The sequence below is a fragment of the Triplophysa rosa genome, linkage group LG4 (assembly GCF_024868665.1).
Source record: "Triplophysa rosa linkage group LG4, Trosa_1v2, whole genome shotgun sequence".
NCBI lineage: Eukaryota > Metazoa > Chordata > Actinopteri > Cypriniformes > Nemacheilidae > Triplophysa > Triplophysa rosa.
This window is the reverse complement of record NC_079893.1, coordinates 14,186,097-14,310,630: the sequence shown is the minus strand read 5'-3', so window position 1 is coordinate 14,310,630 and position 124,534 is coordinate 14,186,097. Positions and strand designations below refer to the sequence as shown.

General features: G+C 38.3%; 6 protein-coding genes and 1 long non-coding RNA gene across 13 annotated transcripts; 4 read left to right on the top strand and 3 right to left on the bottom strand.

Annotated features, from left to right (window-relative positions):
• The first annotated feature begins 13,028 nt into the window (after nt 1-13,028).
• sh3gl2a (SH3 domain containing GRB2 like 2a, endophilin A1) lies at nt 13,029-47,053 on the top strand. The gene is made up of 9 exons (XM_057330746.1): nt 13,029-13,248; nt 28,015-28,083; nt 29,691-29,763; nt 29,853-29,996; nt 40,740-40,873; nt 41,482-41,640; nt 41,730-41,833; nt 45,095-45,213; nt 45,289-47,053. Exons 1-9 carry the CDS (start codon nt 13,204-13,206, stop codon nt 45,483-45,485), a joined length of 1,044 nt encoding a protein of 347 aa, XP_057186729.1. The 5' UTR covers nt 13,029-13,203; the 3' UTR covers nt 45,486-47,053.
• An 11,712-nt stretch (nt 47,054-58,765) lies between these two features.
• Nucleotides 58,766-60,574, top strand: foxe1 (forkhead box E1). Its single transcript, XM_057330745.1, has one exon. It carries the CDS (start codon nt 59,116-59,118, stop codon nt 60,178-60,180), a length of 1,065 nt encoding a protein of 354 aa, XP_057186728.1. The 5' UTR covers nt 58,766-59,115; the 3' UTR covers nt 60,181-60,574.
• Nucleotides 60,575-60,980: 406 nt separating this feature from the next.
• On the bottom strand, nt 60,981-81,411 carry spag5 (sperm associated antigen 5). Of its 3 annotated transcripts, XM_057330725.1 has the most exons (26): nt 81,308-81,411; nt 80,782-80,822; nt 80,558-80,671; nt 78,391-80,456; nt 78,062-78,251; nt 77,040-77,156; nt 76,854-76,946; nt 76,640-76,753; nt 76,347-76,466; nt 75,425-75,517; nt 75,205-75,339; nt 71,579-71,672; nt 70,722-70,869; nt 69,794-69,844; nt 69,552-69,726; nt 69,324-69,457; nt 68,129-68,297; nt 67,573-67,696; nt 65,563-65,649; nt 64,910-65,036; nt 63,765-63,897; nt 63,577-63,657; nt 63,304-63,453; nt 62,701-62,775; nt 62,153-62,233; nt 60,981-62,063 (listed from the first exon to the last, which is right to left on the bottom strand). In XM_057330725.1, exons 2-26 carry the CDS (start codon nt 80,788-80,790, stop codon nt 61,992-61,994), a joined length of 4,752 nt encoding a protein of 1,583 aa, XP_057186708.1. In that variant the 5' UTR covers nt 80,791-80,822; nt 81,308-81,411; the 3' UTR covers nt 60,981-61,991. The 3 variants fall into 3 exon arrangements, with proteins under 3 accessions (XP_057186708.1, XP_057186709.1, XP_057186710.1); XM_057330726.1 differs by lacking the exon at nt 62,701-62,775; XM_057330727.1 differs by lacking the exons at nt 60,981-62,063; nt 62,153-62,233; nt 62,701-62,775; ... (1 more) ...; nt 63,577-63,657; nt 63,765-63,897 and having other exon boundaries at nt 64,910-64,971.
• Nucleotides 81,412-81,893: 482 nt separating this feature from the next.
• Nucleotides 81,894-85,422, top strand: trmo (tRNA methyltransferase O). Of its 2 annotated transcripts, none has more exons than XM_057330743.1 (7): nt 81,894-82,131; nt 82,219-82,364; nt 82,489-82,663; nt 82,842-82,999; nt 83,609-84,160; nt 84,345-84,551; nt 85,312-85,422. In XM_057330743.1, exons 1-7 carry the CDS (start codon nt 82,043-82,045, stop codon nt 85,392-85,394), a joined length of 1,410 nt encoding a protein of 469 aa, XP_057186726.1. In that variant the 5' UTR covers nt 81,894-82,042; the 3' UTR covers nt 85,395-85,422. The 2 variants fall into 2 exon arrangements, with proteins under 2 accessions (XP_057186726.1, XP_057186727.1); XM_057330744.1 differs by having other exon boundaries at nt 84,345-84,526; nt 85,312-85,421.
• On the bottom strand, nt 84,580-86,415 carry LOC130552457 (uncharacterized). The gene is made up of 4 exons (XR_008962738.1): nt 86,262-86,415; nt 85,690-85,800; nt 85,201-85,508; nt 84,580-85,095 (listed from the first exon to the last, which is right to left on the bottom strand). It is a non-coding gene; the product is annotated as an uncharacterized LOC130552457 (long non-coding RNA).
• Nucleotides 86,416-89,110: 2,695 nt separating this feature from the next.
• Nucleotides 89,111-93,046, top strand: anp32b (acidic (leucine-rich) nuclear phosphoprotein 32 family, member B). Its single transcript, XM_057330750.1, has 7 exons — nt 89,111-89,508; nt 91,356-91,505; nt 91,596-91,718; nt 91,832-92,018; nt 92,103-92,218; nt 92,292-92,361; nt 92,442-93,046. The coding sequence occupies exons 1-7, from the start codon at nt 89,455-89,457 to the stop codon at nt 92,522-92,524; spliced, it is 783 nt and encodes a 260-aa protein (XP_057186733.1). The 5' UTR covers nt 89,111-89,454; the 3' UTR covers nt 92,525-93,046.
• Nucleotides 93,047-101,269: 8,223 nt separating this feature from the next.
• On the bottom strand, nt 101,270-124,528 carry coro2aa (coronin 2Aa). 4 transcript variants are annotated; one of them, XM_057330737.1, is made up of 12 exons: nt 124,403-124,528; nt 111,034-111,234; nt 109,293-109,409; nt 108,992-109,141; nt 107,815-107,994; nt 107,272-107,388; nt 106,677-106,781; nt 106,258-106,354; nt 104,983-105,095; nt 104,735-104,825; nt 102,313-102,575; nt 101,270-102,161 (listed from the first exon to the last, which is right to left on the bottom strand). In XM_057330737.1, the coding sequence occupies exons 1-12, from the start codon at nt 124,451-124,453 to the stop codon at nt 102,030-102,032; spliced, it is 1,617 nt and encodes a 538-aa protein (XP_057186720.1). In that variant the 5' UTR covers nt 124,454-124,528; the 3' UTR covers nt 101,270-102,029. The 4 variants fall into 4 exon arrangements, with proteins under 4 accessions (XP_057186720.1, XP_057186718.1, XP_057186722.1 ...); XM_057330735.1 differs by lacking the exon at nt 124,403-124,528 and adding an exon at nt 120,970-121,192; XM_057330739.1 differs by lacking the exon at nt 124,403-124,528 and adding an exon at nt 112,981-113,579.
• Nucleotides 124,529-124,534: the final 6 nt, after the last annotated feature.

Genomic DNA, 124,534 nt, shown 5'->3' with positions numbered 1-124,534 from the left:
GTGTGAGAAATTTGAACAGCGCCTCTGTAGGCGGGAAGTGGTACTGCAATGCATACACACTCGCGCCATATTACACACAATTCCCCGCCATCTCATGCAATTGCGGGAAAACGTCACTAGCATTGAAGATCATGGAGCGTGTTGGCGCGTTTGGGAGCAGTTAGTGCGGAGCTGCAATAAAAAAGTAAGTCCTTCGTATTTTATATTGTACATTTATTAAATTCAAGACGGGGCCATGTTTTAGTTAAATTGTGCCCACTATTTAACATAATTAAAACAAGACGTTAGTACAAGGTGTGCTCGATTTAACTAGACGAAGGAGAGAATTAGTCGGAATTACTATGACGTGGGCACAAATTAACCAGCATGTTAATTAATAAGCACGATTGAACTAAACGTGTGAATTATTCAGTCGTGTGAATGAGTTGTTATATTTTACCAAGAGCCACGTGTCTGATAACCCTGTGTTCATTTAAACTGTAAATGTGGATGAATGTTCTCTCGTGTGTCGAAGCAAAATGCTAACTTCTGATAATGGTTGGAATGGCCCCACTTTTTAACCAAAGCTTTCGTGCACAGCCGGCCTTGATCTCTCCCAGGTTCATGAAGCAATCATCTGTGAAATGCGCTGCACAAACTTGAACATTCAGATTGTACTTTTCTGGAACAGTGTTGTAAATAAAATGTAACCATTCGTTTTTAGTTGTCTCATCTTTTGGCATGGCAAACAAAGAGTCTTTCTATTCGCAACGAAACACACAGTGTCTCTGTGACATGGCTGCGGCGGTGACGACATAATGAGATTTACAAGTACACCTACCTCACTTGCGTTTAGATTTGGGCGATTTTAAGTCAAATCATGTTACGAAGTGATGTACATTCGTAGGGGTGTGGTTACACGAGGCGTTTCAGGCAGGTCTGGGTTAGCATTCGCTTTTAGATAGAATGCATCTTTTGTTCCGACACTTTAATTTGAGCAATTTTACGTGTCTAATACATCCACAGGAAAACACGTATTTCCGCCATATGACCCCTTTAATTTCAGCATATAAGGGCTGATTATTCTCTTACATGTCTCATTTATATATCAGCTCTTCCGGTGCCAGCTGCATATAATTAGTTGAATAGTTACTAAAGAAGTAGTAGTAGTTGCCCTAGTAAAAAAACAATTAATTTAAAATGCATTTACTTCATACTAAGTATAGTTTAAATGTATTAACATATTTACTGACATGACTTACCGATATATACTTACAATCAGGCACGTGCAGAGGGGGGTGCTTTGGGGGCTTGAACCCAGGCCCATTTTATTCCTCTTGAGAAAGTGCCCTTTTTCTGGGATTTTTTTGTAAATTATGGATATATATATGAATGTGTACGCGTATGTGTTTCTGTTTGCGCACAGCTTTCCTTGTCAAACAATTAGAAAATGTCAGGTCAGGTCGGGAAATGTTGAGAGTTCCGATGCCTTTCTCCCATCTGCGTCTCCACGCAAGCGCGCAGCTGCACATAGCGCGCACGCGCAGCACAGCTGTGTGTGTAGCACGTTTGGCACATCAGGCAGAGATTGGCACATCAGGCAGAGAGCCGCAGAAATGAAGCCCTCCCTCCTTTCCAGTAGCGTTTGTTTTGGTGTGGAGGTGAGTGGTGATGAACAGACTAGCTACATGTGCTTTCGAATTCACACCTAATTATCCAAAACACAAACTGCAAATGTTGTTTTGCTAACATCCATCACTTATGAGCTAATGAGTAAGCTAATAGCTAAAGTTTCCCTAAGGCTGAGGCAGTATATCATTGGCATACATGCTAACTTGATGGAGAAACGACAGCCGAACACAGTCAAATTAATAACGTCATCAGAATCGCCTCATTGATATGTAAACCAGGCATTAAGTAATTAAAATGTGCTAACTTGCATACATTTGTCAGGCAATTCAGATGAACAGGATAAACAAAATAGGCCTAACTAAAGCTTACCACCAGTTATTAGTTAATATGACTTACATCAAGAGTCTTTTCCCTTGAAATGTTATGTTTACATATGCAGATATATATGCAGCTTGTTTTGGGTTAATTTAGAAGAAATCTACAGAAGCAAACAGATGAGGGTATAGAAGGCTTAAAACAAACAACTTAATGTGTATTTTGGAAATTTCCTTTCCATTAGAGCAAAAGAAGACATGAAAGCAAAATAGACCAACATCTCAAAATTGAACAGTACATTAAAGAGTACATTCCTCAATATTTTTAAGGGCTTATTTTGGTTTATGGAGTGTCCGACAACAAGTTTATGTACATACATGATGTAAAAATACTATTATTTCGTAATAATAAGCAGTTTTTATACCTTACTTCTTGACTGACTCTCAAATGATTCGTTCCGCGATTCATCTGTGTAATCTCCGCCTTTCCGCCAGCGTAGTCTGATCTGATTGGTCAGATAGTGTAGTCTGCTGTGATTGGTCAGATGGTCTAGTCTGCTGTGATTGGTCAAATGGTCTAGTCTGCTGTGATTGGTCAAACGCGTTCAGCATGTGTCGCAAATGGACCGCCTATCATTACTGCTGTATTACGGTTTGCAGGTGGTTGGATATTAACAGTGTATAGAGAGAGATGGCGTCGATTTTACCTTACCAGTTCGAGCCCGAGTCTGACGAATCATTCTTTAATCCTTATACAGATGCCAGTAAGAAAAAGGACTGTTTTAGACACTTCTCTTGTAACAGTTAGTTATCACGGCATACAGTGTAAGGTGTTCGTATCTTCAGATGTTATTATAACTATAGTACACCACGCAGTTCTTGAAATAAAGACTTTGCGAGTTAATATGGTTGAACACTTACATTAGCGCAACGAGTTTATAGCTAACGTTAGGTAAACAAACAGTAACAACCCCAAAAATAACGGTAACGTTAGCTAAACACAGACATGAGATAACGTCACACAAATTTAATTTTAAGTAAAGACAAAAATAAAGAGTCACACTTACAGGTTGTGATTCGGTGGAGCTTACAGGTCCAAATAAAGTTGGTATTGCAACATCTTTTAAGGAAAGACGTTTAATGTATCCTGCAGTAAAGGCGCCAAGATTGATGAAGCAATCTTCGGTAAAATGACGCGCGCAAAGTAAAACGTTCGGTTTATACTCCTATGGTGTCGTTTGAAAAATAGTATTATTATTAATAGTATTTTTTGCAGTGTGTTTTAATTATTCTTGCAGGTTTTTGTCCTGTAAAATAACAAATTAGCACCTACTGCCTTTTTCAGTTTAGTGTGAAGTTCATTGTTGGTGTCCCAATAACACCAAAATTATTGGCTTGTCCAAAATAAATTATATTACATATATAAATTATTAGTGAAAATATGTAATTTTCCTTTGTGCAGTCATTTATCCTAAATATATACTTGAAACTTTAGCATAGAAAACATACACATCGTGGCTTAATTTCCTTTGTTGTTGCCTGTTCTTGTAATAAAATTTGTGAATTCTACAGGAGACCATTGTTGGAAAATGAAACAACATGAAACAATTGGGTGAGTGTGAGGGATTTATATAAATAGTTATTTTAATATATTTAACATTTTGTTTGGAAAAAATTAAAACAAATATGAGAAGTGCCCTTTTTTCCACTTGAGCCCATGCCCCTCAAAATGTCTGTGCACGTCCCTGTTTACAATTAAACTTTATTTGGAGTACTACTTATACACAATGCACATTTCTTCATATTAAGACTGTGCTTAAATAAAAATGTGTTCTAATGTCACTTTTGATAAGGATTTTATGATTTTTTAAATAAAATCTATTTTTCAATGAAAGATATTTAAAGTGTGCAGAAGTAGTGTCTGTCTAGCAAGCCACTAGCTTGTTTCGAGCAGTCACTTTTATAAACATTTATAAAACTGCATTACTTTACCTCATCCGCTAACATGATTTATCGTTCCCGTCTGATTGGTGCCCATCAGCGGTGGAGTTGAAGACAACAGATCCCGTCATTCCACGCTCTTTCACGCTACGCCATTGTTGTTGTTTTGATTGTGCGCCTTCTAGCAGCGGTTTTTACAAATTTTTTGCAACCAGCCCCAGATATCTTAAATTTAATTTAGGAGAAATGTGTTAAATTTAAAAATGTACTTATATTGTAAATATAGAAACTATCATTTAAATAGCATTATACATTTCTGAATATCAAGGCTGACTAATTTAAAGGGGTCATATGGCATGAACACGTGTTTTTCTGTGTCTTTGGTCTGTTATAAGTTGCCCATGCATGTATTAGACACGGCGGCACTGAAGGAGATCGCGGGGGAAACAGTCCCCTCGCTCCCCTTAGAAATCTTAACACCAGCGTGTGCCCACCAATCGATTGCCCATCAACTGGGGAACGAAAAGAGGCAATAGCAGCCACACAAACTTTCAGCGTGGATGGGAGACCGCCGTTATCCAGCGTGTGCTGCAGGAAGCGTAAAATATCGGATACAGGGCAGGGCACCGACTGTTATCACTGTATTGCTGCATTCACTGTTATCACTGCATATCCTACGAGAATAAACGCATAGCGCGTTCTCCTGCATCGCGAGCAGACATTAGTCGCCCACGTGAACTCTCACAGATGAGCTCGTACCGAGACCGAGTCAAGAGTGAGTGTGACCATATGATACACATTTGAAAACAAAACGCTTTATGCTCCCCACAGCAATAAGCTGCACATCTCACTAATGGGCCGATCGACAGCACAGTAAGAGAGTTCAAAATCAAGCGAACGGCGCTCGACCAGCGCTAAAATGGTACACTTGATAAGGGCATCAATCAAACCGTGCACACAAAGAAAACAGAAACATCTGTCCAACAGGCAGTACACCACGCGCCGCTCGTACAAGATAGACACCTTATGCAAAGGGTAAGCTCGTATGAGGGAAACGTTTGAAGCATAGCAAGCCAGCAGTGCTCAGCCACGGCGCTAAAGGGTAGAGACCGGTGTGGCCAGCTCAGTATCTAGCTGTCCTACAAGCAGTACACAGAGCAACGGCAAACACGCGGTACCAACTGTGTAGCAACATGTCAAAATAACAATGCAGGGCTCGACATTAACGCTTGTCCGGGACAAGTTAATGTTTTGTATGGGCAAGTGAGAGAGAATTTTACTTGCCCGACCGGACAAGTAACTTGAAAAAAAGAACAGTGCGGCATATATGTAGAATAATAAGAATTAGACAGAGCTGCTTGTTTGTCGTGGTTGTGCTTGTTTGTGTGTAACAATAATCAATGCGCACCGCACTGAGTCCACGCAGACGCGGAATCCTGTTATTTAAATATCATCTGGCTGCGTGTCTGAGTGAATTATGTGCACAGTTTAACATACAACACGAGTGATGGTGGAGTATATATCTGCGTCTGCACTGTATGAGGACATGAACTTCTTCTCCAGAGTTGCTCTGAGAGTTTATTTTACGAGCGTTTTAGTGTTTGAGTGAAGCTATCTGCAAACAAGCGTGTTCCCAAAGACCCGTCAAAATAAAAGTCCCGTTAAATTGAACACTCACACAAAAAATACTGTGGTGTACTATAGAAAATTGAAGTGCCCTTGTAGTAAATTGATAAACACTGTATACTATAATAAAGTTCAAAAACAATATAGTAGGAATTTTACTGCAGTTTACTATAGTAAATACTATATTAACCTACAGTAATTTATGTGGACAAATATACCACTATTGTATAGTAAAAAAGGAAAAACACAGAACTTAGAAATATTAAAACAAATTTAGGTAATCTAAAAATGATATGGCCCTAATTTATCCATCTGTATGTAACATTAATGTCTTTTGTCAGTTATCTGCCTATTCATAATGAACTACACTTGCACATTTCTGCCTGCGCTACCAAACTTTAAACCTCTCTAGCACCAGTGCTATGTGCAAAAAAAGTTAATTTACAGCCTTAACACTAATAATAATTACTGCTTGCCATTGTTTTATAGCAGTCACGGAGAGTAGGCCTATAACCAAATTCAGGCGGCCAAAGCAGACACTAGTTAAAATGCTTAGAAGCAAACGTGACCAATCTAAATCCGAAACAATTATATTGATTATATTATATTATAATTCAAATGAAGTATCATTTTTTTATCTTTGGACAAGTAATGTTTGTACTCGGAAAAGTGAATGTCAAATTTACTTGTCCGAAGGACAACCACATGACAATGCTTAATGTCAAGCCCTGCAATGACGCAAAGACATTCTCTCTCTGAATCTATTCATATTCAGAATGGCCACATGAATCACAGAAAACGCCTACGATGAGGGGTTGTCTGCATTAAAACATATATATGTCTCAGTTAGGGGTACAATAACCCATATGCCGATCTGAGAACCGCCGAAAGCACCTGATATAAGGGGCTGGCTGGATATGACACACATATGATAGAACGCAACAAGCAAGGATCTATTCAGTAGTGATAGGAAGCGCGCAATGATGGGTCAGGTCCGAACAGGACGGTGACTATCATTCGACTTGGGATGAGAAAACATGGCGAAGCACCCTGCACCCTTTAGCCAAACGGATTTAAAAAGGCATTACAGACACTTCATATCCGTATAAGATAAAGCGCACACATATAACACATTACAGTGTACTTTGGACATGGGAAGTGATGGTTGCAATGGGAATCAAACCCGGATCTCCCACATCAAGCGAGCAGCTCTAACCACCGTCTTACAGGGGTTTGAATGTAAGAGTCTTTATTGAAGGAGAATAATCTGAGCACAGTGTGAGATGTTATTGAGATCTCTTCTAAATTTCAGTGGAGACAAACATGAGAGAATGACATTTTTTTTGTCTCAGGAGAAACATGTGAGAAGCAGGAGACTTAACCTTGTCTCAATTTGATGTTCATTTGATCTAATTTCTGTCTAGGAGAAAAATGTGAGATGAGAAGGAGATCTCTTGTTTGATTTTCCTTTCCTCTGCGACGCTATTGAGCCACACAAAATAACAGCACAGAAACTTTCTTCACCTCGACAGTCGTGTCCAGTATGTTTAAAGTACCTGTTAATGAAAAGTCACAAGCTGCAATATTCAACTTTAAAATAAATCACCACATCACTAAGTTCATCTTTATTAAATATTCAAAACATCCATGTCGTCTTTTATTTAAAAAAATGTATTGAATAGTAAAAATCCATATACAGTAGATTATTACAGTTGCTTACCTTTTGTAGGGAAACCTTTACAGTTAAAACTTTACAGTTTATTTATGTAAAACTTCTGCACCTGAGGGACAGTGAATTTAGGAAATTTTGATAATTTACTGAAATTAAATGTTTCATGGAATCATCATGGAATTTGGCATACATAGCTTCTCAAACTGTCTTTTTAAACACAGTATGGGTTTATTCATGTCACAGACACTTAAACAATAACATGTGTACAACAATTTAAGTTTCTAGCACTAAAGAAAACATATAGGCTTTTGGAGCAGTGGAGTCATTCAGGTTCCTGGGCACCACCATCTCTCAGAACCTGAAGTGGGACAATCACATTGGCTCCATTGCTAAAAAAAAGCCCAGCAAAGGTTGTACTTCTTACATCAGCTGAAGAAGTTCAACCTACCACAAACTCTATTAAAACAGTTTTACTCAGCAGTCATAGAGTCTGTCCTCTGCACATCCATCACTGTCTGTTTGGCTCAGCCACAAAGTCAGACATCAGAAGACTACAGAGGACGGTTCGGACTGCTGAGAAGATCATTGGTGCTCCCCTGCCCACCCTCCAAGAAGTCTATACATCCAAAGTGAGGAAAAGGGCTCAGAAAATCACCCTGGACCTCTCACATCCAAGCCATCATCTCTTCACAATGCTGCCGTCTGGTCGGCGCTACAGGGCACTCACTTAATCCTTGGTGTTTCGAGTCAGATCCGTGGGCGTGGCTTGTTGGTTTTGACTAAATCTTTGGTGTTTCAAGTCTTACGAAACCTTTACCCTAACCCACACCCTAACCCTAACCTTACTCTAACTATCTAAACTACCTATGATTGTTAAAATTGACGAAAAAACACGTTTGGGTGATCACGTCTGACTCGAAACACCAAGGATTTAGTGAGTGCCTTACTACAGCGCACTGAGCACCAAAACAACCAGAAACAAAAACAGCTTCTTCCCTCAGGCCATCTACCTCTTGAACAGTTAAATGTTTTTACACACAGTGCAATTAATAACTCTGTGCAATAATAATTAAGTGCAATATTAATTATATCCTCCAGATAATACACTATCTATTTTTATACAACTTTTTCTGTAAATTATATTTCATTCATTCTGCTGTATTTCATTCACATACCTCCAGATAATACACTATCTATTGTTATACAACTTTTTCTGTAAATTATATTTCATTCATTCTGCTGTATATAGCACATACCTTGTACTACAATAGTCTATTCTTATTTTTTACTTGTATATATTTACATATATACATAGCTTTACTCTCTGTATCTTTATCTTATGTTTATTGTATTGTATTTCTTAATTTTTTATACCCATAGGCCCTTATTTAAATTATCTGTGTACTGTATTATATTATGTTAGGGTCTCTGTGTACTGTTGTTGCTGTTTCTGTGTGCTGGATGCTCCTGTCACCAAAACAAATTCCTTGTATGTGCAAACATACTTGGCAATAAAGCTCTTTCTGATTCTTCTGATTCTGATATGAATGAATCACTAGTGGTCAAATACACCGCTTTCCTCTGCATCATTTTGTACTCTTTTAAAAGGATGTTTGCATTCTAAATTGTGCACTTACTGGAAAAAACAACTATTAACACAGATTATCGACATTGTACCAAGTTGTTTAACACATGCTAGTGTATACAGTATATAGTGTTATTATCAGATCTTAGCTACCTCCATCAGCACGCTGTTCCGCTTCCATCTCGTGCAAGTGTCATCAAAATCTCATAAATGAACTGCTCATGAAATTAATTAATTACAGTTTGCAGGATTCTTGTTTGGTCCATCAATTGGCTCATAAGTCAGTACGGACATGACTTGGACATTACCTAAAAATAAACAAGCCATTTCTCTTTGACATGGGAATCCTTTGAAAGCCTCTGCAAAGAGGTTTGTTTTCTACAGCCAGGAAGAGCATAACGTTTTGGCTGACATCACATACTCTAAAAAAAATGCTGGGTAGTTTTTTACCCATTCTGGGTAAATATTGGACAGAACACACTGCCGGGTTAAAAATTACCCAATGCTGGGTTATTTCAACCCAACTGCGTATGAGTGGATGTTTCAGAATGACAGTTTGGTGTGATAACATAACACATTAGGCCGTGTTGAGACCTGAGTTCTTTTTTGAAGCTGCTAGCGTCTGTTTTACGTTATAATCCTATGGAGTAAACCGCGCTTTTTTAAACGCCAGCGCCGGCGTCTTTTTCTGCAGTTGTGATGGGTCGTTCTTGAACGATTCGTTCATTTTGAACGAATCTTTAATGTGACTCGGGAAGAGCGAGTCGTCTCGGGGAGTGATTCGTCCAGTCGCGCATGCGCATTGCACAACATTCTATGGGTCCTGTGACAAATGAACGAACGACTCGTACCCGAAGACTCGAGAGGTGAACCAATCAATTCTCTTTCCGGCTCAGACGGCATTGGTAAAGCGTAGGGGGCTGTCACTTGATGAACGAACGACTCGAGAGGTGAACTAATCAATTCTCTTTCCGGCTCAGACTGCATTGCTTTAGCTTACGAAGCTGTCACGTCGTGAACGAACGAGTCAAACCCGAGGACTTGTCAGATAAGAGGTGTGGTGAGCTAATCATAGACTAAAGGCCCAGGTAAACAATGAATTAATCTTTTTGGTTTCTTATAGCATTATAGTTTTGTATTGTTTGTAATGTGATCAACGTTTGCATAAGTAGTAGATGTGTTAGGAAAGTAACATGTAACATTTTAACTATATTTTGCTAAAAATGAATTAAATGAATGATATGACTCGAAAAAAGATTAGTTCATTTTGCTGAGCTAGACTCAAAGGTCCGAGTCAGTAAAATGATCCGAACTTCCCGTCACTATTCTGCAGCTCAGGGCGTCTTTTAAAATTGAAAGAAGTTCAACTTTTCTGGAAAAAAAACGCCCTACGTCAAGCGCCTTTTCACAGCTAACCAATGACAAGCGAGTAGTGTGTCGTTTCCATAACAACATGCGAGGGGGGTGATTGGTCGAACAGGATCAAAATCGAAGAAAAAAATGGCGGCCGAAGCGCTGCTTTGAACATATTTTTATATGAATTAAAGTTTCTTTTTCACCTTTAATAACTTTCGATTGCATTTCTAGCAAGAAATTAGTACTGCAGTTTTAAAATATATGGTTGGTTTTTGCAAAGACGGTCTCTGTTTATAATTCAAATAGACTTCGTTACTCTGCCTACATGAATCCTGTGTGCTGAGCTGCCTATATGCACAAACGCTGCCAGCTTTTCTTTTTACTAAAAAAGCGCTCTTGTCAACTTTTTCTTGTCAAAAAAGACGTCAAGTGTGTTCGTGGCCTACGCTTTCTTTTGAAGTGTTGAAATGTTGGTATCACATTTGTAAGTCGCTAAACAGATAAAACCTCAAACCTGTTTCATATTGATTTTGTTTCAAGATCTTATACTGATTTTGTTTCATAAAGTCGATATCAATTAAGGCCAATGTTGTTTACCGAAATTCTTCAAAATATTATCTTTTCTGTTCTGCATACGGTTTAAATTACATAAAGGGTTTAAATAATTAACCTCTTAGTTGTTTATTACAAGTTTATTTTAAGCCTGAATCATGCCATAATGTCATCATTATGACTATAATTAAAAAAATTAGACTATAAAATTAAGTTTGAATCAAAGGTGGTTGAAATCAGGTTCCATATTCTCAGGTGGTGCACAGGTTCGAACAGGGGAGCAACTGCACATTTTCTGAGGGGTATGCGAGATCAGTATTGGCTCCCCCCATCAGCCACCCCAATATAGGGGTACACAACAAACAATATTTTATTTGTTGTGTATTTTTTACACAACAAATAAAAAATCCGCAGACAAGTTGTATATTACCTTTGGAGTCATTCTATTTTACATCATGTGAAGGTGACAATCAGATTTGCATCTATAACAGAAGCATAAAGATTTCCTTTTACAGAAACACTTTTCCAACTGCTTCACAGTGTAACAGATACACAATTCTGAAAAGATAAATAACAATCTGAAAAATAATGAAACAAAGAAGCAAAAAGTAGTAAAAGTACATAAAGTTTATGTTCAGACATACACAATAAATTAGGGCAGAAACTAACAATTATTTTAATAACCGTATAATTGGACGATTGTTTTTTTTTTATTAATCAGATAACATGTTAAACAGTTTTTAAATTGATCTTTTGCTTATAATAACTAAATAAGACTTCAAATAAGGCTATTTATTGTATTCTTTGAAAAGTGAGTTTCACTTATGTAGTCTAGAATTTTGACATTTAAAACCTTTAGCAAAAAAACTTCTAACAATAAAACTTCTTTAAATATCCCAAATATAAGTAACAATCGAGTTGTAGCCCATTAGAGATGTGCTGATGAGGAAATAAATTTATTTTGATCTTTAAAGTTATACATTTAGATTATTCCCTTTCCTTCAACAAAAAGTATTATTAACATTATTTATTGTTATCAGAATAAGACGAATAAAACGTATCACATGATATACTCGCCTTGTATTTTTTTGTTCTTTTCCCACTAGGCCTACTTTAAAACGAATGTTTAGTTTGTGGTTCATTAATATTTAATAAAAACACAACAATAAAATTAGTCTATGTTAAACATACCTTTACTGTGCATTTATAATTAAAATATTATTGAAAAAACGAAATAAGATGGATAACAGATATTTTAACGCAAATAAATAAAACATCTTTGGATTTTCCCCTTGCGTTAAGCATTTTTAGTTTGTGGTTCACATTTTATGAAAACATCATTAACGTAAAACAAAGACAAACTCACTTACATTGAACGCTCAAATTATTTTTTATTAACAAACGTTCTTTTGCGCTCTTGTCTCTGTCATCCTGTCAATCATTGCGCTGTTTCAGTGTCCACACGCAATATCTCCGGTGCTCTGTGTCATGCGCGCTGTTTGCAGAAGACGCAACTGCTCGCGTTATGTGAAGCACACGGACCTGACGTTCAAACTGCACAGCTCGCGTTGTCATATGGGGAAAACGCGTCCGACGATTAATTAAGAACCCGATAATGCGTGATAGTGGGAGACTTAACAGCTTTAACAACCGTCTCAGACTCTCCCGAATGTAATTATAAAGCTCCTTCATTTAGGCCTAGAGGTGACCTGATATTGTATTATAATATGAACTACCTCTCAGGCAACGTTAAATAACTTGTTTTTTACTTGTCAATTTACTTTTCATTTTCATGTTCTGTTCTGCGCTTTGGGAAGTTTCTTTGCTCGATCCATTTGGTCATTTGACTGTGAAAGAGTGATTGGTTGACATAATAACTTGATTAAATAAATTATATATTAATTGAACTCGTTTAAAATGCTAGACAAAAGTGAAACTAAAACGTTTTAGATAATGACTTTTTCGTTATATTTTTTATAACGTTTTATTAAAAAAAAACGTTAAATAATATTTTGGCACAATGGCGCCCCCACTTGTGCGGCGCCCCTGTGCACCTCGTATACGGCATACCCCATTTTTGCGCCCCTTGGGTTCGAACTACAAGATCCTGTTAGGTTGAAATGCTAAACTAGGCCTACTATCAGGAAAAATGTTCCTCATGTCGCTATAAATGCTCACCCAGAAGTATTTATCAGAAAGAAATGCTGGGGCACAGCAGTAAAGAATTGATTATTCTGATCATCCCGATTGCTCACTCTTCACTGCAATTTGACAGCTGCTGGAGTATAATAGTGTATTCATTTCCCACTCTTAACACGTCTCAGCGTGGGAGTGAGAACGTCTGTAATCTTCTGAGAGGCGGTACCTGAGGCGTGACATCATTGGCGCGTCAGCATCAACTGCTATAGTCAGACTACGCTTGTGGTGATTCCCAGTCTGCAAGGCTTTATCTCTGAACGCATCCGCGGTACATTTCTAAATATATTTACATCTTAACACATCACATCCAGGCGTTCGGACAGAACAGCGGCACTCCAGTCGGAATCATGTCTGTAGCGGGACTAAAGAAGCAATTCCACAAAGCCACTCAGGTAAGGTCCACTGCATTGACATAAACAGCGCTCTGCTGTCCATGAAATCTATGAAATGGTTTGCTGCAGTGCTTTTTCGTCGCGTACGATCAGAATAGAAGGCAGCTAGCATCGTGTGTCCTGAATCGTAATGCGGGTCTTCAATGAATAATGTATAATACTGTTTTTATGACCACACCACCATTGAACTAATGAATATACTTATATTGGTATACGCGCTAGTCTTGTAATAAAACATGTACATTAATTTAGTTGAGATGTTAGGATTACAGTATCTTTTGTGTAATGCGGTTTCATTCCGCCGTCATTAGCACAGATGAGGCTGAAATGCGTGAAAATGTATATTTGAGATGCTGCGTAGCTGTGTGCTGTTGCATAATAGCTTATACCCTTAAATTGACCTCGATGCCCTCTAAAGCGGTCGTGAAGCTCTCAAACCCATACTGTTCTGATCCTATCCGAAAGGCTGGAGGGTGCAGTGCTATATGTTGTCAATTTTAAGATGGATATCTCACTCACTGTTAAATTTTTATCGCCATGTTGTTGCTCTTGGACACGTCAGCCGTGATATTTCATACGTTATACGTTAGCTTGTAATGTAATGGTTTTATTGAGCTAAGATGTCATTTTTGTTGTGTTTAAAAGAGCATACCAGCCAGATTGGAACATGCCCTTGTGTCATCATATCTGGGAGAGACATAGACAGCCCAGTTCCGTTGTATCCTTGCTTGAAGCTTCACATTGCATTTAAACATGATTGAGAATCTCATCAAATGGTGACAGAATGTGCAGCAAAGATTACAGATGATGGATTGTTAGTACCTTGTATTACATTTTAGTTTTGTTATACAGCAGCATCTATTGGAGGCACTGTGCTCACGTGCACAATGCATGATTCCCCGGTCTCACACTGTAACCATTACATCTGGCTCTGTGCATCACTGCGTTTTATTGAAGGCCATCTGTTTGTAAAGTATAAATGTCTGGGAGTTGTGAAGCTGGGTTAAACAACATAATCCCTCTCTTTTAGACCAATCATCATGCTGTGACATCATCAGAGCAGGCTGCACAGTAGAGAGGGTGGCATGACTCAGAGCTACTCAGTAGAACAGATGGTTCCTCAAGCACACTCCGCTCTCCTCTTCCAGCTTGCTATGTAGGCCCTACTTTATACACGACCTTCATGCAGTCTTGCATTTGTGACAGAATATACGATTGATAGATGGATGCAGGTTTATTCTGTTTTTCAAGCATTGTTTGTTCTTCGAAATCAGACTGCGAAGTCGATTCTCAGAAAATGAGCTGTAAATGTCCTTGATATTCATAATCAAAATATTTGTGCTGATATTCCACATGTCTGACATTTTAGCTCAGTGTAAAAAGCAGGTCTCACAATTTCACATAATTCATAGGCATTTATAGGCAATCAAGATTTCCCTCATGTTGTCATGTCAATACATGGTAGTTAAACAACAACAAAAGCGAGTTTTCATAGAAATTGTCCTCTCTTTGGTGCTGCTTGTCATTCCGTAAGCATAGTGACTTGCTATGTTTGGAAAATGGCATTTTCAAGCGATAAAAATAGGGAAATAGGTTTTGAGTTTGCCATATGATACAAACAATAAAGATTTTGTGTAATAAAGCTCAATTAAACTTTAGATGCTATCATGCTAATGCTAAAGAACTATTAAACTATATATGCTATTAAACTATGGAACTTTAGATCTTCAGGTTTTGTATTTTATCTCATGAAATGTATAGAAGAAATGAAGCGGAAGATAAAAGGATAGATTACCCTCCTTTTTCCTTTCACTGCTTTTTGCACAAAAGCTTCTGCTGTTTTATTCTGCTTGCCTCATTACAGATTCTACACATTGCTTACTGCAGAGTGCATTTGCCTTATCAGAAGTGTTTGTCAGTTACAACATACCTGCAGCCAGTGTTTTTCAGACGATCTAGACCAATACCTTTTTATATTTGTATCTTTACATGTTATCTTGTATGTTTAAATGACTCGTGAACACTAGGTTCTATGACAGCCCAACATTGTTTTGAATCTCTTCAAATCTCTTATCTCTTATAGGATAATCAAGTGTGGTGTCTTTGTATCCTGTTGTTGGGGTGGACATCATTGGGCAGCCACTGATGTGAATGCTGTCTCAAATTGTAGAACGAAGTCTATATACATACATACTGTATACAATATATATTTAATATACTGTACACATTTCGGTATAGAAGAGAGTACGTTGAACATACAGCTGATCTTTTAACTGAAACAAAGTGACGATCTTTGAGAAAAAAACAAATAATTATAAGGCAGAATTGATGAGTGCAGTCTGAAGTTAATAATACAGTGTCTGGGGCCGGTTGTTGGTAATAATCAGACCCTGTCCAGCAGAAGGGGGTGGTTTATAACAGCATGTTAGGAGTCTTGTGGGGTGGGGTAGTAAACTGTTTAAGTCGATCTAGCATGAATGCTAGCTGAAAGCCCATTGAATGTTTGATATGATCTTGGCGTAATCTTGATTTTGTGAGCTTTCATAGAGATTTGGTTATTTATTATAGCAAAAAATGTACTACATTTCTTTATGGAAAATAAAAAATGTATGAAAAAAGTAGTCAGTGTACTAAATACATAATACACTCACATACACTTGTAACATATTCTTAGCAAAAAAGAAACCTCCTCTTCCTTTTACTGCTTTTATTTCAAGCAAACTCAAAAATCAAAATATTTTGTGATTAGAGACATTAACTGAACAAGTTTTACAAACAGAAATGAAAAGAGTCCCTGAACAATGGTAACAGTTAGCATCTGGTTACTGGTGTGGCTATCAGCTGTGTTAAATACTGCAGTGCATCTCCTCCTCATGGACTGCACCAGATTTGCCAATTATTTCTGTGAGATATTACCCACTTCCACCAATGCTTTTGTAAGTTCATGCACCCAGAAATGGAACTGCAAGGACATTGTAGTTTATTGCCCTGGCAATGTCTGCTGTCACATAGGAAAAACTGTGTAACATGCCCTCATCCTTGAATACCATGAACTTTGATACACATGAGAGCATTATGTTTTGTTATATGAATCACTTAATTTTTGAAGCCAAAAATACAATACAAAATACAATCTTTACATAATTTTTATTATTAAACATAGAAAGAAGAATGTGTCCTAGGCAAGCACACAATGAGCATGTTGTCCTATGGTGTGTTACCTCAAATCTCTAAAAACATAGATGTAATCATATTGAAATATGTCATGGCTCTGCTTCCTTAGTCATGTTTTTCTTGGTCCTGTAGCAGAGCCATGACAAAGTCTTTGGTTATGTGTGGAGAGAAACATATTATTGTCCGTTTGACAATAATATACGTTCTCTCCAGTGTCTTGTCATTGACCCCATTCCTCTCGTTTCCTCGTTATCTTTCCCTGAGTGTTTAATGTCCCACACCTGCCCCATGTCGTTATCCCTCGTTTGTCTTCCCTATATATACCCTCTTGTTTCTTTGTCTTTGTCTCGGTCTGCCTTGTCTTGTCCGTCTACCCCTTGGTGAGCACCTGGAGGTGCTCATTAAAGGGGGGGCTTCTGTCATGGCTCTGCTTCCTTAGTCATGTTTTTCTTGGTCCTGTAGCAGAGCCATGACAAAGTCTTTGGTTATGTGTGGAGAGAAACATATTATTGTCCGTTTGACAATAATATACGTTCTCTCCAGTGTCTTGTCATTGACCCCATTCCTCTCGTTTCCTCGTTATCTTTCCCTGAGTGTTTAATGTCCCACACCTGCCCCATGTCGTTATCCCTCGTTTGTCTTCCCTATATATACCCTCTTGTTTCTTTGTCTTTGTCTCGGTCTGCCTTGTCTTGTCCGTCTACCCCTTGGTGAGCACCTGGAGGTGCTCATTAAAGGGGGGGCTTCTGTCATGGCTCTGCTTCCTTAGTCATGTTTTTCTTGGTCCTGTAGCAGAGCCATGACAAAGTCTTTGGTTATGTGTGGAGAGAAACATATTATTGTCCGTTTGACAATAATATACGTTCTCTCCAGTGTCTTGTCATTGACCCCATTCCTCTCGTTTCCTCGTTATCTTTCCCTGAGTGTTTAATGTCCCACACCTGCCCCATGTCGTTATCCCTCGTTTGTCTTCCCTATATATACCCTCTTGTTTCTTTGTCTTGTGCTCACATGGTGTCTTTTGTGTCTACCCGTGTTTCCTGTTCCTGGCCTTGTCTGTGGATTGTTCGTGTTTTGTGCCTTGTATTATTTAAGAAGTTTGGTCGTGTCCTTTAGTTTAGTTTATAGTTCTTGTTTTCATTTTGCCCCCTCGTGGGAAGTCTTTTGTTTTATATATATTTCTTGGTTCTGTTTTCCCCCATTGTGGGTGTTTTTGTTCTGTTTTGTTTTGTGTAATAAATATATCTTGTTTAACCCCTTCACTGCCTGCCTGCGCTTGGGTTCTTCTGCCATTCTCTGACAGAAATATCAGTGACAAAACACTATTAACAGCGAAGATGGCTTATTAGCAGTAAGTATACAGTATGTTCCTACAAACGAAAAGCATTTCATGTCCGGCCCTCAAATATGTTTATTCTGGCAAACAGTATTTGTTTGACTTGCAAAGCAGAAGTTTCAGTTGCAATAAACTCTTATTGGGATTATTAAATGTTGATGGTTGATATTGTAATGATATTTGATATTTTTACTTTACGTCTAAATTGAGTCTAACTTTGAGACAAAGTGGTTTGGGTCAGGGATGCACCGAATGTTATTCGGCCAGAGAGAGAGAGAGAGAGAGAGAGAGAGAGAGAGAGAGAGAGAGAGAGAGAGATTACTGCCGCAAACATTTTGGCACTGTGTGTGTGTGGAGCATTTCAAATGTCAGAGAAAGACACAGCATGGGACTTGCCGCACGGAAGTAAATTTAAGAAATGAAAGCATCTTTTGGTAACTTTACTTCAGACAGAAGCGGGCTGTCTGACAGTAGCCCCGCCGCTCGCGACATCCTTTGACATCATACAGCCGTCGCGTGCACACAGTTCCCTGTACTTTAAACAACTTGTCAAAGTGTGTTCTGTGCATCCTGGCAACGAGTGCACCTTCTGAGAGAACAGTCAGCTTTTGTGGGCGGAGTTTGGAGAAGAGAAGTGAACTAAAATGGTTGTCAGTCAGCATCAGTCAGAATTGCTTGCATTGGATGTTTTTTTTTCTCAAATCATTTTGCAATGTAGCCTATAATAATCCAACAGTTTCAGTTTAACCTAATGGTTAGAGAGTCGGACTCATGACCAGAAGGTTACCGGTTCGATTCTCAGGGCCGGCAGGTAATGACTGAGGTGCCCTTGCAGGGCTCTAGACCAACTTGTTGCACTGGTTGCACTGGTGCGCCTAACTTTTTTTTAGGTGCACTAGGACAAAAGTTAGGTGCACCCAAATTTTCGACCGCATCGCATTTAACGCATTTAACATTTAACTGGTTTTACCAGTTCACTTTTTTTTAAGTGTCCATATAAGCAAAATTGACTTGTAAATGATTAATTAACAATCTGGTCAACATAAAGTTCTTTATTTAAAACACAATTCTACAAGAAAGGTAACTTACTGAAAAAGTGTTGGTGCTTAAAGTGCTTCACTGAACTGAAATTTAAACTTAAAACATATCAAGATAAATGGACCAGGGCTTGACATAACCTGGGAGGTTGATGGCTCCGTGTCAGAGCATTGCTTATGATTTTCGGACGGATCAGGCCTTAACTTAACATTATTCACAAAAAAGTTGTCAATCGTTCTTTTCATCTTCTCTCATCATCCGCGCTACATCCACTCTGTTTAACTGACGGGCCTATAGGCTCCTCACCTCTCTGTCTGACTGCAGCACACGCATTTTTACAAGTACACACCAGAGGTTGCGCTAGACTTTTTTATTGTCCGTCATTTTGACCAACAGGCTCGTAAAAAATCCGTCATAATCTATTATTACCCGTCACTATGGTGCAAGGTGGCGTTAGGTGGTAATTAGTATGTTCGTGACATCATCACGCTGTACTTGCGTCTCGTATTTTAATACAACTGAATGCCCAATAAAGCCGTTGTTGTTTATATTCATCTATATATTTAATGTTTATGTTCATATGTGATTCGATCTGGGAAAACCCAACACGTGGTGCAAATTTATATATTACAGTTTTTGATACCATATTCAAACCCTTTCCAAATCAGTTTTTATTTTGCTCATACCTTGTGTATGTAACAAAAGTTATGGCTGAGGTCGGCTGAAGTGCTATGATTTTCAGGAACGGAATTTGGAGGAAAACGGGTTTAAAGTTAAGTTATGAAAATAAAAGCACAACAGTCCAGTATCACAAGTAAAAGTCACTTTACAGTGGTAAAAGACTTACTCTAATAACAATTTAATAAAAAAACATTTCCTAGTGTTGAACTCTATAAAAATACTGTACAAAACCGTTTGAATAAAACAATAGTAAGAACGAGAGCTCTGCCATTATCACTACACAAGGAAACTAACAAACATTACGGACAACAGCTAACGTTAATAAGCAGTGAAGCAAGTTTTACATTGCTTATCATGTGCATAGTGTCTGGACTTTTGATCATCCCTTGTATGTTTTGCGATCGGATAACTCCCGGTGCTGCAGAAGGGGAGCTCTGTCATCTCACGAAAACATTGTATGAAAAAACTTTGCATTCCGTAGTTTACACAGGACTGGCTTGAAATGTGCATTGATACTCCTTCATTCTTCATGTTATGTGGTTTACTTTGATAAAGTGAAAGTGACCTATTAGTCAGATAAGGTGACCCATACCCGAAATGTGACCTCTGCATTTAACCCATCCCACTCTCTAACCATTAGGCCACGACTGCTCACCATCACAATAACATTATTTTCCCATGGCATGAAAACCACTAGATTGACATGTGCACATAACCTTGGTATTTATTATTTTTGTCAAAGATCTAAAGATTTTTTATGTGAATTTGTGAAATTAAATTGAGCTCTGGGTTTTTGTTCAAAAAATTCCCAGCCAACAGTTCCTGTGATCAGACAATCTGATTGTTATTTCTCTAACCACACATCATCATTCTTGGGTTGCTGTAATGTCACTTTTTGTCACATATATTTTTATATATATTTCATATAACACACGCTATATTTGGGACTAGTTGTGACTTAGCTGACACTATACTTGTACTGTAATCTGCTTTTGTCTGCATTGTATTGTTTGCAGACTTTTAATGTGTGTATGTTCTTCACTTTAAATGTTCTGTGTGTTAAAAACGTATCTGTATGTGTAAATGTGCACTGTTGGAACGTATTAAACTCATGCTTGTCCAAAAAAGCCATATACTGAAGTGCTGTTAAAGACTATTTAAACAAAAAATAGTAAGAATTGTAATATAAGTAGTACTTATTAAAATATTCACTTATTTTGTGAATCCTGTCATTTTTTACTGATGTTATTATTTTGTGTTATATACTCTTTAATAAATAGGAAGATAAAGAGTCTTTATCAACACTTGCCATAACAAAATCAAAAACAAACACATACAATAATAATACTAACACTCAAATAATAAATAATGAACGATAAAAATATGTATATATAATTATAATTATATAAAGCAATTATTAATCATTCTAATAATATTAAACGCAAGAGAGACAGCATCCCTGGCACTGTTGTCCAGGCCTGCTGTCACATTGGGATTCATGTGACTGCCAGCCACCTAGTCAGTATTACATCACTTCCTTTCCAAGTAATAAGGCTAATGTTAAAGGAAGCAAGACCAGATTTAAGGCTTAAAAATTTGTGTCTCCTTTAGTATTATTACTTTGGCTGTAAAAATGAACATGTTTTAATTCAATTCAATTCAATTTTATTTATATAGCGCTTTTCACAATGTGCATTGTTCCAAAGCAGCTTTACAGGAGCAAATAAGAAAAACACAGAAAAGTAAAACACAGCACAGTGCATGGTGTTTATAGACCAAGCAAGATCGTTATAATAAATAATATCTAATAAATAAATGAATAAATAAATGCAGTCTCCCGGTGAGCAAGCCAACACTGCACTGCTCTGCTGTGGCGAGGAACCCAAACTCCAATGCTGAATAATGGAGAAAAAAAAACCTCGGGAGAAACCAGGCTCAGCCGGGAGGGCCAGATCTCCTCTGACGTGTCATGGCTGCACTCAGTGACCCCGACCAAAGCCACCGAGCAACGTCCACGAAGAACAGGGAGAGCCCACGAGCCGCGACCCAGGAAGCCCCACCCGCCGAAACCGTGCAGGTCCAACCCGGTCCCATTCCGCGATCAACAACAGACAACAGAGGAACAACCAGGGAAAAGTAGTAATGGCATAATTAACTTTATTCCTCTGTTGTCCGACATCGACCACAAAACAAGACCAACCAGACCAGACCCACACAGTCCCAACAAATGAAACGCCCCGAACCACAACCAACAAGCCCCCCCACTCCCCACAACACCCACCCAGCTACCTCCAATCAAAGTCACTGAGTGCAGCCATAACTTCAAACTGCTGTCGTGTGATGTAAGTTTAGCATTAAATACCAAGTATTGTAAATTTAGCATTTATGTGACAGGTAGTCCGTCTTTGCTCTCGGTTGGGGATGGAATTGTCTGAGCTGGGCCGGCCAGATGGTCGCCTTTTTCTTGGGTGGTGATGGAATTGCCTTGGATGGAGCTGGGTTGTCAGTCAGTCCGCAGGCTCTCGCAGGAGGATGGCACGGGATTTTCCGATGTAGCTGGCGTAATCTCTAGTTGTGGATGGGCATATGACGTTCATCTGGGCCTGGCGGAATCTCTCCCTACCTCGGGATGGGCATCCCGAGGCGAGGGCAGAAACAGAAAGAGAATAATTAGCGTAGCTGCTGTTCATTAGCTATGTATTAGTGAATGCTTGGCTGAAAAGATGTGTCTTTAATCTAGATTTAAATTGGGAGAGTGTGTCTGACCCTCGAATAGTATCGGGGAGGCTATTCCAGAGTTTAGGTGCTACGTATGAGAAAGCTCTACCCCCTTTGGTGGATTTAGTTATTCTAGGTGTTATCAAAAGTCTGGAGTTTTGAGATCTTAGAGAGCGTGATGGGTTGTAGTGTGGTAGAAGCTCTGTTATGTAGGTAGGGGCTAAACCGTTTAAGGCTTTATAAGTAATTAAAAGAACTTTAAAGTCAATACGATACTTAATGGGTAACCAGTGAAGGGTTGATAACATTGGGGTTATGTGATCGTATTTTCTGGACCTGGTTAGAACTCTGGCAGCTGCATTCTGAACTAACTGTAGTTTGTTTATTGATGCTGCAGGACAACCACTAAGCAGTGCATTACAGTAGTCAAGTCTTGAGGTCACAAATGCATGAATAAGCTTCTCTGCGTCAGCCACACATAAAATATTTCGCAATTTGGCAACATTTCTAAGGTGGAAGAAGGCTGTTTTTGTGACATTTGAGATGTGATTTTTAAATGACAGGTTGCTGTCTAATATAACGCCAAGGTCTTTAACTGTATTTGTTGGAGTAACAGTGCAGCCTTCAATTTGCAGGTCATAATCCGAAATATTCTGCTCACGTGTCTTTGGTCCGATAAGTAATATTTCTGTTTTATTAGAATTTAAAAGAAGGAAATTACAAGTCATCCAATGCTTTATATCGTCGATGCACTCTGCCAATTTGGATAGTTGGAAGGAATCATCTGGTCTTGATGAGATATATAGCTGAGTATCATCTGCATAACAGTGGAAGCTAATTCCATGTTTTCTAATAATGTTTCCAAGGGGCAGCATGTATATGGAGAATAGCAAGGGTCCTAAAACCGATCCCTGAGGTAATCCATAATTTACTTGCGTTAGATTTGATGATTCCCCATTTAAATGGACAAATTGATGTCTGTCTGATAAGTAAGATCTGAACCATTGTAGTGCCTGTCCCTGAATACCGGTATAATTGTGTAAGCGATCTAGAAGTATTTTATGGTCTACAGTATCGAACGCAGCACTAAGGTCGAGCAGGACTAGGAGTGAGATGTTACCTTTATCTGATGCTATAAGCAGGTCGTTTGTAATTTTAACGAGCGCAGTTTCAGTACTATGATGCGGTCTAAAGCCTGACTGGAATTTTTCGTGTATGTCATTATTTTGTAAGAAAGAGCACAACTGAGTGGACACTACTTTTTCTAGTATTTTAGACAGGTAAGGGAGATTTGAAATCGGTCTATAGTTTCCTAGTTCATTGGGGTCTAAGTTTGGTTTCTTGATAAGAGGCTTAATGACGGCCAGTTTAAAGGGTCCTGGGACATGGCCTAGATTAATTGACGAGTTGATAATGTTATAAATGGGCTCAATTGCAACGGGTAATAACTCTTTTAATAATTTAGTTGGTATGGGGTCTAATAAGCAAGTTGTAGGTTTAGATGTTGCAATAAGTTTAATTAAATCTTCCTGTTTTATAGGTGAAAAACACTGTAGCCTTTCTTTTGGGGCGATGGTTGGTACTAATTTATAGGACAGACTTGGAGGTTGAGTTTTTACTATTTTGTCTCGTATGTTTTCGATTTTCTCTGTAAAAAAATTCATGAAATCATTGCTACCAAGGTGCGGCGGAATACCCAGGTCAGGTGAAGTCTGTTTATTTGTTAGTTTAGCAACTGTACTAAATAAAAACCTTGGATTGTTTTTGTTAGTTTCTATGAGGTTACGGAGGTGCTCAGCCTTTGCTGCTTTTAGTGCCTTTTTATAACAGTTTGCACTCTCTTTCCACGCAATTTTAAAGACCTCTAATTGGGTTTGTTTCCATTTGCGCTCCAGTTTACGTGTTTCTCTTTTAAGGGCGCGAGTGGTGCTATTGTACCATGGTGCTGCGTTTTTCTCATTAATCTTTTTTGACTTCATAGGTGCGACAGCTTCTAATGTATTAGAGAAAATAGTGCCCAATTTGCTGGTCATGTCATCGAGCGATTCTATATTTATTGGTATGGTTATTAAAGGAGTCAGATCTGGCAAGCTCTTTGTGAAACTATCTTTAGTAGTCGAGGTAATTGTTCTACCCTGTCGATAACGAGTTAAACGGCTGATTTCTGCAGTGCGCAGTGTACATGTTATAAGATAGTGATCAGTGACATCGTCGCTTTGAGGTATAATATCTATATTGGTTAGATCGGCTCCGTGAGATATAATCAAGTCTAGTGTATGATTAAATCGATGAGTGGGTCCATTGATGTGTTGTGTTACTCCAAAAGAGTGTAATAGCTCTGTAAACGCCACTGCTAATGCATCGTTAGCACTATCTACGTGGATATTAAAGTCTCCGACAATTAGTACTTTATCAACGTTAACCAATAGGTCCGATAGGAAGTCCGCAAACTCTTTCAGAAAATCAGTGTAGGGACCAGGGGGTCTATACACTGTAGCCAACGTACAAGAACGTACAACGTTTTATTTTAATTAAATCTCAAAATCTCTGTTCCAGCTGTATTTGCAATTGCTAACATTGCTCTTGTTTTAGCCAAGCAGTTACTATTTAGAAATATAGAGTTGCTCAACAAAAAAGGCTCACCAAACAATATTAAAAATACATTTACAATTCGCTACATATTTAAACTAAGGAGACAAACACACAATTTGTTGTAATTACTGTAGTAGCCACAACATGAACAGAACATGACTGTTAAATAAAGTGCTACCAACATATTCTTCGACAGAAGTAGATAAACAACATTTTCTGAAAGATTCTTGGTTCATATACAAATAACATGTGACAAATAATGAACCGTGCCCATTAGGCACACAAGATTTGAAACACTGAAAAGTGTTTTCTCATAAGCTCACTCCTTAAGTCACCTCACTACTCTTTCCATTGGTAAGGTCAACACTGTTGGATATGTAATTAAAAGATGTAAGCCTTATCCAATATATTTTTTCTTCAGGCCGTAACCTTTTTACTACTCATTGTCTCCTCATATGCTTCCACAGCTCATGTTCTGTCTTATAACGACATAGAAACAATTCAGAAAAAAGAAATGTTGAATTTCAAATATGGTAAAACTTAACATACTGAACATGTTTTTAAGAACTATACCTATAGTATACTATATTGTCATGCATAAGGCGTGGGAAATGTCCTATTGGGCAATTCAACTGTGTTGATATAGTGGGATTATAACATCTAGTCCTATTATGCGAATCTGATTAGACTATAAATAAATGAAGAGTTCATTTGCAAAAACAGATGTCTCATTTTTAAAAAAAAAATCAAAAATCATGTTTTTTGTGTTATGTTTTTATTGGGTTAATTAGCTTTTTGAGTTATCACAAATAACAAAACTGCAGTTTAAATTTTTTTTAAACTGAGTTATCTGTTTTGCAAATGAACTCTCCAAATATACTTTTCTCAGCTGATGGACATTTTATGCTGTACTCGTGTGAGGCATTAAACCATTTGATTGATTTTTCACCTAGCTGTTAGTTATTCTTGTGATATTCTCAGACTTTAATTACAAGTATCGCAAGATTCTTGGCAGTCATTTTGGTTTAATCCCATGGTATTTATTTATATATTTTGCTGTAAAATCAAATCTTCTTAACATAGTGACAGCTCAGTCTTGAAGGTGAGCTTGTTGTGAATTAGTATGTAGGTGTGACTCAAGCCTGTGGCGCTCACAAACATTTGGCTGCCAAGCAGAACTTAATGTGACCAAGTATAGCAAATCTCCATGTCAGACCTTCTTGATATAGGATTTCACAATTTTGGTTAAAGGGATACTCCACCCAAAAATGAAAATTCTGTCATCATTTACTAAGCATCAAGTTGTTCCAAACCCTTATAAATTTCTTTGTTCTGGTGAACACAGAGAAAGATTTTGGAAAAATGTTAGCAAGTGACATTTCTGGGACATCATGGACTACCATAGGAAAAATAATTGTATCATTTTTTGTTCTGTTGAACACTAAGTTAGATATTTTGAAGAATTTAGGAAAGCAAATGGTTCTAAGGCACCTGACTAAGACTAACATTTAAACGTTTCCAACAATGGTAGTCAATGATGTCCCAGGATTGTCAGTTGCTAACATTTTTCCAAATATCTTTCTTTGTGTTCAACAGAACAAAGAAATGTATTCAGATTTTGAACAACTTGGGGGGGAGTTTTTATGACAGAATTTTGTTTTTATTACATTTTTGGGTGGAGTATCCCTTTAAGAATAAACTGCAATATCCAATAAACTGCAATGTGAGATGCCTAATGCAGTGCCATTCCCCAAGAAATATTCAGGAACTTTACATAACTTGGTGGAAAAGTGAGGTACATTTTTGTTTAGCAAGAACTGATGAATCTGGTGCAATCTGTGAGGAAGAGTATTGCATGTTATTATGTACATAATAGTTGATTATTGACTATTATTACATGGCTCATTTGAATGCTTGATTCTGATTGGCCAGTCGCGACATTCCAAGGGTTGTTATTTTCAAATAACAACCGCTCAAAACTAATAACACACTGTAATCCAGATGCTGCAAATCATTTTGAGGGGTTTAATATTACACAAAAATGAATTATAAATATGTCTTTTAATAACATATACTGTATGACATTATATTTACAAATGATTAAACCAATTTGCCTGTTCGTGACGTTTGAACGTCATTTCTTACTTTAAAACCGAAACTAAACGACTTTTCCTCGCGAAAGGTCTGTATTCGGTAAAAATGAGCTAATAAAATATTTCAAATTCACATTTTATGTCCAGTTTTTTTCTCATGTGGCAAGTAGCCATGTAATAAGCAGGATAATGTACAAGCAGCCGGCTGTTATCGTGAAATAAGCCCCTTCAGTGTGATACAAGACCCTCTGCTTCGCGTCAGGGTCCTGATCACACTGTCGGGCCTTATTTCTGTGATAACACCCGGCTGCCTGTACATTATCCCTTACTTAGACTATACAGAATCAAGTAGACTGCAATTAAAGGTGGGCTACATGACCACACCTGTTTCACGATATGATATTTATTTCAAGGTAACACTATATATCACAATATTTACTTGTGTCTCTCACTTTTGACTACTTTTATTTCCAAAAATGTATAACAATTCGTATATTGTATGACATTAAAAATAAAAAAGAGTCTTAAAATGAATTGGTTTTACAGGGATATGACAAACAGAAATGGAATGGACCCAGAACAAAGTGACGCCAATATCGGTTCGCATCTGTGGGTGCCATAAGTACCGCAATACTCTTGTTTCTAGTTTCTAGTCTAGTTTCTAACAGTTATTATTTATCTTATGTCATATAAATGCCTTATTTTAAAAATGATGTGTACAACAAATAAATATGATATAAAAGTGCAGTCCGAGTAAACAGATTATAAATGTGACAGGTGTTTTGAGGTGGCAATCATGGAGTAAGTGTCTTTTGTGACTCACTTTCTCTGGTCTTCTGAAATGCGTTAAAATGGGTGGGTGGGTGTCGCGTCAAAATTGCTGAAGTGTTGCGCGTTTGAGCGTATCTGTGCTACACATACATCACTAAGTAACAGAACTCCTGTTTGAACTGTGAGTTTTGTGATCCGTTGCACCACTAGTTTAAGTACATCAGACACTATATGCACTGTTATATGTATGTTATAATATGTTATAACAGATAGGAACAGCACATAAGATTTATAATTAATTCCTAACAAAATGAATGAGTAATTAGCTTTGTCGCCTCATTGTGGTAAAACTTTTTTTTGCAGAAAGTTAGTGAGAAAGTTGGAGGGGCAGAAGGAACTAAATTAGATGAAGACTTCATGCTAATGGAAAAGGTGAGTGTCCTGCAGAGAGAGTCATGATTCACACTTACAGTATACTCGGTATACTCTATATTCACAATTGAAATGTAGGAATTATGTTTTAGAAAGTAATTTACAAGAAAAGTGGAAATCTGTGTTTTCTTCAGTTTGTGGCTTAAGATAATCACCCAACAGTGTTATAATGGATAGGCTGATAGAGTACATGGTCTCTGGGGATGTACAGTACTTTAAATGTTATTATGGTACCACCAGATCACACATCAAAGCTGTAAATATTGGTTTATTGTTCATGCTGTGATCTGTTTTCTTGCTAGAGCACTTAACATAAGGGAGCCCAGAATAGCTTAATAAAAGGTCTCCCAAAAAAGCTTGATGCCTTAAGCCGCAGGTATAGTCCGGCCGTCCGTGTTCGCCAGCCTGCACGTGCGCAGCCGGAATTTTGAGACTGCGTGGACGAAACGCGTACAACAGTGCATGCGCGAGAAAATGTTAAGAGCCCACTAGGCAATACCGTAATGGAAAGTTTGCGGTGTGCAGTTGTTGCAGAAGACCCACACAAAAGCAACATGTCGAAAAGGAGGAGCCAGAACACTGCAACAAAGAGTTTGAGTGCAATGAAGAACGAATTCGACGAGCATTTGTGTGAGGAGATTCGAAAATATCTGCATTTATATAATTCAAGTTTAAAGGGGTCATATGGCGGAAGTACGTGTTTTTCTGTGTTTTTGGTGTGTTATAAGTTGCCCATGCATGTATTAGACACGTAAAATTGCACAAATGAAAGTGTGGGAACAAAAGATGCGTTCTATCTAAAAGCGAATGCTCAACCAGACTTGCCTGAAACGCCTCGTGTAACCACAACCCGGCGAATCTACGTAACTTCGTAACATGATTTGACTAAGACCGCCCAAATCTACACATAGTTAAGGTGGGTGTAATTGTAAATCTCATTGTATCGCCTGTCAGTACAATTGCTTTGGAACCTGATGTTCCGAATATGGTAAGAGGCGTTAAATTTCGTGAAATGCTTGCAGTATTTGACCAATCACTACGCACTGGTGAACTGGCCAATCATAGCACACCTCGCTTTTCAGAGCCATGAGCTTTGTAAAAAATCAGTGCGTTTCAGAGAGGTGGGGCAACGAGGAGATACAAACATGCACACTATGTGGAAAATACAACGTTTTTTAAACTTTAAATGGTGTATACACATTGTGTTACATCTAAAACAAACAATAATATTCGTTTTAGCCGTGCAATATGACTCCTTTAAGAGAGTATAAATATGTGTTCATGGCAGCTAATTGTTATCTCTGTCATCTGCAATGGTGGAGCCACACTTCTTCTATCATTAATTTGCAGTGGGCCTGTGAATAACGCAGCCCAGTGCTGCCCTCTGACGGTCTGGTGGAGTATACATACTCATTTGTACTGCGCATGTGTCGAACTCGTCCGTCCGCTCGTATCCGAGATTGAGTATGCGCAGGAAGCTGTGCAGACGAGTTTGAGTGAGAGACGGACATGGAAGTGGAATGTCAAGTATACTCACGCATTTATGATTTTGTTCGAGATCTTTCCTGTCTTAAAGCGTTCTTTTTTGTCAACCTATTCTTTTGTAGAAAGTAGATGTCACAACAAGGACAGTAATGGACATTATGACTAAGACAACAGAGTATCTGCAGCCTAATCCAGGTAAATGTGTATAATAGAAGCATTTTTTATTATGACCCTATTTTGAAAAATAAAGTAATAATCTGTTTTGCTCTTGTGTCTTTATGTAGCAACTCGTGCTAAATTGAGTATGATGAGCTCCATGTCTAAAATCCGAGGAGGTGATAAAGGTCCTGGTTACACACAGACTGAAGTTGTCCTGGGAGAGTCCATGCAAAGGTTTGGCCGGGAGCTTGGAGAGGAGTCCAGCTTTGGTAATGCTTGCTTTATATTGCTATATAGTTACTTAGTTTAGAAGTTAGTTGAAAGTCATGTTGAGTACACAGTGGGCCACATTTGACGTACTTCAGAAAACTGGGTGTAAGGTTGTTTCCATGCAAATCTTGACATTTATTAATATGGACGTGAGAGGTGGATCCAATCAAATCTCACGTCAGGTTTCAGCTTGTGTGAAGCCAGTCTTTTGTTTTTCCCACATGAAAAAACATTTTGAAGGGAATTTTAAAACACCTTATTATTACCATCTGTATTGCCCTTCAATAGGTGAAGGTTTTTTCACATGCACATATTTTACATTTTCTGTATTTTTCTGTATTTGAAATCAATCCTATTTCAAAAAGCAAGATAGTTCGTTCGAACTTTCAATATCCACAGAGATGTTCTCTCTCTTGGCCGGATTACATTTCTTCATGTTGGGAGAGGCTAAAATTATAGTGGCGTGATGATTATTTTTTATTCACCACATTTATCATCGTACAATTTTTCGTATGATGGAACTGGCGGCATGTGAATGTTCCATGAATCACAAAATGCTGTCGTAAGCTTATTTCTATGGAAGCCCAATCCTGCCAAAATTAAAAATAAATAAATACAAAAATAAATCCATTAAGAAATGTAAAAAAGCAAAAATAGAAATTAATTTTCTAAAAATAACAAAAAAATTGATTAATGGAAAATTGATATTTAAACGTATATTATTTATTTAAACATGTTTGTACATTGTATTTATGCTAATATATATGTATTTTTACATTATTTATTTTTACATTTATTTATGTATTTCTACATTTCTGTGTCCATATGGTAATGAGGGGGCGTGTCTTTCTTCAGACATGGCAGTCGAGCACAGAGTGCTGCAGTAGGCCACAGGTAAACTTTAAGGCCATAGTAACATCTTTTGCTTTGACAAAATGACATGCAAGAGATGAGTGTGACCACATGAAACAATAGTATATTACAGCATTTACTATAGTAAACTGCAGCATACTATATTTTAGTAATATATACTGTAGTGCACTATAGTACTATAGTAGGATTTAAAAGCCCTTAAGGAAATCAATCATAATTTTATCATTTTGTAAATGTAGAAAGAAACCTGAAAAATGTTTTTTGGCAGATTTGTATGACAACAGTTCCACTACAAATACCATGGTTAACTCTGGTTATACTATAGCAACACCATGGTTAAATTGTGGTCATAATGGCTTAACTAAAGTTTAATTTCATAAAGGAACACTGTAGTATCTGGGAATTTTACTTTACTTTAGTAAATACTATTGTATACACTATAGCAGGGCTAGTCAAGCACCTGTTCATCATTTTAAATGAATCCTGAATGATTAGCTTGGCCAGGTGTGTTTGATTAGGTTTGGAAATAAACCCATCCAGGAACAGTTGAGAAAGCGAAAGGAAACTACGGGATGAGAGAAAGGGGAACAGAGTGGTTCTGAACAACGTGTTGGCATACAGTTCACACTACCAGCACCAACAACAACATCATGCTTTAATTGATTTAATATAATGTCTGTTGTTTGTTGCTATTGTGCCTCTCAACATGAATGAACAGGCAATTGTGTAAAAATGTAAGTTAATAATTCAGGATTCATTTAAAATTATGAACAGGTGCTTGACTAGCCCTGCTATAGCTTATACCATTATATTTACTAAAGTAAAGTGTAGTAAAACTTATTAACAGAGATGAATAAACATTATGTTTAGGCTTAACATTATGTTCTTACCACATAAATTTAGCAGGTTGTCCGTTTTTAGAAACAACAATCAAAATCTTCTTTAGTCACACTCACAAACATCAGGGTCCGTTCAGTTAAACGCACCAAATCGATCGAAAATCACTAAAATATGTTTACTCTCACATCTGTAAGGTATAAAGTAAAGAAAGAATATTAATAAACCGCTAAAGTAAAATCAGGCAGTGAGGTAAAAAGAAATGACCGTTAACGTTTAAATGATGAGAGCGCGCAGCTCTTTGCAGAACAAAGAAGGCGAGTGCGTGCTGGAGACGCGCAAGCACATATCAGACACGCGCACACAAAATAAATAGTTGTCATTGTGGTATCGAATTAAACTCCAGTTTAATAGCTGTCAGAAGTCAGATTAATAGCATTCGTCTTGACATTATAACAGATTTTACTATGATTATAAATTTTCCATACAATAACATAATAAACAGAAATGACCAGATTCATTAATCAAATGACCAGCATCCAGGTCATCTGAAGACGAGTACATCACGTCGCTACAACGTTCTCTATGGGATTAATTCACAACGTTATTTGAGGACGAGGCTGGGACGTTTCTGGAACGTAAGCAAAAATTCTAAGAAATGGAACGTTGCCAAGATATCCTCAGAACGTGGTCACAAAGTAATGTCACGGTGACCAAATGAAGACGAACTGGCGACGTTGTCAGGATGTACTGTGTTAGCTGGGAATCGACTCCAAGACAGGAGTCGACTCCGTAATCTTTAATGTTGTCATTGACTCAAATTGGTTAAATTGTCTTTGTGATTGGCGCAAAGCAATGAAAAACATTTAAAAAACAATCGTGTTTAATGTAAAAGTCATACCTCCACTCTCTCTCTCTCTGACTGTACACGTTTACATCCGATCCAAAACACTGCGGTAATCAGAGCATGAGCGACGCCTACTGGTACTCTCAAAAAAAGCTCACACAATATTTCCCGTTCATTCTTCACCGTCAATCCGATCACATTAAATTCTTATTGAAAAATTCTCCTATATTTCTTCTGTCCCTCTTCAAGCTTTTATTTCTCGAAACAACTGTTAATCAACTTTGTAAGTTGCTTTGAATGAAAGCGTCACGCTATGCTTAAATGTGAGTCTGTGCGCATAACTGGACACAAATCAAAATCAAGTTTGTGGAAACATATTATAATGCGTTTCATCCATCTTAAAAACGTAAAAAATCAGCAACAGCCAGGGAGTCACAAATCATATATTAAGTTCTTGTTGCTGGGTTATTATTATAGCATATTTGTTGGTTTTAAAATGACATGTTGATATTTTTAAATACTTTTTATTGTTAAATGGCCAACACAGAAAGGCAATGAGTTACATTAAGAAAAGAACACAAGGTAGGCTCAACGTCTTTTCTCCTTTTTAAAACATGTGTTGAATTTAGCCTAGGGTGAATATATAAATTCTTAATAGAAAATAAAAAAAATGTTTTGGGCTTGTTTTGCGCACATTTACGGAGCCTCAATTCAAAACAATGAAACGCGGTGTCTTTAATTACAAAACATTTTCATTTGTGTAACTGTAATGCTCCAAAATCGATGCAATATAAAAATAATAAAGGAAACGAAATGTCTTCGCTTTACCATAAGTCTATAGCTATGGTTAGACATGGGCCGTCATGTCCTTGCGCTGCGTGCGCTTGGAAAAACCACATTGGTTTAGCACCAGAAAGGAGTAACTGGTCTGACAGCACAAAAAAACTCTCTGTGATGGTGTTCGTTGCAAAAATTCTTGTGTATTTGCTAATGACTTTGGAATTTGGTTGCCAGCCCAAAGTTCCCAAACTTGTGAAGTTACATTCATTTATTTTATATTCATATTCCTGAGCCCGTTTTGAATGGCAGTAAATGGAGTCAAAGTGTCGATTCCATCGACTCCAAAAAACCCGGAACTAGGTTCACGAGAACGAGACGAGATGAGATTTTTAGACTTTTTTTAAAAGAAATCCTCAATGATGAAATTGTCTTTTATTCACCTTAACACAAAATGCAAAAAATGTTGGCATTATAAAATCAGCTTGTACTTTATGAAACACATTAAACTTCTATTTTAATTAATTATATCATGCAGTAATAAACAATATGTTAACACAGCAAAATGTTTGGTCACAAACTCAAATGACAACAAAAAATGACACAAAATGTATGCTTTGTTTTCTTAACAGGCATAGCTTTTAGTAAAGAGCTGTGGTTGTTTTCTCTATATGCTTTTGCATGGTGCCCGTGTTAGCAGAGGTGGCGCTCATTTCACACTGTCAATCCTCCTTCCTCCACTGACTGAACATAGCCTTCAGAGAAACAGTTAAAACTACATAAACACATCATGTTTTATGCTTACACTGCATATATGTAAGAGACAGATGATCCATTTTTTAAGAGGTTTGGCTGTGAGATATTTAAAAATAAAATTTTGAAATACATATACAGTATATTGGCAAAAATGTTTAAAAAATAAATAAATGTTTAAATAAAAGAATAATATACGTTTAAATATCAATTTTTTCATTATTTTTTGTTATTTTTAGAAAATTGATTTCTGTATTTATTTATTTATTTTCGCTTTTATACATTTCTTCCATTCAATTCAATTCAATTTTATTTATATAGCACTTTTCACAATGTGCATTGTTCCAAAGCAGCTTTACAGGAGCAAATTAGAAAAACACAGAAAGGTAAAACACAGCACAGTGCATGGTGTTTATAGACCAAGAAAGATTATTATAATAAATAATATCTAATAAATAAATGAATAAATAAATAAATGCAGTCTCCCGGTGAGCAAGCCAACACTGCACTGCTCTGCTGTGGCGAGGAACCCAAACTCAAATGATGAATAATGGAGAAAAAAAAACCTTGGGAGAAACCAGGCTCAGCCGGGAGGGCCAGATCTCCTCTGACGTGTCATAACTGCACTCAGTGACCCCGACCAAAGCCACCGAGCAACGTCCAAGAAGAACAGGGAGAGCCCACGAGCCGCGACCCAGGAAGCCCCACCCGCCGAAACCGTGCAGGTCCAACCCGGTCCCATTCCGTGATCAACAACAGACAACAGAGGAACAACCAGGGAAAAGTAGTAATGGCATAATTAACTTTATTCCTCTGTTGTCCGACATCGACCACAAAACAAGACCAACCAGACCAGACCCACACAGTCCCAACAAATGAAACGCCCCGAACCACAACCAACAAGCCCCCCCACTCCCTACAACACCCACCCAGCTACCTCCAATCAAAGTCACTGAGTGCAGCCATTACTTCAAACTGCTGTCATGTGATGTAAGTTTAGCATTAAATACCAAGTATTGTAAATTTAGCATTTATGTGACAGGTAGTCCGTCTTTGCTCTCGGTTGGGGATGGAATTGTCTGAGCTGGGCCGGCCAGATGGTCGCCTTTTTCTTGGGTGGTGATGGAATTGCCTTGGATGGAGCTGGATGGTCAGTCAGTCCGCAGGCTCTCGCAGGAGGATGGCACGGGATTTTCCGATGTAGCTGGCGTAATCTCTAGTTGTGGATGGGCATATGACGTTCATCTGGGCCTGGCGGAATCTCTCCCTACCTCGGGATGGGCATCCCGAGGCGAGGGCAGAAACAGAATGAGAATAATTAGCGTAGCTGCTGTTCATTAGCTATGTATTAGTGAATGCTTGGCTGAAAAGATGTGTCTTTAATCTAGATTTAAATTGGGAGAGTGTGTCTGACCCTCGAATAGTATCGGGGAGGCTATTCCAGAGTTTAGGTGCTACGTATGAGAAAGCTCTACCCCCTTTGGTGGATTTAGTTATTCTAGGTGTTATCAAAAGTCTGGAGTTTTGAGATCTTAGAGAGCGTGATGGGTTGTAGTGTGGTAGAAGCTCTGTTATGTAGGTAGGGGCTAAACCGTTTAAGGCTTTATAAGTAATTAAAAGAACTTTAAAGTCAATACGATACTTAATGGGTAACCAGTGAAGGGTTGATAACATTGGGGTTATGTGATCGTATTTTCTGGACCTGATTAGAACTCTGGCAGCTGCATTCTGAACTACCTGTAGTTTGTTTATTGATGCTGCAGGACAACTACTAAGCAGTGCATTACAGTAGTCAAGTCTTGCGGTCACAAATGCATGAATAAGCTTCTCTGCGTCAGCCACACATAAAATATTTCGCAATTTGGCAACATTTCTAAGGTGGAAGAAGGCTGTTTTTGTGACATTTGAGATGTGATTTTTAAATGACAGGTTGCTGTCTAATATAACGCCAAGGTCTTTAACTGTACTTGTTGGAGTAACAGTGCAGCCTTCAATTTGCAGGTCATAATCCGAAATATTCTGCTCACGTGTCTTGGATTTCATGGATTTATTTTTGTATTTTTTATTTTATTTTTAATTTTGGCAGGATTGGGCTTCCATAATTTCTGGGCACAGATCTGTGCTATGTTAGATTGATAAATGAGGTCCAGTATGTCCAAAGTTTGTCACCATGGTTAGTTAAGTACACCTGGGGCCTGAATAAGTAAGGTTCCACATTAAGGCAACTAACTTGTTTGTGCAATCTAACACATTTTTTCTTTTGTAACATAATGTGGATAATTTAAAAAAAAAAGTCGAATAGTCACACATGTGTCATGACAGAAACACAGAAACGGCCCAGAAATTTATTAAACACAGTCAATAAGTGCACAGTAGCGACCCGACCGCGAGCGTTCCAGCTCGCGGTGGTAAGAGGCAAGTGGCAGAACACAGCGGCGAGGGCGGAGGATAGGAACCCAGCGAGGAGATGGAGTCTTACGTGCTGGGGTACCTCACTCAGTCCAGGTACCGTGATGGAACCCCAGAAGAAGACTCCGGCGAGGACGAAGCTCTCCGATCCTCCAGAGAAAAGCTGGCCGCAGATGGCGGATGACGGATGGAACGCCCACGGGAGCTGCCAGGGACGAGAGAGTAACAGGCGAATGGTAAGAAGTTAACTGGACAAGACTAGACAGTGACTAAGGCAAGGCTAAGCGAGACAAAAACTTCGTCAGACGTGCCGCAGCAACGTCTGGGTCAGTCTGAACAGGCTAACAAGAGCAACGGTCAGACAAAGAACGAGAGACACTAGGGAAAGATAAAGGGAATAATAATGAGAGGAAATAGTGTCAGGTGCGGGGCAATTACGGTAATAAGGGCGCTAATCATAGTAAGTAAATGCAGGAGTGTGTGTGTGTAGTGGAAAATCACCAGTGCATGAGAGCCTACAGACACAGGGGGGAGGGAACAGTGACGCGGACACCGAGCACACGGTCCGCCCATAGCTAGCAGTGCCACGTGCTCGACACAGACCAAAACAAACTCCGTGCCAGAAAAAACACACCAAACTAAACCGGACCGTGACAGTACCCCCTCCCCCATCAGCGCCTCATGGTGCTACGGGGAAGGCTCACCTCGTTTCCGGTGGAACTCCACGATCAGAGACTGGTCCAGCACATCACCCGAGGGAACCCACAATCTCTCTTCTGCACCATAACCTTCCCAGTCCACTAAGTATTGAACGCCCCTGCCACGGCGACGGATGTCCAGGAGCTTCCTAACGGTGTATGCTGGGACGCCATCCACCAGCCGCGGGGGAGGGGGGGTGGGCCGAGAACTGGCTAAGTTAAGGGGGGAGGTGACTACGGGTTTAACCCTGGAGACATGAACCAGCGGGTGAACTCAACCAAGAGTAGGAGGAAGCTTGATTCGCACGGCCACCGGATTAACCACCTTGGTGGTTGATCTGGAACAGTCCAATGAACCTGGGTGCCAGCTTACGAGAAGGGACCCAGCGAGGCAGGTCCTTGGTAGAGAGCCCTACCTGTTGACCGCACACATAGGCAGGAGGAGTGATCAGGTGGCGGTCCGCCGCTGCCTTGGTCCTCAGAGTGGTTCGGGCCAAAACCTCTCTGGCCCTTGTCCAGGTCCGATGGCAACGCCGGACGAAGGCCAGAGCTGAGGGAACCGCAGCATCGAGTTCCTGAGAGGGAAATAGAGGAGGTTGGTAACCAAGAGAACATTCAAATGGCGACATATCTGTGGCTGAGACGGGAAGGGAGTTGTAAGCATATTCCACCCAAGAGAGTTGTTGGCTCCAGGAGCAAGGGTTGTGAGACGTCAGACAGCGGAGTCTCTTACAGAGTTCCTGGTTAGCTCGCTCACATTGCCCGTTGGTCTGAGGGTGGAAACCTGACGACAGACTCGCGGAGGCCCCGATCTGACGACAGAACTCTTTCCAAAACCGGGAAGTGAACTGTGGACCCCTATCGGAAACGACGTCCACCAGAAGACCATGTAAGCGGAAGACGTCGTCCACCATCAGTTGAGCCAATTCCCGGACAGAATTGGGAGCTTAGGGAGAGGTATGAAATGGACCGCCTTGGAAAATCGGTCCACCACCAAGAGGATAACAGTGTGACCCCTAGACAAGGGAAGGCCAGTGACGAAGTCCAGAGCGATGTGAGACCAAGGATGGGAGGGAACGGGGAGAGGGCGAAGCAGACCTGCGGGTGGGCGGTGGGCGGTCTTGCTTTGAGCAAAGACCAGGCAAGCCAACACGAACTGTCTGACGTCATCGGAAGCCGACAGCCACCAAAACCGCTGGCACACGGAGGCCAGGGTTCCCTTGACCCCTGGATGGCCGACCAACCTGGACGAATGGCCCCATTGGAGGACCTCCAAACGTAAGGGAGCGGGGACGAACAACCGACCCGCCGGACACCCTTCCGGCACTTGCACCTCCTCCACTCGTCGTTAGATTCCCCAAGCCAGAACCCCGACAACTCTCTCCTCAGGAAGGATGGGGTCGGAGGAGCTCTCGTTGTTTGGGTCCTCGAACAGACGAGAGAGGGCGTCAGGTTTGACGTTCTTAGACCCAGGCCGGTACGACAAGGTGAAGTTGAAGCGGCCAAAGAACAGTGCCCAGCGAGCCTGCCGCGAGTTTAACCTTTTGGCCGAACGGACGTATTCGAGGTTCTTGTGGCCCCCTCCAACCAATGGCGCCACTCTCCCAAGGCTAGGCGCACCGCCAGCAGCTCTCTGTTACCGTAGCTAGCGGTGCCACGTGCTCGACACAGACCAAAACAAACTCCGTGCCAGAAAAAACACACTAAACTAAACCGGACCGTGACCGTGTTTGTGTGTGGTTATTAATGTAATGAATAATAAATAATTTATTGAATGCTCAGTTATGACAATTCTGAATCTGTTTTAAAATCATTTTCTCTATTTAAACACTAATATTGTGTTATTATAAATATGTTAAGCCATCATACTACAGATTTGCTATGTTCTGTTAGGATTTTGTATTCACATGCTTGGGACTGCTTATAATCTTAGATGTTTAGATTTGCACCAAAACATTCTAGTTTTCATGGCCATTTTCCCACTTCTTTCTGATCTCTGGAATTAAGCGGGCCATTTTTGTCTAAGATGTAAATGCCCTCATTACATGTGAAATGAGAGAGCTGCACTTTTCATAACCATGCAGGTATGAGGTTGAGTGCTGTATATTTCAAGTGCGTTATTCATTCATAATGACCACACAATGTAATGCAGGCTTTGCAATGTGAAGTTTACAAAACAATCCAAGCTTTAAAACAAATGTTCAGGGCTCTTGAAACTGCTATTCACAATCAGGTTTGACAAGGTTTGTTTAAAGAGTATATATTTTGTGATTTTTAGGTCCTACTTTGGTTTACAACAAACATACACGGTGTAAAAACACTTGAATTTTCTAATAATAGGCAGTTATTATTACCTTACTTCTTGACTGACTCTCAAATGATTCGTTTGGCGATTCATCTGTCTAATCCCCTCCTTTCTGTCAGCCTACTCTGATCTGATTGGTCATATGGTCTAGTCTGCTGTGATTGGTCTACCACATGCAGTGTTGCAAATGGAACATAGGCGGGCATTACACGGAGTGACCCGACCCGATTATGAAATTAGAATGACAGACGACTCGTTCGCGTTATTCAGAGTCGACTCCTTTTTTCCCAAGCCAATAACTTTGTTATTTGTTCACTTTCGGCTTTACAACCCGGCAGACTGCTTTCATTCACACACAGCATGAAATGTAATTTTAAGGACATTGTAATATTTACTATTTAAAAGGGTCATGTAGTAATTTGGTCCATTTTTATAGTAGTGTTTTTGCAATCTGAAAAACATATATAAGAAATACACGACTGTATATAATTTAGCTGGTCTGTGTTCTTTAAGACATCAGTGTAAATGCTCACTGTTATGATCAGCAAACAACCTTTGTTTTCAAGTTTTTATCTACTTGCATAAAAATCAAGAGGAATAGGTGTAAGACTGTGACCTAAACCAAGACCCAATCCACATTTGTGGATAACCACAAGATCAGGGCTCAAACTCTGATGGCACAGAAAGAGATGCAACTGCTTTGTTTTTTTCTCTCTATGCAAATACCCTATGTTAATTTTCTACCTTGCAAATTTCTGAACAATACTTCTCAACGTTAGAAAAAGTCCTGGAAAAGTTAGAAAAAAAGAGTATTAAAAGAATAGTTAACCCAAAAATGAATTTTAACTCATAATTTAGTCATGCCACACTCTGTACACACTTTTGAAGGAAAAAAGTTCCTTCAAAAGGTTCTTCGATGCCATAGAAGAACTTTTTGGTTCCATAAGGAAGTGCCTTTAAGAGTGCCCCCTAGGTGTATTGGTGTATATATCATTGTCCTTTCTAGCTTTGTAATGCCATTAAAGTTAGACTTTGAACATAAATATATGAGAAAACTTCACGCATAATAGCGGCACGCCATCTCCGCATATCTTGATGTCAAATCCCTCATTGGTTCTCGCGTGTTTCAGAACTGATATGCGACCTGTCAGTTCACTGGCATCTACATTGCGAGCTCACTGTTGAGCAGTCTTGCACTTTATAACAGATATACAGTAGCAGGTATTGTACTTTTGTGTTTCAGGTCTGGCTCTGATCGAAGTTGGAGAAGCCATGCGAGAGCTAGGTGAAGTTAAAGATGCTCTAGACATGGAGGTTAAGCAGAACTTTGTTGATCCTTTGCAGAATATGCATGACAAAGACTTAAAGGAGATACAGGTAAGATAAAACAAATTCATTTTCCTTTGATTTATAATATTTCATGGTAAAGTTTCAAATAATCAACACCATAACATTAGATTAAATTTTAGATTAAACTTTAGTTTAGTTGAAAAAAGTTATCAGGTATTGTTTGCTTTTTTATCTCATTATGAACTCTTAATGAAAGAATCTATTACATTTGGAAATCTTCCTGTTGTTCTCCAATATTAATGATTTAATACAAAAATGAGGATGTTACAGGTTTTGTTTAAGAATCTTAATAGCAATAGTTCTTCTGTCAACACTGTAATTATAATTCAAAAAGGTTGTGCAGATATTTTCTTTTTGAAACATATTTTTTATATTTCATTTAATGCCGATGATTTGCTTTTGTCATTACTTTTGGGCAATATATACAGCCTCTAAAAAAATCTGTCAGGTTTAAAGATGCCTGTGAATATTATGTTGCAGTTGCCGTAATACAATATAATTAATAATCATTTATAAAACTAATTAATGACAATTATTCATAACATGCTTAGTGGTCTTTGGCTAAATTGTTATTGTTTGAGGGAGTAAAAGCTTGGAACCATCAATTTGATTGATAATTTGATTGATTTTCGCAGCATCACCTGAAGAAGCTGGAAGGACGACGATTGGACTTTGACTATAAGAAGAAAAGGCAAGGCAAAGTGACAGAAGATGAGATCAAACAGGCACTGGAGAAGTTTGATGAGTCAAAGGAAATTGCTGAACAAAGCATGTTCAACCTTCTAGAAAGTGATGTAAGAAGCCCATTATATGCTTGTCCTTCATTAATCTAGCTAATACGCTAAACTTCTATGATTATTCACAATCAATTGTGTTTCAACAGATCGAGCAGGTCAGCCAGCTTTCTGCTCTGGTCCAAGCTCAGGTGAACTACCACAGACAGGCTGCAGAGATCCTTCAGCAGCTATCCAGCAAGATAGAGGACAGGTTTGTGTTCTAGGTTCTAAATTTGAGGGCATGTTTTTCAAAAGTCAATTCACTCTTGAGCTATCAGACTGTTTATATACAGTGAGGAAATATTTATTTGATCCCCTGCTGATTTTGTAAGTTTGCCTGCTTACAAAGAAATGAAGGGTCTATAATTTTTATGATAGGTTTATTTTAACTGATAGAGACAAAATATTCCAAAAATTCAGGGGAAATTTTTTTATATAAAGGTTATACCGAAGTGGAGACCGTGCTTTCTCTGTGAAAACCTCTGCTCTATGGAATGCGCTACCCGTATCACTGAAGGTATCCCCAAGTCTGGACACTTTTAAAAAGAATTTAAAGACCTACCTATTTTCGAAGGCTTTTGGTGTTTGACTGTGTCCAAACCTTTGGGCTATTTTTAGTATTGGTTTTATTGATTTTTTTAGCATGGTGGTATGTTGTTGATTTACATTGTTTTACAATGTTGTCATTTACATTGTTGATTTACACTCACCTAAAGGATTATTAGGAACACCATACTAATACGGTGTTTGACCCCCTTTCGCCTTCAGAACTGCCTTAATTCTACGTGGCATTGATTCAACAAGGTGCTGAAAGCATTCTTTAGAAATGTTGGCCCATATTGATAGGATAGCATCTTGCAGTTGATGGAGATTTGTGGGATGCACATCCAGGGCACGAAGCTCCCGTTCCACCACATCCCAAAGATGTTCTATCGGGTTGAGATCTGGTGACTGTGGGGGCCATTCTAGTACAGTGAACTCATTGTCATGTTCAAGAAACCAATTTGAAATGATTCGAGCTTTGTGACATGGTGCATTATCCTGCTGGAAGTAGCCATTAGAGGATGGGTACATGGTGGTCATAAAGGGATGGACATGGTCAGAAACAATGCTCAGGTAGGCCGTGGCATTTAAACGATGCCCAATTGGCACTAAGGGGCCTAAAGTGTGCCAAGAAAACATCCCCCACACCATTACACCACCACCACCAGCCTGCACAGTGGTAACAAGGCATGATGGATCCATGTTCTCATTCTGTTTACGCCAAATTCTGACTCTACCATTTGAATGTCTCAACAGAAATCGAGACTCATCAGACCAGGCAACATTTTTCCAGTCTTCAACTGTCCAATTTTGGTGAGCTCGTGCAAATTGTAGCCTCTTTTTCCTATTTGTAGTGGAGATGAGTGGTACCCGGTGGGGTCTTCTGCTGTTGTAGCCCATCTGCCTCAAGGTTGTGCGTGTTGTGGCTTCACAAATGCTTTGCTGCATACCTCGGTTGTAACGAGTGGTTATTTCAGTCAAAGTTGCTCTTCTATCAGCTTGAATCAGTCGGCCCATTCTCCTCTGACCTCTAGCATCAACAAGGCATTTTCGCCCACAGGACTGCCGCATACTGGATGTTTTTCCCTTTTCACACCATTCTTTGTAAACCCTAGAAATGGTTGTGCGTGAAAATCCCAGTAACTGAGCAGATTGTGAAATACTCAGACCGGCCCGTCTGGCACCAACAACCATGCCACGCTCAAAATTGCTTAAATCACCTTTCTTTCCCATTCTGACATTCAGTTTGGAGTTCAGGAGATTGTCTTGACCAGGACCACACCCCTAAATGCATTGAAGCAACTGCCATGTGATTGGTTGATTAGATAATTGCATTAATGAGAAATTGAACAGGTGTTCCTAATAATCCTTTAGGTGAGTGTACATTTTTCTATTGCTGTACAGCACTTTGGTCCATTATAGTTCCATTATAATGCTCTATAAATAAACTTTGACTTGACTTGATAAATTGATTTGCATTTCAGTCAGTGAAATAAGTATTTGATCCCCAGGCAAAACATAACTTTGTACTTGGTGGAGAAACCCTTGTTGGCAAGCACAGAGGTAAGACATTTCTGATATCAGGATACATTTAGTCCACTCCTCTTTTGGAGGTTTCTTGGCTGTCGCTCAGCAAATTGGAGTTTTAGCCTCCTTCACAGATTTTCTATAGGACTAGGGTCTAGAGACTGGCTAGGACATTTAATGTGCTTCTCCTTAAGCCACTCTTTGGTTGTCTTGGCAATATGTTTTGGGTCTTTGTCATGTTAAAGGCACATCCACGACCCATCTTCAGTGATCTAGTTAAGGGGAGGAGGTTCTCATCCAAGATTTTAGGGTACATGGGCCGTCCCTCAGCCCCTCAATGCGGTGAAGTCATCCTGTACCCGTAGCAGAGATAAAGCCCTAAAGCATAATGTTTCCAACACTGTGCTTCTCTGTAGGGATGGTGTTCTTGGGGTCATAGTCAGCATTTCTCTCCTTCCAAAAACAGGAGTCAATTTTGGTCTCACAGCACTTTCTCCAAACCTTTTCTGAATCATTTTGATGTTCATTGTCAAACTTCAGACGAGCCAGATGGGTCTTCTTGGGCAGGAGGACCTTGCGGGTGCTTCAGGATTTCAATCTATTGTGGCATAGCGTGTTACCAATGGTTGGCTTGCTAACTGTGGTCCCAACTGTCTTGAAATCATTAACAAGGTTCTTCTGTGTAGTTCTGGGCTGATCTTTAACCTTTCTCATGATCATCTTTACTCCATTGGGGAAATCTTGCAGGGAGCTCCAGACCAAGGGCAATTGATAGTTATTTTGTATTTCTTCTATTTCCAAATAATCACACCAAGCATGTGTAATGTCTCTTTCTCACCAAGCTTCTGTCTGTAGCCTATTCAAGTTTTGTGCAGGTCTACAATCTTGTCCCTGACATCCTTTGAAACCTATTTGGTCTGGACCATGGTGGTGGAGAGGTTGAAATGGAAGATACAGGTTCTGTTGGCAGGCATCTTTTATATAAATAACAAGCTGACTTAGTAGTACTTTCTTAAAGTGACAGGACTAATCTGTGGTCCATATAGGCACATAACCAATCTGTGGAGCCACAATTATTTCTGGTTGGTAGGGGATACAATACTTATTTCACTGACTGAAATGCAAATCAATTTATAACCTTTATATAATTTTTCCCCCTGATTTTTTGGTTGATATTCTGTTTCTATCAGTTAAAATAAACTTACCATAAAAATTATACACTCTTCATTACTTTGTAAGCATGCAAACTTACAAAATCAGCAGGGGATCAAATAATTATTTCCCTCACTGTAGATATTAACTCTTAATATTTTTATGAATTGTCATGTTTTCATTTCTATTAAGAAAGAACTGAGTTACTTTGAGTGTTTTACACGTCCTTGTCTCTCTTATCAAACTTAAGAATAAGAGACACGTCCTCTAAACCAAGAAGAGAATATGTTCCCAAACCTCGCACATCCGTGGATTTCAGTGAGAATCATAATGGCAATTTTGGCCACAGTGGCCCCTCCAGGTCACCAGGTAGATTATTAATATAAATAAATCTATAAAGCATCTCTTGTTCTTTGCTACATTCTCGTTTCTTTCCTCTTTCAGCTCCAATGGACCAACCTTGCTGTCGGGCACTTTATGATTTTGACCCTGAAAATGAGGGTGAGCTGGGCTTCAAAGAAGGAGACATCATCACCTTAACCAGCAAGATCGATGAAAACTGGTATGAAGGGATGGTCAACGGGCAGTCTGGCTTCTTCCCCGTCAACTATGTGGATGTCCTGGTAACCTTACCCCACTAAGTCCTATGCATGTACCCTAATCTTTACCTGACCAATCAATTCACTTCTTCTATAAGAGAAGAAAACAACCAAAACAAACAGCACAGAAAGATCCATTGTGGTTTATGCGCATAAGAAATGAAGACATTGGGAATTGTTTTTCCTTAGATATTATTCCTGGTTGGAATGAAATGCTACCATTTTATTGTATTATTTATTTATTTTCGTATTATTAGATAAATATTTATGGTTGATCAGATCTCTGCATTGCCTGCTAAGCGTCTCCTGTATGTTGTTGGTTTTATGTTTGCCTGTTTTCAATAGCAACAACAAACCTTGAACTGCTTTTTTAACCTACTCCTAACCCGTTAAAAAAAAAAATGTCAGCAATAATTTATGAACACTCAAGAGTCAACGTCTTTCAATATTACGTTGTTTGTATAATGGATTTATTCAAACACCATTTGAAAGGAGTATTAAACAAAATAAAATGTGTTTTCCTTGCAATTGTAAAAATTGCATGGACTCAAATAATCAGAACATATTTGGTTTCACCTCTTTCCTGTTCCAAATGGTTGACCATAGTGTGATATGTTCTACAGTTTGTTTACTGTCTGAATAAAAAATTACTGTACAAATAGAGTAACATTTAGTAAGTAAATCACTTTCTTATTGTGTCACATACCTGTCGTCTAATAATCTCTTATGGTCCATGGATCCTATGGCTTTACATATCACATTCCATAGATTACCAATGTCATGAAACAAATAGTTTCATGTTTGATGTTTGTGTGTGCGTGTTTGTATGTGTATGACTATAAATATGCCTATGATTGCGTGTGATACCCATCATTTGAATCCATGAAACTGTGCATAATTCTTTCATATATTTTTATTGTGAAGTGTGTAATTTCTGAGCCACAGGCAACAACAATTGGAATTGTAAGACTAGGGCTTTAAATACATGTTTTCCCAACACTTTTTGCGCATTCCAAATGCTGCCAGTTTTTTGGAAAGATGCACACTCCCTAACCAACTCACACCGTTGGTGGAGCCACGTCGGTAGGGGACAGATTTGAAAATGCCTCGTATGTTTACAGTCTTTGGAAAAATTCAACCAACAAATTGAAAAATATATTTTATCATAGAAAAATTGCACACATCACCTTTATTCATCTCTGCCTGTAGTTTTGACAGTAAAAGTGTATATACCTGCTTTGAAAGAGGTATTTTGTTAATACACTAGTTAGTACGGTATTAATACTAAATGTAAGACCCTTTTTTGTTGACTATCAGGATTATAACAGAAATTATTTCTTTCCAGTGTTATCCTCAATGAGGTCTGTACAGCCTTTTTTGTGTTTTTTTTCCACTGTGTATAGTCTTGTAACTGTAGTACCATGTGTTACATTTGGATCAGTGTTAAAGCTAAATATAAAACAGACACTCAATATTTATTATTTACTGGAGGAGAATTTAGGCATAGTACATACTCTTTCGCATGAATTTTGAATGACACATCTGAATAACAGGGTTGTACTGATGAAAGAAAAATATGTAACCACAATAAATGCAAGAGATTAATGGTGCACACAGTGTATGTGTATTTTGTTTGACAGCCAGTAGGTGATGCTACTTCAACGTGACTGAACAACATTGTTTAGTCTAAAATGAAAAATGAGGTAATTTTTAAAATTTAAACCAAACTCTGCACTAGTTTTAACATTTGTCTAGACTAAAATATCTGGTAACACTTTACTTAAAGCATATATGTATAATGAATTATACAAGTAGTTTTAATGTATTATTTATGCCTTTAAATGCACCTTATAATGCATTGTAATATCTTATGCACAAGTGTAACTACAGTTAATGCATTATAATACTCATCATTTCATTGTTACACTTTGCATTTTTAATTTGGTTATAACAATTATAATGCATCATACCCTTTAATAACCCTTTATAATGCATTATACATAAAGGCTTTAAGTAAGGTGTTACCAAATATCTTAAATATATATAAAAGATTTTAAGTATTTATCCATGTCAGCTGAAAGTCAGAAATGCGTTTTCCCGCTGTTTGCTCAGTTTGTATTGTTTTTATTTCTGAATAATTCATTTAAAATCATGCTTTTTTTCTTTTTCGTTGTTTTATTCATTTTGTTCATTTTTTATTTTAGTGACATGAAACATGAAATCCATAAACTTACTTAACCAATAATGTTAAATAAATGTCCTTTATATTTGAAAATGAATATCTTAATTCTCAGAAAGGATCATGCAGACCAGATAAAATCTTTGTCCATCCTTTATGAAAATTAACCATGGCTGACCTGTTTTGTTTTATTTATAGTAAAACCCTAGTAGCCACAAATTAACCATGGGTTTATTACAGTAACCATAATAATTTAACCATGATATGTGTGTTATGATATGTGGATTTCAAAATCCATAGTTCATCTCTCAAAAGTAAATATTTATGTCAAGAAAATGCGCCGTGAATATTCACAGACAAGACATTCAAAATGTTTGGACATAATGTCAGTTCAACAGTAGAAAGTTTTGCATTACTGTATGTGGGATATTGGTTGCAAGAAATTCATGTTTGTCTTTGCAGGCGTCATTTAACAAATTACAATATCATTGAAATACAGAAAAGAATATACAATGAACAAATCCCAAGATGTTTTGAGGATAAGACTATTCAACAAATAATCAGTTTAATTTATTTTGATCATGACATAAGCAGTTGTTAATGTAAGAAACAGCAGATAATTGCTCATAATTTCATAAATTCACCAATGCATTAGTCATTTGTTCAAAAGAATAAGAAACTATGTTTGTGTGATGTGCACAAGATGATGTGGAGGTTGAACAAGTAGTAAAATTTCAACTGTGTTCTGAGATATCGATATTTTTTTCTATTCTATTATTCTATTCTATTATCGCTGCCGTTTTAATGATTTGGAAGCAGAAACATCCACAGTTTACCTACACATGGAGGTTCATGTCTCTGTAATGTGCTTACACTATTAAAACAGTACATATCTTCAATTATGACAATATGAATAGATCTTTATCATAATTCAATATGCTATTAATATTTAATAACAAGGTGGGGAGGGGTAGTGAAGCTTTCAGCTGCATCTTACCCACCGATACTCTCCACCTCCACTCGAGTGTGGCCCACCCAGACACTGGCACGCCAGGGATGTGTCACTCCAACTGTACTTACAGTCAGCGAGGCATGTCACATCCACCCAGTGCATGCTCCACCCCACTGCTTCATGTACACAAGCCAACCAGAAAGCGCTCTCACATGGCCACAGTGTAAACATAAGACCTGTTCCCATACTCACTGCGTGTCGGCAAACACACCTAACAGTGTGCATTGCATATAGTGTGACGGAAAGTACATATTTATTTACTTATTTGTATTATTTGTACTGTATTTCAACTCTGTGTCCATTTTAAATTGGTCTTTACTTGCCCTAACCCAAGTGTGTCTATATGTGTATTAAAATAGATCAATGTAGCATTTCGTTTAAACAAGCACATTTCATCTTCATTATGTCTTAATATATTAGATAAAAATGAACCCTCATTGTCTTTTAAACATGAAAATCAAGTTTGTGTTTGTGAAAATTAAATTCTGGATTATTCTATAATTTAAATAATCGCTTGTTCGCGAAATAAAGCACTTTTTGTGCCAAGCCACACTAACTTTTTACAACGAAAAATCTGAAAATATTCCTGTAATAGCATTACTAAAGTCTAACAATGTAGGAAAATATTATGGATTATACAAGATTCTCTAAAATATGCATTCTCTGTAACATAAATTCTCTTTATTTACATTATGTTCAGCATTCTTTGAATGAGCCTGCATAATTTTATAAATAATCACGAATAACTGAGCTTGATCAGTGCATTCTTGAAACTCTACCCTATCCTTACATTACAAAACAAGAACATTCTTTTTTTTTAAGTTGCAGGTTACGTAACAGGATTGACCCAATGCACACTGATAAATACTACAAATACTATATTATCAATATAATAAACAATCTCACCCTAAATAAATATGGACCTTATATAGTCGGGTTGAGTTTGGTTGCACTAAGCATTAGTGATAAGGAATTCCATAGGCATCTAATAACTCCAGTGTTAATAATACATACTGTCTTGTTCAAAAAATAACTATGCGTTTTCTGTGTTTCATGGGTGTCATGGACATATCTGCATATTAGCCACCCGCTCATGTCCATTTAGTGATGTAGGTCATCACATCCCATCTCCACTTATTGCCTTAAATATGACATGCCAACAACATGTAATAAGTCAATCTTGGGGGATGTGTCTGTGCTTATGTTCTTACATGTTCACTTGCTGGTGTTCTCACATACTTTCCCTTTTGAGCGGCAAGCTGAGCTCTCATCACCAAGCAGAGGCTGATAATTCCTTGTCTTTCAGCTCCCCTCAAAAGAACTTGTGATTGGAGATGACAAATGAGGCGGTAAGACAGGTCAGACTGCAACAAACTCAGGTGTGCTAACATGACTGTTAGTGTGTTAATGCATGAATGCAAGAGACAGGGCCCATCTAACAATGGTCTAACTTAAGTCTCCTGTGAACTATCTTCTAAAAATTCATCTTTACAATATCAATGACATACAAGCAGAGAGAACACCGATTGTATAATATGTGTGTAGGGTGCAAAGTCTTTTTTACAAAAAAAAGAGAACATGCAATTGAATTGTACTGTAAGATAATGTAGATACAACAGAGAATGAATCATCTAAAGTGTGTAACTAAAACCTATTATTACTGATGTAATAAGAGATTTACAGACAACAAAAGCAATGCCAGATTGGAGGCAAGGTGAAATAGAAAATGAAAAGGTGGTAGTAGGAATGTGTGTGTGTGTGGGTGGAAGATAAAGGAATCTTGCTGAATATTGTGTCTGACGAAGTGTTCCTGTCTGCACGAATACAAGCTCTAAAAGTGAGCCTGGAGCCTATTTAAGATCTAACGTCCAAACCTGGGTCATGTCTCAAGTCAATGAGGATTTGTGCAGGAATTTTGATGAGGGGCAGGATAGCAAGACAGCAAAAGTGGACAGATTCTATCCTTGATATGTCATAAATTGATGTATTTATATACATACATACATTTTCAAACGTAAAATAGATGTGAAAAATTGTGTTATAATAGATTTCACTAATGAAATAAATAAAATTTATGAAACTGTGTATAACACATTTCTGGTCTGAGAGTAAAAGATTGCTCTGTCAATCATATGGAATAACTTCCATGTTGTGTTTGTAATCAATGTAAAGATGAACAATTATAAACATTTGACAGTAGTGTAATTACAGCATCTGTATTTGTGCATTTGACTTGTGTTTACATTCAATACAGACACAACATATAAGCCATTTCATGTGATTGACAGAAATACAGTGGGGAGATGAGTGACAGCTGGACACATATTTGGGTGCAGGTTCAGAAAAAAACAAAGCAGCCGTTCACCCTCAGTGTCAGCTAAAGAAGCAGGCACACACCATGCAAAACAGCTCAGTGAGAGCACCATTTGTTGTGCAAATATACTAGTATATGCAAATGAAGCCACACACACACATTCACATATACTTTCGACATGACATGGGACAGCCACAAAAAAGCATGACAAGAACAAATAAAAAAATTGAGCGACAATTATTGATGTGTTTACTGAAATGACACAGACTAGGGTATTTTTCCACAGTTGAACAGAAACGCTTGTGATGTGATGAGACTATAATTCAATGTTAATACATATGCATTTGGCATACGTTTTTATCCAAAGTGGCTCAATATGCATTTAATGTATATATTTTACATGTATATGTGTTCCCTGGAATCAAACCCATGACATTTGGTACGCTAATGCGTTACTTTACAAACTGAGCAAACAGGAATACATGTATGTCTATGTTTTTATATGTATATATTTTCTGTTTATTGTTGTTATATATCATGTATATATATTGCATAATATCTATGTTATGTAAAGTTGGAAATGTGAAAAAGTGATTAAATGGACATTTTTCCATTTAATGGAAAAATGAAGTGGAAATTATGTGGCATGGATTGGAAATACTAATGCATTACATGTATGGATTTTTAGATTTAAATATGATTTTCCATAGCAAAAATCTACAAAAGGAACTTCAATTTTTAGTTAGAACAATAAAGATCTAAACAGTCAAAGTGAGGTGTCTACAATATGAGACTGTTGCAAAAGAGTCAAATTATGCACCCAGAATGCACCTGCTATAGTGTAACCCAAGGCGATGGGAGTTGTTTATTGATAGGGATTAGTCTGATTGTCAAGGTGCTTCCCTGTCCAGGGTGAGCCTGTCTCTCTAGAACAATATCTCACCTTTTCACCCTTTGAACCAAGTGTCGATGCACCAATCAGGTGTGAATCGTTGGTGCATATTCATTGAAAAGTGTGTGTTATTGCTTGTTCCTGCAAATGCTTAGCATTATCTCCAAGGTTTCGTTTTCATATAAGTATAAAAATATATTGTATGCATTTGAGAGAAGGTTTAACTAGTGTTTCAAGAGCAGGAAATTAGTGCATCATGGCATCATAATCAGACTACTGCCAGTAATAATAGGCTAAATCCATCCCACAAAGTAAAGAAAATCATGTGTGCGAGAACTTGAATACTTGTGCACAAGATGTGGCTTGTGTTGGCTCTCTGCCTTAAGAACAGATAATCCAGTAGTGTCAGTGATTGAAGAGATACAAATCCTGCAGTAACAGACATGCAGGTGGCACTGGAAAAGAACTGCATACCATGCAATTTTTTTCTCTTTGTCTTTGTTAGGCATCCCCAAATGCCAACCATCTACTAACTAATCTACTAAATTATATAGATAGATAGATAGATAGATAGATAGATAGATAGATAGATAGATAGATAGATAGATAGATAGATAGATAGATAGATAGATAGATAGATAGATAGATAGATAGATAGATAGATAGATAGATAGATAGATAGATAGATAGATAGATAGATAGATAGATAGATTTATTAACCACTTGTCAATTACAGTTCTGGTGATCTGCATTCCTCTGTGGCATTTTATTTGTTAAGCTCAAGATGTTTTATTAAGATTTTGAATTCATGTTTGTTATATTAAAAGGTTCAACATGTTAACACAGCCAAAATCCTGACAACACTTAACTAAATCTGCAGAAGCTGAAAGATTAAACAATGAATGACATTTGTGAATGTTGGGTGTTCAAACCACTAGACATTAGAAACTTGTTTAACAAAGAGCATACATACACAAATCTGGTTTCAAACAGTTCATCACAACTTTGCCATTTGAAGCAATAGATAAATAAACAACAACTGAAAACACACCACATATATCTCATTAAGGGCAACTTTATTTTATCATCATGTCCCAATGAGGTGTGGTCACATCTGTCCTCCCAGACAACCAGTTTCTTTAATGAGAGAAAACATTCCATGGAGAACACTCAACCTTCACACTCACAATACGATGGGATTGAGCAACCCATTCAGAGGCAGGCAGGGGGAAAGAGAATGAGCTTTTGAGCCAACAGAAGTCGAGAGTTGCACTTTGGTGGCCAATATTTCCCTGCACGCTCTCAGACACAAAGTCAGATATGATACACTAATAATGTTTTGAGGCTATGCCTTCATTAGTTCAGCCCAGATACAATAAGAAGTGCTAAAAAAAGATTACATAAACTAACTTGAAACTGTCAATAAAAATAGAAGCATTTTTTTTCCGATTGGTTGGCTAAGAAAAGTTGTACAGTCCCCAAAACTAAACTGAAGAGTGACATAAATCCAGTTTGAGGTGTTTCAAAAGAAAAGTGCTTCCTTTTATTTGAAAATAGATTGCACATTGTTTGATTTGTATTTTTATAATGTTATGAAGACACAGCCCAGATCCCTAGAGCAGGCACACAGCCTTCTATTTCAGACAAATGTATACTTTGAATCAGTGCTGATTGGCCGTGTCAATACAAACAGGTGGCTGCCCTGTGGAGGGGCATAAAGAATGAACGTTAGCCGACAGAGGCAGCATTCTGCTTCAGTTATGTAAACTGGCCAGGCCTGAGAGCAAGTCAACCGGCACTTGGAGTTTGCATTGCCATTGACAGAGTTTGAGTCCAATGCAAAAAGCAAACATGCACCAGATACACACAAACAAACACGCATGCAACCATGAACACACCAACGCACAATACACAAATGAAAAAATCCTCAAATAAATAACAGGAGTTTACACACTGAGAAACACTTAGATGAGAAACATCTGTACAAGCTGTTTAATACTTATATATACAGTATATGTGTGTAAGAATTATACGACATATGTCATATATATATGTATATATGTCAGGTTTAATTTGTTTAGTAAGGGATAATGTACAGGCAGTCGGTTGTTATCGCAGAAATAAGCCCCGGCAGTGTGATCAGGACCCTGACGCGAAGGGTCACTGAAGGGGCTTATTTCACGATAACAGCCGGCTGCTTGTACATAATCCCGCTTATTACATGGCTACTTGCCACGTGAGAAAAAAAATGGACATGAAATGTGAATTTGAAATATTTTATTAGCTCATTTTTACCGAATGCAGACCTTCCGCGAGGAAAAGCCATTTACTTTCGGTTTTAAGGTAAGAAACAACCTTCAAATGTTACGAACAGGCAATTTGGTTTAAAATATATGTTTTTAAAATACATATTTATGTTTAATTAGTAAAAAAAAACGGTCAAAATGATTTGCTCCATCCGGGTTACCGTGTGTTATACATTTTGAGCGGTTGTTATCTGGAAATAACGAACCTGCAAATGTTGTGACTGGCCAATCAGAATCAAGCATTCCAACGAGCCGTGTAATAAGATGTCATATGTCACTCCAGATCAGGTAATCCATTTCATAAAATCCAATAGACCATGTAAATGGAAGACATTTGTTTATAAAACTTTCTTGGAGACCCATTTTAGAATCATAACTACCCCACATAAGTATCTAAACAATTACAACAACTCCAGATTCTGGTCCATTTACTAGTTCGCTATTACATATTCATATGGACACTAATGGAAGCTATACACTGTTTTATACCGAACACATGTGAGGTTAATCATGTTTATTATTCCAGAAATACAAGACCAACCCAAGACAAACAAACTGTCATCAGCAGTAATGGGTTATTTAGAGAGTCAACAGATATGCACAAAGGCCAAACACTTGGAATAACAAGTCAAATTAGATGGAATAATTGCAAAATAATAATAGCAATGATGCTGTAATTAAAAAAGGAAATCAAATATACAGAATACATACAGGTGTAATGGTGAGTTTAAAACAAATAAAGAGGAAACGTGTTGTGTCTTTTTATACAACACCTATTTAAAGATAAATGTTCTGATTTTCCTTTGCATGTCACCATTTTTTACCTGTAGAGAGAGGGGGTGTCAGAGGCCTTTGCATGGCTTATAATGACAAAACATTGATTTACATACTTCATCAATAGATGGTCTCTTTGACCATTTCAATAAGTGCAATATCAGAAAGACACTGTGCGAGCTTTGGCAAACTTATCAACATAAATTCGAAGCTATATTTGAATACTTGAAAACATTAATCAAATACTAATATACTATATTATTGCTGCAACTGCCAAATTGACTTGTCTTTAAACACTGAGATACAACTGTAAAAAAAGCCGTAAAAAAAAAAAATTCTGGCAGCTGGGGCGCCAGAAATAAACCGTAAAACCACAGTTATTCCCTGTAAAATTACATGTTGTAATTACATGATGTAAATTTGCTGTCTTTTTCCTGTAAATTTACGGTTTATGTAATTGGGCAGTCGTGGTCTAATGGTTAGAGAGTCGGACTCGTTGCCGGTTCGATCCCCAGGGCCGGCGGGTAACGACTGAGGTTCCCTTGAGCAAGGCACCTTACCCCTACTTGCTCCCCGGGCGCTGCAGTGATAGCTGCCCACTGCTCCGGGTGTACGTGTGTTCACCACTTGCTGTGCGTGTGTTCACTACTCTCTGGATGGGTTAAATGCAGAGTCACATTTCGGGTATGGGTCACCATACTTGACAAATAATTGAATTAAAAAAAAAAAAATTATGTAAATTGTAACTGTAACCGTTTTTTTTTTTTTTCATTTTACATAGAAAATCTGTAAAATTACGTTTTTTCCAGTGCTTGCAAAAACATAGTTATAGTTAACCACCAAACTTTGAAACAGCACCTAGAGATGATCATATTGTTTATAGTTTTTGGGGGGACATATCAGGAGGATGGATCAGTGTTTACACCACAAATGTAAAATATGTGGTCATATGTGTTTCTGACCACCTCCAAATGTTGTTTCAGTGATCTGATCACAAATCAATTTGGACCCTGTTTACATCTGTATTTAGCATTTTTTATCACATATGTTATTTCCAACTGTTCTATCTGCCTTGTTAATTTGGCTGGGATTATTTGAATCAGTTTGTACAACCTGAAACTCAATCGGCTATGTAATGCAGGTAGCAGACATGTACTGGAAATTGAGTTAATTGGAAAATCATGTTATAGGTACAGATTAGTCTGTATGCCAAATAAAACCTTACTGAGGCCTGCATGGAATCTGTGCTGGCAAACCTCCAAGGAAACATTTGCAGATTTCCATGGAATTACACAGAATCATTCACAAAAGTCTACAAAATACTCAACCCAGTGCTTTCGTCTGTCAGGGTAATGCACAAACATTGGCCCTTAACAAAATGAGCAGATATTACAACCCCAGAATTCACAGAGCTTGTAATGACGAATTTCTCTAAACATTCTTTTGTCAAATGTCAGTCTCCTGTGCAGTGTTATCTGTTGAATGCTGCACATAGATCATCTGAATGTAAAAAAAAGTTCACATGCTTCACACATACAGCAAGTATAGCCTACTCTAGATGCGTGATAAGCAGTAACATACTGTGGTATGGTACAGCTGTGTGATAATATGCAATTCTGAATCTGAATTCAAAATAACAAAAAGTTTATTTGAATATGCTGTTCAAAATAACCTTGCATGTCAGGATTTCTGAACACCCACACAAGGCACACCCAACAACCATATTGTATAAATATGCAAGATCTTTTCTACTTCAACTCATGTACTGTCATTAATTTTCTACCATATTCATGTATTGTGCAATTCCATTATACTGAAACTGTACAATGGAACTTTAATCATAAAAAATACGTCACTGCTATTATTGCTATCACCAAATGAAATCTGTTATGGTTGGACATGTGCAAGTCTCATTTTCAGCATTGTTTTTTTAACAAATCATCTGATATATTTACATTATATGCATTTGGCAAACGCTTTCATCGATAGCAACTTATATTGCATTCAAAGTATACATTTTTATCAGTATGTGTGTTTGTACTACTAAAACAGTGCACTGCCAGTTGAGTTGCAGGAACACTTGTTCAACACTGAATTTATATACTTGAATGTGCCAAAAAGTGTCCTGGATAAAAATGTCTGGCAAATGCATAGATGTGATGTACATGTAACACTCAAGTTTCATAATTAAATTGTAAATGAAACAGAATTATAGAAAATGTATTCACGCATTAGACAATACCATTTAGATATGGACAACACAAGACTTTTTTGACAAGAAGTTTTGAGAAGAAATCTGAAGACAATTTTTTTTGCATTTGTGTGAATACACTCTGATTTTCATGCATTTATTTGACCTGCTCAGCTAATGTCAAATGTATGATCTTATGTATATTTAACGCTTGACTATTTTTTACCTTATTAACTTTCATAGAAAAATGCTATTTTAAATTCTAAATGCTTGCAAACAAAAATGACCTATAGCTTAATAAATACTATTCAGATATGAATATGACAAATATATTATGCTTTATGTGACAGGGAACTACATGACTCATATCTACAGCGTTTTCTGCCAAATGCACAAGGGTGGGCAGCCCTTAGGAAATATCCTTTATAAATCCACCAAACACAAGGGATTACCCTCAAATGACAGGTGAGGAATCTCCCTTTAAGCCCAAACTATGTTTAACCTTTATAGAGAAGCTCATTGTGTTGGCGTCTGTCCGAGGAACAGCTCAGCCTGGGCCGTGCGTCTCAAGCATTTTAGTAAAGACTCCCGACATGAGACACTTCAATTAGTCTCAAGTGCAGATTCTTAACCCGAAGTTCGCCTCAGTGTTTGCTCAATTCTGGCTGCCTCCAACATGAATCATACCACAGAATATAGAGCATTAGACTCAACTGATCAAAGTACAGATCAGAGATGGGACGGACAGAGAGGTTGTTCAAGGACAAAGAACAGAAAGCGGCTACGTTCATTAAAGAGCTTGTAAATTATACAATAAAGTAGCAAATGTGATTTTTAAATTACTTTATTTAACATCTTCCCAAAATGGAAATAGGATATGTGACCTAGGTATCAGACTGTCTATACCCACACACCAAAATGTGACCCAGATTTGCATGCTGTTAAAACAGAGGGAGGCACAGACTGTGGCACACACTCACATATTTACATCTTCTCACACAAATGAAACCGCCAGACACGGCACTACAGAAAAAAATACACAAGAAAGGCCATGGTTACCACTAAAAGAGCTATTAGAGCTTAATAATGCCCCGCTTTAGCCTAAATGTTTCCCGGTATGTTTGCTTGCCACAAAAATAAACTTACATGTCACCCGTGAGTTGCCGGAATAAAGGCAGCACGAAAATGATGGTAATGGATAGAAATAAGCTGCTACAAGTAGGATAACAATATTATAGGAGCCCCCAATTATCAACATAAACAAAAACAGGCTAGTCAGACTTTTTGACATGCATTTAAGCAGGTACCACTAAATCTGTCGACTATCAAGAGCTCCTGATTGAGCTTGGTTGTGCAAAACAAAAACTAGAAAGTTGTTCTGTTGGGAGTAAAGAATTTGTATGTGTTGTTTGAGACATACAGTACACTTCATAGGCAGAATAAACTGTCAGATAAGGCATTGTTTTTTTTCTAATATACTCTACTGTTTAAACTAAATGTTAAGTATTGTGAGAGCACTTTAAAGAAATCTGCAGAGGTATGTGCTTTCAGCCACGTGATAGAGAACCTGCTTGAAGGGGCGTGGCTAATAACTCTACAGGTAGACTGTTCCTCAGGTAACATAGCCAGTTATTGACTGTCCTTTCAACTTTACGAAGCCAGACAGAGTCTACACCTTCAAACAAGACTGCTTATGTGAGTTCTATCTTGTTTTTTTGCAACTTGGTTTTGCAAGAATCGTTCCGAATAGCCAGCATAGAACATCACAGCATAAGGAGGCACCTAAAGAGATGAAGTGCTTTATCTTCACTGAAAGAAACTGACATGTGTTTGGGATTTTAAGTGCCGCATTATGACTGGTATGCATTCACCACAATATCTCCAACAAGTACAACATTTGTTGCTCTTGACAAAGGTCTGGCTCATCTAAACTGCCGAATCTACCTTTGGAAAAGAAAGAGTCTGAAAATTGTGAAACTGTGTTGGGACTCATTGTAACCAGTCATGCCTGTGGTTAAAGTGGAGAGCGATTCTCCCTCCGATACCACTCTTCCAGTGAATGACAGTCAGAGAGCAGAACCACAAAAGGGCCGGCGGAGGAAGAGGCCCCTTCAGCGAGGCAAACCGCCGTACAGCTACATCGCTCTGATCTCCATGGCAATTGCTAACTCGCCCGACCGCAAGCTCACGCTTGGAGGGATCTACAAGTTCATCACCGAGAGGTTTCCGTTCTATCGAGACAACTCCAAGAAATGGCAGAACTCCATACGTCATAACTTGACACTCAATGACTGTTTTATTAAGATCCCACGAGAGCCCGGTAGACCTGGAAAAGGCAACTACTGGGCATTGGATCCCAACGCAGAAGACATGTTCGAAAGTGGCAGCTTCTTACGCCGCCGAAAGCGCTTCAAGCGCAGCGACTTCACTACGTATTCATCGTACATGCACGAGTCTCCCGTCTTCCCCTCGGTTCAGATCGCACGCTCGGCCTACGCCAACACCGTCTACTCAAACATGGCGGTGAGCCCGCCTTATGCCCAACAGCTTCCTTCTGCCTATTACCAGTCCTCCTCGCCCAGCTTCGACTCGGGCCAGTCGAGGGTCTTCAGAATCAATTCTCTTATCGGATCTCCCGGCAGGATGGGTCAAACCGCAGAGATGATGGCTCAGCAGTCGTGTCGCAGTTTCAGCCCGGAGAGTGGCTCCTGCAGTTTGGGAGGACCGGGCTTTCAGCATCAGTCCTGCGGTGGGGAGACCATGCTGTCGTGCTGCTCCAGCTCCTCGAATAACATGGCCTTTGCTTACTCCAGCCCAGGACATGGACAAACTCAGGTCTCATATCCACAAGGCAGCACCCAGACCTACGGGCAAACGGGGAGGGTGGCCATCTCCAGTTTGTCTCCCCTGGCTGGTGATGCTGTTGGTGATCCATACGGCAGAACGTCTCCGGCACAGCTGGGCACATTTGTTCAGTACAATACCTCTGGTCCAGTAGGCAGCTCGGGACCCTACATTAGACATCCAGCTTACTCATGTAATATGGACAGGTTCGTGTCTGCCACTTAGTAATGGGCGAGGATGATTTTCCCATTGCACGGACTGCCGCCTGAATGACGCAGCGAGGACATTCGTGGAGTTATTTAAGAACATTTTAGCCAATAGAACATCATAACGAACAGAAAATGTTTACAGAACATACATGGAAAATGTGATATTTAAACAGTTTTTTATAAATAGACTTAGACGTCAATAAAGAACCTTCCTACCTTCCTAAAAATGCACGAAGTGCTGAGGTTCAAACTTTCCTTTTATCAGGGTCTTTGCTTTTTAATTACATTTAAGTGAAATGTGTTCATAGGTTTTGTACATGCTCTTCTATTGACTGCCAGCTGTGATAATATTGAAAGTGTAAAACGTTTCCACTGATACATTTACTTAACTCATTGATATAAAAATGTTTCTACACAAGGATGTGTGTGACTGGATCTTTAAGATTAAATCATTTTTCATGAGAATTTCAAAGAAATCCTATTTAATGCTCACATTTTTCACATCCAATTCACAATCTAATTCAAAACAGCTTTACAGAAAATAGAAAACAGACAAAAGAGGATAAAATTCCATCTAGCGAATAGGACAAAGCTAATGTTTATTTTGAAATAAGTTATTTTCATATAATTTATATGTTTATATTAGGAATTCCTTACAAAAACAAAACTTTTGCAGCAAGCTTTTAACTGAATGTTAAAACAAAACTGAACAATATAAATGTAGTTTCCATTGTTGCTGATGTGAATAATGTTGGTTCCACTAACAATATTTTATAAATTATAAAATGCTAAAAAAAATAGTTACTCAGGACCAGAGGAATGAAATAATGAAAACAGTGCCCAATCTGTCAGCTTTTTAATGATTGTGAACAAAGTAATGTATATCCAAAAAGCAAGCACTCATAAAACAGTACTAGCATGGTGAAAGCAATCGCTGACATTAATGCAACAAAGACAAAAATGTTACAATTAGTCTTCAGATGCTCTAAGTAACTAACTAAAAAATGAATCATTTTTTGTAAGAAATGTTTTTTAGAAAACGGTTTTAGAAAAACCTTAGAAATAAATTATTCTGCGGTCAATACACCATCTGCTATGAGATATGACTGAAATATCAGAGTATAGAGCAAATAAGGCATTAGTGGTAATTCTACAAATAAAAAATCTGATTTGAAAGAATTATATGACTGCAACCTAATGTAACCAAAGCGTATTATTGACAAATTCAGGCAATCTTTACAGATCAAATGAATCTTGAAGAGAAAAAAGCCAAAAGACATGAGCACTTTAGTTACTTCACTTGAGTTGTGTTGGTTAAATGGTAGCCGTGAAGAAGAAAGAGGGGTATTGAGTAGCAGTGAAGCAGAAGAGCACATCAGACTGAACATTGTGCTAGAATAAGAGAATTTAAGCAACACTTTTTATCAGGTTTTCACAAGCACTGGCATGATCAGAATCACTGTGGTTAATTACTGGACTTCATCTGCTCTTCAACCAGCCATTATATGATCAATCACAGTGTTAAACGCTATCCAGAATTCATGTAATATGTTGAAAACACTTTGCAACGTTTTTCAAATGTTTAGTTTAATATATATGTACAGGTCATTAATTAATGACACTAACAAATATTTCAATAATTTTTTTAACAGACTGACAAGTCTACTGGTTGTCACAAAATGAGCTCATTGGCTCAAATTTCCCGAAATATACTGCCTAAACTTAACAACAGCCACAAACAATTACTTTAGTTTAAATAAGAACCTATGAGAAGAAAATTACAAAACGAACATTTAAAAAATAACAGAGATCGAAATGTGTAACAACTTATCCAAGGAATTCTACAAGCTTTTGGAGTTCAGGACAGCTCTTGACAGGGTCGGGAATAGAAGACAATGTCTGTGGATGAGAAACCAGATATTTGTAAACATTTCCAATACATATATTTTATAAATAGGCTGATTTGTAAATTTATAGGGGCCTCTTACCCGCCTCACTGTCTCAATCATATCATCAAGCAGATGTAGTTCTCGTTCCAGTTTAGTCTGGTTCATTGCATGTACCCTTTGCTACAAGACCGAATTGACATCAGAAGAGCACATAACACACAAAATACACACAAAAATCAACAACATTATCAAGTCCAGTGGTCTTAACTGGTGGTAGACGTAAAGCCCCTGCTGCGACATTTTGAATGTTTTAATCCGTTTTTTAAGATACAATTACACATGTTATAAACGTTAAATAAACTCAGAATTTCTGATTATATGGGCAAATATAATTATAGTTCATGTATAATTGTTTATTAATCAAAAAGGTGCATTTGATCTGAAAATTTTGAGAACTACTCTAATTCATCTAGAACTTAAAGCATTTTGTTTAAACAGCATGCTTTATACTTTTGATCATAAATACAAATAGAAACGTAATCATAAAAATATATACATTACAGAATTCAACCAAAGCTCGATTTTCAATTCCAAGTAATAATACATGCGCATTTGGGTCACTCAGTGATCGAAATGTAAGCACTTACATGTCTCTTTGCTCGCTCTAGGACCTTGGCACGATTTTCCTCAGTTTCCATTAAATTTGCCTTGAGTTTCTCAACCTAAGAACAGAGGATGTTTGCGTAACGTAAGGGAGAAACGCCTACAAAAATGGCCCCTTACAATGAGGATTTTATTGAGGTTTAAGGTCTTTGCACATACAGTCCGAAATTTTCGTATGTGTTTTTCGTATTTGGCTCTTGTTTATACGGTGTCTCTGAATTGTTAAAAAAGGCCACTCAAAATGCTTGACGGATGCGAAAAACGCATAAAATCGAACCCGGTCCGATTTTTTTTATGACGGACGAAAATATCGGAGGTAGTGTGTAAATGTGATTGACACAATGTGAGGTCGTATTTATTTTTTAACGTGCGGAAATTTCGGATGCAAATTTCGGACTCAATATGCAATGGGCTTCACTGTGATTTAATTTTTTTGAAACTGAGATTTAATAAAATGCTATTTTTTGCTTGTGAGCAAAAGATTCAGGATTAGGCAAGTGGTGTATTGGGGTATATTGTGATAATACAGTGTAATTGTATTATATTATGTTTATTGCTAGTGAGAGAAAATCTGGAAGCTATCATACCTCTCTGAGCAATTTAATTCTTTCATCTAAAGCTGTAGTACTGGCAGCTGATTGGAAACCGGATCGCTTAAGCTCCTCCCTCAGGACCTGAGCCTCCACCTGTGCCTGCTGCTCCGATCGACGCAAATCAGCAACCTCTCGACGCAACTCCTGTTTACCACAACCAGCAAAGACTAGTTATTATACAACACAATAAAACCGTTGCGGTTATCATGGTCTAAAATAAGTATGATGAAATATTACCAGTATTATATACTGTCAGTGTGTACTTACACTGTTTTCTGCTCTGTATTTGTGAGCTGCTTCCATTTTTTCCTCCAGCTCACTACAAAGTTTTCTTAGGCTTCTTTCGTCCTTTAAAAAACATTGAAAATTGATAGCAAAATTATAACCCAAAAAATGTTAAGGCAAAACATCCAGTAAAGAAATTTTTTTTTAATAAAAATGTCAGCATGAGTTACCCGAGTTTTCTGCAGCAGGGCCGCAGCATCCTTCTCCACCCGAGTCTGCAGTTTAACAACATTCTGCCTCAACTCTGAGATCTCCAGAGTGTGTCTCTGAGATACTTCCTGCAGCGCCTCCTGCAGGCCACATCTAAGAAAGCAAATAATAAACCAGAAAGTATGTTACCAGAAAGTATGGGGTGAGGCAATGTCTCAAAGTACAAATGTAAATTAAGTGCAACTGTTTGGATTATGGATGTGATCAAAATTCAGCTGTAACCTTACCTACATTTTTATCAAATAACTTTTTATTACCAACAAGAGACAATTGTTAACAACTTTATTTACAGCACAAAGACCTTGATTGAATAGTCTTTGATCCATTACCAGTGGCTATGTGCATTTAAAATGTTAAAGTGGCAATCCGTACGTTTTTTGTAGTAAAAATGAACTAAAACTAATTGTTGAGCAAGTACATGAAAGCACGGCATTTAAAACTGTGTCAGTTTAACCACGGAAAGCTTGTAATAATGGTCTGTAATTTTCCTTGTCGGGTAGTGTTTCTCTGGAAATGCTTATTTGGTGTATTTCGTCTATGTATCATTTCGTCACATTTGTGAACAGAACGAAAAGGATCCGGCTGCTAGCCCGCGTGTGCATGCTGCGGGTGACAGGGTAGCATTGTACACAGAAATTTTTTCTTGGAAACTTTTAGTATTATTTATGCCGCCGTTTAGTACCCCAAGCAGCGCTGACATCTGGGGATTCATCAGTTGTGAAAACCAAGAAAGTACGAACTGATTTTTTACAAAGAAGAAGGGAATGTGATAGGACTCGTGCGAATACAAGAATTAATATTGCCAAGGCATTTCAAAGGTGGCGTGAACTCCGTGATCTGAAAGGATTGAAAACGGATGCAGACATGGCTTTATTTCTTCTGAACAGAACAGGACATTTCGATATTTCAATAGATAAACACAAAACTTCCACACATCATTTGCAGTAGCAATTACAAACTGAGATGGCGACAAAGAGGCCATTCTTACGGACTGCCACTTTAATCGTATCAAAAAATATAGAAAAATGAATCACAAATTTTTCTGCCCAAATCATGCTAATAATTATAAACTAGCTCTCTTGTCTCCAGCATTTGAGTAACTCACATGGTCTGCTGCAGAGTCTGCTGTTCTGTGTCTTTCTGGACTTTCAGCTGGTCAACGGTCATCTGAAGATTGGAAATGGTCTCATCAAGATCTGACAACAGCTCCAACACACAGCTTCGTCTCTCATCTGAGACAACACCAGTATATTAATGTCAACCATTATCTTCAACCATTAATAAGCTACACATTTTACAACAGATCAAATAACAGAATTATGAATTATAAAAGAAAGGTGATAACAAAATATATTTCATGTTCACATACACAAGTTACACAACGTTTATAAGCGTGTACGAGTACAATGCATGAGTAAGGGTTAATGAATGTGTTTATTAAAGGCACATGTCATTTTCACCAGTAGAGGTGCATATTCAAAACAATCACAAAGGCACAGCTTGATGTAAATGTCACATTCTCAGAAAGTGGATAGCTAGACACTACTACTACTACAGCTTTTTGTCACGAGACTCAATGTTTTCCAGGGTTAAAATGTTGAGTATGAGGATATACTGGATAAAATTGTGAATTTGTCTGGAATTAAACATTGTTGGAAATATTTACGATGAATTAAGCACAAAAAGTACAAGTACAAGGGTTTTTAAATGAAAAACATCGTACATATTGTGTTTTTAATCAATAGAGAGAGACTGTACCTTTCTCTTCTTTGTGTGCATTTGGGGGTATTCGGGTAAAAGCACTGATTTCACTGCCAATGTCATCTTGTTGCTCATCTTTCTCCTCTGAAAAACATACAGTTCTGTATCATTTTCTTTGATTCAATGTATGTGGTTTTGGTAAGTCCCACACACTGCTCAGTTAACTTCATTGACTGTAAAAAGTGAATAAATTACATAAAATTAAATTATTTTTTGAAAATGCTTAGTGTCCTTAAGTTATTTGATTTTTTTTTTATATACTTTTTATTCTATTTTCATGATAATATTAAGCATTTTGCACAAGTCCCTGAAACTGAATGCCCCTTTAAGAAATCAACTGTTGTACTCCGTGACATACCGTCCCCCATTTTGCCTTTTCTTAGTGGTGATTAAAACATCTGCTGCACACACAGTAAGTATCTACACTTATATTTCCCAATTTTCATCATATTGTGTTTGTAGTTGGATGTTGTCAAGCTTAACATGTCCACCCTGTCATAGTTAAATATTGATTAATATAAAAACTCTTAATATATATTCAAAATACATATTTTAAACAGTGCGGTCAGCTTCAATTGTGAATCACTTTGCTAACTGCAGGTACACCATATGTTCATTAAATGCTAACTTTAGACAAAAATGTCCACCATGTCACCAATGTCACGGTCCTGCCTTCCTGGTTCTGTATTTCTAGTCGTGTGGCAGGATCGGGACAGAGCCCTTAGGCTCTATGTGAGAAAGCCATGAGATGTTTATATTTTTGACATCTCATGTGTTTTCTCGTGTCTTGTCATTGGCCCCGCCCCTCTCGTTTCATGTATTGCTTCCCAATGTTTCCCACCTGCCCTGTGTAATTATCCCTTGTTTGTCTCTCCTTTAAAATGCCCTCTTGTTTCATTGTCTTGTGGCTCGTGTATTACGTTTGGTCTGTGTACTGTGTACGTCTGATGTGTTTACCCGTGTTAGATGGCAACCATTACGTTCCATGTGCTCTATGTTCGCCGTGCTCCTGTTTTCCCTTGTCTTAGTAAGTGTATAGTTTAGTCTTTGTCTAGTATTGTCTAGTTTAGTGTTTAGTTAGTCTTGGTCCTGTTGTTTGTTTTATTATTTCGTTACCTTTTCGTTTACCCCCTCGTGGGTGTTTAGTTTCTGTTTTTGTTTGAGATAAAGTCTTGTTTGTTAACCCCTTCACTGCCCGCCTGCATCTGGGTTCTTCAGCCTTAACACGCGTGACAACCAACAAATATCATATAATACAACAGTTATAACACATAATATAACTGTAGATGCTATACATGAGAGGATGATATAAACTTATTTTGGCAATATTGGTATCAGATGATGATATATTTTGATTTATTCTACTTTGAATTTGTCCATGACAGGGTGGACATCTTTTGTGGTTTAATTATACAGTGTGTCTGCTTGCAGTTAAATAATAACAATGCGGGAGCTTCACCAGCATACAGTATATTTCTAACAGCCTAAGGTCTCCTTAATACAACAAATATGAAAGGGATAGTTAACCCAAAAATGAAAATTCTGTCATCATTTACTCACCCTCTCATTTCGAACCTGTATGAATTTCTTTCTTCCGCCGAACACAAAAGAAGATATTTTGAAGAATGTTGATAACCGAGCAGTGGTGGCACCCATTGGAGGCACCCATTGGCTTCCATTGTATGAACACAAAACCAATGCAAGTGAATGGCTGCCATCGCTGTTCAGTCAACAACATTTTTTTAAATATCTTCTTTTGTGTTCTGCGGAAGAAAGAAAGCCACACAGGTTTGAAATGACAAGAGGGTGAGTAAATGATGACAGAATTTTTATTTTTGGTTGAACTATCACTTAGTTAAATGGAAATGGAACTTTTTATATGATATTGACCTTTAAATGCAAATTGTTTACAAAATATATAATACAACAAATTATGATTATTATTTTCTAGCCTTGACTCCATTAAAAACATGTCTTATTGTAAAGAAATTTCAAACCCAAACACACCTGAAACCACAGGAGGCTGCATCTCAGATTCATCGGTCTTCATCATGGCCACCATAATGGAATCCACAAAAGAGCTAGAAGGATGTCGATGAGACTGCAATATCTTATCTGAACTTTCTGATTCCTGTGCAGTAAAATAAGCAAAGCATTACCAGGCCAATCTAACTAAACGGTTGGTTAACCAGGAACGAGTTTTAGGAGGAGTTACTTTTGTATTCATTTCCAAATTAGTAAATTAATAACATGAATGATGGGAACTTAAAGGCATAGTTCACTCAAAAATAAAAATTCTGTGACTGTTCTCCTTCATGTTGTTCAAAACCTGTATGACTTTCTTTTGTGGAACACAAAATGTTGTTTTGCTACCAAAATATCTTCTTTTGTGTTCTGTAGACAAAAATAAAGTCATACAGTTTGGGAGTGACATGAGGGTGTGTAAATGAAAAAAGTAATATAATCTCTGAGTGAACTATTCCGTTAAGAACAATTCAGAACTTACATCCAAACCAATAATATTAAGGCAAAGCATGAACATTGACACGTTTAAAACGGAGACCTTGTTGCTTAGAGATTCTTTTAAGATGTTAGTGAGAGAGCAGACTCTATGGTTTAGAAGAAGGACATCTTTAGATGCCTGAGCCATCTTCTCTCCTTGTTTCAGCAGCAACTGTCGAGCTTTATCTTGTGTGCTCTCCAGCTCTTCCTGAAGAGAGTCCTTCTCAAGCCTTGATGCATAAGAAAGAGAGAGACAGCATAAAAAAACCTCTGATCAGATTTTCTCAAAATTTCTGGTCAGAATCACATTTAAGAAAAAACATTACACTTTAGAGCCTGGGTCGGCAACAGGCGGCCGGCCTGCAGGGCAACACTGGCCCGCCAGAAATAATATCTGGCCCATGCCAGCAGCATTATTTTGCCCGCAGCTGGTTCTGAAATAGATCTGTCACAATCATGTCTTTAGTGAATTTGCCTTCAAAATAAAATTACGTTTTTGCAGCAATGTTTTATTTTGAAATGAATTGAGAGCTTTTAATTTGAAAAGTTCTGAAATATATTCTAAGGAGTCTGTCGATCGCTAGACACACTTCTTAAATAGCCGTCATGAAATATGGGGTATGAAAAAACTAACAGTGAAGCTTTTGCTTATAACACGGGGCCTCATCACCAACACGTGAACAATAACAAAGCAAATTCAGCTTCCCTTTATTTTGTGGTGCCATGCTTCGACTCGTGGTGCCATCTAATATTATATTCTTTGCAAACAGCGACAACTTTGTTGCAGATAAGACACACCGGCTTTGCATTAACAAAACTAGGTAAGATGAATGCATAGTTGTCTTTCCATCCCTCTTTGTATGCCCTATTTTCGCTGCCAACTTTCCTCTTTAGACTCTTTGAAAAGTGCCATTTTCTCTCACCATCTAGCTAACTTAAATGTTAACATCACTCTGCACACGACGTAATAGCATACCCCCAGCAGGCAAAAGAAAAATGCAGTTTAGTACGTGAGGAGTGTAAAAAATAGGCTACGTTAAATAATCATATAACTATTATGTAATTATATATAATTATATAATAACTATGTTTTAAAAGTAGGCTATTGTAGTTGTCTTTTTCATAAATTAATTTATTAAATTATCCTTTGACTATGTTCTGGCCTGCCATCTAGCGGCGAATGTTTTTTTTGGCCCGATGCCAAACTTACTTGCCGACCCCTGCTTTAGAGGGTATGGACAGGAGTAGGTTTATACCGTAGTTGTCCCAGTACTAGTCTGAGGTCTTCACACTCTAAGTTTCTCTCTCTGAGGCCCTGTAAGTGACAGCGCAGCAATCTCTCACTTTCCTCCATCTGTTCCCGTGCCAGTTCATTCTCTGCCTGCAGAAACTGAAAGAACAAAGAAAAACACAATGTAGGGGGACCTGGTATGAGAGCTAATGTAAATAATATCTGCTAATATTGTTCTATGGAAATGACTAACCTCTGTCATTTCTTTGGCACTAGACAGGTCAGTCTGGAGCTGAGCGAGTTGATTGAGCTGACGGTGATGAATCTCAGCTTCAGCGTGGAGTTCTTGAATCAGACTTTCTCTCTGTGATAGCACTGCTTCATAATCCTGTATTCGTTTCCTGGACGTCTCCAACTCTAACTCAAGACTACCAAAGCATTTGTATAAGCATACAGCCATAAACAAAAGTAGACAGATGGGATTCAAAGATTTACCTGTTTGCTTTCTCAGTAGCTTGATGACTGTCATGCACTGACTGCTGCATCCTAAAGTAGGCAAACAAATTGTAAATATAATATATAGACCGTATTTGTTTTTTTATCTAATATTCCTGATAAACCATTTTTGCTTTATTTTGTTCATTTCTTTTTTATTTCAATGCACTGACAATACAGTTTTAAAAGGATACTCGACCCAAAAATGAAAATTCTGTCTTGAACTACTCCCCCCCCCAAGTTGTTCCAAACCTGTATAAATTTCTTTCTTTGACATTTCTGGGACATCACTGACCACCATAGTAGTAACTTGCCACATAACTGTTTGCTTTCCTAAATTCTTTAAAATATCTCATTGTATTCAAACAAAGAAGATATAATATAATGTTTTATTATTATGTATAATTATTATAATATAATAATGTCCCAGAAATGACCGTTGCTAACATTTTTCCAAATATATTTCTGTGGGTTCAGTAGTAATTTATACAGGTTTAGAACAACTTGAGAGTGAGTAAATGATGATAGAATTTTCATTTTTTTGTAGAGTATCCCTTTAAAGTACTACACACTTATCCTTATTTTCTCACTTTAAAGGGATAGTTCACCCAAAAATGAAAATTCTGTCATCAATTACTCACTCTAGTAAAAAAGCATGCAGCTAAAGAAGTTTAACCAGAGGAAATTATTATTTATCAGCTATAATAAATCTGCCAATTTTTTTTCTTGATATGGCCGATGATTTATCGTGCATCCTTGTGTTAATTTACTTTTGAGTGAACTATCCCTTTAATACTATAAGTAAAAGTCTCCTCTGAAAATATGGTGTGAATGCAGTATTTCCAAACCAATGTTATAATGTATCTGTAAAGTACTAAAAAGACAACTGAATTCAAAAGGCAAGTTTCAAGAGTGGTTAATGACACACTTGCTGGTCTCAGAAGCGAGGGTCTTTTCTAGGAAGGCGTATGAGGCCAAGGTGGATGTGACAGTGGCCGAGAGCTCGGTGTTCATCCTCTGCAGCTGAGAGCGCTCCTCTTCTGCCTGATTCAGCTGCTCCCTAAGCACTGACATCTCTGAACAAACACAAGCAGCATCAATCAAAAGCTTACCCTTTTTGACTAAAACACCCACTACCTAGGGGTGTAACGGTACGCGTATTTGTACCGAACTGTCACGAGTAAAATTCCAAATGAAGTCATCATTCCTATGCCCTTGGAGTTTGGACTTTGGGGTGAACAGGGCACATTTACCTGCCATTATGTAGACGATTGGAATGCACTTGGCAAAGTGCATTCCTCATTATCTTCAGCTGGCATGTTCACGTGAAAAAGAAGCAATGTGTCCGTCAGCAGATGTCACTGTTTTAAAGGCATAACTTAAGCATAAAACCTAACTGTTTGCAAATAAACAATACATTTTATATTTTGAAAAGTTTTATATAAAATGTATGTTTACTTGCAAACAGTTATGCTTAAGTTATGCCATTAAAACAGCGACATCTGCTGACGGACACAATGCTTCATTTTCACGTGAACATGGCAGCTGAAGATAATGAGGAAATTACGTCGCTTCCTTTGCATTCCAAACGTCTACGTTTAATGGCACGTAAATGCCCTGTTCACTCCAAAGTCTAAACTCCAAGGGCTCTGCCCTTCGAAGGAGTAGGGCATAGGAATGATGACTATATTTGGAATGTTGCCTGTGACGGTTTGGTACGAATACACGTACCGTTACACCCCTAACACTAACCCATTTAAGAGACATTATAAACAACTGTTGCACCTGATGTCATGATGGTCTGCTGCATGTTCAAGTCTGCAATCTGTTCACTAGCATCTTGCAAGCTTGATCTCATCTGCTCAGATTCATTTTCCAGCTGGGGAATTATGAAAAAGTAATAAAAAATAAAAAGTGTGTGTTTTAATGTTATCAAGAGAGAGCTTAAAGGGTAACTTCATAAAATACATTGTATTGTATTTTGTATTAAAGATTGGGTAACGTGTGGCGAGTCGCCCATTCACTTATCAGCATCGCCAGGGTAACGGGAGCAATCAACCCTTCACACCTGCCGGTCGTCAGCACCTGTAGCTCGTTCCCGGGCCATATAAAAGCGGGAGAAGGGAAGAGGACGGTGAGCTACCACTCCACATGTTCGAAACATGTCTACAACCTGTTTCTCACTGTTTTTGAACAGGCACCAGCGCAGGATGACCAGCAGAGGATCCGACACGAAACCTTTCACTTCCCCCACACAGGACTGCACCAGGAAACCCCCGAGTGACTGTTTTGCACGTTTTTCCCCACTGCACTACACAATAAACTGCCCTCCGGGGATTTTGCATCTACCTGTGTGTCTGCTTCGTGCTTCGCTCGCCACAACTGGTGGAGAATGCGGGCCCATTAGCACGAACGCACCTTAAATTATTAACGTGTCTAATCTACCTCTGCACACAGGGAACCGTGCTCTCTCTCCCCTTCCGAAACCCAGATATAATGGAGGAGATGATTCGCCAGCTGGCTGATACAGCGTCTCGCCAGCAACAGTTCAGCGTACGGATAATGACGAGACAGGACCAGATGGCCAAAGACGCCGGTCGCGTGGTGGGTGCCGCTTCCAGACGACCATGCAGCCGCGCACCGCCATCTCACCAAACTTGGCGACCTGGACAACATCGAGGCAAACTGAGTGGGTAAAAATCGTAGTCCCATTCCTTACCGGAGAAGCTCGACAAGCGTATGACTCACTTCCCACACCCGCCAATGGGGACTATGACGAGCTGAAAAGGGAAATCCTCGCCTGACAAGGTATAACCCCGACCAGCGCAGCGGAACAGTTCCACGACTGGTAGTATCGAGAGGACATGCCGATGAGCGCCCAGCTGGCACAGATGAACCACATCACTCACGTCTGGTTGCTGCATGGGAATCCAAATGCCATCCAGGTCGCCGAGAGAGTGGTTGTCGACCGGGTGCGGCGCTCCCTACCTCGGGGCTTCCGGGGCTGGTGAGCATGAGCGGTCCCAACACCTATCGTGAGCTACTGGGAGCGGTGGAGCTGGCTGAGGCGGCGACCGCCCGTGACGTCGGAGAGAGAGCGACGGCCCCGCCCCGGAGGGCAGAAACCCCCTGGCGACAGCCGGAGGACACCTCCGAAATGGTGAGCAGACCAGCGGCCCCCTCTCCCCGGAACGAGCCAAGGCCAACGGAACCCGCCACTCCTGAACCCCGGACTTGGCTAGCCGGCTGTGTCGTCCATCCCGCACGACCCACGGATGCACCGAAGAGGACAGTGTGGATCAATGGAAAGCCGGTGAAAGCGATGCTGGATTCAGGTAGTGCGGTGACCCTGGTGAGGCCAACAGTGGTTCGACCCCGGCCACGAGGGAAGACAGCAATACCCCTCGCGAGTGTTCACGGAGATGTCCACAGGGTTCCAGCACGCCGAGTCACCGTCGCAGCATGGCCCGGCTCCTGGTCGTTAGACGTCAGTACGCTGGTACTCCTGGGTAAAGACTGGCCGGGGTTTAACCGGCTGTTGGCCCAGATGATGCAGCCAGCCGGAGAGGGGAGCCGCAGTCGAAGGCGGCGTCCGTCGAGACCCAAAGACGCCTGCCCCGTAGGGATTACCACGGGGAGCGAGCGAGAGGGTGAGTACGGTATTCAAGCCACTGTGGGGTCCTCTGATCTGTGCCTCCAGGTGACCACAAGAGTCCCATGGGTGAGAGGAAAAAGGGAGGACGACCGGCTAAGAAACCGACGATGGAGACGCCGACCCCACAGACGAGGAACTTCGCCAGCATGCCACGCACCCTCTCTCGCACTTTGTGGTACCGGACGGTCTGTTTCATGGTGCCGCGCAGAGACAAGGGGGAGGAAAACCAGTCGGGGGTAGGGATAGTTCCCCGCGCTGCGAGGGAATGGACCTCGGCCCAGTCCCGGACCGGATATGTGGGAGCCACTGGCGCAACGCAGCGCGTCCGCGATCGGCTCCAGTGGTTGAGGCGGGAAGACGAAGTCAGACAGTTGTCCCATGGCTGTCCCGATGGCCATCCCTCTGCCCGGCACCGAGGTGTCCTCCGAGGACAATGGGTGGGACCTGGAGGGTCCGCAGCCGAAGTCTGCCCATGGCCACAAACGCGGCGGCGCTATCAATGACGCCCTCGGCGCTCCGAAGCCCCGCCCCTGAGGATGACCATGACGAAAGCCGTTTTCTACAGCTCGAAGATGTCTGCCACAATAAGCCCGGGCAGACAAACGCCACCCACCACGAAGCCCATAACTTTCCCGCAATCGTGGTGCGGCCGCGACCTTACCGGGAACTCCCCCCCACCTCCCCGACAGCCACCTCACGCCCCCGACAGATACACGCACCATACCAGGACGACGCTTTGGGGGGGGGGGGGAGTGTGGCGACTCACCCATTCACTTATCAGCGTCGCCAGGGTAACGGGAGCAATCAACCCTTCACACCTGCCGGTCGTCAGCACCGCACCTGCAGCTCGTTCCCGGGCCATATAAAAGCTGGAGAAGGGAAGAGGATGGTGAGCTACCACTCCACATGTTCAACACATGTCTACAACCTGTCTCTCTCTGTTTTTGAACAGGCACCAGCGCAGGACGACCGGCAGAGGATCCGACACGAAACCTTTCACTTCCCCCACACAGGACTGCACCAGGAAACCCCCGAGTGACTGTTTTGCACGTTTTTCCCCACTGCACTACACAATAAACTGCCCTCCGGGGATTTTGCATCTACCTGTGTGTCTGCTTCATGCTTTGCTCGCCACACATGCTATTTCATGCATTCTGACTTCTTTACACTGTTAATCGCGCTGGCTTCTCATGCTTAAAGAGTACATAACATGAGATCATGAAAATAAATATACATTTCAGGCAGTGTGTAACGTTGCCGTGTTTGAATGTAAGCATTCAGAGAGAAGTTGTGTGTTTGTTTGTTCACAGCATTTCAGTGATGGATGTTATATAAATGCTGGATATAAAGCTGGATTTGGAGATCGTTTTAAACTGATAGATGGCGCGGTCCCAGTGCTAAAAGATGCCGGACATGAACTGCACGCAGTAAGTGAAACTAAGTCAAATGTCTGTGTTTTGTTGGCAATTGGCGGGAATTAATGCAATGATGTATTGTGTGCTGTAGTTCCGTCCCCCTGCCTGCCTCCAGCAGCTCGTCTTTTTCCGGAAATAATCATACAGCTGTATCTCTCTTTTATAAATTTGATCAAACTAAATACTCTTTGAAGATACAACGTATGCAATACTACTGTATAGGTACTCAAGATTAATATGAGATTGACAGAAACTGCGTGTGTTACCCGATCTTTAAGTTGTATTTAATGTTGAAGAACATATGGGTTGAAAAAGAAAGAAACCAAAGTTATGAATCTGACCAGGTCTCTCTCCTCCACAGCTCTGTCTCTCATGACCAGATGCTGCTTGCTCTGCTCCATGGCAGCCACAGTCCTCTGATGGAGCTGGTAAAGCACTGGGTTTATCTTCTGAATCAACTCTTGAGCGTTTCTCAGCTGCCAAAAGAAAAAAGGTGGCAAAACGGTTACTTTCTTGTAATTTTATTTTAATCTACAGTGGTGGTTGCACGTGAAGTCTTACCTCCTCCAACAAACTCATGTGATCCTCGTGCTTCCTTTTCAAATAGACATTGGCAGCATTGATAGACTCTGTATACGACTTGCTCAGTTCAACCTAGGAAAGTTTCCACAATCAAAATACTTCTTGCTGCATACAGAGGAAATCAAAGCATGAATAAAATAAAAAATACAAAGAATTTGCATCTGAGGCCATGTGTCCACCAAAGTGTTTTTTCCTTAGTGTATTTTTTCAACTGTTTGCAATAGAAGTGTCTTGCTTTTAATAAACACCAGCAGCTGAAATTTTATTCCACAGCGCTAAGCGTTTTTCCACACTCAATCTTGTCATTTTCCCACCAGTCGACAAGAGTTGAAAAATCTTTATATTTACGAAAACGCTGCACTCATCAATGTCACTTTATATTCAGCCGTCCAATCACAGTGCAGGAGAGGAAGGGCAAATACCACACCAATAAACCAGCACATTCTACTTGTACATCATATTGCTGTGTCCAGTTGCACTGATAAACAATGCAGAAGTTAATAATTCTGTCTCTGGGTATACTGTAAAAAATTTGAAAATGAACCGTCAAATAACAGTTATTCTGTGTACATTTTTTTGTAAATTTGCAGTCTTTTCTGTAATTCTACACAAGACTACCAAAAGATCAACATAATGTTGATTAATCAGACAATAACAACAAATTAATTTGGTGGATATACCATCGTATAGCAACCAGTGTTTTAGAAGAGAGCCTGCCGTTTTAGCCGTGTTACAACACTTTGGTGGACACGTGGCCTTATTAACGTGGTTATTAAAATTTGGTAATCAAAAACCTAATAAATTGCAGGTCATTTATTCAATCAGGAGATATTTTATTTTAATTATTTTAAATAATTCTCAATTCATATTTTAATATAGCAAAGCAGTTGAAATGTCAGACCAGGGATGGGTAGGCCAGCGTGAGTGCGGACATCAGTTCCTGGTGAGACCCAACACTCTTTTCTAGCTCTGCCACCTGACTAGCATGATACTCTCTTAGCTGTTGTGTTACACTGAAGGCCTGCACAAAGACAAATGTACAGCATAAGAAATTAAGGTCAATAGGCAATTTATACAGCAAACAATTGCAATAACTGTTGATAGTCAAATATACTTTAAAAACCTCATATACGGTTCAATAAATAGCTACACATACCATGTATTCAGGTAAAATATGGTGAAGCATGTACTCACCGCTTCCTTCTCCTGTAGAGCCTTTTCCATGTTCTGTCTCATGTCGTTCATCTTCTGATCCATCTTCTGCAGTGTTTCCCTGTATCTCCCGTACATAGACTTCATCTGACGGACCTACAGCACACGCAACTTACTATGAGCTGTGATTTCTAGGCAGGGAACTTCCATAAAGCAGCGACTACTGATAATTAACTGATGGAAATTAAATACATGCCTGTTTAGATAAAGTTTCCTGATCAACATTAACCATGTCTCCAATCTGTTTTATTGTGAAGATAGAATCCTCTGTGCTTGACTTAACTGAACACTGCAGAAGAATTACATTGGTTTATAATACAACCGGTTTTTAATGTTAAAGGCTTAAAAAAATGTGTTTATGAATTTGTAGAGCAGCTCTCACCATTTCAACCCTCATCTCTTGAATCCTGTTATATAAACTCTGAAGAGTCTCTTGATCATGCTCGAGACTCTGAATTCTCTCCTGGGCAGTCACATACAAATCTTTGTACATCCCATTCTAACAAACAGAAATTTGTTTTATTTAATACTACACATAACTGTACATTTAACATCATGTTCAGTTCTGGCTGTGATTTTGTTGTTTTGCACAACGTTTAGCTTTGTGTATAATGTAAACATTTTTTTTATGCATGACATGTTTTCTCACACCTGGATACTTCACCCAAAAAAGTTTTTACTTCTGCAGAACACTAGGGATGTAACGATTCACCGTGAGCCGGTTGAAACTCGGTTATAATGAGTGATCATTCAAATCGGTTGAGGCTTGAACTGAATCGCAATACATTTTTTGAACAGCAGGGGCCGCTATTTTCACTGCAAACCTAAACGTGGATGCTGATATTTCTTAAATGCAAAAAATCCAAGAAAAGCACAGACAGTATTAGTTTGTTTATATTAAAGAGACTTTTTCTATTATTAATTTGTTATAAAATTGCAGTTTAGTTTTGATATTTGAAATAAAACATTATTTTATTATACAAAGAAACGTGAAGCATTTAAGAAATAATGCAAGGGAAGTTGTTCATTTCTAATTTGTTTCAACTCATTTTTAAAAAATAAATCGTGAGCAAATCGTGAATAAATCGCATCGTGAGATCAGAATCGTGACTCACGATCGCATCGTGAGCTGAGTGAATCGTTACATCCCTACAGAACACTATACAAAAAACTATATTAAAGAATGTTGGTTGGTAACCAAACAATGGCGGTGCCCATTGACTTGCATTGGTTTTGTGTCTATACAGTGGATGTGAATGGGTACTGCCATTCTCGGTTACCAACATTCTTCAAAATATCTTCTTTTGTGTTCGGCAGAAGAAAGTCGTACAGGTTTGAAATGACAAGGGGGTGAATAAATGACAAAGTAAAATAAAAAAATAAAATTAAGCTACATGCCGTCACCTGTCTGAGCTCAGTGTGGTCTGTCTGGATAAGTTTATCCCTGAGATCAGCTGGAGAAGTTTCTTTGCTTGGATTATAACCCCGTGCAGAGGTAAGTTGCTGGGAGAGAACCTCCACCATGATGAGCGTGGAAGTCAGTCTCTGCTCCAATTCTGATCTGGACAGATGCTCCAGATTTCTAGAAGTCAGGCTTCGGAGACAGAGTCACAAAGAGACATGTAGATCGCATTCATGCAGCAATTGATGTTATTAAACTGAATTCATTGAAAAGCTGTATTAAAGCAAATTTTGACTATTTTTCTTGTAGATAGCTGCTAAACTTGACTTACTTCCATAGAAGAGAGTCCGTTCTAGTGCTGGCATCAGAAACAGGAACATCCTTTACAATCTCTACCACTGTTGAAGTATTCATGCTCCTTTCCACTCGCTGAACAGGGGTTCCCCACACAGAAAAACTACGCTTCTGTACTGGAGACGTGCCCACTGAAGCATTGCAGTGATTCACTGGTGCTGGAGTACGAGCAACCACCTTTCCGGATGCAAGCATCAAGAGTTCCGCCATCTGTCTGAGCTGTTCCTGAAGAGGCCCGTTGCTGAAAACAGGGGGGTCATTTAATACCTTCTGAATATCCCCAGAAGCCATTTTAGCCTCCAGATCTTTTTCCTGGGGTGGTTTTGCAGGAATGGGTGTGAAGCTAAAAGTATTTGCCAGGGTTGTGGAGTTGAACTGCGGGGGAGGCATGGGACTCTCAGGCAGCTCGGGCCACAGACGGCTCAACGTGTGTTCATGCGAAACAGTCCTGCTTACGGCAGACATCTTCGGAGTACATGGACCTGTCAGAGGAATAGCACTGGTAGGATCTGGTGGAACAGAGACAGCATCACCAGTCTGATCACACAGACGCATGACTTCAATCTCGGGAAGAATTCCCTCTTCTTTTAAGCCCAGCGCATTATTATTGACGTTGTTGGATTCAGATTCAGCTATTTTAGAAACGGCATCTCGAGGAGAAGATAAACCTGAGGTTTCCTCAGCATGTGAGAAATCTGCCTCTAGACGATGGTCAAGGTGTTTCTTGACAACGTTTCCGGATATGATGAAGTTGTCATCATTGGGCAGCTTGTGCTTATCGTCGCTGAGGGATTGTACAACATCTGAACTTCGCATTTTATTTTCATAATGGCTCAGTGGTGACAAGTGTTGGCTGGCAACATTTTTTGACGCCTCCATTTCCAGGCACATAAAAGATCCAGACATTTTGTCTGTAATGTTTTCATAAGGCAATGTTATATGACCATCTGCATTTTCAGACTTTTCCGTTAGACTTTCTGGGAACATCTGTGACTTGGTACAGACCTCAATTTCAGAGCTTGACCTCTCCATCAATAAATCATCTTCTGTAAGATGACAGTAAAAATGGTCAACATGTTTGCTTCCAGGTGTTAAAACAGCAATGCTTTGACCGTCATTGTGACTGATGTCATTTAAACAGTGCTGACCCTGTTCCTTGGCAGGATTCACCATACACAAAGACATTTCAGACATCTTGGATAGATCGGCAATTTCTATTTCAACCCCAAAGCAATTCAAGGATTTCAATGTGATCTCTCCTTGTCGACTAGATGGCTCGTGATGTCTTTCAGAGAGATCAGAGAGATCAGTAAGCTCATCGTCACTGTGGTTGGCTGCATTTTTCTCACAATGAGTAGTGACATATTGATCAGTTGACTGAGAGGGATGAAACATGGCATCAGCTGTACTTTCTTCAGATGAAGCCACATGGGCCTTCAAATCACAGTAAGAGTGATCCATAGGTTGATTATTTACTGATAAAGCCTCTGTGTACTCTTCAGAAATGTGAGTTTTGGTACCAAGACTTGGCAAATGATTTCCCAATGCTGGATCCTTCACAAGAATGGGTTCATCTGTAATAACTGAGCTCTGGTCTGATACCTGAACCTCCCCATCTAGACACACGAGTGGCTTGAATGTGACACTCCCCAGCTCACATCCAGAAGCCTCTTCCCTTTGATTTGACATGGAGGAGAAATCTGTATCATCAGATCTGCACACATGAGAGTATGGATGATCGACGTGCTCTTCATTGGTCTGATGATCATTTGTACACTCTACTTGGTTGGTTTCATTCAGGTCAGTTTCAGTTGACCGATTATTCTCCATAGCCAGACGTCTGATGAGAATCGACTCATCTGATATTGCAGGTTCATCCTCAACTACAACTTCTCCTTCAAGACACACAAAGGATTTTAATGTGACATCTTGATGTTCATCGGTGGCTTCCACAGTTTGTTCATCGCTGTAGGCTTCTGGTGTGTTGGTGATAGTTTGCACATTACATTTGTTAGAAAATGTTTCCTCAATGGCATCTTCATGCTGTTTGAAAACAATATCAAAATATAAAATTAATATTAGTACCAAGGCAACACTATTAGGAAGAAATAAAATCCCAGAGGCATGAAAGCACGTCTTCTTACCTTGATTTCAGGGATCTTCTCATGTCTGGGTGCATGTTTAGGGATTAATTGAGTCTCCTGCAAATTCAGCAGTTCTTTCTGTACATCTCTGAATGGGACTCTGTCTGATCTTTGCTATAATGTAAACATAAAACTATATCATTACGGTTCAAACGGTCAATATCATTTTCACAGCTATAACATAGATGAGGTTCATTTAGTTAGAAAATGCATGAGGCACTTACATGTGACATTTCCCTAATTGATGACGTTTTTAAATTAAGATCTGTAAATACACAGGTGCACATAATAAACACAACATGTAATAAACATTACATAATTTTGCAGCACAATCGCAAAGTAAACACAACATATTAATTTCATATCAAACTGTCATCTACTTAGATTATGCATAAAACAAAACGTAATCATGGTTCACAATTCTTCAAGACATAAAACTTAATTGCATAGTCTGCTTCCTTAATAATATTGCTAGCAAAATTAATGCAATCACAAGATATCGCCAAATGTTTAGACATCATTACAGTAACGTGTAATACGTAACGTTAATCATATAAACTTGTTTAATTCCTGTATGCTAATAAAATTTGCTGTATCATTAGATTATTCCGGGAGTTTTGATAGTGAGTAAATGTTTAAGTACTTTTATATGTCCAGAATTGTAACGTTACAGTTAAGATACAGCCTAAACGTTTGTGATCAAAGATCCCTTTATAGCATTATTAATCGGAATTAAAATGCGACTCTTACCTCAACACATTTAATTCTTGTGCTTAATTTTTTATGAGCGTTAAACGTTAATGGATAATTTAATCGTGGATTTAGTCAAACAAACATCAGCGTTATTAACCGCCACTCTCACATTCAAAATATGACGCACGATCGTGTCATTGGATGAAACTAGAGCGTGACATACGGAACCCCGATTAGGTCATACGTTGTGCACAAAACGCGCGTGGAACGTTACGCTGCCATCTAGCGTGTAGTTTAAGGACAAGAGACCTCACTTTTCTCAGCAGTAACTGCATTATTTTTGGTTATTTGACAAGCCCGTTTAAACCATCCCTTGGTTGCTGTAGATTATCATTTGTAAAATGTTTCAGTCCGTCTATTTGATATAGTATACTTTTCAGCAAGTGTATACTTTTTTTGTTAATTAATTCAACAAACAATTTAACAAAATTGTATTAAAACTTAAATCAGTCTCAAAGTAAAACTCGTCCCTATGTGCCCCACACAAGGACAACGTGTGAATCTCTTATTTGACAAAAGCTTTTGTTTGAATCGTGCTTGAAACTCTGCGTGAGTAACTGGTCGTCCAACATTTTGTGCCAACTGCAAAACACGTGTTCGTGAAGTAGAGGCGGGGTAACTGAAAGGAAACAAACCAGTTTTCTGTATAAAATACTTAAATTTTATACTGCAGTATAAAATACTTTACATTTTAAGTATTAGAGTTTATTGTATCGTTCTGTCATAATTAAAATGTCAACGCCAGTGTGCACTTGTGCCGAACAAGTCAGAAAACTTACACAACAAGTATCAGTAATGAGAAGAGAGATTAAAAACATCAGGTAGGTTTTTAAACCTGTATGAGTTGTGTTGATCTTGAAAAGACAAAAAACTCCATTAATTAAATGTTTCATGTTAATCAAACACAGACAGCAGATAGACGGATCTGTACGAGCACATAAGAAACAAATGTCATCACTTCAGTCGACGCTGACAGATTGTATTAACCATGATTCACAGTTTCAGAGCAAAAGCCCATCAAAGTGCCTCAGTGAGGTGAATCAATTAGAACAAGGTAACCTTAATGTTATGTGTAAAACAAGCCACACATTCATTGTACAAGACATTTCACGGTGTCAAGTCATTTGATACATTTGTGTTTGCTGTAACTGTTAACGTGATGTCTTTTACTGTCTCAGGGCGCATTTATACTGTTCCGATTGGATACGTCAATTCGTGTTTTGCGGTCAAAAATGGCACTCCACGACAACCCACCATATGCAGTTCCTCTCGAGCCAGCTTGAAGATTGAATCGTCAGTCTTCAATAACCCTGATCATTCTTTAGTTGGGCTGGAACAGTACTCCCATATCTGGTGTGTAGTAAAAACATGTCTGTATCTTCAACTGTACACTACTACCACATTGTAGGAATTCAGTTGAATAGATTTAGACATTTGAAGGAAGATTTACATTAGATGCTTGCCTGGAACAGCTACTAGACATGACAGTTGGACTTTTTTAGTGATCTCTTTTTTTTCTTTTACTTTACAGGATCATTTTCCTTTTCCATAAGAATGGGCAGTTGAGCTACAAAGCCAAAGTCAAGCCACCCCGTCTGAATGGTCAGAAGGTGGGGGTGTACTCCACCCGTAGCCCCCACAGGCCTAATGCTTTGGGGCTGACTTTGGCTAAGCTGGAAAAAATCACAGGTACTATTTGCATTGTTATTACATTAAACTTGAATGGACTGTCACTACAGAATAGACTACACTGAACCTCGTGATGTACTTGAAATAGCACTACCTGCTAGTTTACATATAAAATGTGCCATAGCTGCCTATAAAATTCCACTTGAAGTCAGTGATATGAGAAAGCAATAGATGGTGAATGATAGAGTTTTACAGTTTTTTTTTCACCACTGACTGCAACTGTAATGTTTCATGTGTGATGAAGGAACTTGACGCATCACATTTTTATTCATTGTTTAAAATAAGTCACTATTGTGTCATTGATTCATTGAAAAAAAATATTGCTATACGTCCAAAGTAAAGGCACATTTTTATTATAATATTTATAATAGATATGTGTAAAAGTAATTATAACATTTTAGATGAAAAGCATTCTGCACAGGTAAGGTACGTATTTTATTTAACATTAAATCGACTTGTGTGTAAAACTGTGTAAATGGCTTGTGTGTAAAACTGTATGATTTTTAAAGACCAATCAGCATTAAAAAGGCGCAGTTAATTTATTTCAAATCAAATCCAGATAAAACATTGAAGAAAAGCAAAATCACTGATTGTTGTTTGATTTTAAAGGAGATACACTTCACTTGTCAGGAGTTGACGTCATCACTGGAACACCTGTTCTAGACATCAAACCATATATTCCAGACTATGACTCTCCTACAACAAGAACAGACGATACCAGTAAAACGTCATCATTCACAGACCTTCCGATGGCTGAAGACATGGAGCTAGATGAAGAAACCGACATCTTGGAGACGACATCTAAACATTTTACAGAGCTCAGCCCAGAAACAAGCATCTCTTGTCCAGCCAGTGCTTCGGGTTTCTCTCAGTCAAGGTCTGGATGCAGAGGTGTGACTGATGTGCTAGCAGAAGTCAAAGACTACCTCAAACACGGGAATGTTTTCTGTGAACAGACAGCTGAGGACAAAAACACGGATGCTCCCGAGTGCAGTTTAGCAGGACCAACCCCTATAAGTTTATCCAGACTGAGCTTTGGTCATGAGTTATACAGCACTATTGCTGCCTGGGTCAGGTCGCCTCCTATCAGTTACCTTGATGTGCGATTTACTGTAAATGCTGAGAAGGAGCTTAACGAGTTTGTTCCCTGCAACAGTACAGGTACTTATGTTACAAACATTAATGAACATTTGAGATTTTATTCAACTGTATCTTTTGTTATTTTGATAAATTATTTTGAGCTGTAAATTCAACTAATTTATGTTGTCATATGTAAAATCATAGATGTTAATTGACGCATTTTTTAATTAAGCCAGTGGTCACATTTGTCATTTTGATTTAACAGACAGCCAAAGGCCAAAGTTCCAGTTCTTGAAAGGACCTGATGAGGCAATGGCAGCCATCCACGGCATTCTCTCAGCTGACCCCAGATCGGTATATCGGCGTGCACATTGTCAAGACCGTCTGTTTTTCTTCACTCTGGACACAGCTGACATCACTTGCTGGTTTGGAGATGGCTTTGCTGAGGTTGTGAGAGTCAAGCCTGTGCAAGGTTCAGGACCTACCGAACTTGCCTCTCTCTGAACTTGCCAAAACAACCTTTTGTGTTTTTATTCTCCCTAAACACAGCAATTTAAATTGAGAAGATGTTATTAGAAGACAATGTAAGGAACAAAGATACAAAGACAATGTATAGAAGTTGTTTTATTTCAAATAGTCAGTTACATATGAACAGATTATTTGTCACAGAGCCTTAAAAGTTTTAACCTCAGAGAGGGGCAACAGTGATATACTGTAAAATCAATTTTTTTAATTTGTGTTTTATGTTTAAACTTGTGTTTGATGAGTAGCATACACAAAAAAAACATGAACAATTTGAATAAATATACTGTATGTTGTTGTTCTAGAGTTCCAATAAAAATATTTTGGCTAACATGTTAGTTGCTTTTTTGCATTGTACAGAGCAGGTACTCAAATAAGGGGCTCAGGTACATTCTCAGGTAGGCTTTCTGGATAGGACGGAGCAGTAGCTGGAGCGAACGCTGGCACTGAGATTTGAATCTGTTCAGGCACATCAGTACGCGGTTCACCTATATCTAAAAAAAGTACAGACTCGGATTGTTACAATTCATTGTGTTGAGACATACAGTTGTTATGGTAGTCAAATAGTATATCTAATGGTAAGGGGTTATTTCTAATACCTGAATCAATGACAAGCCTTTTTTGAGATAAAGGCATGTCTTCCTCCTCATCAGGTCCTAAATCCTCAATGAAAAACGTCTTGAGTGTTTTTTCCTTTATTGTTTCCACAGACACTGGTGCTGGTTGTGGAGTTGCTGTTTCAGCTTCTGTGGGTAATACAGGTGGTGTGATGGAGGGAGGATCTGTTTCCTGAACCACACTAAAATCTTCTGACACAACTACCGGAGGCTGTTTTCTTGGACGACCTTTTCTTCCAGGGGTACCACTGGCACTGGACCACTTTTTTGCTCTTTTAAGGCTTTGTTCCCTGCAGTCAATGTTAGGACAATATTACAAAGCAATTATGTTCAAGAATGCTTTTTAGTGTTCTTAATGATCAAACATGTATTCATTTGTGCATGTAGAAATGCCACAGTGCAATATGAATAAAAAATATCAATGCTAGTAGTTTTTAGTAAGTTTAGTTTTCGTTCAAGTCTCATCCCCACCATATCAATGTTATCTTTACCCAGACACCCACTGGTTGGTTGCCTTTTCCTCTGCCTCAGCCTTTCGTTTCTTCAGCAGGTCTCTGTCTCTCAACCGTAGCCGAATTCCAGCTACCAAACAAACAAATCAATCCTGGTGTTTTATTTAACTGGGATTGCAGTTCTCAAACATTTGCTGTAAAACACTGAAGTTAAAAGTCCTCAGCATTCTCTTTTTTTTTTTTACGATTGTAAGAGTATCAAACACATGCTCAATGCACCCTGCAGCCTAACTACAGAACTGTCTGAAACTCTTAAAATATATATTATCATGGGCAAACGACAAACAATTAAACAAGTATTTAAGTAAACATAGTCCTATACTATGTGCGGAAGACTGTAATTACAGTACAACAAATCTTTTTTACAAAAGTAAAACAATTTGAAATTTAAAGAACAGCTTTGTTTTATTGATTTATTTTTAAAAACCAGGTTATTTATTGCATCTTTAGAAAACAAAACTCAAGCAATCCTTTGTAATGCATTTTTTTTTGTATTGTTTTTTTAAGATTAAATTGATTTAAAAGTCATACCTTCATTAGAAACGTTTACTTCAGATGGCGGATTCTCTTTCTCCAATGTATCGTCCATTTTGTTGGCCTATCACAAGAATATAAAGTATTGAAATGATAGAGACAAAAATTGCACTCATTTACTTTTCTTGCCTCAAAGAGAATAATTATCTGGTTAAACATTACCATAGTGCTGGGAGAGTTCGTGCAGTTGTGCTCTTATCTTATTTGCAGAGGTGGAGAACTTGGCACAGTATTCACAGAAGAAAGAAAAAAAAGGAGGTCATACAACTGGCTGCCAGCCCTGATGGTAGTGCTGTTTAGATATATTTGTCTGGGTCTAAGTGACAGTTTTTCTGCCATTAAAAGAAATTTGTTAACTGGTCCACAGGGCCAAGAGTTGTGTTATGTTATGTGTTAAAAAATGTAGTTAACATAAAAAAAAAATACTTCCGTTTGATTGAATTTATATGTAATAGCTAAGACAATCATTATTACAGTATAACTTCGGGAAATGTTTTATAATATCACAGTGTCATCCAAAATAAGCATTTGCTTGTTCTTTAGTGGCTGAGATGTTTCTGTACACATCCAAATTCATTTCACTTCTGAATTCACAGGCCATCAGGCGTTATAATACATCATCAATGGGGATCTGTGAGCTTGTCACAAAACACTCACAGTCATTAAATATGCAACAAAGCACTAAACATGACTACTGTAGTACTGTTTCATTGTCCCAAGCATTATGGTGCCCAAACATGTTTTATTTTTTAACAATATTAAAATTAACACAGAAACGTTGACATTAAGGGCTATTCTGTATTTCCATGTAATTTGAATACTCTTAATGCCAGTAAGATGACTGCCTTTACTGGCTGCACCATTTTATCTCTGCTGTTCATTTTCTGGGTGTGTTTACAATCTTTTTAAAACACATTGATGTCTGCTGTCCCACCAGATACGGTCACCTCCCTTGGAACAACTGTTAAGGTATAATAAATATTACTGTATATAAGACAGTAATAACAAAATAAAAATATCCCCACTGCTATAATGTGTTAACCACTATAATAATAGCAACACAGGACAACATTTTAATACCAAAGGTTGCGAGTGGTCACCTTTTGCCTTCAGAAAAGCTGAAGCAATTTTTGAAATACTGTTGTCTGAGCTGTACATTTATTTCATTTCACAGTATTAAAAGGTTTGTTATCATAGAAGTGCTAGAATTTTATTAAAAAAGAAACACTGTGCTTGCACAATACATTTGGCTGTACAATACACCTTTGCATTGTTTGGCTGTAATGCAACCATGCAAAGCATGTACTGAACTTAATTATGCCAACAAAATGGCAACCCAATTACAAATCTCTCAATATAGTTGTTGCTGTTAAAACTGGGTCAGAGTTCTCACATGTTGATATAGTTGTGTTCTATTATCTGAGGCTGTATATCAACTAGCATGTTAAGTGTCTGTCTGGTGTAGGTGAGCTTTGACCACTGTTCTTTGTCAATACAGTTTGTCCATGTAAACAAATGGTGTCATTATTTTTTAAATAAACAATAAAAAAGGTTTTACATTGGTCACAATTGTACACAACTTTATCATTTTGACCAATGGATTGCTATTTAGAAACTAATAATGTGGCGTCTTTGGTAAAAGCTGACTGTGCCTTTAGTAGCTGAGGTTTATTGCTTATTTGTAGTCATATTTGTAATGTGGCTCCACTTCTTTGCAGATGCTTTTGAAATACATTTTCCATTAACCTAGGTTTATTCCTTAGTTTCACTTCATTTCAACCACTCTAGTTTCTCTTTAAGGTTCGAAGCTATGTGTAAAAAATATGCCCTCTCCTGGTAAATACTTGCTTAAACAACAAACAATATAATATGTGAAAACTTCTATACACAATACACAAAGAAACAAAAAATACTCTATTGTAATACTGTTTAAATTGCATACATTGGGGTATCTAAAAGATAACTAAATAATCACTTATTTAAAGTGTTTTGAGGAAGATTTTTTCAAGGATAGTTTATCGGCAGTTACAGTAACTTGAAATGAAGAATGTAAAATTAAAGAGAATGCTTAGCTTAAACCACGACTATGCCTTTGTTAAAATAGGATATTTAAGATGCTTTTATTAAAATGCCTTAGAAAACAACATCACTGGTGTGATCATTTGTTATATGTAGCTGCCGCCCTGGCCAGGTCACTCTTGTAAAGGAGATTTTAATCTCAATGCGTTTTTACCTGGTTAAATAAAGAATGAACCCTTGAAACAAAACTTAATATTTTAAGATGTCAGGGCAAGTTATTTTCGGTTAAGACTGTTCATTTTAAAACATTCATTTTAGTCTGGGACTATGGCCTTAAGCATTGTCTGTGTAACCAGGCTTAAAAGTTAAACCTTAAGAAATTTTGAGTACTTTAGTATCGATGAGTGTATCAAAATGTTTAAAATGCTTAACATTTATTGGCAAAACCTGGCCACCTAATGCTGTGTGTTATGAGTAATATCTAAAGCAGTTTGTTGCCCAGACACAAATTAAGAGTAAACCCTTATATAGACTCAGATTCATTAGCGTACAATTACCATTTAAAATGCACTTATTTATTAATTTTTTAGGAAAGTAATAATTGTATGAAGTCTTCAGGATAACACAAAATGCAATAATTTAGTGAAACAAATACATTAATGTTTTAGTATGTTCTTATATAAACATTACTTCTTATTAAGATAAAAATAAACAAAAAGTATAAAATACAATGTAAAGTTAAAATCTATTCACTTTATGTAACAAGTAAATTTAAATTAGTTTACTGCAGATATGGCACAAAACGTACTGTAATGACATCATTTTAAGCCAAAGAGAAATACGAGTAACATTTCCAAAAAAATAAGATTCCCAGACAAATACAAGCCGTAAACCTTTCTCTACCACAAACTGTAATGCAGCAGTGTTGCTGCGTTTGTCGTGTTTGTGAGACTGCAGTGGGAGTCGTTGACCAGAGATGGCGCTATTGAGTATATATTTGTTTCAGTGCCGTTTCCCCCCATGGTTTCTGCTCTCCCAGAGTAACTTGGCGCTGGGCTCAGATCATTATACAGTCCCATATTCTCCCTCCATTAAGGCATCTTTCTACCTTTTGGGCTGAACAGAAATTCCCCCAAACCCAAGAGGAAAGAGTCCAACTTTTGAGGGCGATATGGACATGAAAAAGAGGATTCATTTGGAGCTGAGGAACAGGACACCATCTGATGTAAGTAATTTTGAGCCACACGTTTAGTTTTATGCCCAGCCATGCTAGCTGTGCTACTTTCTACTTCCAAGTGACCTGTGTGTAGTTTAATGGTAAGCACATGGGTGTAATGCCGCTGACACAGAGTTAAGAGGAGAAAGTGCAGTAACGTTATCTATATTCACATCATTAATGTCCATTCGTCTTGTTTTGATACGAAAGGACCCAGACTGTTTAAGCTAGACGGAGTAACGTTAGTTAGTTTGGGCGGCTGAAGGCGTTATTGCAGCATTTAAGTCCCCCATGCTGGATGTGTGCATTCATGATGTGATACGATCATATAGTGAATATTTGCTCCTTTTAACGTCGGTGTTGTTAGATATGGACGGGATGGTTTATTTCACCGCGGTGGCCATTTTTGTTGCTAACATGAGGCGCCCTTTATTACAAAGCACTTTAAAGTAATCAACCTGAAATAGTTTAAAGACAAACAAAAATTAAAATATTTTCTTAAATATGGGTCACATTTTCAAACCATGGCCCTTCAGTGTAGCTTTTTTCTATATCTCGAAAGAGATGTAATAAAACAAGCTGTAGTTTTTAAAAGTCAAAGTATAATTTGATGCACAGTCAGTCGCATTATTAATGTATTCTTACTAGTGACCGACGTTTCCGTTTATATATGAATAGAATGATAAATGAAAATTAAAGTCTTCGTCAAACTGCAAGGAGATGTGCAAAAGCTGATCGTAAAACATGTCATATTAAACGCGTTGTGTGTTATTAATAAATGAACTGTGTTTTACTCGCTAACGTTATATTGTTACTTTTTCGTGTGAGACGGTGGTTCCCGCCATTACTCACCATTACACCCCACGCGCCACTACTGACCAACTATCGCTCGTGGTCGATATATGTACGTTTTCTGAATATTTTTAATGTACACGTTAAATTAAAAATGTAACGTGTGACTATTGTATGGCAGTGTACACGAAGACGGTACGAATGGCTCGAGCAAAAATAAGCTACATGTGCTAATTTGGTTGGTCGGTCACTTCGGCTAAACGTTTGAGAGCAGTTAACGTTACACATAAAGTGAACATCACGTAAAACATTAAGCTGTTAGCTAACTAACAGCGTAGTGTCAAATTTTCAATCTAAGTGTTTTGAGTTAGGTTTAATGCGTAGAGAAGCATGAGCTTAGTCTGTCTGAGGAGGCGCCATGTTGTCAGGAACGAAACTCTCCATTTTTGTCTCTGTAATTTCCGCTCTATCTTCGTCTTTCGCAGCAAGAATACGCCATCGACACACCGCTTCTGTCTTACATACGTTTTTAAATACACTCCAATTGCAGTTTGTCACACAAAATTTCACGAAAGACGGTAGTGTCTTTGGGATATGTCCATGTTGTCTGGCCGTCGACTTGCAATCTGCTCTTTTCTCATTGGTGACTGCTGCCACAGTCTTAGCCATAGGGCTAAACAACAACGGCAGCAGACTTTTCGAACAGTATTCGGTGGTTTTAATGTTCGTTCGTAAACTAATATATTAACGAACAAAATGTGGCACAACAAACAGGCCAAAATCATAACCATACTGTAAAAGTGTATTATCAAGATCAAATGCATTTTTTTCTCCAGTTGAGCAACTTTTAAACCCAGTCTTTCGTCTCTCTGACTGTTAACACAGTAACTGTTACACTGTAGTTTGTATTAATTTTAATACATAAAAAACGTGGTTTAACTAGAAATAAAGCTAAATAAATACTATGGCTACTTATAGTTGAACCGCAGTCAATTTTTGTAAGGCTTGCACTTCACTGGTATTGTTGTTACATTGTATTCTTTTCTTTCTTGTTTTTTTTCTAGGTACGAGAACTTGTCCTTGACAACTGCAGATCAAATGAAGGGAAAATTGAAGGCCTTACAGTAGATTTTGTAAATCTTGAATTTTTAAGTTTGATAAATGTTGGTCTACTTTCAGTCTCCAACCTTCCAAAACTCGGAAAGCTTAAAAAGGTAAACCTTCAGTATGTATATGTTCATTTAAATATGTATATTTAACTTGTGTTTTGGGTTCTGATATGGGATATGTTTGAACTCTTCCAGTTGGAACTCAGTGACAACAGAATCTCTGGTGGCCTTGATGTTTTAGCTGAAAAACTCCCCAATCTCACACATCTAAACCTAAGTGGAAACAAACTGAAAGACATCAGCACATTGGAACCCTTGGTTTGTACATACTTCTCACTCAGACTACATTTGATGCCGTTTTACACATTGCCTTTATAGCAATTACACTTGTCAATAATAGTTCTAAAAATAGCTTCTGTTCTCTTTGACAGAAAAAGCTTGACCATTTGAAGAGTCTCGACCTTTTCAATTGTGAAGTCACAAACTTGAATGACTACCGGGAAAGTGTCTTCAAGCTCCTTCCACAGCTCACATATCTGGATGGCTATGACATGGATGACCGAGAGGCATCGGACTCTGATGGAGAAGCTGATGGAGTTGATGATGATGATGACGAGGGTAAGGGTGTTTAGCTTTTAACTTTAGTGTTTAAACATGGTCTGTTTCGAGGGTTTGTATGTTCATTTATGACTTTCAATGCAGAAGGAGAAGACGAAGATGAGGATGGAGAGGAGGAAGAGTTTGACGAAGAAGATGATGAGGATGACGATGAAGATGAGGTTGAAGGCGAGGAGGATGATGAGAGTGGAGATGATGAGGTAACTGTTGGTCTATTGATTTTTTTTCGTTCGGGAACACTGCAACATAAACTCATGGGCTTATTGGTTTTAGGAGGAAGACTTTGGTCAGGATGGAGAAGTAGATGATGATGATGATGATGATGACGAAGACGATGAAGAAGGTAATTTTTGAGTCGTCTTTTTTGTTGGTTTGCCGTTTCTTAAATTATCGGTGAAAGTAACTATGTTTCTCTCTGAGAAGAAGAGCAAGGGGGAAAGGGTGAGAAGAGAAAACGAGAAGCAGATGATGAAGACGAGGAAGATGATGACGAGGAGGATGATTAAGAGCAGAGGAACAACTCTGTTACCAACCCTTCCCTCCTTCTCCTTTTCAACAACTTGGCTATCCCATCAACCTTGCTATTCCTCCACCCCCTCTTTCTACCCAAGCGCTAAGCTCCCTGTGGGGGCAAGACTGTACCGGACGGGTGGAGCTGTGCATATGGAGCCTACGAGCTGAATGAGAGCCTTCTGGATCGGTGGCTTACTCAGCATTCCACAAGTCTACTGTCATTCCCCTGCCCGTTTGTGTTTCAAAACCTGTGGGGACTTTGGGGACTGGTATTTAGTTTTGGGTCTGTGCTTTTAATATTTTGTTAAAATGAAAGTTTTCTCCTCTTTTTTTGACATTTCCTCCCCATTTAGTTTTTGTTCCAAATTTCCCAATAAGAATGCTATAGCAATGTGTAACAAGCCAGCCATAATTTTAGTGTGGCAGTCTGTGGCACAAATCAAGGTTGTAGCTACATTTTTACTTTCTGTAAGACAAAAACAAACTTTGTAAATAAAATAACATTTTGTGCTTTGCTCGCTCTCCTACGTTTCAGTCTTTTGTCTTAGCATATAGTTGAAGGCAGAAAAAGAGAATGGCTTGGGTTAAGATGAGACAGGCAAAATAAAAACATACTTTTTGGTCTGTCTACTTCATATCTGGACTTTTCTGTATTTTAACCATGAGAACGCCCCAAGGTCCAGTTTGTATAAGCTTGATCAAAGTCACCTTGGTGTGTTTTTTTTTCTTTTGTTGAGCGACAGGTTGCTGTGTTTGGAGTTGCGACAAAGAAACATAAAATTTAAGTTTTAACTTAGTTAAAAATCAAAAGTCACTGCCTGTTACGCTGCTTCATATTTCTCTCACCGACAGCAGCAACAAATTGCATATGCCACCCTATATTCAATTTGCCATTGTCAATAACAAAATATCTATTGCAAATTTATATTGGGTTTGCACTGACAATCAGTGTGGTTGTGCCCGCAAAAGCAACTGCAGCAAAAAAAATCTGAGCTGTGTTTAGATTTTCTCTGCCGTGTTAACAAAACTAAGTGACCATGTTGAGCCCTGTTTTAGGACAATCAGCCACCAAAAACATCAAAACAGAACGGAAGGTAAAACAGTTGCTTGTTCTTTATTTCAGTCCTTTTCTCACAAAACATTGAACACTTGATTTGTTTTAAAAGACCAACACAAATTATTTTTATCAGCACAACAAAGCGGTGTAGTTATTTCATCTACCACCAGGGGACAGCAAGCACGTGAACCAACCCAAATAATGAACAATTATTCCGTAGGGTTCAATCTTAAACTGGCTGGCAGGAGCGTTCACGCCAAGTTCTGTCCTTCCCTCCCATATGTTTAGAAAATGTACACCTTTGATGTAATCAGGTCAAGTTCATTTCTAAAGGTTACTAATTTTCACAATTTTGCATTGTTGCAAAGCAGTTGTACAGAAAACAAGTTGGGCAAGTCCATGAAAATGTCAACCTTACCATGAAAAAATAAAGTTTTTACTGTAAAGACACAGATGTTAACATTTGGTGGTTCAAATACCCATGCAAGTTCTCCAAGTTTTTAAAGCATTTGTTTTATTTTCAGTGCATGCTTTTTCATAGTCAGGACTCAGATAAGTGCCATTTTCAGGATTGTCACATCCATAATGGTACATATTCCTCATAAATGGGCACATGCAATTTTAAACTAACTAATTCATGCTCTATAAAGAGTCATCCCTTCTACATTGGTTGGGTATAATTGCTTAGGTTTGTGCATTTTAATTCGCAGAAATTCTACAAAGTTTGTTGTCTCCCAAAAACGGTGTCCTTTTTTTGTCATATCCATAACGCATGTTTATTTCCCTTTTTAAAACCGAAAACTTGTGCATAGACATATGTTTTTCTGATGTTCAAACTATCAAAGGGTTTAGTAAAATATTAACAAAAATGGTTCAGTATATTCAGTGTTGGGTACGTTACTCTGAAAAAGTAATTAATTACTAGTTACTAATTACATATTCAATAGTGTAATACGCCCTTTTCACATGAAGTCACGCATCTTCCGTTCTGCCGCGAAGCAGTGTATCATTACTTCCGCTAGCACTCCAGTTCATAAGGTGGCGGTAATGCACCTATAAGCTGATTTGCCAACCGCCAGTAAAACTCAAGAAGAAGAAGAAGTTACTTCCGCTAGCGCCTCAGAATGGAGTTTACCAAGTGGCTTGCACATCTGCCACAAATACGTCTAGATGATGTACAACGTCTTGCAGGCAAATTTTCGCTAACGACAAGATCAAAGCTAGAGAAAGGATACAAATTCTTCGTTGAACAGTACCTGTTTGATTATGAAGGTAAGTGTTTTGTTTTCTTTTTGTGTTAGCGAAGGTGCTAGGATAAGTACTTGAATAAGTGTTCTGTCAGTTTTTTTTCTCACTGTTGTTAAATTCCAGCGCGACGGCAAAACGGAAGTTCTTCTTCTTCTTCTTCTTCTTGTTTGTTGCAAGACGGATGTTATGATACACTGCTTTGCAAAAAGGCGGAAGTTAAGTGACGTCATTGTGAAAAGGGCGTATTAGATTACTGTACAAATTACTCTCTCCAAAAAGTATTTAGTTACTTATTACTAATTACTTTCTATATCCTACATCAACCTTGATTAGTTAAGCGATTGAAGGATAGACATGAAACGGCTTATTTAATTAATTCAAATAAATAATATTAAACTACATAAAGTAGTATTATTAACTGACCAAAGTATTACAAATGTGAGAATTCTACGTTAAAGCAAGGATTTTAAAGTTAGACTTTGAATTTTGATGTCAATTCCACTATTGCACACACATATTACACAAAGTATTTAGTTTAATTACATCAGAAGTAACTGTAATTAAATTACAGAAAAATAACAGTAATCCCTTACTTTACTTTTTCAAGGGGAAAGTAATTAAATTACAGTAACTAATTACTTAGTAACTAGTTACACCCAACACTGAGTATATTGGTAAAAAATTCATTCAACATTCTCTGAGCGTTTTTATGTCACATCCATGACGCTGGAATTGCTCAGTTGTCAAACAAACAGACATTTAAGCGATAGTTCATCATAGAATTCAAATTTGTTGTTTATTTACTCACCCTCAGGCCATCCGAGATGTAGGGTTAGCCTAGCAACCGTTTAGCAAAACCTATATCTCTGCATCAGAACATCGTAGAGACAAGGGGGTTGGTTCGTTTCACTCATAGCTTAGAGTATCATCAACTGACATATGCTAAGCCACGCCCATAGCAACCAAACAGGTTAGCCTAGCAACCGTTTAGCAAAACCTATATCTCTGCATAAGAACATCGTAGAGACACGGGGGTTGGTTCGTTTCACTCATAGCTTAGAGTATCATCAACTGACATATGCTAAGCCACGCCCATAGCAACCAAACAGGTTAGCCTAGCAACCGTTTAGCAAAACCTATATCTCTGCATAAGAACATCGTAGAGACACGGGGGTTGGTTCGTTTCACTCATAGCTTAGAGTATCATCAACTGACATATGCTAAGCCACGCCCATAGCAACCAAACAGGTTAGCCTAGCAACCGTTTAGCAAAACCTATATCTCTGCATAAGAACATCGTAGAGACACGGGAGTTGGTTCGTTTCACTCATAGCTTAGAGTATCATCAACTGACATATGCTAAGCCACGCCCATAGCAACCAAACAGGTTAGCCTAGCAACCGTTTAGCAAAACCTATATCTCTGCATCAGAACATCGTAGAGACACGGGGGTTGGTTCGTTTCACTCATAGCTTAGAGTATCATCAACTGACATATGCTAAGCCACGCCCATAGCAACCAAACAGGTTAGCCTAGCAACCGTTTAGCAAAACCTATATCTCTGCATCAGAACATCGTAGAGACACGGGAGTTGGTTCGTTTCACTCATAGCTTAGAGTATCATCAACTGACATATGCTAAGCCACGCCCATAGCAACCAAACAGGTTAGCCTAGCAACCGTTTAGCAAAACCTATATCTCTGCATCAGAACATCGTAGAGACACGGGAGTTGGTTCGTTTCACTCATAGCTTAGAGTATCATCAACTGACATATGCTAAGCCACGCCCATAGCAACCAAACAGGTTAGCCTAGCAACCGTTTAGCAAAACCTATATCTCTGCATCAGAACATCGTAGAGACACGGGAGTTGGTTCGTTTCACTCATAGCTTAGAGTATCATCAACTGACATATGCTAAGCCACGCCCATAGCAACCAAACAGGTTAGCCTAGCAACCATTTAGCTACACCTATATCTCTGCATCAGAACATCATAGAGAGACGGGGGTTGGTTTGTTTCACTCATAGCTTAGAGTGTTATCAAGTGCAGATGCCAAGCCACGCCCATAGCAACCAAACATGTTAGCCTAGCAACCGATTAGCAATATGTATATCTCTGCATCAGAACGTCATAGAGACACGGGAGTTGGTTCGTTTCACTCATAGGTCACTCATATCTATCTATCTATCTATCTATCTATCTATCTATCTATCTATCTATCTATCTATCTATCTATCTATCTATCCGTACATCCGTCTGTCCATCCATCCAGCAAAACCTAATAAGTTCTAATAAGAAACTTAATAAACCACATACATTTTGCCTGGTTGTGGTCTCTCTCCCTCTGTCTTTCTCAAGCCAACATAAAGTTTGTTCACAAACTTTTACCTCATCTAGTTATTATTATTATTATTCTGAGACTAAATTTTCTGACTTTAACTCCTCCTAGAGCTTTCAAGCTACAATCCACCAATACATTCACTCATAGCTTAGAGTATTATCAATTGCAGATTACAAGCCATGCCCATGTGTCGTTATAATCATGCTAGTAACATGCTAATCATGCTAACAACATACTAAGCCCGGTTTTAACACACTGGGGTCACATTATTTTTTCCATCATGTTAGAAAATGTTTAACGATAAAACCTTTCAAACTATTTCAAACTCTTCGGGACAGGCTTTGTCAAGCCAACATAAAGTTTGTACTCGAACTTCTACTATCTAGTTGCATATTGCTTTCAATAAGAGACAAAAATAATAAATTTGAACGGTTTATTACAATAACTGAAATTTTGCATACATAACTGTACAAATAATTATAACTGTATACAGTACGCGTCATTACAAGCATTGTATCCTCTCTCTTTCAGACACTGTTAAAACTGCCTGGAAGTCTTTAAAAGCAGTCAACTTCTGGCCATTTCTTATTCTTAAAGTGCCAAGTGCCGTGTTTTTCTCTCAGCAAAATCTTTGATAAGACCTTTGAAATCAAGCTGTCTTGCTAAATCATGTTCAATAGACAGCATGGCAAGACCATTTAGTCTTTCCTGACACATTGTGGATCTGAGGTAGTTCTTCACTAAATTGAGCTTACTGAAAGCTCTCTCTCCACTTGCAACAGGCAAAGTGCAAAATATGTGCAGCGCAATGCACACTTCACTGAAAATACTCTGGAGCTGCATCATGTAGATTTGATTCAAAAGTTCAAGAGGGGACAACTCCAATGGGAAAGTAGCTGCATATGCAGCATTTAGATGTCTCATTTCATTAATCAACTCAGGTGTAAGGTCACTGTGGTATTTTTGTATCAGTGGATGACACAAAACTGAGACAGTATCTTCACTCATACGGCCTATTTGCAGGACACTTGCAAAGTCCTCGACTATAGCTGCTGTCATAAGGAATCGTGTATTCAAGTCACTGATCAGGCTGTCCATGGCCGTATAAAAAACTGCTACTTCTGCTTCAGCAGCCTCATCATGGAATTTCTTGCTTTTACGGTGGTGTCCATGTTCTTTGGAGAATTTAGGTTCAATATCCATCTGATTTGCCACCAGTGAAGCTTCAGAAAGCTGCATGTCCCATTTCTCTCTAAAAGCCTGCATCTCTTCCTGCACTGCCTTCTTTCATTTTCACTGTCACTGGTTCTGTCCCTGACCGGCTCTTCCTGCTCAGCACTTTCCTCCAGCGTGACACCATGAGAAGGCCCTAAGTCTGGACAAATCAATATGTTTCAATGTACAAATTAAAAATGAGTCTGTAAATCTTAGTCTATAAATAAAAAAATGAATATTAATTGCATTACCAAGTTATAAATACTTTTGCACACATACAGTATACTTGAGCTGTTACACACACCAATAAAATTGTAACATTTAAACATGGCAAACAACAACAATACATCTTTTCTAGCAGTTTACTTTCTCTCTTAAACAAGACTAGATCAAGAAATCCTTGACGAAAGCTTGTATTATTATTATTATTATTATTATCATCATATTCATAACAGGTTTCACACACCAGTAGCTTCAGTAAAGCAAAAATAACGACAGATCATTAAAACAGTGAACTCTTTTAATGGGTCGCTTTCAATACTGCACATAAGATTCTAATGTTCAATAATCATGGTCTTCCATTAATTTTAATATACTATATCCATAAACAATTATTCACTCCCCTATCACAGCAACACAGAGCAGAGCAGACCTAATAAAACACGCATACATAATGGCAATGCATACATGGCAATGATCCAATGCACCCGCGAGTAAAACGACTGATATAATATATTTAACATTATTACATTTTTTTACAATGTCAGAAGTACTACCGAGAACAGACAACAGAAGACATTTTTTTGTAATTTTCTGAAACAGAAAGTGTGATGCGAGTCTGAAGGATTGGGTGATGTTTTTCCAGCACAACGCGCTCCCTTTAATGTAACGTTAGTTTATTTTATCAATATAATGCAGGACCAAACCAGCCAGACATAAAGAATAAAATTAGACAGAGAACATCATCACTGGATCACCATATGCAGTTCAGTAGTTAAAATCAGCAAGTACCTGCCTCAGGTTGCTGTCCCATAAACAGTACAAACCTTAAATGTGACCCTGGACAACAAAACCAGTCTTATGGGTCAATTTTTCAAAATTGAGATTTTTACATAATATGAAAGCTGAATAAATAAGCTTTCTATTGATGTATGAGTTGTTAAAATAGGACAATATCTGGCTGAGATACAACCGTTTAAAACTCTGGAGCGCAAAAAAATCAAAATATTGAGAAAATTGCCTTTGAAGTTGTTAATCAGGGGCACTGTGGCAGACCATCCACTCACAAAAATAAAGTTTTTATATATTTAACGTAGGAAATTTACAAAATATCTTCATGGAACATGATCTTTACTTAATATCCTAATGATTTTTGGCATAAAAGAAAAATCGATAATTTTGACCCACACAATGTATTTTTGTCTTTTACTAAAAATGTTCCCGTGCTACTTAAGACAGGTTTTGTGATCCAGGGTCACAAATTAAGACCAAAACAGCAGTACTAGAGCCCCCTCCTAGCTGCGGGGTGTTTCTAAATTAAGATCTTAACTTTAACCAGGCGGTAATAAGGTATTAAGCTTGTTTACATTATTTATACTAAGTCATTTAATCCATACACTCTTGTTAGACTTGGATACTGCTGTAACCAGGACATCGTTTGCCCCTGCGTCAAACGATGCGGAAGTCAAAATACCGGAAGTGTGAAAAAGGCTTATAGAGGGTATGCACGTGTCGTCACTTTCCCACTTGAACACACCGGAATGCGCCTGCTTGAGTGGTAAAACACAAAATGAATGGTTACAATATCAGGAAACGCAATTCCGTGCAACATTTGAGTGTCTAAGAACACCTGATTCCTTTGTAAGTCATAAGGTAGTCATAAGGATCACCGTCGAGTCCACCTGCTTGTAGTTTCAGCAAATAATTGCGTGTTTTAGTCCCGGGTTTTGTTCCTCCTATTGAATGCAGCCATTTTGCCTTAGTTTTACCACTCAAGGGAGTGTGTTCCGTCCGGTGTATAGAGGGTTTGCATTGGCGTCACTTTCCCACGTAAAACACACAAAAAAAACACTATAGAGGGTGTCCAGGAACACTTGATTCCTTTGTAAGTCATAGGGAAGTCGTTAGGATCACCGTCGAGTTCAGCTGCTTGTAATTTCCCTGGTAAAATCCTTTGTGTTTCAAGTTTACGAAACTTAAACTTACTCTAACCATTTAAACTACCTATGATTGTTAAAATTGCCAAAAAACACAGTTGCGTGATGACGTCAGACTCGAAACACCAAGGATTTTTCTTTGCGAATGTGTACCGGACGTTAAGGGCAGTCCACGTTGCTGCTTTGAAACCGTTTATAGCTAACACTTTTTAGAAGTTCTTATCCCAGTTCATTTCTCTAAACCTGTCTTTTTCTAGGAAGTAGGTAATCCGGGGACAAAAGCAGTTTTATTGGGGTTTGAAAATTAATAATTCAAGACTAATCACAGTGTAAAAGACAAGATCAGATAAGACCTTTGGCAAAGAAGCATGGCAACGTGTTTGTCCTGTGTCAGTTTTACCGTAGTGCTTCGAAAGGGAGGGGGGAAGTGAGCAGTTGGTTGCAATTCGCATCCTCACTACTAGATGCCACTAAAATCTCCACATTGCTCCTGTAAATATTTTTTTTTAGAAATCTAAAGAGGCTGCAATCAACGCTGTTCAAACAAAATGTATATGATTTAGAGAAATATCTGAGCAATCTTGGACTTAATTATATTCTGATTGTGTACATGTACATATTAATACATAAACAAACCTTTATTAAAATCATTTGTACAAATGATGGCAAAACATAGTGTTGCAACATTTATTTGTACACAAAAGCAGCAAACACAGTGGGTAAGAATAAAGTAGAGAGTGACATTTTTAATTCACCTTATAAATTGATTGTTTACAGTGCATAAACAAGTCACAAAAGGCAATAATTTGACAGAACATCATGTGATTAAATATACAATATGATTTTTTCAATGTATGGCCAATATTACTACCTTTGTCAGAACCCCAGCTCGTTCAAACAGTGTCTCAATAGTGCATGCTGGGATTTGGTATTTATCTCATTTTATCAAAAAGAAAACTCATTATCTTAAACATCTTCAAGATAATTCTGTGCATATTCAAATACCATTAACCATATTTGAATTTGTTCTAAAACTTTGGATTTGCATCATTTAATGTTTGTAGTATCAAACCTTCTTGTCACACCACTCAATCATAAAAAACAGGAAAATTTAAATAGCAAATAAATCAGCAAAAAAGCATTATTTTAAATCATATTCAATCATAATTACAGCTTGTCCGTGTATAAAGCAAAGAACACATGCTTAATTAGACACATTTTCAATAATAATAATAATAAAAAACATTTCATCTAAAACATTCTAAATTAAAAAAAAATTGCATAGTGCTGAGGCACTATGAGTGCATAGTAAAACACTTCCTGGAAGATTGTATTAATGGACAAAATAAACAGACTCGAGTAAACAGACTTGAGATAATGAGAATGAACCCCATGTGTTTCCATACAGTGTTTTTTAAATGAGGCCATAAAATGAGTTCATATGTAAATGTTAGTGAGGCGAACCTTTGTAGTCAACAGCTCAATGAGTGGATTGCGAGTTTTTTACATTTTTGATCTCCAGTTCGAGTTGTTTTATCCTAACGTCCCTCTGGTTAAGCAGCTCCCTCAACCTTCGGATCTCGTCCTGCTGCTTATAAAAGACTTGACGGAGCTATATGCAAAAACACATACATCAACTTAGATAAACATGGACATTATATTACTGACAAGAACATTCAAGGAAAGAAAGACCACACTTCTACATACTTCCTTAAAACTTTTATTCACCGAAATGCTGATTATATCTATATTATATAGCATACCTCATTCTCTGTTTTCGGCGGCGAGCACTGCGTACTATCCAGTTTTCCGTTGCTGACGTTGGTTGTAGAGCTGCTGTTTTCATCTGTGGATGGAGGCAGTGAGGTGGAGTGGGATTCGTTTTGCTCGTTGTTTTCTTTAGTATTCAGCTGTTCCTGAATTAGCTGCGGCAAACCTGGTCGACTCTGAGAATGATGCGTCTCGATTGAACTCAACTCTGCATAGTCCAGTTTACTTCCAGGCTTCAGTGACATCATCACAGGACCTTCATAACAAAAGTGAATAATTAAGAAATTATATTTATAATATTGCACAGAATTAAATTTGTATAAAACATCTTTAAAGGGGACATTTCATGAAAATCAGACTTTTTCAATGTTTAAGTGCTATAATCGGGTGTCTGGTGCATCTACCAACTCAGAAAACGTGAAAAATGACAATCCAGTAACTTTGTTTACGTGAGCCTATCTCTGCAAGCCTGTGAGAAAACGAGCCGTTCAGATTTCGCTCGCTTTCTGACGTAGGTAGTCGTTCATATTATAATATTACCGCCCCCTTTTCTGAACGTGTCCACCCATGGCGCTGCCGCCATTTTTGTTTTCACAAGCGACATATGTGAATTAGTTCCGACACCATGGCAAAAGTAAGCAAAGCAGGCTAAGTGTTCCCAGCCTGACAGGAGAGCAATGGATTTATTTTGTTTTCAATGGAAATCCACCAGACTGAACGAGGCAAAGCTGCAAATAAAGACATTGGAAGTACCGTTATTTTTTAAGTAAGACCTCAGGGACCTGTGGCAACTTAAAAGTAGGTAAAACGTCATTGTGAAACGTTTGTCCATTCACGCAAAGAAAGCATTGTGTATGGCTTGTAAACACGCAACGGGATTGTCCTGTGTAACGTTACTTTCACTTAGAGAAAACGCGATGCGTTTGTCTTGGGTATCTTCACTTATAGAAAGCAGTGTGTATGGTCTGTAAACACGCGACCGGTTTGTCATGTGTAATTTCGCATGTAGAAAACAATGTGTTTGGTGTTTAAAGATGGAAACAGCGTTTCTCATTCGCTTTATGTGACCCTTCTTTTGTCGATGGAAACACAGGCTCACAGCCCTGGCTGAGTTTTCTGTGAAAAGGGGGCGGAGACTAGCAGCTCATTTGCACTTAAAGAGGCACACGCCAAAACAGCGCGTTTTTCCTCACATGCAAAACTGGGCAATTAGGGCATGGTATAATAAAAGATCTGCGGCGTATTTTGAGGTGAAACTTCACAGGCACATTCTGTGGACCCCTAAGATTTATATTACATTTGTGTAAAAGTAGAAAGAAACCTCTCCTTTAACATAACAAAAAAAAACAATAACACCTGTTTCATACTGCACGCGTGAGCTGCGGTGTAGGCGGAGCGGCAGCAGCGCGTAGGGAGAGCACCGTGCACCGCGCTGCCTGGGTAACTGTTACCACAGTACAACAATGCAATTTCACATTACGTTATTTACATACATCAATGAGCAAAATATCTTCCAGAACTTCATCAAAGCGCTTTTAAGTAGATTGCATAACTATGATTTGTTATATCCGCCTGTTTCATGCTCTTTTAGATCTATGTAGTACAAGTTATAAATAAAAAGCCATCGTGCTTTGAAGGATACGAAGTCACTTAAGGGTTAACTCACCATAGGAGAGAGTGACTGACTTGTGATGTGATCGCTTTTCTCTCACACATACGCAATATAAGCATATAACACGATGTCTATGTAGTTTTATCTGTTTTTTCAGAAGGTTATGAAGACAGTGGGTTTCAGACAGTACACTGACAGCGTAATGCGATCGTTTTCCACTCCTTCATATACAACATAAGCATAACATCTAAGATATACTTGTATTATAAATCCTTTAAATGTGCTGTTGTGGTTTTGGCCCAAAAAACTCCTGGCAAAAGTGTTTTTGAAACTCATGGCGACTGTTAAAAACACATTAGACACCACTTACATGCTTTAAAGGTAAAAGTGTTATTTTTTCCTGTCAATCCATGTGGATTTTGTCCGTAAAGAATGCACTGTCGCTTTAATTGAGCGTTAGCAGCGCAGCAAAAATAGACTCGGCGCCGAAATGATCGCTGCACTGCTGCTTACGCGCCGCTTCTGCTCCACGAGCACGCGCTGCTTACGCGTGCGGTATGAATGCTCTCATCTGTTAAAATGTGCGCCGAAAAAAATACATGCTTCTTACGCTCTGCTTTACGCTTGCTGTGTGAAACCGCTGTAACAGTGCAAATACATGGTGTTTTTATTGACTTTTTTCTGGTTGCTCCCCATATACGCAGGTCTCTGCGTATTCGCATTCTGAAAGTCTAGTGTGACTGTGACATGATTCTATTCTAAAATGCTTTTTAAATGTTGTGGTCCATTTATCTTTATCTAACCTTTATCTAGACCACGGAGCCACTCGTCTGCTGTCAGGGCAGGCCTGTTCCCGGCTGTCATAGGGAAAATGTCCTCTTGATAAGACTCTGACTGCAGAAAAGAAAAACATCACTTTCAAACACTTGCCAGATTATTAGGGACCCTATAATCCGAGTGAGCGCACATTCTGTAACCAATGTGAAAACCTTTCTCTCTATCAACCAATTAACAAACCTAAAGTATCATATGTATTCGAATGGCATTATACCCTTCTTGGCACAATCATGGATAGAGGTTCTATGAGACTTTTGATTGTCACTAGCTTGTAGAATCTGAACACTTCACAGGAACACACATCCAGTCCTCGCTTTGGCATTACACCTAAAAGAAAGCCAAAAACTCTTGATTACAAAATCCACATCATGTGCAAAACCATTTCACAGAAACTTTAACATGCAAAGAAAGTATTTGGACACTTAAGCCAAATAGCCACTTAATTTAATGTCTTTAATAATACAATGACATTTAAGTTTGTAAATGATTTTTGGGGCCATTGTAAACATGTTAAATGAGAATGTTCCGTTCACTCAAAATGTATGTGACACATATGTAACCCTGGACCACAAAACCAGTCATAAGTAGCATGGGTATATTTGTAGCAATAGCCAACAATACATTGTATGGGTCAAAATTATCGAGTTTTCTTTTATGCCCAAAATCATTATGATATAAAGTAAAGATCATATTCTATGAAGATATTTTGTAAATTTCGCTAAGGAAATGGGCTGGAAACACGCCTACAAACTTTGCTCGCTGCTGCCCTTTCTTTGGGAATTACCCACTCAAGTTTGGTGAATATTCGCCTCGGGTTCATCTACTCTCCACAACGTCATTACAGCGGTAAGCCAATAGAGAGCATTAAAACAAACCTGTTTCTTCTTAGCAACAGCCTGCTAAAGCATCTCTGATGGACAACTTTAAAGGCGATTTTCTCAATATTTCGATTTTTTTGCATCACTAGATTCCAGATTCCAGATTTTCAAATAGTTTTTTCTCTTCCAAATATTGTCCTATCCTAACAAACAATACAACAAAGGAAATCTTATTTATTCAGCTTTCAGATGACGTATAAATCTCAATTTCCAAAAATTGACCCTTATGATATTGACCCTTATGGTTTTGTGGTCTGCATATGAATGGTCACATATGCACCGAACATTCTATAACAAAATCTATATTTGTGTTTATTTATTTTATGCGTATACTTCTGCTGAATTAAATCAACATCATAATGACAACAGATAAAATACAGTAGTGTTTTTCCAACCTGAAAATTGAAAGAAATGACACACAAAAAACCTTGCTTTTAAGCCATTTTTGCTATTCAAATGATGTTGTCACTGTGCTTGTATGTGTGTGGGGAGTTGGAATATGTGGTCTATGAGGACATTTGTAAAACAACATGGGTAGTATATGGGTTTTACAACATAATCATGGTATTGTCGTAAACTGAAAGGCCAAAAAATGGGTTGGTTATACTCACCCATTCCCTTCTGTGGAAGAAGAGATCGGTATTCAGTCAGATAGTGCACATATGGCTTCTCTGGGCTGATTTCATAGTATCTGATATTACCATCACCCTAAAGTTTAAGGGAAGATTGTGTTATTCATTAAAGGAACAGTTCACCAAAAAAAAAAAAAAATCTGTTCTGATGAACACAAGATATTTGGAAGAACGCTTTGTAACCAAACAGTTCTTGGCCACCATTGACTACCATAGCAGAAAAAAAAGCTTTATAGATTTCTTTGTTCCGTTGAACACAAAAGAAAATATTTTGAAGAATGTGGAAAAGCAAACAGTTCTGTGGCACCTTTGACAAAATACTGTCTTTGGGTCTTTTTAACAATCCTATTACCGTGGAACTAAAAAAACTAGTTTCAACTCCGGGCATATGTACTTACCTTTCCAGCTATGTACAGCATGTGTGTGTCAGGGTCATAGAATGGAAAGAGAACCCCAGAGGAGCCATCCAGGTCCTCTGAATAGGATGGCTGAGAGAGGTCCTCCTGCAACACACAAGTATGTATATGTATTTAGGAATCAAAACACGTTTCATACTTTGTTTTTATTAAACTACAAGAGAATTTATATAAATTAAACATACAAGTACAAAAAATTGAACTGTGCAGAATACTATGACTGCTATATCATGACTGTTTCACCAGAGGGAAAATTAGGACCTTCTGATTGATTTATTACTTATACAGCCTCTCAGATATTAGGTTGATAACAATCCTCCAATGTAGTATTTGTTAACATTAGTTACTGAACAATGAACAAATGTGAAAAAAAGCAATTATATTACTATTAACTAAATATTAGGTTTTTAATAAATAAAGCTATATTGCTCATTTTTAGTTATCTAATGCATGAACATGTTAATGACTAATGTAAATGTTCCCTCAATAATTAAATGAAATTAAAGAATTGGACGTAAAACATGATATGTATGTACTGACACAGCCAGTATTTTGAATGTGGTTGAGCAGCTCTTACTTGATCCCAAAGTGCAATCTGACGATGGTTCCAGCGTGAATTCCCTGTGGAAAGGAGCATTTTCATGTTTCCTAGAAATAGCACTTTACTGGCTTTGTGTGTCTTGCAATTTGTCTCCTGTAATCACACAGTACACGTGAGTTTAAAAATAATTGCACATTTCCTCTTTCTCCGTCTCACATACTGTTTACTGGTGAAAAATAGATCAAAGACCAGAAAAGTAAAAAAATGAATCATCTTAAATCAAGAAATAATTTCTTTGACTGTCTTGCTGAGTCACATGAAGAGAAAGTGTGAAGACAAGCTGATGCTTGACCTCTGGATAACACATCACCTAAAGGTGCTGGTTTAAGATGTGTGATGTTTATAGAAATGTACAACAGGAAGTACATTTCCGAACAGTCACACATACCTCAGACAAAATAAAAATGGAATATATGTCAATAGGGTCATGACTGGTTTTACCCTTTACTACGTGAGATATACAAACAGTATGCCAAGCAGAATAACAAAGAACTATTAATAAGACTAATGGCCACACACCTGTAAAAGGACTCCAGTGCGTGGATCAATTACTCTGATCTTCTTGTCTTTGCAAGAGGTGGCTAGTCTGCTGCCATCTGTGTTAAAGGACATGGACAGAACCACATCCGGGTGCAAACTGATGGACTTCACAGGGTTCTTGATCACCTGCTCAGGAATGTCAAGATTCCACACCATAACCTGTACATAGACACACAAAAAATTTCCAACACAAATGTCACGTTTTAACTATGGTTGTAAAAGATTATTGGCTTCAGATGATTTTCTATAAGCAAGAACCCTACAGTTACTTCTAGGGAACATTGCAAAGAATGTGAGATGAGGTGAGGGACAGATGCTGTGTCCGTTTCATCAATGATTCAGGGGATTTAATTATAGTAACCTGGTAAACTTCACTTGCTTAGAGACTGATACACCATAACTGCATCCTCACAGTTCACACAAAGCTTTGTGGGAAATGTTCATTCGTAAAGGAAGTCTATATTTTACTTAATATTCTCTTTATCTAAAAATAATTACTGGATGTTTGTTGCATTTGACGTAACTATTCTACTCGCACTTGCCCCCTTTCCTGGCAAACAGCTTTCAAATAAGATTGTGAATGAATGAATCCAAACCATGGCCTCAGATGCGTGACTGTTTCATAATTATATATTTAATAATAATTACATAATACTATTTATAATGATAATATAAATATACATCATATATAAAATCTCGATTCTATGAATGACTGACTAAATGTTAAGAGTTAATTACACTAACAGATTTGTTACATCAAACTCATCTATCTGAGGTAGAGCAAGACAAGCTAATACGAATTTAAAAGACAAATGTTTTTTATGATAAATGAGAGAATAGATTTAATTCAATTAGTTCACATTTATAATTACTTGAATGTTCATTTTGAATCCCATATACTGTAATCTTCTAAATACTGCACAACTACACTATAGTTTCAGCAAAGATAAAGAGTTTGGTGCCAGACCCTTTTCCACCCAGTAGGGACACATTTTATAATCTTTTATTTTGATGGTGTAGTATTGTATCACATAATAATAATGTGTTGTATGAGTTGTTACTGTGACTGTAAAGATTTGAAATGCTTTCCTGGGGCTGACTTCACTTAAAACTTGTCAGTCTTCATTCCCTGACACAATGTGTCTAGTGCAAGTACCTGGTAGTCATAGCCAGTGCTGAAAATAATGTTGTTGGCAGTGGGGTGCCACTCAATAAGGCCAACACGGCGTGAATGACCCTGCAGCTCTTTCCTAGGCACTGTGATGTTCTTCATAACGCCGTGTTCAGGGATGTCCCAGATCTTTACCTGAAAAACAATTACATACATGCATGATTATCTATATACAGGTGAAAATCTGAACTCAGCTAATGAACTGCAGGCTCAGATCGACATTAGTCAGATCAGTTTACCTGACACCAGTGTGAATTTGAAGTGCATTCAGTATGTTCACACTTACTGTGGCGTCCTCTGAACACGATGCTATACAGAAGTCATGAAACGGATTCCATTTAATGTCGAGCACATTGCCTCTGTGACCAGAAATCTTTGGATGGTGAGGATCGACCTTGCCAGTCTGTGAGAACACAGATACACACACATATTTAAGTACACACACAGGTACATACATACAAACAGTAGTGGCCAAAATTGGTGTCTTGAGGACAAAATGTTTAGCATTTCTTTCAGACAAAATAATTGGGTAAATAGTATAGCACAGGGGTGTCCAATGTCGGTCCTGGAGGGCCACTGTCCTGCAGAGTTTAGCTCCAACTTGGCTCAACACACCTGTTTGGAAGTTTCTAGTCTACTTTGTGAGACCTTGATTAGCTGTTCAGGTGTGTTTGATTATGGTTGAAGCTAAACTTTGCAGGACACTGGCCCTCCAGGACTGACTTTGGACACCCCTGGTATAGCATATCAGGGAATGTAGGTTTCATTTGAATATACAAAAAAAGTTTGTATCCTAAACATAAGTGTGTTTTGTTTTTGTTTACTTTTTTTAATAAAATCTCACCAAACCAAGCTTGCAGCTACTGTAAACAAAGGAACAGGATAAAACACACCAGATCCATTCTCTGAAAACTAGCCTCAATAACATATGCAAATTGGATTCTTTGGTAAATTTAACTTGCTTTGCATCTATTTATATATTTCTACTTCAAAACAAGACAAATGTACTTTTTACTATTTTTCCCAGTGAAGAACAAAACAAAAGTGCTTACAAGTTAGGGCAAAAATCAGAGCATGCCACATTTGTCTGCAAAAGACAGCAGAAGCAAGTCTCAGCAAGGAGAGTATCCTTTAGTAGCCCAAAGACAATTACGCAATCTATATGACTCAGTCAACAAGTGACGAATCTTGACTTCATCATTATTAAGATCTTAAAAGACAACTTTATAGGCACTGTTTCTTGTTGCCCTGAGATATTCATTACATTAAATTGTGATGCAGTCAGGCTACTATATGTTTTGAGCCTTTTTGTGTGGAGTTTGCATGTTCTCCCTGTGTCAGCGTGGGTTTACTCCGGGTGCTCCAGTTTCCTCCCACAGCCCAAAGACATGCAGGTTAGGTTGATTAAGGATTCCAAAATGTCCCCCCAACTTGTGTATGGATTGACTGTTTCTCGCCACGAATATAGCCTGAGATGCTGGAATGGCGTTAAGAATGAATAAAACAAACAAACTATATGTTTTGCAACTAAACAGAATTTTATTTCGTATTAAAATACATTTTTGTTAACGGATGAAACTGATGTTTAGGGGTGAGAGTAATGATACAAAATGAGGCCTGCAGCATGTAACCTGTGTCATTCCTGAGACATGAGGTAATATCTCTCTGAACACGAGACGCTCAAAAAACCAATGAGCAGTGAGGAGTGTGTGTGTGGTGTGTGTGCATGTGTTCACAATACTAAATTAAGTCTATTTAGATCTCTATGAAAATGTGTCGTGATTGGTTGCCCTAAAGAAAGAACATGTGAAGACACAAGACTGAAGAAAATCTGATAACAGTGAGTCTACTGTAAGGGAGTTAAAAATATACACAAATATATATTACTTTTATATTCAAAAGCAACCATTGAAACACTTAATCAACCACAAACTATTCACCGACAGTGGTGCCTTAACTCAGCAGGTTATTCTTAAAGAATGCAACATGACTCGTATGTTAGACTTTTAAAGAGAGGTAGGGCTTACATGATGGATGGACAGCACCAGGAAAGCCCCGCCCCCTGCACATTCAGTGATGACAGCGATAAAGTGAGGGTTGATGGCACAGAGGTGGTTGTCATGAACGCTCCGGGTAATGGGCACACCATCATAGCAATTCTCTTTTGTGGCTGGCTTCCCAAACACGTGGCGATACTTGGAGCTACGGTACTGAGGACGCCATGTCATCTAGAGTAAAACAAAACGATCAATAACAAGTCCTGGATAAATATCGGTAACAATAATATAATATTTTAATTGAATTCCCTGATTAATATCCCCATGACCTTGGCATGGCAAGAGCTATGTAGCCTATAATCAGCTAAACTATAAGAACATTGCACATAGAGGCAGTGTACATAAAATGATGATTCATCAATTATTTAGCATTAAAAATTAGGATGAAGACATCTATGAAGAGATGTGGTCTCCATTTTGTCTTGTTTATAGCAACAGCTCATTCTCCAGACATCGCAAACTACAAATATGAATGTTAAAACATGTCTCAACACATGCACCATGAGTGTATATTTTTTCATACATTTCCTTGTCTTTCTTGAAAATGCTCATTGATAACATAGATCCAGTTCTTAGATCCCTCTTTGGAAACCAAGAAATATTGCACACCAGATTAAGAAGATATTTATAAAAAGCACACACTAGAGCACAGAACAGGGAAATATAGATTGAAATGAGCATTTGTGATCAGAACCGGGCTTTTCTATAATATAGCTGAAAATGAAAACGTACTATTATTTCTTTAGAATTCAAAGGGCCTAAGTTCTATCCATCCTCTACCCTTATGTATTTCTTTCTACTTTCTTCTACCAACTGAAATATCCATGTGGGCCTTTTTCTATCATCTTTACCTACAGGAAACATCAGAGAAAATCCCTAAATGCCAAGCGCGTTTGACTTTAACAGCTAGTCTGAAGTTCACAAAAAATGTCAGTTTTTGACTAGGTAAAGTTCTCCTGTACTGAGAAAAGCACCCTCAAATCTTTTCATAAGAAAACCTGTTGTTCCAACAGTTGCTAGATGTGTACAAGTCGTGTGTGTCATTGAATTCTGTGGTTGAAGATCTGATTGGAGAGTAGGGTTGGCTGGTGTAAGCAAAAATCTTTATTGCATATTATCCCATAGTTGAATATGTGATTTTAAATTTAAAAATGGTGAATGATTCTCTTTAAAAAAGGTAGGCCTATCACACTATAGAAAGTATTTTTTATATTTGAACAATTTTACCCGTTCCACTTATCTCTGCACACAGTAGGATTGATGTTCAGCTATGCAAAATCGTACGTATGTGCCATGCATTGAACGTGCTATTTAAAGAACGAATTCCAAAGAAATTACAGTCTTATCTGGGCATGAAAGGGCAAGGGAGCACAAACATGTATCACACCACTCATAAATCATGTGTGATTTGCAATATCACATATTCATGTTCATGAATTAACAGTCAACAAGAAACATACTGTACTGCTCAGATTAGATGACGAAACGTAGTTTATAATAGTGTTTGCATATTAACAAATTATTTTGTAATGTTTGAGTTGTCCAGCTTTGGAGGGCTGGTGTAATGATTAACAGAATGATGGATTAGCCAGCGTGGGTGTGGTGGTAGGTAACAATATATCGAATTGATAGAAATCAGAGTAATACCAGACAACCGATAAACTTTTGAATTACAGTAACTAAAATAACCACACCACAAATGGCAGACAGAATCTAACAATTTCCTGACTTAAAGTTTTAAAGTTACAGGATTTTCCTACAATCACATCCCCTACTGGAAATGATAATGACAATATACAGTACATACTGTGTACTGAGCATCGTGACATAATATCACGTTTTCCTCCATCCCTGCAAACCCCTTACAGGCAATATCTGAAACAAAAACAAAACCACCAATATGAACCAACTACTCACCCTGTCTGTGCCGCGAGAAAAAAAAAATGCACAAAATAACAGTGGAGGAGAAGTAGTCCCTGTTTGCCACTTCCACTGGCAGAGTTATAACTCCATTTTATCTCACGTGTACATTTTAGAAGAAGCGAATGAAAAACAAAGGAAGATCCTCAATATAAGAGCGAGAAAAGGAGATCTAAAAACCAGATGTCAGGCGTCTGCCCCGCAGCATAAAGGTGGACAGAATGCAAGCAGCACGTCCAGTGTTTGTTAGCAAAGCAGGTAAGAGATCATGTGTGCACACTCCCTAAATGGGTGGTGCCTTCCATCAGAAAGCAGAACAGAGCGGGTTGGTGTGAAGGAAAGACAGATCAGAAGAAGTTCCCCACAGGCAAAATGACAAGCTGTTTTTCGGCATGATTGTAAGTAAATCTCGGAAAAAATCTGACTTTAAGTCTCAATGTCCGCATTTCTGATGCATTTGTTCAGGCAATGTCACCAATATCCAATATACCTATAAATGTTGCTATAGTGGCGATGTACGCATCGGCACTCCAAGAGTCTGGAAGGAGACTATAGTATAAAACACCAGAAATGTTGCCTTACGTCTATTATGGCACCTTGCTATAGTCCTCCTGAGCTCAAAACACACTTGAGAGAACATATAGGCCTCAGTGAAACCTAAAAATGTAAATTCTGTCATCATTTGTCATTCCAAACCTGTATGATTTTCTTTCTTATGCAGAACACAACAGAAGATATTTTGAAGAATGTTGGTAACCAAACAATATTATACCCCATTGACTTCCATTGTATGGACGCAAAATCTGACATTTCTTAAGATATATTTTGTGTTTCACAGAAGAGTCATTGGTTTCAACCATTTCTTGGCAACATTTTTGCCATTTACATCTACAGTTAATATTAAATAATGCACAACAAACATATTTAGCATATTAGGATTATTTAAGTTTACACAAATGAACAGGAAATGATCTGCAGTTGTTAAAGTGATGGGGCGGCATGTGTTACAGGAAAGGGGGAGAGTAAACACGCACATGGACGAAGTCCAGTCCACAGGTCAGACTCGGTCTGACAGAGCAGACGGAAGCTGGAACAGTTTCACTTTTATCAAATAATATCAGAATATGCCTGAGCAGCTTGACAGGGAGATTCTGGAAAGCTGAGAAATGTCCAGATATTACAGACATTATGGTAATGGCTAGCAAGGAGAGAAAAGCTCTATATACCTAGATCTTTTAGTTTGGAATCAGTCGAAGGTATTTGATCTTAATAGGGGCGATCTGCATTTTGACAAAACAGCACCTGGTTTCAGTTTCTGGGCCATTAAGACCCCACCAAATTGTATGTACATCCCTATGGATGGGACACTGTCATTAGTATTGTCTTGGATTACCCTAGGCATGGTCTGTTGTTATGTTAATAGTCCCTAAAATGCACCTTTGCTATGTCTGGTTGAGTTTCCCAATGTAAGTGGTGTTTATCCTGTTTTACATTTCTATTCTTGCAAAGGAGGCCTTTCGGTGAGGCATGTTTTGGAAATAAATAGCAATGACAATAAAGTGTATATGGGTAGTGTACATATACTGTGTGTATGGTGTTTCCTTTGAAAACAAACTGTTAATATTTTATGTTATATTATTAATATAAATATTTATAATAAAAAATAGCATAAGAGAGATTTATCTTCAATGTTCAAGTTTTGATCACATTTAGAGTTTTATTTGTCAACTACTCAATACATATAGAATACGTCCTCTTTGCCATTAAAGTGAAATAACTTTTAATATAAACATTGAGGTTTAAAAGTGAACAGAAATATATTAAAATACACTATTTATTAGACTCCGTACAAATCTCATGGCTATGAACGCAACAGGAGTTAAAGGGTGGTTCACAAAACAGCGAATATTTCCAAGTTCCAGAAATTTCCAATAAATTTGTGTAATGTCGTTTTGCATTCGCCCACCCCCATGCGTCTTCAAGCAGTTTGCTTTGCAAATAGGGTAATGGATCACTGAGGGAGATGAACTACGTTTGTGTTCTGTGTAAAACCTATTGGTTGAACAGATGAAATCATAAAGTGAGTTTCTGGAATCCTGTTTAGGTAGGCCTATAGAAAAATGTAAATTCGTTACCAATGTACTAAATCTACAGGCTATGACTCATTTGTGATGGTTTGCTTTTTCTAAGAGTGGGAATGTTTGATTTGACTTTCAAAGAATACATTTGAATAACAATATCCTACACAAAAAAATGGCAGAACCAATATAGTTTTTCTGGTAGGTAAATTCAACAATAAAAACATTTAAACCGATTTAAAAAATAACTTTATAATAAAATGTGTTTTTGAGCAATACACATCATGACCTATATGCATGTTTAAACCTTTAAACCAGGCTAAAACCAAATTTAAAATACGGGTGGAGTCAGAAAAGTGTGTATGTGTATTAGGGCTGAACGATTAATCGAAATCGAATCGCAATCGCGATGTGAGACGTTGCGATTTGCTAATCGCAAGAGGCTGCGATGTGGAAGCGATGTGAAAAATAGGAAACGCGTCTGTTCCAAGCCCGCTTTGAGTGGCATTCTTGCTAACTAACTGAGTGAGCGCACCTCCGTTATGCCTAATCAGCACTGCCCCAGCCAACTGCATAAACGTCCGTCATTAAAAAAACAAACATACAGAAGGCAGGAGAGAGACAGTGTGTGTTATTATGGCATCTGCAGAGTCAGATCGATCATATTAGGCAAATAAATACTAAAGAACCGTCCAATTCAGAACACCGCACACACAGCCTGTCATACTCGCGCTTCTCTGCCCCGCGTTGCGCGGACGAGCCGTTTAAATTTGACGCGCATACACAGCCTGTTTCGTAATGACGTTTATAGTACTTGAGTCCGGCTCGGGCATCTGGCAATATGGACGAGGCTTGACGCACGCGCGCACCCTGTGTAAACTCACGCCTAGCTCCGCGTTTCAAACAAATGTAAATTCTATCTAACTGTTTTGCTAATTTCACTTGGATGAAATTAAACATTCAGCACATTTTTTACTTGTTTTAAAAAATCCCACATACTTAAACAATAATAAATCAGCCTATGTAACCTATGAACTATTTTAATAATTCACTAACACAATAGAAAATGTTATGGATTTAAAAGTTACAATGGGAGTTGTATTTGTTTTAATGGAAACTATAATAGTGTACACTGGTATTTGGATTCTGTTGGTGTGATGTAATCTGGAAATTGGGAACCAATTGAACAACAGTAAGCCCTATTTGAATAATGCCCAAAGCACACTACAAAAATTAATTTGTAATGGTTTTAATGGAAACAATTAAATGTTTTTATTTTTGTTGTTTTCTTTCAGGGTAACTATACCCATACTGTGCTCCACACAACAATATTGAATTGAAGCTTGAATTAGAAAAGTTAAAATCGCAAATCAAATCGCAATCGCAATGTCTGTCAAAAATATCGCAATTAGATATTTTCCCCAAATCGCACAGCCCTAATGTGTATACACATTTGCACTGTACGACAAATGTCGCATACACTTTTTTAGCCGACACATTATTGTTCCAAACAAACTTACAGTACCTTAACCCAAGAAACTAAACTTCATATTGGTTGCTTAAGAAAACAATGATGTTCAACTTACAACTTTAGTCTTTCGCATTCCAGATTCTTAACTATTAGGCTATACCCCCTTGGCTGGATTTGCTGTCAAAAATAGGTAATACATTTTCATCCCTGCCCCTGACATGGAAAATGTAAATTATGCTGAGAAGGAAAATAAGCTGTATTTGAGAAAGATTGTGTGCACCTACACTGCATTAATGGATTCATTTATTGTAATGACACAACTAGTATGAAAAAATATTTACATTTAAGCTTTTAGCAAAGGCTTTTTATCTAAAGCAACTTAAAAAGTTTGTTTATATAAACAATGTCCATTCATGATATTCACTCACAATATTGCCATCTGCTCATCTATACACTACGACATTCAGAAAAGAAACCCTAACTAAATCAATATGTTTATTGACTACTAGAGGGAATTGATGTACTGCACAAACAAACTGTATAACGACTCGAGCATTACAAAGGGCAGTTAGGTCAGTAAGATACCATCCTATTAAAAAACCCACTTAGGCAGAGAGGATGCTGGGAAATGCTCTGATGTTTTTTTTTAGAGTGGGTGCAGGAAACAAAGGGAGGTTTTAGTATACGTTAATTTGATTTTGATGCACTGCCACTCTAAGAGACAGTGAACCATTAGAGAGATAGGCATTTACATGCTACAAAACTGCATTCGAGGTCCTGTACATTTACTGTATTTACTGAATTTGACTGTAATCTTACTTCTTGATACTACATTCTAACAGTATACAGTTTTTTATATAAATTAACATTTTAGGGGCACTTGATGTTTTTCATAATCTTAAAAACCTATGTATATGTCTGAGTGTTTTTGTAAAGAAAAATTGTGCAAACATATTCTATTCTTTCATTACATAACAAATATTTTATTTAAAAAAACTTTTACTGGGTTTCCCCATATAATGAAGAAAAAACAGCCAATAGAGGGTATGGACGTGTCGTCACTATACCACGTGAACACCACGGGCCTCATTTATCAATCTAACATACAAACGAGCGCAGATCCGTGGTCAGAAATCATCCTACGACAGGGTTTACATGTGATTCATCAAACATTAGTATGCCGCCAATCTCATCAAACGAATGATCGTACCTTGATAAATGCGGCGGCTGAAATCGATCAAAATTTACATATCATGCCCCTATAAATTCAGGGTATAGACGCCTCGTCCCTAGATTTTGTGACACGGAGAAACATAATCCGGCCAAAAAGAGGAACTTTTCCGATTTACAAATGAAAGTTTAACCTTGAAAAGCGGAATCGAAGGACGTAAAAAATGGTTTGGAAAGAGATCACTGCTGCGGTTAACAGCGTTGGTGTAGTGAACCAAACTCCAGCTGAGGTTTGTATTTTTTATTGGATATTTATGTTTTGTAAACTATCATTTATTACACTGAAAGTATTGTTGTTGCTTTAAATTACTTTGGTTGTATAATGCATTAAATATAAACAAAATTTATCTGACTTCAGTCTTGAAAAACTTTGTTTAAGTTACATTAATGTGTTAATGTAAAAACGCATGTAGATATAAATTACTGATCATTTTTGCGGCACAATTATAGAGTAATGTTTACATGTAAATGTTTTTATACAGTTTTCTTCATAGGTGAAGAAAAAATGGTCTGTGGTGAAGGAGACAGATGCATGTTTCTAAGCAGGATAAAGGTTTAAAATCTAATGCTGCTTCATTTATTTTTTCTCTTTCATATCTGTCAGAGGCAGGACCAGCGGTCTTCAGGCCCCTCAAACCGGCCTGGATCCTGCCACACAACCTGGGGGTGATGTTCGATGACCAGCTAAAATTCACCTCCCACATTGCAGCAACCTCTCGAACTTGCAGGTATGTGCTCTACAACATCAGGAAGATCAGGCCGTTCCTGTCGGACCAGGCCTATCAGCTGCTAGTCCAAGTTTTGGTCATATAAAGACTGGACAACTGCAATTCTCTACTGGCCAGCCTTCCAACCAATGCAGTCAAGCCCTTGCATATGATCCAGAATGCAGCTGCACGTCTAGTTTTCAACCAGTCTAAAAGAACCCATGTAACACCCCTCCTGATTTCACTTCACTGGCTGCCAGTTGCCGTCCGCATCAAGTTTAAATCGCTGACACTGGCCTTCAGAATAGCAACGGCAAATTCGCCTCTTTACCTTAACTCACTGCTCCAAGTCTACATTCATCTTCGGTCTGAAAATGAGCAACGCTTGGTTGTTCCATCACAGCGAGGCACCAAATCGCTTGCAAAAACCTTTACTCATTCGGTTCCCCTGTGGTGGAATGAACTGCCAGCCTCCACCCGAACTGCAGCATCCTTCACAACAAAAAACAGCTCAAAACATACCTGCTCCGCATTTAAAATCTTGTTGTTCATCCTCTCCTTTGCTTACTCCAGCTTTAATCCTCCTAGTAGCATGGCCTTGTAAACTAATGATACTGTTTAGCGTGTTGACAAAATGTTCATATGCTCTCCTACTTGTAAGTCGCTTTGGATAAAAGCGTCTGCCAAATGAATAAATGTAATGTAAATGTAACCTTGAAATTTCAAACAATTAAATGATCATATAATTGACCCTTCGCTAAGCCCCGCCTTCCTTAGTTACTGTTGCTACGCCTGTCAAGCTTTCACGCCTGGCAAGTGTATTACAGTGTGTATGCACCGGTGTCAGACATTCCCAAGGAGATAATTAGTCATTTTTGGCGAACATGTGAAATATCTGAGAGCAAGACAAAAGAGACTGCAGTGTGCATTCGAGGGATATATCCACGACATAATATGCAACCGATTAGAAAATAATTTAATCAAAATTGAAGCTAAAGCCTATGAATGATAACATTCTCCCGCTTATATTTTAGTAGCGCGCCAGGCTACTGCTCACACGTCATGGGTCTAATCTACGCCTTGGACCTGGCAAGAGCCAGAGATGCTTAGCTGAGCCATACATCATCAACAACACAAACAAATTTCCGTCTGCCTTTAATCATCTTATTTTACGTTCAAATATATGCATTATGAACAAAGAACCGTCATTATTTCCAAGCAATGATGTGCTGCGTTAGCTAGCTAGCTAACATTAGCGTGCTCTTACCTTGGAACAAACATAGGTGTTTTTGTTAATCCTGTCGACCTTTAGTGGGACATTCTAAAACGCTTAACGTACCTAAACAGCGATAAAGGAAAACCAAGTTTCTGTCAAATTTTACTTCTAATAAACACATGCTGCTGTCAAAAGAACGAGCTCTTGGTTCGCCGATAAAGTGAATATCACGTTAAGCGATCTCACCATAGAAGTCCATTATAAGAGAAAACAGATTAACGTGGCTTAGACAAATTTCTGTCATTTTAGTTGTAATTAATACTTCAAAAGCCACCGTGCATTGTGTTAAAAAGTGCAGTAGGGGCTTCTTTATGCCCTGTCTGAAACCAATATTAAGAAATGAGGCTGAAAGGCAATAAAGTTGCTAACTCCTGGCTTCAGTGTTGTTACATCGAGCTGAATAGCCTGTGGAGCAAACTAGAACAAAACAGCACAAATGTTTCTAAAAGCTCTGATAAAAAGGGACAGAAATATAAATGAGATGATACAGTGCGTTGTTTAGGTACGTTACGCCACGTTAAGCTGTTTCCTTATAATGGACTTCTATGGGGGAGAAAACGCTTAACGTGATATTCACTTTATCCGCGGAACAAGAGCTCGTTCTTTTGACAGCAGAAAGTGTTTAATACAAGGAAGGTTTGACAGAAATTTGGTTTTCCGTGATCGCTGTTTAGGTACGTTAAGCTACGCTAAGCGTTTTTCACGTTAAGCGTTTTAGAATGTCCCACATTTAGTTGTGAATGAGGCCTTCCACACTGCTTGATCCACTTCCGACATTTTCGAGAGATCGGGAAGGGAAAAAATTCCACCACCCCGTCCAAACTTTTAGGATACTGGCTATCCGATTTACACAATCCATACGCACAACGCTTCAGCATGTTTCCCTCGCTCGAAAGCTTGACAGACCTCCCGCGCCTAGTTACAGTTGCTAAACCACGATTGGCCTGTGGCAGTTTTCGGGCGTGGCTTAGCGAAGGGTCAATTAGGCTAGAAAAGAAAACATTTTATTAATGTAATGAAAATAAAAAATCGCATAGGAATCTATTTTTACATTTGTTATACTAAACGAAAAAAAAACGAATCTTTCTATTTGTCTTTATTCCTTTTCAGAAGGGTAAAGCATACACAGACCTTCACCCAATCTTAAAACTTGCGCACACGAACCGAGACCTGCCGGAGCGCTCCCACGTGGGTGGCAAAACACTCAACAAAATGACTACTTACAATATCAGGAAACGCAATTCCGCACAACATTTCAGTGTCCAGGAACACCTGATTCCTTTGTAAGTTGCAAGGATCACCGTCGAGTCCTGCTGCTTGTAATTTCAGCAAATAATTGCGTGTTTTAGTCCCGGTTTCCTTGTTTCTCCTATTCTCCTCAGCCATTTTCCTGGGTCTTTTGCCACCCAGGGGAGCGTGTCCCAGGGCGTGTCCCGACATGTTCACATGGGAAAGTGACGACAATGCATACCCACTATAAGAGATACAGTTTAAAAAAGTCACAGGGGTGGCACTTTAAGACACTGCTGCTAAAATGTCAAGAATACATTTCGACAAATCCTAGACAAAATGTGGGTGTTTAAAAGATTCTAAAATGCAACTAAAAACTTTTAGTCACAACCCAATTTCTACAGTAATGTGTTATTCAGTACTTATGCTAAAATATGGAAAATATCCAATAAGAGTTAGTTACTTAGTAAGTAACCCTAAACATTTGGACAGTAGTTTATATGAATAAATAAATTTTAAAATTTTAAAAACAGATACATCAGATTTACTACTTATGTCATGTTGACCTATAAAGTACTACAAACAACAGCAAAAACACTTATACAACACGTGTTGTTAAAGTACAATTTTATTGGGTCAATATTAGATTTTTTATTATCTAATCGGCTGATTAATTTTTACATTTGGTCGATAATTTTTTATGTCCGGCCCCTACATATCGCCTAGCATTTTGTTTTAAAAAATCCACTCGGGTGTAAAAATGACCATAGTAAAATGGGTCATGTGAGGTGAATGAGATACAAATATTGTAGGGTAAGTTAGGGTGACCATACATGTCATTTTTCCTGGATGCGTCCTGGCCAGGATTTCTATAGCTATGTCCTCCAGAGGTTGCATTTGTCGGGCGCATACGCCATCCCGGTTGTCTCATTTCAGTTAAAAAAATTATAAAATTATAACATTTAGTTCTCTTAAGACGTAATCATTGTAGTTTCATTATTACCTTGACATGTAACGGTTGCTTTCCTAAAATAAAACCTGTAATAATAAACCTCAATGACGTATGCGACCTCATAGAAATCCTGGCCAGGGCGTGTCTGGGAAAAATGGCACGTATGGTCACTCCAGGTAAGGTAAGAACTTATATTTTATTCATATTTAGCCACATTTAGCTGCCCAAGATTAACGTAACATTCATGGTATCAAGTCTGTTTAAATGCTAAGCTACATGCTACTAACTAGCCACGTAATACACGATAATTCATTTAGTTTCACCATTTTTGTGTGTGTCACTTATTTACTGTAGTTGCATTTGTGTTATTTCGGCCACAATGCTTTTTCGGCATTGTGCATTAAAAAACATTTCAGTCGACCACTAATTCTTGGTACTTAAGGGACTGTTACAAAGCAACTTTTAACCAGTAATTTCACTGTTAAAGGAAAGTTTACTTGAAAACAAAAATTGATTACCAATTACCATTGATTACCAATGTTCTTCAAAATATCTTCTTTTGTTTTCTGCAGAAGAAAGAAGGTCATAAAGGTTTGGAATAACATGAAGGTGAGTAAATTATGAAACTAAAGAATTTCCATTTTTGTATGAACTGTTCCTTTAACTACAGAGATCTCACCTTTCCCTTCCACACATGGACTGGGGCACTTAAGATTTTAAGGGGAAGCAGATTTTGTTTCGCAACAGAGACTACAAATGAATATACACACACACAACACTTATGAATTAAGGACGTTGCATGTCTGCCATTAGATTTTGAGATTGATAAATCTGGGTCGGTCAGAAACACAGACATAAAAATATAACCTGGTGGTGACATTACAATCTAAAAAACAAAAAACCGAGCAGTCTAAGAATGCAATCACCTTTCCTACAGTCATTAGTACAGCCAGAACTCTGACTACAGCAAAGTCTGGTGCATTTTGCAGCTTAAACTCATCAATAAACTGCCCACTTGGACAGAAAGAGACATTTGACTGACATGTAAAGCAATCAATCACAATTCATTTCGGGGTTTTTTACATGCCACTGATGGGTAGGATTATTAGAGATACATGATACCACAATAATGGACCTACATGAATAAAAAAATTTAAAAAATGGACATAAAAAACTGAGCCCTCTTCAAAGTTGCTTAAGGTCACCCAATCAGAATAATGCTCATCTTGATGAGTATAGTCTTTTATTGCCTACAGTGTATGTGGCCATGCAGTGTGAGGATAAGTCTCCAATACACTGCAAACTCCAAGAAAGTGGAGGCAAATAAAATGGCATGTAGTTATTTGTTATTTAACAGACCATTAATCTGAATTGCTCTAATTTACAAAACATAAAAACACACTACTAATCAAATATAATGTTCTTCAAAGTTAATTGCTATCCAGTGTAAAAATACACTGCCAACAGTAAACGTCAAACAGAGAAAACAGTGTTTGTGAACTATCCATTAACAATAATTACCTGTTTGCAAAGGTATAAGGAAAAATACATTCATATAAAGGAGTGCCCCACATGGACAACAGAAACAGCCAATGTGTCCAGGACAAGACCCAGAATGCAGCAGCACTCAGGGCTAAGGGACATGTTTGCACACGACCACACCTCCCTTTAACATGTCTTACCCTGAGGACTTTGACACCTGGCAACCTTCATAAGCTATCTTTACCAGCACTCACTCTCACTCGGGCCATGCCATTTCCTCCATTTAGAAACATGTAATCCTGAACGTATATGCGAAAATGTGTACTGACGTTACAATGTCATGATGTTCACTTGTCAAAGAAAACGTACTGGGAGATTTTGTTATTTGCACAATGCGTAAATAATTCTGCAGGGTACAATCGCAACAATCCAGAGATTCTTATCTATACTGGAACTGAAAAACAAGATAGTATGCTGTAATGTAAGAATTTGAAATATGTAATACAATGAGTTCACAAACGGAACAGGTGCAAATTTAGTATAACTCACCACTTCACACCTGAAGTAGCCCATCAGTCAATGATCTTTACATAAATAAGTTACTTTACTTATACATTCTCAGATCTGCCTTACAAAAAATCCATTATTGAAACGTCACATGTAAACAGTTCACAGATTTTAAAGCTTTCGAAACTCATACGTAGTAAACAGACGTCATAAGGGTGGGATAAAGTTTACACTGGAAAAAAGCACAAATATAGAACAGGGAACATGTGTTGCATAATAGGATACACTGGAATTACTAAGCAGACAGTCCTTTTATAGTGACTGTGCCAATCAAAGCATGATATGAAAAGCATAACTAGGAGGACGATGCACTTCATCACCTTCAAAATAAAAAAATAATAAAATGAAATTAGTTAAAGATAACGCTGCCCTGAACACATTCGACAGAAAGAAAACTACAGGCAAGTAGGAAATTAGTTTTCTTACCTTTGTGATGATGATCAAGTAGTATGAGGGAAATGACGGTGCAACCCACATGTACTAAATCCGCGTCTTTTTAAACATTCGTAAATGAGTCACTCACAGAAATGTGTCACAGAGCGAGAGAGCGAGAGCGAG

Excerpts from the sequence above, each read along its gene's own strand:
- foxe1 (XM_057330745.1), top strand. The coding sequence starts at position 59,116 with ATGCCTGTGGTTAAAGTGGAGAGCGATTCTCCCTCCGATACCACTCTT.
- trmo (XM_057330743.1), top strand. The coding sequence starts at position 82,043 with ATGTCAACGCCAGTGTGCACTTGTGCCGAACAAGTCAGAAAACTTACA. Across the intron at positions 82,365-82,488 it reads GGTGAATCAATTAGAACAAG|GGCGCATTTATACTGTTCCG; the intron begins GTAACCTTAATG and ends TTACTGTCTCAG. Across the intron at positions 84,161-84,344 it reads TGTTCCCTGCAACAGTACAG|ACAGCCAAAGGCCAAAGTTC; the intron begins GTACTTATGTTA and ends TTGATTTAACAG.
- sh3gl2a (XM_057330746.1), top strand. The coding sequence starts at position 13,204 with ATGTCTGTAGCGGGACTAAAGAAGCAATTCCACAAAGCCACTCAG. Across the intron at positions 29,997-40,739 it reads TGGAGAGGAGTCCAGCTTTG|GTCTGGCTCTGATCGAAGTT; the intron begins GTAATGCTTGCT and ends TTTGTGTTTCAG. Across the intron at positions 40,874-41,481 it reads AAGACTTAAAGGAGATACAG|CATCACCTGAAGAAGCTGGA; the intron begins GTAAGATAAAAC and ends TGATTTTCGCAG.
- anp32b (XM_057330750.1), top strand. The coding sequence starts at position 89,455 with ATGGACATGAAAAAGAGGATTCATTTGGAGCTGAGGAACAGGACACCA. Across the intron at positions 91,506-91,595 it reads AACTCGGAAAGCTTAAAAAG|TTGGAACTCAGTGACAACAG; the intron begins GTAAACCTTCAG and ends GAACTCTTCCAG. Across the intron at positions 91,719-91,831 it reads TCAGCACATTGGAACCCTTG|AAAAAGCTTGACCATTTGAA; the intron begins GTTTGTACATAC and ends TCTCTTTGACAG.
- coro2aa (XM_057330735.1), bottom strand. The coding sequence starts at position 121,185 with ATGTCGGGACACGCCCTGGGACACGCTCCCCTGGGTGGCAAAAGACCC. Across the intron at positions 109,142-109,292 it reads CGTGTTCAGAGGACGCCACA|GTAAAGATCTGGGACATCCC; the intron begins GTAAGTGTGAAC and ends ATTGTTTTTCAG. Across the intron at positions 102,576-104,734 it reads GCTCCGTGGTCTAGATAAAG|GTCCTGTGATGATGTCACTG; the intron begins GTTAGATAAAGA and ends TTTGTTATGAAG.
- spag5 (XM_057330725.1), bottom strand. Across the intron at positions 78,252-78,390 it reads ACGGACTCTCTTCTATGGAA|CCTGACTTCTAGAAATCTGG; the intron begins GTAAGTCAAGTT and ends CTGTCTCCGAAG. Across the intron at positions 62,776-63,303 it reads GAATTAAATTGCTCAGAGAG|GTTGAGAAACTCAAGGCAAA; the intron begins GTATGATAGCTT and ends CTCTGTTCTTAG.